Source organism: Lepidochelys kempii, chromosome 2 (assembly GCF_965140285.1).
Source record: "Lepidochelys kempii isolate rLepKem1 chromosome 2, rLepKem1.hap1, whole genome shotgun sequence".
NCBI lineage: Eukaryota > Metazoa > Chordata > Testudines > Cheloniidae > Lepidochelys > Lepidochelys kempii.
Window position 1 is genome coordinate 57519814 of NC_136381.1, and position 123253 is coordinate 57643066.

The 123253-nt window shown below is 43.8% G+C and overlaps 2 protein-coding genes across 5 annotated transcripts; one reads left to right on the forward strand and one right to left on the reverse strand.

Moving 5' to 3' along the window:
* Positions 1–53696: 53696 nt before the first annotated feature.
* Positions 53697–105194, forward strand: SBSPON (somatomedin B and thrombospondin type 1 domain containing). 2 transcript variants are annotated; one of them, XM_073330845.2, is made up of 5 exons: positions 53697–54533; positions 70536–70730; positions 79364–79454; positions 80314–80490; positions 105040–105194. In XM_073330845.2, exons 1-5 carry the CDS (start codon positions 54302–54304, stop codon positions 105116–105118), a joined length of 774 nt encoding a protein of 257 aa, XP_073186946.1. In that variant the 5' UTR covers positions 53697–54301; the 3' UTR covers positions 105119–105194. The 2 variants fall into 2 exon arrangements, with proteins under 2 accessions (XP_073186946.1, XP_073186945.1); XM_073330844.2 differs by lacking the exon at positions 105040–105194 and adding an exon at positions 81499–81870 and having other exon boundaries at positions 53702–54533.
* On the reverse strand, positions 80571–121312 carry TERF1 (telomeric repeat binding factor 1). 3 transcript variants are annotated; one of them, XM_073330842.2, is made up of 10 exons: positions 120948–121311; positions 119226–119321; positions 109147–109277; positions 107694–107780; positions 105229–105378; positions 101669–101778; positions 99805–99870; positions 97663–97766; positions 96658–96731; positions 80571–80642 (listed from the first exon to the last, which is right to left on the reverse strand). In XM_073330842.2, the coding sequence occupies exons 1-10, from the start codon at positions 121129–121131 to the stop codon at positions 80586–80588; spliced, it is 1059 nt and encodes a 352-aa protein (XP_073186943.1). In that variant the 5' UTR covers positions 121132–121311; the 3' UTR covers positions 80571–80585. The 3 variants fall into 3 exon arrangements, with proteins under 3 accessions (XP_073186943.1, XP_073186941.1, XP_073186944.1); XM_073330840.2 differs by lacking the exon at positions 80571–80642 and adding an exon at positions 88564–89255 and having other exon boundaries at positions 120948–121312; XM_073330843.2 differs by lacking the exons at positions 80571–80642; positions 120948–121311 and adding exons at positions 88566–89255; positions 119953–120318.
* Between the last annotated feature and the right edge of the window lie 1941 nt (positions 121313–123253).

Here is a 123253-nt window from a genome sequence, read left to right on the forward strand (position 1 = left end):
ATCAACTCTTCTAAACACTGAGGTCAGCTGTAAACAGCTGAAATGTAGCACAAGTTTGAGGAACCCAGGGAATATTAGTGTTGCATACTGCATGTACTGAAGTTAGCACAGAAGCAGTGCTGCACTGTGGAAAAAGCCTAATCACGCACTGAGAGGAATGCTCTGACTCAGCCTTTCAATTAGGGACCTTCCTAATTCTCTGAACCCTACTCCCTGGGTGACTCCAGATTTCTGGGGGGGCGGGAAGAGATACCATCATCTGATGCTTGATACAAAAACTCCAGCTGTCAAAACTATCACATTTTTTCTAAATACGATCAATCAGTGTGCTTGGAGGGAACACTCTGATAGACTCCTACTGGGCATTTTGAAAGAATATGAGGCTCATTTCATGAAGTGCTCAGTCCAGCCAAAGGATTAACCACTCTAAAATGCCAATGCCATTGGTTTTGTCCACCCTCAAAGTATAGATGCTCCCCCTGCAAAAGAAAGACTGTAGGAATTGCAATTATCATAAGATAATCATGCCCCTAGGGATTAGAGACCTTTGGCTGAAGTTCATGCCTCCCACTGCCCAGGGCTGTGACTATCTCATGCTATCCATACTTTCTGCTTAACGCTTCACCTACACTTGTCAATGAGCAACATGGACACATTCCAAATAGTTTCTTTCACATTCTATAGCCAGGCACATGAAAAGCACTTAAAAATTATGGGCCAGATCCTCAGCTGGTGTAAACGGGCATAATTCCACAGAGCCGTGTTGATGTATATCAGCTGAAGATCCTGCCCTTGGAATACAGATACTTGAGGGAAATATTTTCCCGAGTTTTTGACTAAAAACTAGGCAGCAGGAAGGATTCTTTGACTGTGCTCTGTAAACTTATAACATGGTTAGCCCTTCTAATGGATCCTTTGTAACTCCAACATAACTGAAGCAGTTGGGATGTATGTTTAGAGAACAGGGGCAGCAGCATACAATTAATGCTCATAAAAACTACTGCCGATGATGGAGCTAAAGGAAAATAACTATTCAGAACATACAAAGAATTTACTTCAAATCTCAGGGGCTCCTCCTGGCAGTAGCATTCACTGTGTGACCATGCAGCATAGGGAGGGAGGAAGCAGCAGGGCGGTTCCAGAGCCCCACCCCTGGCTACATGGGCTGCTTCTCATTTCCTGCTGCTGAAGTCCCAGCGCTTCCTGCTGCTTCTTCCCAGGGCAGAGGTCGCTCTCCCACTGCTATAGCAGGGGCTCTGCCCACAGGAAACTGCTCCCCTACCACTGCAGTGGGGCTTGTCCTGCCTTCCATTTAGCAACAGCTTCTAAGGCAGTGGTGGGCAACCTGCAGCCCATCAGGGTAATCCACTGGCGGGCCGCGAGACAGTTCGTTTGCATTGACCGTCCCCAGGCGCGGCCGCCCGCAGCTCCCAGTGGCCATGGTTCGCCGTTCCCAGCCAGTGGGAGCTGCAGGAAGTGGCAGCCAGCCCCGGGCCGCAGGTTGCCCACCACTGTTCTCAGGTGAGTCTGGAGGTGGGGGTGGTGCTCTCTCCCCAAGTGGGGCCAGCCCAAGCTGCCTAGCATTGCCGCTCACCCCCCTGAACATTCCTCCGTGCCCCCCTGAACAGGGGGCGCTCCCCACAGTTTCAAACCTCTGTTCTAGAGCCAGCGGCGATGCATGGGATGGTCACATGCCCCCCCAAACCTTTAAATTGTGCCCCCCTCACGACCAACAGTTATATGGAACCTCTGCCTCCAGCACTCCCAGAGGCATTGCCTACCTCTGGGACAATGCCCACAGAACCTTCCTCATCCCCTACCTCAGGTCTTGGCACAAATCCAGAGTTTAGAAACTCCACTTAATTTGCTGATAAAGTTGTCAGAGAGCTTAGCTGAACAAGACCATTGGAAGTGACAAGCTTTAGCTGATTAAGTATTTTGAGCCCTTTTCCTTCTATAAGCAGCTTCTAAGAAAATGAGAACACAGAGAAACACAGTGATAACACTCCTGATACAACTAAGGCTTTCATCCTTTGCACCACTGTCTTTCCCTGCTGACTTTCCATTTCCAGTGCCCTGCACAAGGATCTGTGCAGGGTTGTGCCAGCAAAGACCCACCAGCAAACCATGCTCAGTCTTGCTCTATTAAAAGGCAATCAGAATTTTGCCTTAGGCCTGATCTACACTACAGAATAAGGCTGATGTAAAGTAGCTTACATCGACCCAGCTCTGTAAGTGTCTACACTGAAATGTAGCTCCCACAAAGGTAACTTGCCCACTAAACTGACTTAATAACTACACCTCCACGAGAGCAAAGCGCTTAAGTTGATGTAGTTAGGTTGGCAGGGTCAGTGTAGACGCTGCGTTGCTTATATCGGCTGTTGTTGCCTTTCAGAAACCGTCCCAAAATGGCAGTTAAATTGGTGCAAGTGTAACCCACACACCTCCTGGGTGTGGTGTTCTTTCCCATCTAGTGACACCAAGACCACTTAAAGGGAGATCAATGAGTCTGCTCTACAGCCTTAACAGAAGCAGGTGGCTTTTAGCTCATGCAGTAGAGGCTCGTGCACTAAGCTCCAGAGGTCCCAGGTTCAATTCTGCCTGCCAACGACTGAGGTCTGTCAGTGTTACACAAGTGCTCCTGGTGCGGATACACCACCAACACAAGGAGCATAGTGTGGATGTGTAAAGTCAATTCAATTACTGTGGTGGCTGTATGTCAATGTAACATAGGTTGACTTAGTTGTGTAGTGAAGACTTACCCTTAGACTTTAATGGGAGCAATATTGGGCCCTATAATAATTCCATCTCACCCCTCATGGCCTTTCAGACTGTCTCCTGTGTGGGGGACCTGACCCTCCAGCCAGATTCCTCCTGGGTCCCTACTGTCCTTTGAATCCCAAAGAATGTCCATGACAACTGGCAAACCCACATATACTTAACACAGACATCTTCTGCCCCTCCTGCGATCTCTCTTCAGTCCTGGCTTCTCCACCAAGCAGTGACAAACAAAAAGAATACCACCAGACAACAGCGCAAGAACCTCAGTAAAAATGGGGGCCCCCATGAGCCCTGCTACTCATCTGTGCCCCCCGACTCATCTTCCCCCTGAGGCCCCACCCCTGGCCATGCTGGAAGCTGGAGCCGGGCCATGGTAAGAGCCACCCAGGAAGCCTGCCCTGCTGTGGGGAGCCCCAGACCCTCTGCCTGCCCTGGGCAGGGAGCCAGGGTGCCCGAAAGCAGCCCACAGGCTGTGTCTCTGCCTTCGCCCCCCCCCCCCCCCCCCGGGGGATGTCACCCTCTCTTCTTAATCCTCTCAATCCTCCATCCTGTTCTCAGAATACTGACTTGCAGGGCTGCTCCCCTCAAATCTTGCCCCTTTCTAGGGCCCACCATAGGAACTAATCCTCACTTGATATATTTCCTTTCCCCTGACTCTTGCCAGCCCTCTCTTCTCAGGAGATGATCCAAGATCTCTCCTCCCACTGCCTGTATTCCTGCTTTAACTTCCTCCCTCAGCCAACCACCCTCTCCAGGTGTACCAGGTTAGGTTTATAGAGCTCTCCGGCTCCAGTTAACCTCCCTCGTGGGCTGCCTGTGTGGAATTTACACATCCCCATCACAGGTCCTATATAGGTTTTGGGGAATCCTCGCTGTTTTCATTTAATCTACAGAACATAAAAACAATGTTCTACTTAATCACAAACATGTTTAAATGCATTTTGTCCAGACACTGTAGCTTAGGTTCCATTCTTCAGTTCCTTTTCCCTCTCAGCTCAAAATATCTTTCCAAAGCCCTCTTCTAGATAATTCTGGTTTTGGGCTATCAGGATGTTAAAATTTATTATCCTTTGACATTAAGTAAACTTTGTATTTCAGAAGAACCATTAAACAGCATTTCACTGGGTTGAGTAACGGCCAAAACTCTGTCTTTGCTGATCCACAGCCCACCTGAAAAACAACTGGGAGGTCTTGTCTTAAATAAATGCTTCGGCAGTTGGTGTTAGAGTGCATGGGATTTTTTTTTTTTTAAACAGGACTGAATAGGTCCCTTGAAACACTTTAATGAATAAATAAGATAAATAACACAATATCTGTGCAGCTAATCACCAGGCTAGATCAAGAGTAAAAACCACTAAGTTTCCATGAACAATAGCTCTCCTAAATCAATGATTTCTGAAACAGTCCCACCAAATTATAACTTCTTAAAGTGATCAGATCTGTTCTGCTCAGTTGTCCTATCTCTTTATGATGCGACTGAAATATACTGTAATGTTTGTGGAATAGCTGCAAGCACTGGAGACCTTCGTCTCAAATATTTGAGGGGCTTTGGCCATCCTTTATTTTCAAAACCAAAAATCTCTCCAGCATATAACTACAGTTTGGTGTAAAAAAGAAAGTGGTGTCTCCACATGAAGTGTAATGGTTTATGGCATCAGATTACCTGAGGTGGCATCTTTAGAATCACAGGAGGTCATCTAGTCCAACCCCTTGCTCAAAGCAGGACCCATCTGCAATTTTTGCCCCTGGTCCCCAAGTGACCCCCTCAAGGATTGAATTTACAACCCTGGGTTTAGCAGGCCAATGGTCAAACCACTGAGCTAGCCCTCTCCCCAATCACAGGATACATCAGACTAGGGCCCTGAGCTGGGATGAGCTGACCGGTTTTATTGCTGCAAAACCAAAGAGGACCTGTTCCTCCCACAGCATGCTGTTAGGGGCTGACTGCTGCCTCATCAGTCCTTAATAAAATCTTCAGGGAAGGTGGGGCAGGCAGGCTCTACGAAGCAAATATTCTGCTGAACTCCCCATGGGCTCAGACCAGTACTCTAGTTAGGCAGCCCTCAGAGATTTCTTGTCACTTGCAAGGCATTATGGGTCTTCTCCCAAGCATGCGCTTTCCAGGGAATCCTTGAGGTATCCTCCACTACCATGCTAAAAACACAGTGGATACTCTTTGCACATCTGGCAACTGCAGTGCAAGGGGAGAGTATTTCCCTCTTCCCCTGCCCTTTGAGGGGCAGGCACTTCCTGGTTCCCCCTGCAACAAGTCCCTGGCAAAGACTGGGGAGGAGAAGGGCCATGGCACAAACTGGAAAGCCCCCATAAGAGCATGTTGGGAACTGAGTGGGACTGGGACACTGCTGCAGATACTGAAGGCCAGAAGGAAAGCAGTTGACTTGTGGAAAAGGCCCATTTACTAGGATCGGATGTTTGCGCAAGGCCCAAAGCTGGCAGGGGGGAGGGTTACAGAATAACTCCCTGCATGAGTCTGACCACCACTTCCCAAATATTTTCCCATAGGTTTGCAAATGTATAAACTCTTGAGTCCAGTCTGAGTTTGATGTGCATGTTTGGCATATCTGTAATCCTGATAGGAGGCACTCTGTGTCCTATAACCCTCCCACTGCTGCTTGAAGTATTCGGGCCTGGGCTAAGAACATCCATGCAAATCATAGGGGCCTCAGAGGCTTCTGCAGGAGAAATTTGTCAGGTTACAGATAACACAACAAGGCTAAAGTGAAGGGGTTCACCAGGTATCCAGCTGACAGAAAGAAGTTCTTTGTATGTGAAACTGCATTTCAGCAGCTGAGCTAACATCAAATGTGCAACATCATTTGGCTTTGTATAGCTAGGGATCATAGTGAAATTTTGCTGCATGTAAGACGCACATGTTAAGGAAAGCATGAATTCTGAGTGCCAAATTCATGTTCTCATTTACACTGGTGGAAAGCCACAGTTAGTGCATTGTCTCCAGAATCTGGCACATAGGGCTTAATGAAAAGGAGCCACATAACTGTCCTTATAGATTTAAGAGGATTGTAATATAAATAAAGTGAAGGGAAAAAATGGGACACAATTTTGGCAACCCTCTCTCTCTATTTTTGGCCTCAGCTTTAAAGCTTTAAAGATTTCCTTTTAAGGACAAATAAAATAAATAAAATTAATAGAAAAAATAAAAGCGAGAGAGAAACAACAAACAAAAAATCCCACCTTACAGTTGAAGCAACCATGCAAATAGTACTACTTTACTTTACCAGTGAGTGAAATACATTAAAAGTGCTAATATGCTGTAAAAGCTCCTGCCACATATGGAGTGGACTGATAGAATTAGCTTAGATGATCTGCAGATAATGTCTGGGAAATGTTAACTGTAAAGCTTTATGTGCTGAAGGCCTTCAAGGTTTAAATAAATATTTCATGTAAATATTTTGAAAACCTCTACTCCTTACAGTGAGACTCTGTTCCATGAGGGTCTAATGAGATATAATTTGTTTGTATTAATCCCTCCATGAGCTTCAATAAAATTAAAGAAATGGATGCATTGCATAGGATAGTTTTGTATGCCAGAGAGACAGCTTAGTGGCTTAAGACTCAAGGGACAAATCCTGTTTTCTTTAACAACTTGAGCAGCCTGGGGTCTTGAGTGAAGATATGAAGAAGCCCGGCAAGGTTTTGTTCTAGGTTTGCAGGATTTGGCTCCAGGTTTCAGCTTCTCATTCACTGTAATCCCCAGGTCCTTTTCTGCAGAACTGCCGCTTAGCCAGTCGGTCCCCAGCCTATAGTAGTGCATGGGATTCTTCCTTCCGAAGTGCAGGACTCTGCATTTGTCCTTTTTGAACCTCATCAGATTTCTTTTGGCCCAGTCCTCCAATTTGTCTAGGTTACTCTGGACCCTATCCCTACCCTCTAATATCTACCTCTCCCCCCCAGCTTAGTGTCATCTTAGGGTATGTCTATACTACCCGCCAGATCGGTGGGCAGCGATCAATCCAGTGGGGATCGATCTATTGCATCTAGTCTAGATGCGATAAATTGACCCCCGAGTGCTCTCCCGTCGACTCCTGTACTCCACCACCGTGAGAGGCACAGGCAGAGTTGCTGGGGGAGCAGCAGCAGTCGACTCACCACGCTGAAGACACCATGGTAAGTTGATCTAAGTACGTTGACTTCAGCTATGTTATTCACATCGCTGAAGTTGCGTAACTTAGATCGATTTCCCCCCCGCCCCCCTCCCCCAGTGTAGACCAGGGCTTAGTTCCATGCAGTGCACTGAGTTTCAAATGAGACCTTAACAACCAAGGGAAGGAATCTCCTTCTGGTTATGCTGTGCCTTATAGCCAGCAGGATATTTCAGGCAGAGTGGGACAACTGTAAGCTGCCCTTTACAAGCCGCCTCACAACAAGCCATACAGGGCCAGGAGGATGTGCACCAGCAGTGGGAGGCAATTTCCCTAGCATACACAGCGATGGAGATTCTCACTGCTGAGGAGCTGCCCATAGGCAATGATGTGTGGGGATGTGTAATTTAAAGAAGTGCCAGCCCCCAGGGCAGCCCTGAATCAGATAGTTTAAAACCTAATTAGCTTGGGCTGCATCTTTCTGCACTGTACAGCACAGAATCTCAGCCCAAGGCTCCATTTGTGCAGGCATTAAAAATGCCATGGTATTTTTGACAAAATTAGAGATTTTCCCTGCTGTCCCTGACCAAAGTTTTCCCTACCTCACTGATATGCTTTGCCTTCAGCTACAGTTGTTCACCTACCTACCTGGCCTCACCCTGAGAGAGGTGGCTGCCTGAATCTTGTATTTATGAAGGGCCATAGAATGCTAGTGATACAGCAGAATTCCCCCTGAAATATATTTGATTCCAGTCCCAATTTCAACCTTCAATCCCAGTCAAGTCAGTTTTCCTTGATTAAGGAGGACAGTATTGGGCCCCAAAGGCAAATGCATTTAACCACAAAAGGACAGACTACTCAAGAAGTGGTGAGCAGAGCTGGGTGAAATTTTTCAGACAGTTTATTTTTTAATAAATAATAATGCAGTTTTGGGTCAACTGGACTGATTCCTGAGTTTGTGTTGAGTTCACCAAATAGTTTGGACCAAATTGAAAGAGTCAAAATGTTTCAGTAATGTTGAAATAAAATGTTTCATTTCAACTCATGTATTTTTGTTTAGACTTTCAAGGATTTTGACAAAAGCAAAGGATTCATAAAACAGCTGGAAAAGCAAGTGATTGTAACGTTACTACCTCCCTTACACGCTTTAGCCCAGTGTGAGGGCACTTACCTAGAAGGTAGAAAATCAGCATTCAATTCCCCACCCTCTCTACCTGATATTGAGAAAAGAACATAAGAATGGCCATACTGGGTCAGACCAAAGGTCCATCTAGTCCAGTATCCTGTCTTCCAACAGTGGCCAATGCCAGATGCCCCAGAGGAATGAACAGAACAGGTAATCATCAAGTGATCCATTCTCTGTCTCTCATTCCCAGCTTCTGGCAAACAGAAGCTAAGGACACCATCCTGACTAATGGCCATTGATGGACCTATCCTCCGTGAACTTATCTAGTTCTCTTTTGAACTCTGTTATAGTCCTGGCTTTCACATCATCCTCTAGCAAAGAGTTCCACAGGTTGACTATGCTTTGTGTGAAAAAATACTTCCTTTTGTTTGTTTTAAATCTGCTGCCTATTAATTTCATTTGGTGACCCATAGTTCTTGTGTTATGAGAAGGAGTAAATAATACTTCCTTATTTACTTTCTCCACACCAGTCATGATTTTATAGATCATCATATGCCCCCTTAGTCATCTCTTTTCCAAGCTGAAAGTCCCAGTCTTATTAATCTCTCCTCATACGGAAGCCATTCCATATCCCAAATAATTTTTGTTGCCCTTTTCTGAACCTTTTCCAATATATCTTTTTTGAGATGGGGCAACCACATCTGCACACAGTATTCAAGATGTGGGTGTACCATGGATTTATATAGAGGCAATATGATACGTTCTGTCTTATTATCTATCCCTTTCTTAATGATTCCCAACATGCTGTTCACTTTTTTGACTGCTGCTGCACATTGAGTGGATGTTTTCAGAGAACTATGCACAATGACTCCAAGATCTCTTTCTTGAGTGACAGCTAATTTCCATCATTTTCATTCATTCCATCATTTCCATCATTTAGATCCCATCATTTTATATGTATAGTTGGGATTATGTTTTCCAAGGTGCATTACTTTGCATTTAATCAACATTGAATTTCATCTGTCATTTTGTTGCCCAGTCACCTAGTTTTGAAAGATCCTTTTGTAGCTCTTTGCAGGCTGCCCGGGACTTAACTATCTTGAGTAGTTTTGTATCATCTGCAAATTTTGCCACCTCACTGTTTACCCCCTTTTTCATATCATTTATGAATATGTTGAATAGGACTTGTCCCAGTACAGACCCCTGTGGGACACCACTATTTACCTCTCTACATTCTGAAAACTGACCATTTATTCCTACCCTTTGTTTCCTATCTTTTAACCAGTTCCCAATCCATGAGAGGACCTTCCCTCTTATCCCATGAAAGCTTACTTTGCTTAAGAGCCTTTGGGGAGGGATCTTGTCAAAGGCTTTCTGAAAAAATCTAAGTACACTATAACCACTGGATCCCACATGCGTGTTGATCCCTCAAGGAATTATATAGATTAGTGAGGCATGATTTCCCTTTACAAAAACCATGTTGACTCTTCCCCAACAAATTATGTTTATCTATGTTTCTGACAATTTTGTTCTTTACTATACTTTCAACCAGTTTGCCTGGAACTGAAGTCAGGCTTACCGGTCTGTAATTGCTGGGATCACCTCTGGAGCCCTTTATAAAAATTGGTGTCACATTAGCTATCCTCCAGTCATCTGGTATAGAAGCTGATTTAAATGATAGGTTACAGATGACAGTTAGTAGTCCTGCAATTTCACATATGAGTTCCTTCAGAACTCTTGGGCGAATACCATCTGGTTCTGGTGACTTATTGCTATTTAATTTATCAATTTGTTCCAAAGCCTCCTTTAATGACACCTCAATCTGGAACAGTTCCTCAGATTTGTCATCTAAAAAGAATGGCTCAGGTTTGGGAAACTCCCTCACATCCTCAGCCATGAAGACGGATGCAAAGAATTTATTTAGTTTCTCCACAATGGCCTTATCCTTGAATGCTCCTTTAGCATCTCGATCGTCCAGTGGCCCCACTGGTTGTTTAGCTTCCTGCTTCTGATGTACTTACTTTTTAAGTCTTTGGCTAACTGTTCTTCAAATTCTTTTTTTGGGCTTCCTAATTATATTTTTACACTTCATTTGCCAGAGTTCATGCTCCTTTCTGTTTTCTTCACTGTTTCTTTTACTTTGTTGTTTAGCCACAGTGGCACTTTTTTGGTTCTCTTACTATGTTTTTTAATTTGGAGTATACATTTAAGTTGAGCCTCTATTATGGGGTCTTTAAAAAGTGTCTATGCAGCTTGCAGGGATTTCACTCTAGTCACTGTACCTTTTAATTTCTGTTTAACCTCCTCATTTTTGCATTAAATGCTACAGTGTTGGGCTGCTGTGGTATTTTCCTCACTACAGGGATGTTAAATTTGATTATATTATGGTCACTATTACCAAGCAGTCCAGCTATATTCACCTCTTGGACCAGATCCTGTGCTCCACTTAGGACTAAATCAAGAATTGCCTCTCCTCTTGAGGGTTCCAGGACTAGCTGATCTAAGAAGCAGTCATTTAAGGTGTCAAGAAACCTTAAAAGACTTTAATTGGATCTTCCCCATGGAAAGAAAATGCCCTAGCCACTGAGCTATGGGATAGTCTGATATGTGGCTTTCTCAATCTCTCCTCTTGAAGCTGTTCTATTTTTTTAATTAAAAAAAATTAGTCATTAGAATAGGGATTTGAACTTGGCTCTCCCACATACAAGGCAAGTGCCCCAACTATCAGACTCTAGAGTTAGTCTCTTGTGCCTTCCTTGGCCCAATCACTAGCCATTGTATCATTCAAAGTGGTGTTCCATAGTGTAATATACTATGCTTCTCATGTGGTAAAGTATTACACCCACTTTGTACAGGTAGGAATTATGGCACAAGATGCTAGGCAGTGCTGAATCAGGCCCTAGTTACCTGCATAATTTAATTTTTTTTAATAGAAAGGCTGTAAACTACTTTGATTTATGGAGGGTCTCGAGAATCCAGATTGCTAATGATGTTGACCAGGTTCAAACTCAAAACCGGGCTGATAGATTTTCTTCAGATTTTGTAAAATATTTTGCTCCTGGGCTAACAGTATGGATGCCAAGTTCTATACTCATGACTGAGTTATAGACCCCCCCCCCACTCCTAGAGTAAGTAATTCACATTGAACCATGAACATGTTTTTAATTATAGTGGCACTAACAAGCACTTCTGTAAAAACACATGCTTAACAAGTTCTATCACGGATGCATAATTACAGGTTTAACTTTTTATTGATGTTCATTCAGTATCACTAAATCTAATGGTTGAGAAAAATTACATCCCATGACAGCAATGTAAAAATGTCTCAGTAGTGTTGTTTCTCTCATTACTTGCAGAACAAATTGCTCTATGGTAATTGTATTTTGTGCTGTTATTGGGACTGTCTTTAGGCAGCAAAATAAATGTTTCCTGTCAGCAACAGTATGTGTCTACCTATAAAAAGACTGAATTGATGGGGAAAAAACAAACAAACAAACAAACAACGAGGAGTGTTCAAAATACAGGTTTTTCACTTGCAACCAGAGCCCTCCTGTTCTTTTTTGCACACGACTTAGTTTTTGTTAAATTTGGAGTACTGAAGAGAAAATGAGCAATGCACTGCTTCGATGGTACATTAAACATGCGATAAGCCCTTTCCTAGCTTTTGTGGGAGCGGAGGTGGAGAAAGCACTACATCTTTGCTGATGACTCCTGAAAAGTGGAAAAAGTGCCCTCGATATTAGCATATAACCTTAGTTTTTTGTTTTATTTTGTTGTTGTTTATTAAGCACTAGTGGACTGCGGTTTACTTTTGATTCTCTACACCTTTAGCTTTGAGAACAGTGTGCTATTACACCCACTCCAAAACGATTCCTTAAATATAGAAGTACTAGCAGAAGATGAAGTTCTGCTGACAGAACAAACAAAACATTTAACTTTCAGAATGCTGGCAGTTTCCAGTTAGCCAGTCGAATACTTTTCAACCCTTCATAGTACTAACAGGCCTCCAACTTCAGCAATTTACAGCCACCCCCCCACCAGGTTAATATTAAGCTTAGTTAAAAAAAAGAAAAAGATAATCCCCAACAATAGATTCTGTTACCTAAACTATCATCCAGACTTTAAAATCATTTCAAACACTAGTGGTGTCACTTATTGACACTCCTCCTAATTAGCTGTCCAAATTAGAGGCAGTTTTGTAAATCTGAGCCCTATTGTTTTCAGTTTGCTAGTGAAAAAGGAAATATTTGTTTTTCTTGTTAAATTTTCAGTATTGCCAACCCCAAACATTCAAAAAATCAGGATCCAACTCTCCCAAAATCATATTTTCTTTAAAAAAAAAAAAAGAAAATAAATGTTCGGTTATTTTTATTTCCTTCTGGTTTCTCAGCCTTTATGCACTTACCTCACATTTTCAAGATTTTTTTTCTGCAACCTGGTGTCTAGAAACTTCCTTTTATTTTTAAATGAAAATTGAGATGCTCATGCAATTTCTTCATTCCAACATTTGGGGCATTAAGAAAGACGGTAAAAATTGTGAAAATTGGAAAAGCTGCTTTCGAGCTGGCTCCTTGCTCTCATCAAAATTGTTGGGAAAAATGCCAAAATCAGGTTCTTTGTGTAATAAGTGATAAAATAGCAGGAAATACTCTTGTAGAGTCTGTTTAGTTTTGTTAAGAGCTGGAAGCTAAGCATCTTGGTATAGGGTCACTCCTAATTCCACTCATGTCAAACTAAAAAATTCCCACTGACTCCAATGGTACAATGTGTCCAGGAAAAGAATTGTTCAGAAAAAGAGGCAGGGTATGTTTCCTGTAAATTCCTGCTGCTATTTTAACTTTAAATCAAGATTTGAGGACTTCAGTAACTTAGAGGTCATGGGCCTTTAGGAGTGAGTGGGTTGTAAGGCCTGCAATGTTCAAGAGGTCAGACTAGATGATCATGAGAGACCCTTCTGGCCTTAAAGTCTGAGTCCAATTGATAATTGTTTATCTATAGAAGCTGATTAGCATGCTTAATATGGAAGCATTTTTTTCCTCTTGCCCTCCATGGATACTTAGGTAAACTTCTTTTGCAACTGGCTTTGTTGTGCAATACTGTAGGGTGTCACTGGATGATATTGGGGCTTTTTAGTTTTGTTTAGGAGAAGATTTCAGTGATTGTCTAAACTCAAGGAGCCAAATCCTTAAGCGAGGGGTATTAGAGAAAAAACATGAGATGGAGGGATAAGTTAAACCAGTGTAACAGAGAATGAACAGGACACAACTTATAATAAGCTACTCCTGATTTACACTGTTATAAGTGAGGCCCTGCCTGCACTGGGAAAATGCATCATGTCAGAAAATATATTCACTGACTTATTTTAGCTAACATATTAAATACAATTTTGCCTTTCATGTGAAAAGGACAGTCATGTTTATACACAAGTTGGCTGGTTGTGATAACCCCAGGTTAAACACAACCAGCTACCACATTTCAAACATGACGTATCCCTGTCTACACTAAGTGCTTCTCGTGTTTAACATTACAACATGCTTTCTAACATGATAGATTTGCTCCAGTGTAGACATGGCCGAGAGGACAATTAAGCCTTAAGGGCCTAATTTAGTACTGCCTTATATTTTAAGGAATTGTTTACATCTATACAAGATGGGTGTAAAATGCTACTACCAGTGCAAATGAATGGGGAATTCTCACTTGGCAGTGTTTTACAACCATTCTGCATGGGTGTAAATGACTCCTCAAGGTGCAAGGCATCTGAGAATTAGGGCTGAATTCTTGTCTGCCTCACTAAGCCCTGGTCTACACTAGGACTTTAGGTCGAATTTAGCAGCGTTAAATCGATGTAAACCTGCACCCGCCCACACAATGAAGCCCTTTATTTCGACTTAAAGGGCTCTTAAAATCGATTTCCTTACTCCACCCCTGACAAGTGGATTAGCGCTTAAATCGACGTTGCCGGCTCGAATTTGGGGTACTGTGGACACAATTCGATGGTATTGGCCTCCGGGAGCTATCCCAGAGTGCTCCAGTATGACCGCTCTGGACAGCACTCTCAACTCAGATGCACTGGCCAGGTAGACAGGAAAAGAACCGCGAACTTTTGAATCTCATTTCCTGTTTGGCCAGCGTGGCAAGCTGCAGGTGACCATGCAGAGCTCATCAGCACAGGTGACCATGATGGAGTCCCAGAATCGCAAAAGAGCTCCAGCATAGACCGAACGGGAGGTACGGGATCTGATCGCTGTTTGGGGAGAGGAATCTGTGCTATCAGAACTCCGTTCCAGTTTTCGAAATGCCAAAACCTTTGTGAAAATCTCCCAGGGCATGAAGGACAGAGGCCATAACAGGGACCCGAAGCAGTGCCGCGTGAAACTGAAGGAGCTGAGGCAAGCCTACCAGAAAACCAGAGAGGCGAACAGCAGCTCTGGGTCAGAGCCCCAAACATGCCGCTTCTATGATGAGCTGCATGCCATTTTAGGGGGTTCAGCCACCACTACCCCAGCCGTGTTGTTTGACTCCTTCAATGGAGATGGAGGCAATACGGAAGCAGGTTTTGGGGACGAAGAAGATGATGATGAGGAGGAGGTTGTAGATAGCTCACAGCAAGCAAGCTGAGAAACCGGTTTTCCCGACAGCCAGGAACTGTTTCTCACCCTAGACCTGGAGCCAGTACCCCCCGAACCCACCCAAGGCTGCCTCCTGGACCCAGCAGGCGGAGAAGGGACCTCTGGTGAGTGTACCTTTTAAAATACTATACATGGTTTAAAAGCAAGCATGTGAAAGGATTACTTTGCCCTGGCATTTGCGGTTCTCCTAGATGTAGTCCTAAAGCCTTTGCAAAAGGTTTCTGGGGAGGGCAGCCTTATTGCGTCCTTCATGGTAGGACACTTTACCACTCCAGGCCAGTAACACGTACTCGGGAAACATTGTAGAACACAGCATTGCAGTGTATGTTTGCTGGCATTCAAACAACATCCGTTCTTTATCTCTCTGTGTTATCCTCAGGAGAGTGAGATATAATTCATGGTCACCTGGTTGAAATAGAGTGCTTTTCTAGAGGGGACACTCAGAGGAGCCCATTCCTGCTGGGCTGTTTGCCTGTGGCTAAACAGAAATGTTCCCCGCTGTTAGCCACAGGGAGGGGGGAAGGTTGAGGGGGTAGTCACGTGGTGGGAGGAGGCAAAATGCGACCTTGTAATGAAAGCACATGTGCTATGTATATAATGTTAACAGCAAGGTTTACCCTGAAAGAGTGTAGCCACTGTTTTATAAAATGTGTCTTTTTAAATACTGCTGTCCCTTTTTTTTTCTCCACCAGCTGCATGTGTTTCAATGATCACAGGATCTTCTCCTTCCCAGAGGCTAGTGAAGCTTAGAAAGAAAAAAAAACGCACTCGCGATGAAATGTTCTCCGAGCTCATGCTGTCCTCCCACACTGACAGAGCACAGATGAATGCGTGGAGGCAAATAATGTCAGAGTGCAGGAAAGCACAAAATGACCGGGAGGAGAGGTGGCGGGCTGAAGAGAGTAAGTGGCGGGCTGAAGACAGGGCTGAAGCTCAAATGTGGCGGCAGCGTGATGAGAGGAGGCAGGATTCAATGCTGAGGCTGCTGCAGGACCAAACCAGTATGCTCCAGTGTATGGTTGAGCTGCAGCAAAGGCAGCTGGAGCACAGACTGCCACTGCTGCCCCTCTGTAACCAACCGCCCTCCTCCCCAAGTTCCATAGCCTCCACACCCAGATGCCCAAGAACGCGGTGGGGGGGCCTCCGGCCAACCAGCCACTCCACCACAGAGGATTGCCCCCAAAAAAGAAGGCTGTCATTCAATAAATTTTAAAGTTGTAAACTTTTAAAGTGCTGTGCTTAAAGTGCTGTGTGGCATTTTCCTTCCCTCCTCCACCACCCCTCCTGGGCTACCTTGGTAGTCATCCCCCTGTTTGTGCGATGAATGAATAAAGAATGCATGAATGTGAAGCAACAATGACTTTATTGCCTCTGCAAGCGGTGATTGAAGGGAGGAGGGGCGGGTAGTTAGCTTACAGGGAAGTAGAGTGAACCAAGGGGCGGGGGGTTTCATCAAGGAGAAACAAACAGAACTTTCACACCGTAGCCTGGCCAGTCATGAAACTGGTTTTCAAAGCTTCTCTGATGCGTACCGCGCCCTCCTGTGCTCTTCTAACCGCCCTGGTGTCTGGCTGCACGTAACCAGCAGCTAGGCGAATTGCCTTAACCTCCCACCCCGCCATAAACGTCTCCCCCTTACTCTAACAGATATTGTGGAGCACACAGCAAGCAGTAATAACAGTGGGAATATTGGTTTCGCTGAGGTCTAAGCGAGTCAGTAAACTGCGCCAGTGTGCCTTTAAACGTCCAAATGCACATTCTACCACCATTCTGCACTTGCTCAGCCTGTAGTTGAACAGCTCCTGAGTACTGTCCAGGCTGCCTGTGTATGGCTTCATGAGCCATGGCATTAAGGGGTAGGCTGGGTCCCCAAGGATACATATAGGCATTTCAACATCCCCAACAGTTATTTTCTGGTCTGGGAATAAAGTCCCTTCCTGCAGCTTTTGAAACAGACCAGAGTTCCTAAAGATGCAAGCATCATGCACCTTTCCCGGCCATCCCACGTTGATGTTGGTGAAACATCCCTTGTGATCCACCAGAGCTTGCAGCACTATCGAAAAGTACCCCTTGTGGTTTATGTACTTGCCGGCTTGGTGCTCCGGTGCCAAGATAGGGATATGGGTTCCGTCTATAGCCCCACCACAGTTAGGGAATCCCATTGCAGCAAAGCCATCCACTATGACCTGCACATTTCCCAGGGTCACTACCCTTGATATCAGCAGATCTTTGATTGCGTGGGCTACTTGCATCACAGCAGCCCCCACAGTAGATTTGCCCACTCCAAATTGATTCCCAACTGACCGGTAGCTGTCTGGCGTTGCAAGCTTCCACAGGGCTATCGCCACTCGCTTCTCAACTGTGAGGGCTGCTCTCATTTTGGTATTCATGCGCCTCAGGGCAGGGGAAAGCAAGTCACAAAGTTCCATGAAAGTGCCCTTACGCATGCGAAAGTTTCGCAGCCACTGGGAATCGTCCCAGACCTGCAACACTATGCGGTCCCACCAGTCTGTGCTTGTTTCCCGAGCCCAGAATCGGCGTTCCACAGCATGAACCTGCCCCATTAGCACCATGATGCATGCACTGGCAGGGCCCATGCTTTCAGAGAAATCTGTGTCCATGTCCTGATCACTCACGTGACTGCGCTGACGTCGCCTCCTCGCCCGGTATCGCTTTGCCAGGTTCTGGTGCTGCATATACTGCTGGATAATGCGTGTGGTGTTTAATGTGCTCCTAATTGCCAAAGTGAGCTGAGCGGCCTCCATGCTTGCCTTGGTATGGTGTCCGCACAGAAAAAAGGCGCGGAACGATTGTCTGCCGTTGCTCTGATGGAGGGAGGGGCGACTGACGACACGGCTTACAGGGTTGGCTTCAGGGAGCTAAAATCAACAAAGGGGGTGCCTGTACATCAAGGAGTATTTCAGGCAGGACTGCACGGAGGGTTCCAATAAGAAATGGTGCACCTAAGTTATCGTTCTTATTGGAACAAGGAGGTTAGCCTGGCCTCTGATTGATACATGGCTAGATTTACCTCGCTGCACCTTCTCTGTGAGTGACTGCAGTGTGATCTAGAGGAATGAGTCCCCTAGACAGGGGAGGAGGCAAATGAGTACAAAACAAATCTGGTCTATTTCTTGTTCTGAGCCACTCCATCTATCTTTTACATCTTTGGCTGGCAGCAGACGGTGCAGAAGGACTGCATGCCATCCACATCTCATGGCTGCTCGGCAGAAGATGGTACAGTACGACTGCTAGCCATCTTCATCTCTTGCCTGCCTGGCAGAAGATGGTACAATACGACTGCTAGCAATCCTCATCTCTTGCCTGCCTGGCAGAAGATGGTACAGTACGACTGCTAGCAGTCCGTATCGCCTGCCCACTCACCATAAGACGGTTCAATAGGACTGACTGCAGGACTAAAGAGAATGACCTGGTCAAGTCACTCCAAATTTAGTCCCTGCGCCCATGTCTGCCCAGGCGCTCCCAGCCGACGTGGCCAGGAGTACCTCGGACACGACGAGGACAGCTACCAGTCGTATTGCACCGTCTGCTGCCAGAAGGCAATGGGTTGCTGCTACTGTGCAGCAAAGCCGTACCGCGTCTGCCAGCACCCAGGAGACATAGGGTGACGGTTACCTGAGCAGGCTCCATGCTTGCCGTGGTATGGCGTCTGCACAGGTAACTCAGGAAAAAAGGCGCAAAATGATTGTCTGCCCTTGCTTTCACGGAGGGAGGGAGGGAACGGGGGCCTGACGATACGTACCCAGAACCACCCGCGACAATGTTTTAGCCCCATCAGAGTGCTCCATTGTGACTGCTCTGGACAGCACTCTCAGATGCCCGATTGTTTGCCGTTGCTCTGATGCCGGGAGGGGCGCTTACAGGGTTGGCTTCAGGGAGCTAAAATCAACAAAGGGGATGGCTTTACATCAAGGAGTATTTCAGGCAGGACTTCACGGAGGGTTCCAATAAGAAATGGTGCACCTAAGTTATCGTCCTTATTGGAACAAGGAGGTTAGCCTGGCCTCTGATTGATGCATGGCTAGATTTACCTCGCTGCACCTTCTCTGTGAGTGACTGCAGTGTGATCTAGAAGAATGAGTCCCCTAGACAGGGGAGGAGGCAAATGAGTACAAAACAAATCTGGTCTATTTCTTGTTTTGACCCACTCCATCTATCTTTTACATCTTTGGCTGGCAGCAGACGGTGCAGAAGGACTGCATGCCATCCACATCTCATGGCTGCTCGGCAGAAGATGGTACAGTACGACTGCTAGCAGTCCGTATCGCCTGCCCGCTCACCATAAGACGGTTCAATAGGACTGACTGCAGGACTAAAGAGAATGACCTGGTCAAGTCACTCCAAATTTAGTCCCTGCACCCATGTCTGCCCAGGCGCTCCCAGCCGACGTGGCCAGGAGCACCTCGGACATGACGATGACGGCTACCAGTCATACTGTACCGTCTGCTGCTACAAGACAAGGGGTTGCTGCTACTGTGTAGCAATGCCGTACCGCGTCTGCCAGCACCCAGGAGACATAGGGTGACAGTTACCTGAGCGGGCTCCATGCTTGCAGTGGTATGGCGTCTGCACAGGTAACTCAGGAAAAAAGGCGCGAAATGATTGTCTGCCCTTGCTTTCACGGAGGGAGGGAGGGAAGGGGGGCCTGACGATATGTACCCAGAACCACCCGCGACAATGTTTTAGCCCCATCAGGCATTGGGATCTCAACCCAGAATTCCAATGGGCAGCGGAGACTGCGGGAACTGTGGGATAGCTACCCACAGTGCAACGCTCCGGAAGTCGACTCTAGCCTCGGTACTGTGGAAGCGCTCCGCCGAGTTAATGCACTTAATGCACTTAGAGCATTTTCTGTGGGGACACACACACTCGAATATATAAAACCGATTTCTAAAAAACTGACTTCTATAAATTCAACCTTATTCCGTAGTGTAGACATACCCTAAGGCTGCTTTGTGCTGTTTTAGCACATGTGAACATGGGTCAAAACAAACATTTATTTGAAAGTCATGGAAATATTCATGACTATTTGTTCTCTTTTCCTTGTTCTACATTAGGCCCATAATGTTCTCATATTGCAGATCTTTGTACTTAAAATGCCCTATATATCAGCAGTAAGAGAAATTTTTAAAGGTATCAGTGTTGGTCTTTATTATTTTATTTTCATCTGCCTGAAATCAGATGAATTTTCACATGCAAAAATAGCATTCTAATTAAGAATTAAGTGAATTCAGCAGGTTAAATCTAGGCTACCTACCAGTGAAAGTTTACTAACTTTACTTATTGTAGTAAAAAGAGCTATATATGGCTCATTCAACCACATACGTGATTATTTTAAACAGATCGGTATGCCACAGAGCAAATTCTTCTTTGTTTCCTTTGACAATGAGTGCAGATTTCAGCTTGAAAGAGCAGGGAGGAAGAGAGTTAAGTGAACTCCACAATAAAACAAAAACTGTGTTGACTGGTAAATACAGACAAATATCTAATCAATATTAGTTGTGTCTTTGGCTCTTTACACAATATACATAATATGAAGGAACCACATGGACACAGTGGAGTCCAAATAAGGAGGGATAGCTCAGTGGTGTGAGCATTGGCCTGCTAAACCCAGGTTTGTGAGCTCAATCCTTGAAGGGGCCATTTAGGGATCTGGGGCAAAAATTGGGGATTGGTCCTGCTTTGAGCAGGGGGTTGGACTAGATGACCTCCTGAGGTCCCTTCCAACCCTGACATTCTATGATTCTATTCTATGAAATCCACTACCTGTGAGGCCTCCCTTCCTAAGTCTGATAGTTTAATAGGAGTTTGGTGAACTGCACAGCAGAGTATAAATTTTGGCCCCATTATGTTCATTAAAATGGGCACCTTTTCCTCTTCAGTCCAGTGCTGGAACTAGGGGTGCTGCCGCACCTCCTGGCTTGCAGTGGTTTCCATTATATACACCAGGTTTACAGTTTGGTTCAATGGCTCTCAGCTCCCCTACTATACAAATTGTTCCAGAGCCCCGATACACGGCTCCGGTCTCTTGCTCCAGGTAGGCCAGTCCTTTACTGAGCTACCATTGTCCCCAACCAGCCAGATATCTTTAACCCTTTATATTTCTCTAAATGGGCAGGTTAATGATGCAGTTAATTTTTCAGTTTTACAAAGCTCATGTCTACACTAGCACTTATGTCAGCAAAACTTTTGTCGCTTGGGGTGTGAAAAAAACTACATCCCTCAGCGACACAAATTTTGCTGGCATAAGTGCTGGTGTGCACTGCGCAATGTCAGTGAGAGATGCTTTCCCAGGACATAGCTACCACCACTCATTGAGCTGGTTTTATTGTGTCGATGGGAGAGCTCGCTCCCATCGGCATAACGCAGCTACACAACGCTCTTAGAGTGGCACAGCTGTTTCGATACAGTTGTGCTGCTGTAAGCTTGTAAGCATAGACACAGTCTACGTCTCTGCAATCATTCTCTATTTCTCAAAAAGAAAAGGAGGACTTGTGGCACCTTAGAGACTAACCAATTTATTTGAGCATGAGCTTTCGTGAGCTACAGCTCACTTCATTGGATGTATTCAGTGGAAAATACAGTGGGGAGATTTATATACATAGTGAACATGAAACAATGGGTGTTTATTGGTTAGTCTCTAAGGTGCCACAAGTACTCCTTTTCTTTTTGCGAATACAGACTAACACGGCTGTTACTCTGAAACCTCTCTATTTCTCTTTATTCCTGAATGTGATATTTACCTATCATGAACGCCTCCTGTCAGTCAGATGCAAACTTGCACACTGTCTCTCTGGTCCCAGCACCCCGTTGGATGTTTACCTCATCGGGAGTAGGGGGGAAGGGGGACTTCAGTGGCTCAGCCCTCTGGCCAAGTCAAACACAGTCAATATGTGAATGAACAAACCTCTTCTGGGGTAAGAGGTCCAACAGGGCCTGTCCCTGTGCCTTTGGTAACATCTTTAGCCCTGTCCCTGGGCTCAGTCCTCAGCCCCTTCTGGGCTAGCTTTAAGTCTGTGCCTTCCCTGGTATAAAGTAGTGTCCTGATATAAAGCAGACTTTCTCCCTGGAGACTCTTTAAGTCCTACCCTTCACTTGGGCCTCTAAACAAGCCTTAGCCTCTTCTCGGGGCTTTGGCCACACCCCCAGGTGTGGGCTCACCCACTACTCCAGGCCCCGACCCAAGGACCCTATAAATAGCAGCCAAGTGTTCCTTCCTGTAATAGTTGTTGCTGGTATTCCTTGGGACTCTTTCCACATAGCCCCTTCTGCTTCACTCTTACCTCAGGGCTGAAGTTCTCCTCTCCTTCCTCATGGAATGCAAATGTCACCAGAACCCATCTTCTGGGTCTCCTTTGAGCTCCTTTCTTACTCCTCTGGTCCCTGCCAGGAACTGATCTGCTCAGGCCCTGCAGCTCCTTTTAACTGAGCCCACTGGGCTGTGATTGGCTGCTTCCCTGCAGCCTTTCTAGGCAAGCCTGGAGGTCCCACCTTTACTGCTCCTTTTCTGGGGTGGGATATGGTAGGACCGTGAGACCTCCAGCAGGGGATCTCAAAGGCATAGGCATAGGTTGACTTCCATATCTGGGGGGGCAAAGGGGTGAGGCTCAGTGTGGGGTCCCAATGCAGGGGGATCTGAGTGTTTGTGGGCTCTGGATGCAGGGGGTGAGGCTCTGGTGGGGGCTCAGTGGTGGGGGTCTGGGTGTGTGGGGGGGTGAGGCTTGGTGGGGGGTCTGAGTGCTGGGATGTGAGGGTCAGCAGGGGGTCTGGGTGTGGGAGGTTCTGGATGCAGGGGGGTTGCATGGATGGGAGGCAGCTTTTCATACAGTGAGCCCTCCCCCTTAGCTGAGGAGTGATGGGGACAGGAGGTGTGTGTGGAGGGAGTGTAGTGCTTTCTGCAGCTGGGGGAGGTTCCTGGGAGTGGGTCTGACCCAGCCCTTGGTGCTCCATGCAGGGGAAGAGGACGTCCCGGCCTCCCCCCATATGCCCCCAGGCCCCACACCCCAGCTGGGACTAGCAGCTGAGCCAGGCCCAGAATTTCCCCAGGAGTAATTCAGTCACTCACCTGGGCTTGACACTGCTGCACAGAAGCTTGGGAAGCAGCTCAGCCGCCTGGCTCTCCTCATTGAAAACAGGCAGCCTCCAAAAAACTGTCGACTGCCACATGGATGTGTAGGCTGCTTGCGCTAACTACAGCACAACATAGGACGGCTGACCCACTGGCCTCCGTAGCTTAAAAATGAGTCACATTTTTGCCAGAATGTACTGGGTCAAGTTCATCGCTGCTATGGTACATTGCCTTCAGCAGAGCAGTACAAGAGATTAATCGCACCTTCCGTGTTTTGTAGTGACAGCCAGTGCTGGCCTATAGAGACCCTGGCCTAATATGCATTAGCACTGGTATTAGAAAAAATAAAATCTATTAAAAGGAGAATATTCACCAGCTTCTTTGGCCAAAGCACTTCAGAAAGATGCTGTGAACTGATCTGTCAAGAATACACAAGAAAAAGGAATACGACTTAGTGAGAATTTTTTCCTTTAAAATTGTGTAACAAATGGGCAAGGGGGCCCTGTAAGCATTTAGGGCCGCCTCCTTCTCTCCACTTTTAAACACGGAGGCTAGGAAAACAGTAGAAAAAATCTATTGAAAAGCCCCCATATTGCCAGATGAAGAGGAGTCTGCAGCATAATCATTCCTTCCCTCCAACTCTGCCCAAGTACATGGGTGTTCTACATGTACGTGGAGAAGCATGGCGGGGTGGGACAGGACTGGGATGAACTGCTCTCTGCAGCACCACACCGCTCCAAGCCTGGATTGATTTTCCCACATCAATAAAGTTGATGCTGTCTGCGTCATCTTCTTACATTATATTTAAGGGCACTTACACATACACACTCCAAAGGCAATTTGCCTCAGGTATAGATGGTGAAATGATGGAGCACAAGACTTGTGGGAGCTCTGCTGCCATGAAGGTTGAGGCCCAAAGAATAGCAGGGAGTGGGCCTCATCCCTCATGGCCTATGTGCAAATGTCCTGGCTTCCTGTGGAAGCATCAAGATCTAAGACATTGCCTTGGAGATCTTGAGACTTCTGTGGATTAGGAGAGCCATGCTCACTGCTCATGCTGCTTGAGGGGCAAACCTTTCATCCCCTCACCTTGGTATGATTTGTGTGAAACTGAAAATAGCAAGGTCCACTTGTTTCCTGCTGAGCACATAATTTGGCTTTTAGAGAGGACTGGATGACTACTTTGATCTCTTTAGTCACGCACTCGTCATGAGTCTTCACAAAAATAAGTAAGCTAGGTGCATAATTATGCTTGTAGACATCTCTAGTGGTTCTAGAGTTTAGAGTTAATCCTGACTTGTCAAAGCAGAAGGCTGGTTACTGTCTTTTCAAATAACATGTGCTCCAGAAGTGAAACATTGATTTGAGTTAAATAAGCCAGAGCCAAAATTAAATGGAGATAAAAAAAGAACATGGTCCTGTTACAGATTTTGTTTTTTACAGTGTGTGGGAGGGACGGGGAGATAGCAGTGAGAATGGGCAAGAGAGGTGTAAACACTGACTATAGCTGTAACCCATCATTGAATTTCAGATCAGGCAGGATATGGGAGTGAAGAAACAAGCAGGCTCATGGAAGCTATGATAGAATAACCATGGAACTATGCCAAGTTTTGAGAAAGTCTCTCTATATGAATCTGTATGTAAAACTGAGACACTATTTGCCTCACTCTGGGCTGTTTGGATGATTTTTCTTCACATATAAAATCTATGATCACACAGAAATCACTTGCCCTAGGAGAAGACATCAGCTGACATCTGCTGGATTTCTAGTGGACTTTAAACTATCCTACTTGGGTTCTATTTTAAAGAGAGACTGTGAGGTGCCATCTATTCTGTGCAATTCCCATTAATGTTAATAATTTATGCATGTGCTCTGAAAATAGACTAACCTCCTTACAGATTCAACACTTGGTACTGTCAAACCTTTTCCTAGTACAGCAAATCTGAAATCATTCTTTCAAGATGCACGTGGATTGTTTCACAGGACTGATCTGAGAAGATGCATATTCTTTCAAGATTCCCCCTTGGGAATGTTGCCGGCACCCAGTGCGAGAGGCTGAACAACAGCTTGAGTTGGTTCATTACCCTGTGTGCTACACCCAATAATTACAACGGGGTGGAGAAGCAGAAAAGTTTATTTGCAGCTGCAAAAAGGTAGAGAGAATAAAATCTCAAATCCTGCACCCAGAGCAGGAAGTTACACAGGCTTTTATATATATATTTAATAGCAAGCTGCCCCAAGTATTTATATAGCCAGCCAATTCAGTTTTTAGCTAGTTTCTTGATTTTTTGTATTATTTGTTAAACTATATATAAAGCTGCTTTATTTAGCATTGTTTTTTTATATTTGCCCTGTTTGGCCTTGCTTAGTTTCAGGCAGTTTGACTCCGCAGCATATTGTTGCAGATTCTTAGCATAACTGCTGTGTGTGCCTGCGGTGGGGGGGCCAACGACACTTGGGCCTAGTGCGAGGGGGCTTCATTGACACTCGTGGTCTTCCATCCCCTCGAGTTACCTAGTGGCCACGCCCCAGTGTCCCCAACAACTCCCCCCTTTGAGAACATTTAACAGCCTTGGCTTTGAGTTTTTTTACTTGGGCTATTTATTTTTTTACAATAGGACTTTGCATAAGCACTTTGTGATAGCCCTGAAGAGAATGACTCATTAACTTTTGCAAAAGGGCCCTAACACATGATACTACACAGCATAATACCAGTAATACAAGCAATACAGGAAAGAGAATTTTCAATAGCAGGCTAAATAAACCATAAGCCAAGACGACAAACCCCAGCCTGAAAACAAGGTTTGCAACCAATCGTTTTCTGGGGCAGTATAGGCAACCTGTGCTCCAGCTCGGGCATGGGCCTCAGCCTGTACCATTTTTTTATAGATTTTATAACTGTTATTATTTACATATATACAACATTGGGGCCCGATGAGGGCACAAACCCCTCCTTGGGATGCCAAGAGATAGTTCAAAGCCAGCCTGTTTTGGAGGGAAAACGTTCTGAACTGCTGTACCTTTTTATTTAATGTTTTTACTGCTGATTTTAAATTACTAACCGAGTCCTCTAACTCTAAGGCCACTTTCTCAAGTACCATCTGCAGCCTTATAGTATAGCGGCCTATGCATGCCATGGCTGGTCCGGAAATCAGTGGCGTTATTCCCAGTACAGAGCACCCTACAAGCTTTTTGGTTGTGAGGGAATTCTTTATATTTCCCTCCAATGCCTTAGTCAGTCGCCGCAGGGTCTTTTTTTGTAACTTAACAGAGGTGTCTTGGGCATTTTTAATTTTTTTTTGGGGGCAGTGTGGCAGTTATGGAAAGATAAGGAACTCCATGAGCTATATAACAGCTACCTGTCCAGTTGGCTGGCAGCACCTTGTAAGCCTTTCGGCCACATACAAAACAGTGACCCTGTATGGTCCAGTAAGACCTTAAGTTTCTTAAGGGGATTCCTGGGATATTTAAGGCTGCTTTTTTAAACAGTTCATATGCCCCTAGGGGGGCATCCCATCCTCCTGATTGGGTACAAGTGGGGGCATTTTTAATTGTGCCGTTTAAATTACACTTGCCATAGGGACCACTGCAAACCCACCATTGGCTTGCTACATTGGAGATATGAACTGGACGGCAAGTTATATTTTTAAACCTTTTTTTTGTGGTAAGATTATTTGTAAGAGTTTCCCTAAAAGGGGAGGAACCATTACATTTATACTGCTGGCTTTTTTTTTTTTTTTTTTTTTTATTTAATACCCATTAGCCCACTGTGTAATAACACAGGAGCTTTTTTTTACAGGACGCCCATAGTGATCAGATTGGTTTCGGGTAAAACCTAACACTCCCTCAGTGAGTACTGCAACTGAATACTCCTGGTCCTGATAGGTGGCCTGCTGTAAAGAGGTCTTGTTCCAGAACGGCGAGTCCGTTCTTTCCTGCTCTTTGGTGGTGGCTAATTCTGCTAGGGTCAAGGGCAGCATGTCAAGGGGCATTCCCGTTTTGGGGGATAGTGGAGTTGGAGCACATACCCAGCAATCAGACTGGTTTGTTAAATTAGCAACATGGTGCGCAAGCAAAACAAAGGAGTTATGCTCCCAATATGCACAGTTTGGAAATACCAATACAGAAAATAACAATGTTACCCAATTAATTATTACCAGGGTCTCCAGTACCTGGGTGGGCCCATTTTAGCATTAAAGTGCCCGCTATTTGTGTCTTTTAAACAGTAGCTTTAGCCCGAGATCATCACTAGATGAGGAGTCAGCAGGTTGGACAGTCCACTGTTCTGCTGACGAGGGGGCGGGTACTGCCTTCAGACAAGAGTGATGGATCCAGTTCTTGTGTCCCTCGATCTTTGCCGCTGTATGGGAGATCAGCAGGACGGTATAGGGTCCTTTCCACTTTTTTTGGAGAGGCTCGTCTTTCCAGGTGCGAACAAGCACAGAGTCACCGGGCTGTAAGGAGTGGACGAGAATGTCCAAGGGGAGAGGCTGGGAATCCTTGGTATACCTGTGAAGAGACAAGAGAACAGCAGACAGGGAACACATATACTGTGACAAAAAACCATTACCCAACTTCCATTCTCCTGCAGAACCGGGGTGCCATTCATAGGCCATGCCCTTCCAAACATAATTTTAAAGGGACTGAGCCCTAATTTACCCTTTGGGAGAACGCGGATACGGAGTAGGACGAGGGGCAAAGCATCAGGCCATCGCAGTGAGGCTTCTTGGCACACTTTTGAGAGATGCCATTTAAGGGTCTGATTGGTACGCTCCACTACCCCACTGGCTTGCGGTCTCCAGGGCGTATGGAGTTTCCAGGGGATCTGTAAGGCATGTGAGATGCTTTGAATGATTTTTGACGTGAAGTGTGTCCCGTTGTCAGATTCCATCCACAGGGGGAGTCCAAAGCGAGGAATGATCTCCTTAACAAACTTGAGGGCCACTGTCCTGGCAGTGCAGTTACGGCATGGGAAGGCTTCTGACCATCCGCTGAACCGATCCACTATAACAAGGAGATATTTGAACCCTTGGGTCCGGGGAAACTCAGTAAAGTCTATTTGCCACACTTGTCCGGGGCCCGGAGTGGGTTCTAGGGCAGCTGGTGGCACAGGATGTCCCGGTCGGGGGTTATTCTTTTGGCAGACTAAGCAGTCCGCTTGTACCTGGGCAGCTAGGGGTCAGAGTCCGGAAGTGATAAAGTATTTTTTTATTAGTTGGATAAGTGCTTCCCTGCCAGCATGAGTGGTTTGATGTAGTTTCTGCAGCACTGGCCGGATTAGGCCCTTTGGTAAGAGGACCTTCCCTTCGGGGGAATGGAGCCATCCTTCCTTTTCCCAGAGACAGAGTTTGTCAGTTAGCTGTCTTTTTTCCACAGAGTACTGAGGGATTGGAAGTTCCCCTACTGATGGGATAAGGGCATGCATATGGGCGTTCTCAGTCTGAGGGGATGGCAGGGTGGCAGCATGCTTAGCCTCTCTATCTGCCCGGGCGTTACCTCTGGCCACATCTTGATCCTTCCTTTGATGGGCTTTACAGTGTACCACCGCCACTTCCGAGGGGAGTTGTACGGCTTTTAGGAGCCGGAGGATTTGGGGCCCGTACTTGACTGGGAAGCCTTGGGCTGTCAGCATTCCCCTTTGCTTCCATAGGCCAGCATGAGCATGCAGCACACCAAAAGCATACTTTGAATTAGTAAAAATGTTGACCCGCTTTTTTTTTGACAGTTTAAGTGCACGGGTCAGGGCTATCAGTTCGGCAAGCTGGGCAGAGGTCCCAGCAGGCAAACCTTCAGCTTCCACGGTGTCATGGAGGGACACAACAGCATAACCCGCCCTCCTTTGCCCATTTATTACAGTACTGCTACCATTAGTGTACCACTCATAATCTGCATTTGGGAGGGGTACATCCTTTAAATCCAGACGGCTGGAGTACTGGACATCTATGATTTCTAAACAGTCATGTTTTTGTTCCTCTGTTTCTGGCAAGAGGGTGGCTGGGTTAAGGGAGGGGCAAGGCTGTAAGGTGACTTTAGAGTTCTTTAACAGCTTAGCCTGGTACCGAGCAATCTGAGCCTGGGTGAGCCAAAGCCCTCCCTTTGCATCCAATAAGGCTCGGACCATATGGGGAGTATAGATTTGCATAACCCCTCCCAATGTTAGCTTCTCGGCTTCCTCAAGCAATAGGGCAGTAGCTGCGACAGCCCGTAAACATGCCGGCCAACCCTTTGCAACCTGATCCAATTGCTTAGAAAAATAAGCCACGGGAGGTCTCCATGCTCCTAACAGCTGTGTAAGCACTTCTAGGGCCACCCCCCTTCGTTCATGTACATACAACTGAAATGGCTTAGAGAGATCTGGCAGGCCCAGAGCCGGGGCTTCCATTAATTTTCTTTTTAGGATTTTAAATGCCCTGTCAGCCTCTGGGGTCCAATAAAAGGGGTCATGATCTGCTCCTTTTACACAGTTGTACAGGGGTTTTGCCCACAGTCCAAACTCTGGGATTCATATCCTGCAAAAGCCTGCCATACCCAGAAATGCCCTGAGCTGCTTACGGTTACTTGGGGTAGGAACTTGACAGATAGCTTCCTTTCTTTTGCTTGAAAGCTGACGCTCCCCTTGCCGTATGTGAAACCTGAGGTACCGTACTTCTGGGAGGGCAATTTGAGCCTTACTCCGTGCTACCCGGTATCCCCGGAGTCCAATAAAATTCAGGAGGCTTACGGTGGCTTTAAAGCAGGGTGTTTGGCCCACAGTGGCAATTAACAAATCATCTACATACTGCAGAAGGAGGGCCTTCTCATTATTCCACTTTTGTAGGTCCCTGGCCAGAGCCTGGCCAAAGAGGTTGGGGGAGTTTTTAAATCCCTGGGCCAACACTGTCCAGCAAAGTTGCTTTTTAACCCTTTTTTGGTCCTCCCCCTCGAAGGAGAAGATCTCCTGTGACGGGGTGGCGACTGGGATGCTAAGAAAGCATCTTTCAGATCAAGGACTGAAAAATGGGTATACTGTCCCCCTATAGAAGCCAATAAGGTGTACGGGTTAGGGACAAGAGGGTGCAGAGTTTTAACCCGTTTATTGACTGCCCTTAGGTCCTGTACCAGCCGATACGTGCCATCAGGCTTCTGTACGGGTAGAATGGGAGTGTTCCAGGCTGACTGACATTCCCGGAGAATACCATACATTAGGAATCCATTCATAGTTTTCTGTAAACCTTCTCTGGCTTTCCTTTTGATTGGATACTGTTTTACTTGCACTGTGCCTTTCCCTGGTATGAGCTGAATAGTAATGGGGGTCTGGTGGGTGGCCTTTCTTGGAATCCCTGATGCCCACACGAGGGGGTACACCTGGTCTCCCACGGGCTCCATTCTGGGGCTTGCATGGCTGAGGGCTCAACTGCAAGGGTCATGATCCATGCATTCTCAGGGGGTAAGGTAAGGGTTATTTCGTCCTCAGTAAAATGCAGGGTGGCACCGAGGCGACAAAGTAGATCCCGTCCCAGCAGAGGTGTTGGACACTCAGGGAGGTATACCAGCTTGTGGGATATAGTCCTGTCTCCCAAAGCACATTCCGCTGGGGCATACACTGGGCACTTGGTGTCCCTGCCTGTGGCTCCCACCACAGTAAGGGAATCTGCTACTGGCAACTGAAGAGGCTGATTTACGGCAGTTCGGGCCGCTCCAGAGTCGACTAAAAAATCTATTTCTGAGCTTCCCACCCGCATCTTTACTCGGGGTTCCGGGGGTAGGGTGGTCCGTCTCCCCTGACACCCCTATTCCTGCTCCGCCATCGCCATCATAGGGGCACTCCCCTTTTCTTTCCTCTTTGGGCACTTATTTTTCCAGCGTCCCTCCTGTTGACACAGGGCACACTGGTTGCAACCCAGTCGTCTCTCCTGCGGGCCCGGACGGTCGCGTCCACGGCCCCTTCCTCCCCGGCCACTTCTCTTAGTGCCGGCCTGTACCGCTGTTACCATCAATCTCACTTGCTTTCTCTCCTTCTCTGTTTCTCTTAGACTATAAGCTCGGTTTGCAGTCTCTAAGATTTGTGCCATGGTTATACCCATTAAATCCTCCTTTTTTTGTAACTTTCTCTTAATATTAGGGGCTGCTCTGCTTATAAAAATTCCCTTAATAATTGACTCAGTTGCCTGATCATTGGGGTCTGCATTAGTGTTCTGTCGAATGGTGTCCCGAATATGCTGTAGAAAGGCCCCTGGGCTTTCTTTTAAATTCTGCATTACTTTATATCATAGAATCATAGAATATCAGGGTTGGAAGGGACCCCAGAAGGTCATCTAGTCCAACCCCCTGCTCAAAGCAGGACCAATTCCCAGTTAAATCATCCCAGCCAGGGCTTTGTCAAGCCTGACCTTAAAAACCTCTAAGGAAGGAGATTCTACCACCTCCCTAGGTAACGCATTCCAGTGTTTCACCACCCTCTTAGTGAAAAAGTTTTTCCTAATATCCAATCTAAACCTCCCCCACTGCAACTTGAGACCATTACTCCTCGTTCTGTCATCTGCTACCATTGAGAACAGTCTAGAGCCATCCTCTTTGGAACCCCCTTTCAGGTAGTTGAAAGCAGCTATCAAATCCCCCCTCATTCTTCTCTTCTGCAGGCTAAACAATCCCAGCTCCCTCAGCCTTTCCTCATAACTCATGTGTTCCAGTCCCCTAATCATTTTTGTTGCCCTTCGCTGGACTCTCTCCAATTTATCCACATCCTTCTTGAAGTGTGGGGCCCAAAACTGGACACAGTACTCCAGATGAGGCCTCACCAATGTCGAATAGAGGGGAACGATCACGTCCCTTGATCTGCTCGCTATGCCCCTACTTATACATCCCAAAATGCCATTGGCCTTCTTGGCAACAAGGGTACACTGCTGACTCATATCCAGCTTCTCGTCCACTGTCACCCCTAGGTCCTTTTCCGCAGAACTGCTGCCTAGCCATTCGGTCCCTAGTCTGTAGCTGTGCATTGGGTTCTTCCGTCCTAAGTGCAGGACCCTGCACTTATCCTTATTGAACCTCATCAGATTCCTTTTGGCCCAATCTTCCAATTGGTCTAGGTCCTTCTGTATCCTATCCCTCCCCTCCAGCGTATCTACCACTCCTCCCAGTTTAGTATCATCCGCAAATTTGCTGAGAGTGCAATCCACACCATCCTCCAGATCATTTATGAAGATATTGAACAAAACCGGCCCCAGGACCGACCCTTGGGGCACTCCACTTGATACCGGCTGCCAACTAGACATGGAGCCATTGATCACTACCCGTTGAGCCCGACAATTTAGCCAGCTTTCTACCCACCTTATAGTGCATTCATCCAGCCCATACTTCCTTAACTTGCTGACAAGAATACTATGGGAGACCGTGTCAAAAGCTTTGCTAAAGTCAAGAAACAATACATCCACTGCTTTCCCTTCATCCACAGAACCAGTAATCTCATCATAAAAGGCGATTAGATTAGTCAGGCATGACCTTCCCTTGGTGAATCCATGCTGGCTGTTCTTGATCACTTTCCTCTCATGCAAGTGCTTCAGGATTGATTCTTTGAGGACCTGCTCCATGATTTTTCCAGGGACTGAGGTGAGGCTGACTGGCCTGTAGTTCCCAGGATCTTCCTTCTTCCCTTTTTTAAAGATTGGCACTACATTAGCCTTTTTCCAGTCATCCGGGACTTCCCCGGTTCGCCACGAGTTTTCAAAGATAATGGCCAAGATAATATGGCTTTGCCCAATTATTATGTCGGACAGCCAAGTGACGGAGTCCATGTAAAAGCAACTCCTTATAGGAGGTAAGGCTGGTCATTTCCCCATGATCATTTGGATCCCACCTGCGGTCTGCTCGGGGGACTTGTGCATCCGGGTCAGGGACATTAATATGATCCTGGTCGTACCGTCTCTGTGCCTCCTCCCTTGTCTTGGACACAACCTGTTGTCTTTCAACCTCAGACAATAGGGTTCGCAGGAGGATGTTACAATCATCCCAGTCCGGCTTGTGACTATTGAGGCACCCCTCAAAGACTGATATAAACCTGCTTGGGTTGGTGGAAAACTCTCCTGCCTGTGCTTTGAAAGCATTCAAATCCACAGGATTAAAGAGCACATGAGTATAAACCTGCATAGTCGTGGCCAGACGCCTGTCCGATCCAAACCGGGCAACTTTAGTTTCGGCGATTAAGGGGTATAGGCCAACCATTGGGGACTTACAAGGTGTGGGTGTAGGGGCCGAAGGGGACACCGGCTCTGCCATTACAGTGGGGGTGGGGGTCTGGAGACTAACATTAGCTGCTACCAAACCAGTCGGAGTCAGATTACAGCGCTGTAAAATATCTGGTCGAGTACATAAAGTCAGAAACAAATGCGCATACATATGTTCATTCCATTTCCTTGTTCTCTGACAGAACAGGAGTAACTGAAGGATCTTGTTGTAATTAATTGACCCTCCTGGTCCTCTAGTTGTTATTGAGGCCAGTCAACTGTACAGAATCGTTTTAATTGGCTCTTAGTCATCGGATCCGCACCAAATACCTTCCAGTTTGCTAGAATGCACTCTAGGGGCGTACACCGTGCCCTAACCCCTGAGCTCTGTCCCATACCTACAGGGTAACTCTGGGTGTCCCCAGGTTCCAACAGAGCATATAATCCGGATTTTAAAAGGTTCCTACCTTATCCAAGGGACTGGTTCTTCACCGCCGTCCACAACTGTTTCTCCACTATATGAGTGCATTGCACCGTTGTGCCCTCTGGGGTCGATCAAATTGCGTCTCCTCTGAGGCCCCCGATGAACTCACCGGTGTGCCCTGGGTGTCGGTTCTCGCCGCAATCCTTGACCTCCAGGAAGGGTCCAGGCAAGGCTAAATTGCAGCCTCATCGCCCACACAGGGACGCCAAAAGCTGTTGCCGGCACCCAGTGCCGAGAGGCTGAACAATAGCTTGAGTTGGTTCGTTACCTGGTGTGCTACACCCAATAATCACAACGGGGTGGAGAAGCAGAAAAGTTTATTTGCAGCTGCAAAAAGGTACAGGGAGAATAAAATCTCAAATCCTGCACTCAGAGCAGGAATTTACACAGGCTTTTATACATCCTTTTTCCTAGCATACTTATCCAATAGCAAGCTGCCCCAAGTATCCATATAGCCAGCCAATCAAGTTCCCATCTAGTTCCCTGATTCTCTGTATCATTTGTTAAACTATACATAAAGCTGCTTTATTCAGCATTGTTTTTCCATATCTGCCCTTTTTGGCCTTGCTTAGTTTCAGGCAGTCTGACTCCGCAGCATATTGTTGCAGATCCTCAGCATAACTGCTGTGTGTGCCTCCAGGCGGGGGGGCCAGGACACTTGGGCCTAGTACGCAGAGCTGCTGCGAGTGCCTCCAGGCGGGAGAGGGGGCCAAGGACACCAGTGCCTAGTGTGAGGGGGCTTCATCGACACTCGTGGTCTTCCTTCCCCTCGATTTACCTAGTGGCCATGCCCCAGTGTCCCCAGCAGGAAGAATGGATGAACAAGTAGATCTTAGCTAAGGCTATCTATAAAAGTCTTGTTTGCAGAGTTGTTGCAGACACGTTGGTCCCATGATACTAGAGAGACAAAGTGGGTGAAGTAATATCTTCTATTGAACCAACTTCTGCTCGTGAGAGAGCCAAGCTTTCAAGGTACACACAGCTCTTCTTGAGATTTGGGAAACAAACTTAGGGTCTGTCTACACTGGCAAGTTTCTGTGCCACAAGTTATACCATTTTTATTAAAAAGCTGGAATTAACTGTCCACACTTTGCTCCTTGTGATGCTGGAGGGCATCCACATTAGCAGCTCTTGCAATGGCAAAGAGAGCAGTGCATCGTGGTAGCTATCCCACAGTGCAACTGGCTGCAGGGTGCTTTGGGAAGGGTTTCCAATGCCTCATGGGACAGGCACAGCATCACATAATGCAGGTTTCTCAATCCCATTGTTCCATGGGCATCCTACTACATTGCCAGCTGCTTTTCAACTGAAGTGGCGGAGTGTGTGTGTGTGTGACAGGGAGTGTGTGCATGCGTGTATGGAGGGGGGAGAGAGACAGTGTGTTTTGGGGGACAGAGAGTGCGTCAGCATGCTGTCTTGTAAGTTCAGACAGTGGCAGGAAGCAATCAGCCCCCTGCCTGTCTCCCTGGGCTCTCTGCACAGCAATCTCTCTCTCTCTCTCTCACACACACACACCCCTGCCTCTGTGTTCAACAGCCCGAACATACCACATTAATGGTTTGCTTTGTGTCCAGCAGCAGATCAGCACAGCACTCAATGGCTGTCAGAAACGGTGCTTTGAAAGGGGAGGGGCGCATGTCTCCAGGACAGCCGAGTTGAAAACAATGAGCAGAGTGGTCACTTGAGGCATTATGGGATGGCTCCGGAGGCCAATTACAGTGCAGAAAGCAATCAAGTGTCTACACTGGCAATCGAGCGCCGGAGCCTCTGTACAAATAGCCTTACGACTCTCGTCGAGGTGGTTTTTTTGCAGCGCTGCAACTGAGGAGTTTCTGCGCACGAAGTGGCTTGGCAGTGTGTACGCGTCTGCAGTTTGAGCGCAAAAAGCTGCTTTACTGGGCAGAAACTTGCCAGTGTAGACAAGCCATTAGAGCATCACAGCTAAATACAAGGTGGGTCAGATTATTTAGCATAAGGAGGTAACACATGTTGCAAGAGACCATTCAAGGTGAAGCGGTCAGTTAACACCTCTGCAGTCATAGGACAAAGGAGGGTTAGTGGGTTACCGATTTTTTAATGAGCCATAAATCCAGTGTCTTTATTGAGAGCATGATTTTTAGTGTCTAACAAAGTTATGAATTTAAGCTCCCAAACTCATCTTTGGAAGATGTTGTGCAGATTTCCTTTGAGGATGAGGACTGAGAGGTCAGATATAGAGTGATCAGTTTGTGAAAAATGTTGCCCACGGGTGATATGGTGTTTTTGTCTTTTATCATTTTGCTGGGGGGGTTCATTTGAGAGCGTACTAATTGTCTCTCTTCACCCACATAGTTATTGGGGCATTTAGTGCACTGGGTCAGGTACACCACATGTTGTGATAGGCATGTGCAGGACACCATGATTAAACAATGGAGCCCTACAGACAACTATGTACAAGAAACCCACAGATCACCACACCAACCTTCACAGATCCAGTAACCACACTTTTTGCCAGAATGTATTGCCAAACATATCTAGAAATCTGTTATCTACAGCCAAGTACTTAGATACCACAGAATATGCTCTGAAGAGAGAGTCCAGGATACACATCTTAATACACTTAAAACCACCTTCACCAAACACGGACACTCCACCAGAGAAGTAGATCACATCATAGAATGGGCTACCCAAATACCCTGAGAGAACCTGTTTCAGTACTGGAAAAACAACAACATTCGACTGCACACCCCTAGTTGTCACCCACCATGCTATGCTGGAGTCCATACTGAGTAACATCAAACAATTACAACCCATACTCAGTGGGGACCCAATCCTGAAATAATTCTTTCCCAAGCCCCCTCTTCTAGTCTTCAAACAACCCACCAAGCTTGCCAAGCTCATCATCAGAAGCAAGCTCCCCGCAGACCTGGACCCACTAATTCAAAGCAGCACTAGACCCTGCCATAACAAAATATGCAAAACTTGCAGACATATCTCCACTGCCACAAGGATCAATACTCCTCCCTGCCCCCACAACAGACTTTCCAAGGGTCCTACACATTCCAGTAACATGTGGTGTGCCTGATCCAGTACACTTAATGCCCCAATAGCAACTATGAGGGTGAAACCAGACAATCACTATGCTCTCAAATGAACTCACATAGAAAAATGACAAAAGACAAGAATACCTTATCACCTAACGGGCAAAGCAATCACTCCATATCTGACCTCTCAGTCCTCATCCTCAAAGGAAATCTGCACAACATCTGCAAAAGATGAACCTGGGAGCTCAAGTTCATAATTTTGGCCTTGTCTACACTACAGAGTTTTGTCGACAAAAGTTATGCCAACATATAGCAACTGCTGTAATTAAACTGCTGTTGCATGTCCACACTATGCTCCTTGTATTGGCAGAGCGCATCCACACTCACAGCTCTTGCAGTGACACAAAGAGCAATGCACTGTGGGTAGCTATCCCACTGGGCACCTGGCCGCAGGGTGCTTTGGAAAGGGTTTGCAATGCCTCATGGGATAGGTACAGTGTCACATGATTCAGGTTTCTTAATCACAAAGTTCCATGGGCATCCTATTAGATTGTAAGCCACTTTTCAACTGAAGTGGGGGGGAAGGGAGAGGAGGGAAGAGAAGGGGAGTGTGTGACAAGGAGTGTGTGTGTGTGTGTGCGCAGGGATGGGGGCGAGAGGCAGAGACAGAGTGTGTGCTGGGAGAGAGTTTTGGGCAGCGTGTATGCGAGAGCGACAGTGTGTGTTGGCAAAAAGAAAAGGAGTACTTGTGGCACCTTAGAGACTAACCAATTTATTTGAGCATGAGCTTTCGTGAGCTACAGCTCACTTCATCAGATGTTTACCGTGGAAACTGCAGCAGACTTTATATACACACAGAAATCATGAAACAATACCTCCTCCCACCCCACTGTCCTGTTGGAGGAGTGTGTGTGTTGGGGGAGAGTGAAAGTGTTAGCATGCTGTCTCTTTAAGTTCAGACAGCAGCTGGAACGAATCAATCCTGAGGGAGGGGGAGGGGACACCCTCTCACATCAGCCCCCACTTCCTTTCTGGCTCTGCACTGCACAGCAGTCTCTTCCTCTTCTCCTCTCATCGCCCCCCTTCCCCACCACAGCAGCCTGCTCTGCCTGCCTGCCACTGCGGTCCTAGTGCCTGGGAGAGCAGGATTCCGCATTAACGTTTTGATTCCGTGATTCCCTCCGAGTTCTCCCACAGCTTCCTCTCCCCACAGACCCAGGAGATGCAACCCCTCGCCTGTAGTCCAGGCAGGAGTGCGTTTACTGCCGGGAGCCAGCAGAGTTCAAAAGAGTGAGCACAGTGGTCACTGTGGGCACTGAGGGATGCCTCCTGGAGGCCAGTCACAGCGATATAACAAACGCAGCATCTACACTGACAGAAAAGGAGTACTTGTGGCACCTTAGAGACTAACCAATTTATTATAAGTACAAGTACTCCTTTTCTTTTTGTGAATACAGACTAATACGGCTGCTACTCTGAAACCTCTACACTGACACTTTATCAATCTAACTTTGCAGCAAAAAGCTGTACGCCGCTCACCGAGGTGGTTTTATTTTGTCAGCAGAGCAGGAGAGTTTCGTCAGTGGGAAGAGCATTGTAGTGTGTACTCCTCCACTGTTTTGTTGACAAAAGCTGCCTTTTGCCAATAAAATTGTGCAGTGTAGACAAGGCCTAAGACATATTGGACCAGTTCCTATGGTGAGCTGTAGGTTTTTACTTAGCTCACCCTTTCTGCATCGACGTATGTCTGGTGCCATCCCTGCAAAGTCAATGGAGATTCATCAGGTGGGAATTAGCTCACAATGTGACCCACTGTGTTACCAGGCATTCCTCTGCTTATTGAAATTTCAGTATGAATCTGTACTTCCCTGAGCACAATAGTTCTGGCTTAGCTGTAAATGGAATTCTTATGGTTGTAGCTGTTGACAAAGCTAGACTCAGTTACAATGGTGATGGGCACCGATACAAGAACCTAGATAGATATAAATACAATTAAATGACCTTAAAGTTCAATTTATTAAAAAAAAACAAAACCAATTATATTTAACAAAAATGTCAAAATAAATCAAGTTACAAAGAAAAAGGTCCTAAAATCAATAATATCCTTAATCATCTGTAAAGTTAATTGGACAAATTTATCAATTTTATACAAATTTGTATAAGTAGGGGCATAGCGAGCAGATCGAGGGACGTGATCGTTCCCCTCTATTCAACATTGGTGAGGCCTCATCTGGAGTACTGTGTCCAGTTTTGGGCCCCACACTTCAAGAAGGATGTGGATAAATTGGAGAGAGTCCAGCGAAGGGCAACAAAAATGATTAGGGGTCTGGAACACATGAGTTATGAGGAGAGGCTGAGGGAGCTGGGATTGTTTAGCCTGCAGAAGAGAAGAATGAGGGGGGATTTGATAGCTGCTTTCAACTACCTGAAAGGGGGTTCCAAAGAGGATGGCTCTAGACTGTTCTCAATGGTAGCAGATGACAGAACGAGGAGTAATGGTCTCAAGTTGCAGTGGGGGAGGTTTAGATTGGATATTCGGAAAAACTTTTTCACTAAGAGGGTGGTGAAACACTGGAATGCGTTAACTAGGGAGGTGGTAGAATCTCCTTCCTTAGAGGTTTTTAAGGTCAGGCTTGACAAAGCCCTGGCTGGGATGATTTAACTGGGAATTGGTCCTGCTTCGAGCAGGGGGTTGGACTAGATGACCCTCTGGGGTCCCTTCCAACCCTGATATTCTATGATTCTATGATTCTAGCCCCACAAACTTCAATAATGTGTTGGTTTCAGCCAAATTTGCTCCCATATGAAGAAACACAGGTGCACTTTCTATTTCTAACCATGAGGTGGCAGGAAATCCTAAATTCATTCTTAAAGGGAAGGTAAGAGAGTTGTTTTTTTAACATCTGGATATATTTCATCACACCGTTATCACTCTTTCAGAACTTGTTTTCACTTTTTTTATATTTAGAAAAATAGTACAGCTCTGAATGGGTTCTAATTAATTTAGTTCAAATTTGGGGTGAAGGGTCTGATTCTTAATTTGCCCAAATTCCAAAGTAAATGCAGGCGCTCAGCACTTCCAGGATGTCCTTAGCATCTTACAGTACCTTTAGTCAGTTAATCCAGTCAGTCAGCACTGCTCATATTCAAAAGTGGGCAGAACTGCACTTGGGCCTAAATTCACTGAAAGATTTAAGCACATGCTGAACTTTAAGTACATGGTTAGCTCCACTGAAGTCAATGAGACTTCTCATGCTTAAAGTTAAGTACATACTTAAGTACTTTGCCGAACCAGGTCCTTAGTACAGAAAGTAAGGGAATTGGCTATAGCCACACTTGGAGCCAAATTCTAAGTACCTCTGTGGCCTCCCTCATGGTAACAGCTGAGCGCCTCAAAGCATTGATGAATTTATCCTCCAGCACTCCCGTGGGGCACAGAAGAGTGATTAATCCTCTTTTTATAGATGAAAAATGGAGGCAGTGAGAGATAAAGTGACCTAACCAAAGTCACACTGGAAATCTGACACACAAGTCACTGGGATCCCAGTTCAGGGCCTAACCATCCTTACACAACCCAACTGAAGTCAAGAGATGAGATATAATCTACTCAGATAGAATCATAGAATCATAGAATATCAGGGTTGGAAGGGACCCCAGGAGGTAATCTAGTCCAACCCCCTGCTCAAAGCAGGACCAATCCCCAATTAAATCATCCCAGCCAGGGCTTTGTCAAGCCTGACCTTAAAAACTTCTAAGGAAGGAGATTCTACCACCTCCCTAGGTAACGCAGTCCAGTGTTTCACCACCCTCCTAGTGAAAAAGTTTTTCCTAATATCCAACCTAAACCTCCCCCACTGAAACTTGAGACCATTACTCCTCGTTCTGTCATCTGCTACCATTGAGAATAGTCTAGAACCATCCTCTCTGGAACCACCTCTCAGGTAGTTGAAAGCAGCTATCAAATCCCCCCTCATTCTTCTCTTCTGCAGACTAAACAATCCCAGTTCCCTCAGTCTCTCCTCATAAGTCATGTCTTCCAGACCCCTAATCATTTTTGTTGCCCTTCGCTGGACTCTCTCCAATTTATCCACATCCTTCTTGAAGTGTGGGGCCCAAAACTGGACACAGTACTCCAGATGAGGCCTCACCAATGTCGAATAGAGGGGGACTATCACGTCCCTCGATCTGCTCGCTATGCCCCTACTTATACATCCCAAAATGCCATTGGCCATCTTGGCAACAAGGGCACACTGCTGACTCATATCCAGCTTCTCGTCCACTGTCACCCCTAGGTCCTTTTCCGCAGAACTGCTGCCTAGCCATTCGGTCCCTAGTCTGTAGCTGTGCATTGGGTTCTTCCGTCCTAAGTGCAGGACCCTGCACTTATCCTTATTGAACCTCATCAGATTTCTTTTGGCCCAATCCTCCAATTTGTCTAGGTCCCTCTGTATCCTATCCCTGCCCTCCAGCGTATCTACCACTCCTCCCAGTTTAGTATCATCCGCAAATTTGCTGAGAGTGCAATCCACACCATCCTCCAGATCATTTATGAAGATATTGAACAAAACCAGCCCCAGGACCGACCCTTGGGGCACTCCACTTGACACCGGCTGCCAACTAGACATGGAGCCATTGATCACTACCTGTTGAGCCCAACAATCTAGCCAACTTTCTACCCACCTTATAGTGCATTCATCCAGCCCATACTTCTTTAACTTGCTGACAAGAATACTGTGGGAGACCGTGTCAAAAGCTTTGCTAAAGTCAAGAAACAATACATCCACTGCTTTCCCTTCATCCACAGAACCAGTAATCTCATCATAGAAGGCGATTAGATTAGTCAGGCATGACCTTCCCTTGGTGAATCCATGCTGACTGTTCCTGATCACTTTCCTCTCCTCTAAGTGCTTCAGAATTGATTCTTTGAGGACCTGCTCCATGATTTTTCCGGGGACTGAGGTGAGGCTGACTGGCCTGTAGTTCCCAGGATCCTCCTTCTTCCCTTTTTTAAAGATTGGCACTACATTAGCCTTTTTCCAGTCATCCGGGACTTCCCCCGTTCGCCATGAGTTTTCAAAGATAATGGCCAATGGCTCTGCAATCACAGCCGCCAATTCCTTTAGCACTCTCGGATGCAACTCGTCTGGCCCCATGGACTTGTGCACGTCCAGCTTTTCTAAATAGTCCTGTCATAAATATAAAGGGGAGGGTAAACCCCTTTGAAATCCCTCCTGGCCAGGGGAAAGCTCCTCTCACCTGTAAAGGGTTAAGAAGCTAAAGGTAACCTCGCTGGCACCTTACCAAAATGACCAATGAGGAGACAAGATACTTTCAAAAGCTGGGAGGAGGGAGAGAAACAAAGGGTCTGTGTGTCTGTCTATATGCTGGTTTCTGTCGGGGATAGACCAGGAATGGAGTCTTAGAACTTTTAGTAAGTAATCTAGCTAGGTATGTGTTAGATTATGATTTCTTTAAATGGCTGAGAAAAGAATTGTGCTGAATAGAATAACTATTTCTGTCTGTGTATCTTTTTTGTAACTTAAGGTTTTGCCTAGAGGGGTTCTCTATGTTTTTGAATCTAATTACCCTGTAAGATATCTACCATCCTGATTTTACAGGGGGGATTTCTTTATTTCTATTTACTTCTATTTCTTATTAAAAGTCTTCTTGTAAAACACTGAATGCTTTTTCATTGTTCTCAGATCCAAGGGTTTGGGTCTGTGGTCACCTATGCAAATTGGTGAGGCTTTTTATCCAACATTTCCCAGGAAAGGGGGGGTGCAAGTGTTGGGAGGATTGTTCATTGTTCTTAAGATCCAAGGGTCTGGGTCTGTAGTCACCTAGGCAAATTGGTGAGGCTTTTTACCAAACCTGGTCCAGGAAGTGGGGTGCAAGGTTTTGGGAAGTATTTTTGGGGGAAGGACGCGTCCAAACAGCTCTTCCCCAGTAACCAGTATTAGTTTGGTGGTGGTAGCGGCCAGTCCAAGGATAACGGGTGTAATATTTTGTACCTTGGGGAAGTTTTGACCTAAGCTGGTAAAGATAAGCTTAGGAGGTTTTTCATGCAGGTCCCCACATCTGTATCCTAGAGTTCAGAGTGGGGGAGGAACCTTGACAAGTCCCTAGCCACCTCTTTCTCCACAGAGGGCTGGCCATCTATTCCCCATATTGTGATGCCCAGCGCAGCAGTCTGGGAGCTGACCTTGTTAGTGAAGACAGAGGCAAAAAAAGCATTGAGTACATTAGCTTTTTCCACATCCTCTGTCACTAGGTTGCCTCCCTCATTCATTAAGGGGCCCACACTTTCCTTGGCTTTCTTCTTGTTGCCAACATACCTGAAGAAACTCTTCTTGTTACTCTTGACATCTCTCGCTAGCTGCAGCTCCAGGTGCGATTTGGCCCTCCTGATTTCATTCCTACATGCCCGAGCAATATTTTTATACTCTTCCCTGGTCATATGTCCAACCTTCCACTTCTTGTAAGCTTCTTTTTTATGTTTAAGATCCGCTAGGATTTCACCGTTAAGCCAAGCTGGTCGCCTGCCATATTTACTATTCTTTCGACACATCGGGATGGTTTGTCCCTGTAACCTCAACAGGGATTCCTTGAAATACAGCCAGCTCTCCTGGACTCCTTTCCCCTTCATGTTAGTCCCCCAGGGGATCCTACCCATCCGTTCCCTGAGGGAGTCGAAGTCTGCTTTCCTGAAGTCCAGGGTCCGTATCCTGCTGCTTACCTTCCTTCCCTGTGTCAGGATTCTGAACTCAACCAACTCATGGTCACTGCCTCCCAGATTCCCATCCACTTTTGCTTCCCCTACTAATTCTTCCCGGTTTGTGAGCAGCAGGTCAAGAAAAGCTCCCCCTCAGTTGGCTCCTCTAGCACTTGCACCAGGAAATTGTCCCCTACGCTTTCCAAAAACTTCCTGATAGAAGTTGTGCTCAATAGCTGTATCAGAACCAAAAATAATGTTGACTTAAAAGGGGTTGTATGAGGTTTGTGTGAGGTCTCATATTGTATTGACTGTTCTAGTTACACCATTCTTTTGGGAAGTTCCTTAACTTAAAGCAAATTTAAATGGCTTTGTTACACCCTGACTTTTCTAACAGCAATATGATGGTGTATAATTTGTTACTTATACAGTGCCATGGGAGTACAAGGTGCTTTACAAACAAATGAAAGACAGCATCCCTGCTCCAAGGAGCTTACAATCTAAGTAAGAGATGGGTGAGGAAAGATGACATCAAACATCAGTGGGTTGAGGGGAAGCTAAGATGGACACAGTTATGACCCTAATATAATCAATATGTGTAAGATTCCCATCCCGGGGATCCCATTACTTATTGTTCAATTTGTAAATGGTTACTGAGTTTTTAAATTTTAGTTATTTTTATAAATTAGTGCTGGATTTTCAGCATTGGAAAAGGAATCAGAAGAGGATTTTGAAGAACGATATGTAGGAGATAAAAGTTGCGTGGAGCATGAGATCAGAGTCGTCACTGCAGAGACAGGAGGCAGAATGGGAGAAAGCACAAAGGTATTTGCAGAAGGGGAACATAACAGTACATGAAGGGTAGTGGAGCCAACATAGAGCAGGGCATGAGCAAAAGAATGGCAGTTGAGACTATTAACTCTAATGGTGAAGACTGGTATATCTCATCTGAGGAGAACAGCCTCTCACTGTCTGTTGCAGCTGTCAGTCCTCATCTCTTCTTGTGATTCTCACACATCCAATGCTCCCAGCTCGCACCTGAGCAGATGTTCCTTCAAATACACTTCATTAATGTATGTAGACTCCTTTAGAAATGGGGAAGGAAATATAACTATTGCCACAAGGAGTTTAAACTGAGTGGAAAGTCATTTGGGCTCAGTGCCTCTTTAAAGTGCAGAAATTATAATAGAGCATAAAAAAGTCAAAACATTTTAAACCAGATCCTGAGCTGGTATCAGCTGGCATAGCTTCAATGAAGTCGGTGGAGCTATGTCAATTGACACAGGCTGAGGATCTGGCCCTCTTTTAAAGATCACATTATTTGTCTTTAAAACAATATCCAGATTGGCAAGTGAAACTGCAAAGCAGTCAGTAATATTTACATTGCCGTGACAGAGCCGTTGAGTCTGTGTCGTCCTGTGATCATGGTCTCTGCTTGTATTTTTGGTTAGTATTTCAAATAAGGAAGTATCTGTTACTGCTATTCCAAAAAAGGAAGCATAGGATAGTTCTGTAAGTGGAACAAGTACTAACAAAACATAAACTCTCTCCAAGGTCCTTCAGCTGTACCCTTCTGCCAGTCTTTAATAGACCATTTTGATTAACTCCATAAGCAACAGTGCTGAAGTTGAAGACCAGGGCTGGCCCTGCATGCAGTAAGATATGGAGAGTTTCATCCAAAACCTTCCCCACATTCAGCTGGCCTTCTCAACTCAGATGCCTCACACCCTTTATGCCCCACATACCACATGTGAGTTCAAAGGCTGCTGGGATGTATACAGCCATGCCAAGAGCACACAAAGCAAAGTGGAGATGGGGCCAGCAGGGAGGACCAAGCAATGATGGACTCAGGAGGCAATCTGGGAAAGGAGAGTCCTCAGAGGATAGTGCATTAAGCAACATGATTAACATCTGTCATGTGTAGTTTGTTCTCTCCTCCCTCCCCCACCCCTAGGATGAGAAACATGTGCTATGGAGTGTCTTGTTATGGTAGATTTTTTGTTTCAATGTACATATTGCTATGTTAAAGAAGGCAAGGTCAAATAAATGTCTGCACTAAATGCAAGGCAAGGTGATGAAGTTTGTGATAGTCCTTAGTTCCTGGTGGAGTTCATTCTACAATGTTGGACTAGCTCCTGAGAAAGCTGTCTCCCACACAAACGAGCTTTATCCTTATTGTAGAGTGTGTCATTGTGCCAGACAAGTGGAGTTGTTGACCTCAGTCTTTGGCCTGGTGCTTTAGTTGATCTTTTAGATACCCGGGGACTAAGCTACAGAATGCTTAGAAGATAACGATCGAGACCTTGAAATTGTTTTGAAATTCGATAGGAAGCCAATATAGAGAATGTCTGTTTACTCTCCCGTCGGTGGAGGCTGTATATGTATGGAAATGTATTTTGCCTTCCCTGCAAGCTGAATCATGGCTCACAATATCCTACTCTGCCTTCAAGAACACCTCTGCATGTTTAAATCAGGGCAGAATTTGGTTCTGTATAGCTTTTTAAAATTTAAATATAAGTTATAGACCTTAATAATTCTGGAGGGTTGAGCAGATGAGTCTTTTTTAAAAGTACCAGCCTCCAGTATTTAGGTGCCTAACTCCCATGTCCCAAGGTCCTCTTGATATTAACTGGCAGAGGGCACAGGATTTCATAAAGGTTACAGGGATCTCCTGGGTCTGATATTTACATATTAGTTCACTAAAGAGTGTGATGTAAGATCTCTACTGAAAGCCTGTGTCACTCTGGTCATCATCATCTTTACAAAATCTATGTGTGGATAATATGCAAGGAGATATGTGTATGTATATTTGAAATTATGTTCTTAAAGTTCTGAAGTTAAAGGCAGATCACCCAGAGATAATGTGCCTTATGATATGTTCCACCAGACATCAGCACTGGTTATTTCCTTCTTTTGATTTTTCACTAGTGTATTTTCTGAAGAACTGGTGCATTCACATAGACTTGCAGATATTTTATTAACAAGCTTGTGAGGGTTTTTTTTTTAGTATCTTCTCTGTTAAGACACTGTGATTGTTGTACGTTCTGCCTTTTAGTGCCACTCTCATACTTTCTAGATGCTCTGTCAGACATTTTTACCTGTTCTTCTACACTGTGTCACGTTCATGCCATGGCCCTGCCAGATAAAACTGGCATGTGACTTGATGGCATGTCAAGGGGGGTCATATGATCAGGCACTTGCTGCTCCAACTGAATATGGCTTGATAAAACAGCTGTGTTGTTCTGATCCATAGAGCAAATGATACATATTTGCTCAAAATCCAAAGCCCTCGGCTGCAACCCCTAAAGCCTTTATGTTGATCCAGCACTGCATGGGTGTAACTAATTGGGTTAAGCATGCAAAACTCTTATATCCAAAAACAGATTCTGGACCTGAATATTTGTCCCTGAATAACATTTCATGCTACCTAGCCACATTTTAGTTTGCACAATGCATTTTTGTCCCTGGACACTAAACACAGTCTATATACTAATTAAAAGAAAACAGGCTATGACAGAAAACAAGAAAAAGCAAGGAAATGCAAAAGCATTTTTTTACTTAGCCAGCAGCTTCACTGGCATCATTTCTAGCTACAAAGAGCTTGTGATTAGCAAACCCAGAATTATATAAACAGTTTCCTCTGCCAGCCAGTGTACACCACAATAATCTTTTACTTTCAAAATAATTCAAGTCAGCAAAATCCCCCTTTTCAACAGAGCAGTAGAAAGACTGGCAGAGGTTTTTTAAAAGTAGGATTATGCTCAGAAAAGTGACTCTCTTTCTTAACAGATCAGCTCCCAAATTAAATAAAATCATGGCCGTTTCTGCTTATGTTATTGAAAAAAAGAAGTGTTTATTCCTGTTAGTACTACACAGCCAACAGCTATGCGAGAGTGAGCAGGAGTCTACTCTGGCTAATTAATCCACAGTCATCAGAACAGTTAATTAAGTTCAGGTTGCAGAATCTTTATTACCAGGGATGATGCATGAGAAGGAAAGAACCAAGCTTGTATTTCTAGTTGAGCCTATAGTGCTGGAAGTATACACACGCATACATACATACACACACACACACACAATTTGATATGGAGTTAATGAGAGACAAACATTCAATCCCACAAACCAATTTCACAGTCACTTTTCTGAGTACAACTGAACTTTAAATAATAATAATAAAGTTGATAATAGGTTGCTCTTATCTTCAGTTCATCTAATTACCTAGACTGACAAAATGAGAGATTGAATGCGCCACACCTGGACTAATATTTGCTCTAGAGTCTACAGAACAACGTGTGCACTACAGATCTGTGGGAGAAAGGATGATAGTGTGACTAAGGCAGACAACGGAGACGAGGAGAAGCTGGATTCTATTCCCACTCCTCTCACAGGCTTCCAGTGGGATCTTGGACAAGACATGAAGACCCTAGGTTAGCAAATCACTTAAGCACTGCATAACTTTAAACAAATGAGAAGTTCCAGTTTAGTCAATGGGACTATTCATGTGCTTTAAGCTCTGCACAAGCTTAAGTGTTTTGCTGGTCAGGAGTTTACTGTCTCTCTGCCTTTCCCCCCCTACCATAAAATGCTGGTTCATCTGCAGGAGTGGAAAGGAGAAAATGCAGAGCAAGGAGAAGCCTCTCTAAACACAATCAAAACCATTTTGTGGTTTCTTGGCTTCTGGCATACTCTGTTCACTGAAGGCATAATGTTTGCTCAGATTTCTCTGCACAGGTGGCAACAGCTAATGCTAATGTCTTGGTTCTTCACATTTCTGTAGCAGCCAGAGGCTTGAGCCTTTTATAAGCCAAAATAAAAATGTGCTAGTTGGTAACAATGCAAGCTCATCCTGAGATCTAAAAATCAAGTGGAGTTTTGTCCATTTCATGAATCATTGCCTGCCATGACCAACACCAGTGACTGGAATTATGATGTAGCTGGCAACTTTTGCTTCCATGGTGAAATTCAATCTGGCTAGAACTTATCGGCTAAAATAGATGCAAGCTAAAGGCTATTTTGCAGCAGTAGCCCTTGTAAAACATGACAAGCTATTTATAATGTTTTCTTAAGAACAATCCAAGGTTGGCCTTCATTTTACCTACATAGTCTAAGCTATTGATCAGAGCAGCACAGTACTCTCCTCTTAACCACAAGGCCCAGGAAACCATTGAAAGGCTTCTTATATGTAGTTATTGTTATAGGGTGATTATTAGTAAAGACAAATGACCTCTTTATGGTATTCTTTTAGAACTAGAAAATGCTGTTATTTCTTTAGGTTGCCTATTATACTAGCAAACACTGTGCTTTGAGTATTCAGTTTAGCAGGAAATTAACTCTTGTCAGGTAGAGAATTGCTTTTTCAGAACAACAGGAGCAAGATCCCCCACCACCTCCAAGACAAACTAGTGCATTGATGACAGGTTTCAGAGTAACAGCCGTGTTAGTCTGTATTCGCAAAAAGAAAAGGAGTACTTGTGGCACCTTAGAGACTAACCAATTTATTTGAGCATGAGCTTTCGTGAGCTACAGCTCACTTCATCGGATGCATACCGTGGAAACTGCAGCAGACTTTATATATACACAGAGAATATGAAACAATACCTCCTCCCACCCCACTCTCCTGCTGGTAATAGCTTATCTAAAGTGATCATCAGGTGGGCCATTTCCAGCACAAATCCAGGTTTTCTCACCCTCCACCCCCCCCCACAAATTCACTCTCCTGCTGGTGATAGCCCATCCAAAGTGACAACTCTTTACACAATGTGCATGATAATCAAGTTGGGCTATTTCCTGCACAAATCCAGGTTTTCTCACATCCCCCCCACCCCCATACACACACAAACTCACTCTCCTGCTGGTAATAGCTCATCCAAACTGACCACCCCGCCCCCAGATGTTCTGGTTTAACTTAGATTTAAACTTGGAGAGTGGTCAGTTTGGATGAGCTATTACCAGCAGGAGAGTGAGTTTGTGTGTGTATGGGGGTGGGGGGGATGTGAGAAAACCTGGATTTGTGCAGGAAATAGCCCAACTTGATTATCATGCACATTGTGTAAAGAGTTGTCACTTTGGATGGGCTATCACCAGCAGGAGAGTGAATTTGTGGGGGGGGGTGGAGGGTGAGAAAACCTGGATTTGTGCTGGAAATGGCCCACCTGATGATCACTTTAGATAAGCTATTACCAGCAGGAGAGTGGGGTGGGAGGAGGTATTGTTTCATATTCTCTGTGTATATATAAAGTCTGCTGCAGTTTCCACGGTATGCATCCGATGAAGTGAGCTGTAGCTCACGAAAGCTCATGCTCAAATAAATTGGTTAGTCTCTAAGGTGCCACAAGTACTCCTTTTCTTTTAGTGCATTGATGGTGATGGTGTTTAAGGGAAGCACACCCTTGCATATGGAAGTTGGGATATTCTGTAGACTTTGTATCAACATAAATTTTTCCACTGAATGCATCCGATGAAGTGAGCTGTAGCTCACAAAAGCTTATGCTCAAATAAATTTGTTAGTCTCTAAGGTGCCACAAATACTCCTTTTCTTTTTGTGAATACAGACTAACATGGCTGCTAGTCTGAAACCCATAAATTACTGTGTTGTTTTATTTAAAAAATTAAGAACGTGTCATGACCTATGGCTTTTGAGCCCAGACCCTTGGGACCATCCACTCTCCAACCCTCCACCTGGCAGCCTGCTGACTACTGCTTACCTGGGGCCCTGAAGCCCAGCCCTAATGTGAGGCTCTTCCCCTGAAGTCTGATTGGCAGAATCCCAGAGCAGCTGGTTGGCCTGCTGATCCTACTTAAGCCAGCGGCAGGAACAGGAAGCTGTCTGAACAACTGGGCTGTAGTGCTTTTACTTGTCTCCTGGCATCTGACTTGTGGTTCCTGACCTCCAGTTAGGGTCCAACCTCTGACTTTATGGTATCATGATCTGACCTGATTCTGGTTCCCAGCTCATGGTTCGGATCTCCAATTTGTCTCCTGCTTCTGATCTCCCAGTATCCTGACTGCAGACTCTGGCTCTGACTCTTAGATCTGTCCGACAATGACCGGGCCATAACAGAATGTCCCTTCTTGTGGAATGCGATCTCTGAAAATTAAATAGATAAGACTTGGACAAACACAAGTCTTAATAATAATAACAAAACAAACTATTTGAAGTCTTCTCTTCTTGATCAGTTAAGCCCCTTTAACAGGAAACAAAAATGAGCTCCCTCTATTTGTGTAAGTTAGGGTGTTCCAGGGAGTTCACTTGTGTGTGTGTGTGTGTGTGTGTGTGTGGAATGCTCCACACTGACAGACAATATATCTAAAATAAAATTTTAAGTTGAATTGAATTATCATTAGGTTGAGCCTCAATATTGCTGTGGCTATAATTTAAATTTGAAAAATAAGAGCAAGGTATTTTACAATGAATCATATAAGTTATTGACTTAACATTAAGAACTTCTCCCAGATGCAAATGGCCCTCTGAGTTTTCTTGACATTTCCTTTTTCCAAGTGTTATGAGACAGAGGTGCATAGTAGTGCTAGATAGTTACTGAGTTTGGGAAATATATGGCTTACAGTGAATTTTGAAGAAGACACAGTAAATTATTGCCCAGAGAGGGGTTAGGTTAGTTTTTTTTTAAAATATCCAATATTGAAACACAAGTTGGATCTATTCTGCTTTCATAGCAGTAAGAATAAAAAAACCCGCAATTTAAGACAATAGAATTATATTGGTGTGAAACTGGCAAAAGATTAGAATGATACTCACATGCACTATTCACATTTTATAGGAACTGATTGAAAAACATACTTTGGTTTATTTTATTTCTTACTGCAACATAGTAATTAAAACATGTTCTAGGTTAAAAGTAAGCTTGGCAGAATTCAATTTTTTTAATATAATTCTGATGGATAATATTGATGTTTATCTTTAATATTTTTTTTATCAATTTAAATGTTCACAGTTGCAGGGAATTATGGGGGGGGTCAGACAATAATTATTTTATGATAGTAGATGTTGAGATTCAAAAAGTTAAAGCTTTATACAATTAGAACACAAATTGTCAACATCATATGTCAAAATATACAGAGTAAAGAGCCTTACATTAAATTCTAATAAGTTCTGAAGCAGCATTTTTCTTACTTTGCCAATCTGTACATTTCTACTATTATCAATGGAAATATTTTTTCATTGGTTTGTGTCTGCATGATGACATTAATGTTTACTGCCATTTCTCAATAAAAGTCTAAGCCTAGTTAACACACATGTAAGTTATCAGGAAACTGATTTTTGATTAGCAAAGGCTAAACCACTGTAAAAGAAATGAAAAAAATGTATCAATGTAAAAATAACTTAACTCAGGGATAGATTGTGGCTTTGCCAAAAATCCTGAATGAGGGGCAGTGCCTATTTGTGAGTGTCACAATACGATCTTTGGTTCCGCCCTTACTCCTGGGGTTGGAAAGAAACTTACTGGAATCCAGCCCTTACCCTGGTGGAATTTGGACTGAATTTGGCTCATAATATTCACTTATTTATGTAATGACAATAATTAATACTTTGGTATTTAAAAAATGAAGCACTCAAAGTTAACTACAGTACTTCCTATTTCCAGTGACCAGATGGATGCATTATCCACTAAGATACCACTGCTGTTTGGAATGAGTCTTCTCATTCCTTTAATCATCACTTTCTTTTCTGGTTGCTTAGAAGAATGATGTACCTTAATTCTCCCAATAGAAGATTTAAAATAAAACTATATGCTTTTCAGGCTTCTCTTGTTTTTCCCCAGACTGGTATAGATCTAATTCTGTATTTAGCCTTAAAAATTTCCATTGAGATTAATCTGTCTTTTAATCATACCTTTTTAATTTTATTTCAACCCTACATCAGGCACAGAAATCTGTAACTAATGCAGATAACTTTTAAAGTTCCATTTATACAGGTTATTCCACCTTGGAATAAAAAGCTTTGCTGATGCTCTTCCTTTCAAGTGAAATCATAGGAATAATATTAAACTAAAGGAAAAACCCAAGGAAGGGGGCAATCCTGACCTCACCCTGATATTTTGGAAATGCAGCCCCTGGTTGGGCATCATTCTCCTCTTGCCTACCCAATCTCCATTGGAAGTAAACTATTAACTCACACCACTCTATTGACTTGCACCACTTTTACACTGGTCAAGCTTTTTTGACTTTATAGGAGTTACTTCTCATTTTGACTGGTTTAACTGAGCAGAATCAGGCCTCCTGAATTTAAGTAACATTTTAACTATAAAAGTGGTGATGAAAATCAACTGGGAGAAATTTAAAGTTCAGACTAACATTCAGTTGGTACAAGTCGCTTAAGTGTTGGAGCATATATGGTAGATAATAGGGCTCTGAAGTGATTAAAAAAATTAATCACGATTAATCACGCAATAAAAAAAATTAATCGTGATTAATCGTGTGATTAATTGCACTGTTAAACAATAATAGAATACATTTTATTTAAATGTTTTTGGATGTTTTCTACATTGCCAAATATATTGATTTCAATTACAACACAGAATACAAAGTGTACAGTGCTCACTTTATATTTATTTTTGATTACAAGTATTTGCACTGTAAAAAACCAAAATAAATAGTATTTTTTAATTCACCTAATACACGTACTGTAGTGCAATCTCTTTATCATCCAAGTTGAACTTACAAATGTAGAATTTTGTACCCAAAAAAACTGCATTCAAAAATAAAACAATGTAAAACTTTAGAGCCTGCAAGTCCACTCAGTCCTACTTCTTGTTCAGCCAATCGCTCAGACAAAGAAGTTTGGTTACATTTTCAGGAGATAATGCTGCCCGCTTCTTGTTTAGAATGTCAACAATTACAATTTCTTTTGTTTTTCCCCCAGTAACCTCCTTTTATTTTATTTATTTATTTATTTATTTATAAATAAATACTCCTTAGCCTGTTAATTGTGCCCTGTCCTCAGAAATTTTCTTAAGACAACAAACCATTGACTCCTCCACAGGCAATTTCCATTTGCCAGATCTACAAAAACAAACAAATAACTACATGGAGACAATGTTTTAGACAAGAGCAACTTTTCACAGCGGAGTTACACCTCCTGGAAAGTATGGCATTTATGAACAGAAAGCCTCACAAGCTCACGGTGGTACAAAGGGCTCCAACTAACACTTTACTGGGCTGCCATGCCAGTGCAGGAAGAGTTTGCCAGTGGTGGCTATGGGAGCAGTGTGAGGCCCTCTGTCCGTTTGGGTCCAAATCCTGAGGGCGTTTCTCATTCTCCACTCAGTCAGGCTTCTAATGAATCGGAGAGCTCTGCCTGTAAGGACTTCAGGAGCTGTCCTCCAATGTAACTCACTCTCTAGCTTGCAATCTTGAACCAGGTTGGGGCCCAGCGCTTACTTTGTGTGTTGGGCCTCAAGCAATTGTTTTATTTTCCTAACTGTCTGGCAAACCCCGCGGTGCTGGGATTATGAACTGCCAGGTCTAGGGACTCAGCCCTGGCAAGAATTCATCACTGCCAGGGCCACTTCAGGAGCATTTGGGGCGGTCCCTGAGGAAAGCTGGTCAGCCAGACCTGGGGGGCTGCAATGGCTCCTGCCTGGTTGACAGAAGGAACAGGGAAGCGGCGCCAGCAGCCTTGCCTCTCTGGCCGGCAGCCAGTCACATTCCTTGCTGTGCCCTAGGAGCATGGAGCCAGCCCGGGATGACAGCGCGAGCCCCCACCCGCCCCGCATTCCTCAGGGCAGGCCAGGGGGTGCTGCCCGCGCGGGCTGCAGGGAGACGCAGCGCGAGCCCCAGAGGTCCCGCCGGGGCGGTGGTGGGGAAGCTGCGGGTCACTGACGAGCTCCCGGGCATGTCCCCAGCGCCCCGGGCCCTGCCCTGCTCCCGCGCGCGCTCCCTGCCCGCCGTCTGACCCTCCCGCGCTGGGCTTGGCGGATCCCGTCCCCGAGGCGCGTCTCGGCGGAGCCTTTAGGGCCACCCGGCGACCTGGCGATGACTCAGTGCGGCCCGCCGGGCTGGGGGAGCCGCGCCGGGATGCTGCAGCCGGCGGCCTAGTGCGGGAGGCGGTCGCTAGGGCCCGCCGCTCAGCCGGGCGAAGCAGCTGGAGCGTCTGAATCTGCTGAGGGCGAAGCAATGAGCGCGAGGGCCCTGGCGAGTGTCCTTTGGATGGTGCTGCTGGCGCCGTGGAGACTCTGGCACCGGGCTGATGCGGGCTGCTCCGAAGAGAGAAGATGCTGCCCTGGCCGGGACCCAAGCTGCGCCAGCACCGGCTGGAGGATGGACAGAGTCTATGGGACCTGTTTCTGTGATGAAGCCTGCAGGCTCACTGGGGACTGCTGCTATGATTACTCGCAGGCATGCCCAGGTAGGTCAGTCAGCACCCAACCCCGGCATAGGGCAGGCAAGTGCAGGCAGCTGGGGTTTGATAGCTATCAGCTATTCATGCTCCCAATGCTGCTCAGTACAATAACTGTACCCCTTCTACCTGCATTTCCTTCCAAGTGAGTAGCAGTAGAGTAAGCCCGTTTTCTTCCCATTCTTACAGGGTGCGAGTCACAATAGAATAAAGAATGCAAAGAAGTGACTCAAAGTGACCAGTTATTTCTTACGGTGCAGGGGTGCAGCTCAGAGAAACAAACTTCCATTCCTTTGCAAAGTTTAGTCCAGGAGAGGTACTGCATTGGCGTTATTGTTTATGATGATGTAAAGATAGTATAAAAATGATGGAAGGATAATAAGAACATTTTTTGTTGCATCTTGGTGGCTTATGCACTTGAAGTTCCACCTGATTTTTTGTTTGTTTGTTGCTTGTTTGTATTAGGGAATGGGCATAAGATGATGTGAACGAGGCTCTGACTTTTCCTTAGAATGCAAAACACGGTGGGGCAAATTCAGCATTGGTGTCACTCACCCTCAATCTGTGAAGTGACAGGGATGGATTTGGCCCAGTGTGAACATAGCAGCTAGGAGTTGCATTAAGCAGAAAAGTGAGACTGAAGAATCTTTTCACCTATCCCTCCACACAGCATTGGATGTGTATTCCGATTCTGGTTCAACAGTAGTTGCTGTGCCTGGAATTTGCCTGCCCACTTTTATGTACCCCATAAAATGCTATGGATCTTATTTTTAAGCCATAGTCTAAATTCTCTCCTGCTGTAAAGGAGTTACAATGAGGATGTAGGACCACAAAGCTAATGGAGTCACCCCAGAGATAAATTTGCTCCAATATGTTTTGTTGGGCTGACTGGTGATGCTGTCTAGCTTAGTTACTTATAGAGCTCACATCACCTAGTATCTGAGTGCCTTACAATAATGTTTAATGTATTTATCCTCCCAACACCATTGTGAGGAAGGGCAGTGTTATTATCTCCATTTTATGGCTGGGAAACTGAGGCACAGAGAGTAAGTGATTTGCCTAAGGCCTCACAGGAAGTCTGTGGTAGAGCAGGAACTTGAACCCAGGTCACCTAAGTCCTAGGCTTGTGCCCTAATCACCAAACCAGCCTTTCTTTACTCCGAAACCTACCAGAGAAGAAACAGTCGCAAGAAGGTATAACACAGAATGCATCAACTGCAGTTTTAAAAGATGGTATAATTACATGTAATGTCAGGCTGGAAAAACAGTGGGTGGAACATCAACAAATCGACGTCTGTGGTCATTGCACTTGCTCAAGAAAACAAATTGAGCTGTTTATGCACAACTTCGACAGGAGCAATCATGTAAAGACACTGAATCAACATTAAAAGAGTTAAAATCCGGTTAAAAACTTCCATGAGGCCCAAAAAGAGAAATGAGCTGATTCTAGCTATGTGATTTCTCCATGTATGTATGACCTCTTGGGCAATATATGTTTAAAATTCAGGTATACTTTGAAAAGGGACTCAGTAAAAATAGCGTTGTGGGGTTCCATGTTTAAGGTGCTCATTAAGATTTAGTCTTGGATTAAGCCGGTATTTTTAACTCACATATCACCAGTTACATACAAAGTGTCTGCATTTGGAACTTAAGTTTATAGTTCTGTTGATGATGCACGAACCAGAATGGAATCCAGCTCACTGTACCATAGCTGTACAGGCTCTGCAGAGCTAGCAAAAACAGAAAATAGTAAACTTCTACTTTTGTCCCTCAAACTGCTGGGACTCAAGGAAGAGATCTGTTGGATAACAATGTGCCATTTTTCTAAAGTCACTTTTCATACTATGATTGCACTGCAGTGATGCATTATTTGAAGCTCATGGAGAGAACATGGGTGGAGAGCAGTAACAGACCATATACAGAGAGGAAAGAAGCAACTAGCACATGAAAAAAAGGAACTGGAAATTTGGTTGCAAATTCTGTTGCTCTTGTAGGTGGCTGTTACTCAAGAGGATCTAGTAACTGCTACTTTCTATCTATAGGCCAATTACATAAATTACAGAATTTATAAAGCCTTAGCTTTATATGAGGAAGGGAACCCTTTTGTGTCCATAGATGTGAAGTTGGAGGTTCTGCCACATCCATGTCCTCCCCTTCCATAAACCCCACAGGGCAGCATGATGGGAGAGGAAGCATTGGGGAAATACACATTGTCCATCTCCTCCTGCCTCTCCCCCATCACAAGGAAACTCACCAAAAAGCATGCATTCACTTTTTGTGGTGTCCCTCTGTGCAACGGCACCCTCTCTTTTAATGAAACAGTAGAGTCCATACTAGCAGAAAACTGGGACAAAGGGAGGCCAGGCAGGGATCTTGGGGGATTCAGCAGTTATGGGGTGAAGCCCCTGTTCATTTTAAGAAGAGGAACAGGGGCCAGACCCCACCTCCTTGATGGAATGAGTTGGAGGAATCCCCTCCTCTAGAATGCCTAACATGAGGGATTTCCCACAGGTAGGCGCAGTCTGGCCATAAGCTAAAAGACCTGGAACTGAAGAGACCAAAATGGGAGAATGTAGCTTAATCTTCACAAAGTTAAAGAGAACCTCTGAAAAGCTTCCATGGAAATAGTTTGAAGACATTATGAGCTACTGTTTGAGGGCTTCAGAGGGAGAGACTTGCTAGGAACGTAATATAGGATGACCCTGCTTACTGAAAGCATCCCTGGAAACTAGTAGAGGAACACAATATACTTGGAGTACAAGTATCTGTAAAGTCCTGGAGAGAGAAGAAAGATGAAGATGGCTAACAAAAATTGGCTGTGAGCTAACAAAAGGCCCTGATCTTGAGAGATGCTGTTTGCCTGCAACTCCCAATTAACTCAGGAGCCAGGCATGCAGAAGCATCGACAAGTCTCATTTGAAGAGGGCAGATAACTACAAACTCAGGCCAGAAAGTGCAACTATAAAACAAATTTAATTGAGCTCATCTTTTCAATAAAAAGAAAAGGAGGACTTGTGGCACCTTAGAGACTAACCAATTTATTTGAACATAAGCTTTCGTGAGCTACAGCTCACTTCATCGGTGCCACAAGTACTCCTTTTCTTTTTGCGAATACAGACTAACAGGGCTGCTACTCTGAAACCCATCTTTTCAATGTGAATGCTCAGAAATACTCTACAACTCCAACAAACACTGTACTGTGTTTTACTTTTCAAAAATCCAAATATTATTTCAGTGGAAGTTTGTATCATCCTCAACAGTCTAGGGCTAGGAAGACATTACATTTTGCAAATCAATAAACTTATCTGTACTTGATTAGTTACGCATGCATGTGTGCACACACACATTTAGAAACACTGAGATATATGCACAAGAAACAGCGTCAGCAAGATGGTTCTGAGTAGTTCAGAAGTTTTGAAACCACCCAAAATGGCATTAAAATCAAGAAAATAGATTGAAATATCGCGAGCATCCCTTTGTATGGATGCGCAAAGGTTGAAAGCAAAGAACCTGAAGTTAGAATGCTTTCAGGAGAGGAATGGGGTAGAGGTAATTTGGGGGAATTCCTATCATGTATAGCACTTTTGTCATCCCACCCAACATCTATGTTTTAAGCTATAGCATTTTTGTCATTCCATCCCTGTCAGCACTGCAAATTTCTGATTCTACTGGACAAAGTACTTTGGGAATTACAGAAATAGTTAAAATGCCCACCATCTTCGAATCTGCGTAATTAACAATATATTAAGACGTACAAAAGCACTGCCCTGAAATAACAGTAAAGGTGAGTGAGAAACCAGAGAAAGAAAGGCCATTCTAAAGCTGCCAAGTCAAGTGTTAAGGTCTGTTGTACCTAGACATTGTATCACGCCTGGTACTCTATAAAGAGCTGCTCTGGTATGGTGTGGGCTGCAAAACCTATGTACAGGGATTTTTAAATTAATTTCCAGATGTAAGCAGTGTCAGGATGAGCTCCACCCTGACATCTGGTGGTGAGGTGTGGCAAGTTGTGGAAAAGAACTTCAGGGGCCGATCTCATTTGCATAGGCACACCCACCACGCCTAGAATGAGACCATAGCTGCCCAAATGGTCACTTTGGCTGCTGTGGGATCCCCAGTGTCTCTGTTATTGGGGCAGGAAGAATAAATTGTTATTACCCTGATTATGGGAACTGTGCTTGGAACTGTACGTGGCCTTTTGTTATGATGGAGGGATTCACCATCAACTAAGTAGCACTCGCTAGGCAAGGGTCATGGGTTCCAAAACTGTGTGAATGGAGAGAGGTTGGGGACAAGTAGTAATACTTGGTGGCATGGGCCCCTTGGTGAGGGCCTTACGTGCTAATTGCACTTCCTCCTCTCTCCACTGTGGAATATCAGAGCTAATTTTGATTTCATTAGAAGTCTAGTTATAGGCTGCTGAGCTCACTTTGGGCTGACAGTGCACCAGCACTGGGGCTCCCCTACTACAAGCTGAATTCACCTAAGAGCTGAAATCACTGAGTGTTGTGTTAAGTAGTGGGGGAGCCTGAAGATATATTGTGGAGCAGTTTGCAGGACGGCTGGTGAAGCAGTTCGACGCAGAGCAGTGTGTGGATGGCAGGAGCTGCTTGTGGGCCGTGGAGCTGAGCGAAGGAGTTCGTGGGGCGGCTGGTGGAGCGGAGTGCAGCTGAGCGAAGGATGTTTGTGGGGTGGCTGGCGGAGCGGAGTGCAGCTGAGCGAAGGAGTTTGTGGGGCGGCTGGCGGAGCGGAGCGCCGCTATGGAGCTATGGGGCGGTCAGCTTCAGATTATGTAAGGTGCCTCTTACCCCCGTCCCATTTCCACGCAGGTTGGGAGGTAAAGCTCTGCAGATAAACTTTCGAACTCTGGGGCTGCCCTGACCAGGGACAGAGACTTTTGGGGCATTGGACTTTTGGGACTTTGGGTGATTTGGGGTTGCTGGACTCAAGAACCAAAGGGAAAGGGGCATGCCCCAATTTGCCTGGGGTGGGTTTTTTTTTGCTCATGGGTTGTGTTAGGAATCCTGTTGGTGGTGTTTCCCCAACATAATGCCACATTGTTTCTCTCTGTTATTAAAAGGCTTTTGCTACACTCAGACTATGTGCTTGCGAGAGGGGAAGTATTGCCTCTTGGAGGCGCCCAGCGGGAGTGGTATATATTTGTCCCAGGTCACTGGGTGGGGGCTCGAGCCGGTTTGCATTGTGTTATTGGAATGGAACCCCTAGATATTGAACCCGGCCCTTGTTGCTGCCAACTCTGATGGGCAGAAGGGTTACACATACAGTGTTAACAATGCTGAAAGGATGTTTGGTTGAGAAGCAGCACTTTACACAGAGCTGTGCACTGGGGCAGCAGAGTGTTCACCAGGATTTGGGCACAGTGTCAACCAGACCCCTGTCAGGGACACACAAAAGTAGTTAAGGCTGGTTGAGGGAGGGGTGGGGCCAGGGCACCCTCATAAAGCACATCTCCTGGGTAGCCTCCTCCACTAGCAAGTTAAAATTACCCTAGTCTGGTGGATGGCAGCCCATGGAACCCCAGGAGAATCAGGTGGTTACTGGAGAGCACAAAAGGCAACATCTGGGCCTTGTGGAAGACAGATAGACAGACGGACACAATGAAGAGACTAATACATTTCACTCTCCACCTCCCCCAGTTCTCCCCATTTTCTGTTACTTAAAGAATCGTTGAGACCCTGAAATACTTCTGTGAATGAACATCTTGATTCTCTGTCTGCATTAGCAATGATAACTAATAGATTTAGGTCAGAGCTCATGCGTTGCAAGATGTTTTCTAAATAAGCTTTATAACTTTCTTCAGCAAAGGAGCACAGAAGGGAGTAAATACTGTCTGGGATTTTGATAGCCATTAATGACCTCATAAATGTTATTAATGAGCTTTTTACGATGACAACATAGAACAGCAATGGAGACTAAAGTGGGAGTAAGGTCTGCACTTGTGACTATATAGTGCTATATGAAAAGAGGTGCTGGACAAGATTAATATAAATTAAGCTGTAAATCTTCCCCGTGTCTCAACATGATCCAGAACATGTGGTGTACACTGTGTACATGTGGTGTACACTGAAGGGAAAATGTAGATGGATGGGGAAAAATTAATTTAACCACTATTGGAATAAGGGCTACATTTCAAAATAATTCAAAGTGAATCTGAGGCACAGTGCCCAATAACTGTAACATGATTTATATTTTGTTCCTTAAACACCATATTGAAAAGCTATCTGTAAAGGATTAGAAAAAGAAAAGCAAAATATGATTAATATCTGAAAATGACATGCAGACAAAATTAAAACTTTACACAAACTTAAGAGATTTCCAAATCAGTAATAAACTATAATGATAATATGCTCACCATTATGTTTTATAATAGTTACTGAGCTGGAATTCCAGTTACACAACACTGAATACTATTTTATTGAGAAAATAACAGCACCAGAAAACTTGACATTGATATTTGATGATGTTTTGGGAGGAAACATGATCTAGTGGATAGGTTGCAAGACCCCAGTGGAGTTAAAAGACCTGGGTTCTAATTCCAGTTGCACCAATGGCCCAAGGTGACCTTGGGCAAGGCACTTCACTTCTCTGTGCCTCTGTTTCCCTGCCTACCTTTTGTCCACCTTTTTATTTGGACTGTAAGATCACTGGGGCAGAGACTGTTTCTCGCTATGTGTTTGTACTTAGCACAACAGGGCCCTGATCTCAGATGGGACCAGAAGATGCTATCATAATACCAACATATACATGTAAAAGAACATTTTAAAAAATTGGCTGTGAGTGAAGTCTAGATGTAGGTTGTAAGGAAACTGAGACGTTAATGGCTCTGGAACTGTCACTACAGAATGATTAGAAAAAAGGAAAAATAGCTCCTATGTGGTACCATAGTATAAGTTTTGCAATTTTTAATGAAAGGGCTAAATTCTAACCTTGGATGTATGTATGCAGTTCCCATAGGACTTGGTGCTTTGATGTGAAATGAATACTAATTGCATTAAAAAAAATCCCAGAGAAAGAAAATTAATACTGAAGATGGGTCTGATCCTAAGCCCAGGGAAGTCAACGGGAATCTTTCCATTGACTTCCATGGGCTTTGGATCAGGTTGTGTGAGGAAAAAATTACAGTATCCTGTATCCTAAATACAGAAAATATTGTAAGGGCAATAACGATTCTAACAGACAGATATTCTTTTGTACTTAGTACATTCCATTCCCTTTTCATATACAGGTGTAGAGAGTCTTACCCCGTGGCCTGTGCATGACCCCATGGACAAACTCTCTGCTTGTCACGTATGCCTTATAGGCTTTTTGTACTGCATTCATTTGCCTAGGAAAAAAAAAGATTGATGCCTAACGTTAAAGCAATTAAGATTCTGTTAAACACCTACTACACAGGACATGACATTTTGAGCTATGTTTCAGAGTAGCAGCCGTGTTAGTCTGTATCTGCAAAAAGAACTGGAGTACTTGTGGCACCTTAGAGACTAACAAATTTATTAGAGCATAAGCTTTCGTGGGCTACAGCCCACTTCATCGGATGCATAGAATGGAACATATAGTAAGAAGATATATACATACATACAGAGAAGGTGGAAGTTGCCATACAAACTGTAAGAGGCTAATTAATTAAGGTGAGCTATTATCAGCAGGAGAAAAAAACTTTTGTAGTGATAATCAAGGTGGCCCATTTAGACAGTTGACAAGAAGGTGTGAGGATACTTAACATAGGGAAATAGATTCAATATATGTAATGACCCAGCCACTCCCAGTCTCTATTCAAACCCAAGTTAATGGTATCTAGTTTGCATATTAATTCAAGCTCAGCAGTTTCTCATTGGAGTCTGTTTTTGAAGCTTTTCTATTGCAAAATTGTCACCCTTAAATCTTTTACTGAGTGGCCAGAGAGGTTGAAGTGTTCTCCTACTGGTTTTTGAATGTTATGATTCCTGATGTCAGATTTGTGTCCATTTATTCTTTTGAGTAGAGACTGTTTGGTTTGGCCAAAGTACATGGCAGAGGGGCATTGCTGGCACATGACGGCATATATCCAGTGGTGAGCTGCCAAAATCTTAACAACCGGTTCCCTATAAAAAGTTCTGATTTAAGGGATGTGCCTCTGTCCTGCCCCCTCCCACCGCCCCCCAGGCTCCATCGTGCCCCCCCAGGCTCTGTCCTCCCCCCCTGCCCCCCCAGGCTCCCTCCTGCCCCCCCATCTCTCCAGGCTCTGTCCTGCCCCCTCCCGCCCCCTCAGGCTTTGTCGTGCCCCCCGGCCCTCCCCAGGCCCATTCTCCATCCCAGGTGCTTGCTGGTGGTGCAGGCGTCCTGCAGCCCTTGCATCAGTGGGGTCGCTCCTGGCATGTGGGGTGGCAGCTCCCTGCAGGGAAAGGCTGCCGTCTGCCCGACTCCCCACCGCGGGATGTGAGCGTCCCCGAGTGATGGAGGTCTGACAGCCCCACAGTGCAGGAGCGGGAGAGAGTTGGGGGGGAGCCTCACCCCAGCACGCCCAAGGCAGCCCCCAGCCATGGCACCAGCCGGCGCCCCCCGACTCCTGGGGCAGAGGAGGCTGCTGCTGCCAGGGGCCTGGCTCCCTGGCCCTACGCAGCGCCCAGTCACATGGTGCCTGATCTCCCTGCCCAGCGGGGCCAGTCACGCTTCCTGGGCCAGGCAGGAAGCAGCATGGAGCTCGGCCGCGGCTGCTGAGCGAGGCGGCATCGGATTGGCCTCTGTGCGCAGGGCCCCAAAGCGGCTGCCCGGATGGCTGCGCAGCGCAGGTACCAGCCACAGCACGGCGCCTGCCCCGAGACAGGATGTGGGGCCCTGCAGCCCTTCCATAGCCCCACGCCCCGCAAACGGCACTGCTCCATGCACCCCCCTCTAGCACTGAGCCCCTTCTCCAACAGCCCCCTTCTATAACACTGAGCCCTACACCATGCACCCTCCCTAGCGCCGTGAGTTGGGGCCCCTTTGGCCTGGGGGGCTGCACCAGCCGAGCCCCAGCGTGGCTGGGACTTTCTGGGGTGGCGACTGCCTACCCAACCCCCCCATTCCCGTCTCTTGACCGCCCCCTCAGAACCTCCGCCCACTCCAGCTGCTCCCTGCCCCTTATCCAACCCCTCCTCCCAGCCCTGGCCTGGCCCCCTTACAATGCTGCTCAAAGCGGCAGGAGCTGCAGAGCTGCCCAGGAGCGGTCCAGAGCGCTGGCGTCCACGGCGCGGCATGCTGAGGCTCTGCGAGAGGAGGGAAGGTGGGGGAGGGGATGGGGGAGCCTCCCCGGCCGGGAGCTCAGGGAGCCTTAACAACCGGTTCTAAAACTGCTTCTAAATTTAACAAGCGGTTCTCGGAAACCGGTGCGAATTGTCTCCTGCTCACCACTGCATATGATCACATTGGTAGATGTGCAGGTGAACAAGCCCCTGATGGCGTGGCTAATGTGATTAGGTCCTATAATGGTGTCACTTGAATAAATATGTGGACAGAGTTGGCATTGGGCTTTGTTGCAAGGATAGGTTCCTGGGTTAGTGTTTTTGTTGTGTGGTGTGTGGTTGCTGGAGAGTATTTGCTTCAGGTTGGGGGACTGTCTGTAAGCGAGGACTGGTCTGTCTCCCACGATCTGTGAGAGTGAGGGATCATTTTTCAGAAGAGGCTCTAAATCTTTGATGATGCGCTGGAGAGGTTTTAGTTAGGGACTGAAGGTGATGGCTAATGGCATTCTGTTATTTTCTTTCTTGGGCCTGTCCTACAGTAGGTGACTTCTGAGTACTCTTCTGGCTCTGCCAATATGTTTTTTCACTTCAGCAGGTGGGTATTGTAGTTTTAAGAATGCTTGATAGAGATCTTGTAGGTGTTTGTCTCTGTCTGAGGGATTGGAGCAAATGTGGTTGTATCTTAGAGGTTGGCTGTAGACAATGGATCGTGTGGTGTGTCCTGGATGGAAGCTGGAGGCATGTAGGTAAGTATAGGTCAGTAGGTTTCCAGTATAGGATGGTGTTTATGTGACCATCGCTTATTAGCACAGTAGTGTCCAGGAAATGGACCGCTTGTATGGATTGGTCTAGGCTGAGGTTGATGGTGGGACACAAGCGGTCCATTTCCTGGACACTATCTATCTTGAAAAATAATCCCTCACTCTCACAGATCTTGGGAGACAGACCAGTCCTCGCTTACAGACAGCCCCCCAACCTGAAGCAAATACTCTCCAGCAATCACACACCACACAACAAAAACACTAACCAAGGAACCTATCCTTGCAACAAAGCCCAATGCCAACTCTGTCCACATATTTATTCAAGTGACACCATTGTAGGACCTTCTGATAATAGCTCATCTTAATTAATTAGCCTCTTACAGTTTGTATGGCAACTTCCACCTTCTCTGTATGTGTGTATATATCTTCTTACTATATGTTCCATTCTATGCATCCAATGAAGTGGGCTGTAGCCCACAAAAGCTTATGCTCTAATAAATTTGTTAGTCTCTAAGGTGCCACAAGTACTCCTGTTCTTTTTGAGCTATGTGTTATTATTTCTGGAGTAACATCAGTGTGCAAACTGCACTACATAAGCATTCAGCAATAATAACATTATTATATTTGTATTGCAGTAGTGCCTAGCAGCCCCAGTCATGGATCAGGACTCCATTGTGCTAGGTGCTGTACAAACACAGATCTGTATCAACAGAACAAAAAGACAGACCCCGGCCACAAAGAGCTTACAAGATGATGATGTGGTTCCTGTCCCAAGGAGTTGACAATATGGTCCAGAAAGATAGGCCAGATAGTATATCAGGCATAGATGACTTGTGCCTCCCGATCTAAAGGGGAGGACAAGTGACCACCCCACGTGTCTCCTCTGCCCAGCAACCTCCCCACCCTGCACCCAGCCTATGTTGGCCATGCTCATCCCGCCCCACGTTACCTGGGGTGAGGGAAGGACTCTGTTCTTCTCCCACTGTGGAACCCTCCCCACTTTTCCCTGGCAGGCAGGCCCAGGCAGGGAGCAAGATGGAACCATTTCTCACATGGCTGAAGCTGGCTGCTCTGGGTTGCTGCTCCGTGCAGTGCAGCAGCTGCCTGAGGGTACGTCTTCACTACCCACCGGCTCGGCGGGTAGTGGTCGATCTATCGGGGATTGATTTATCGCGTCTCGTCTAGACGCGATAAATCAGTCCCTGAATCGATGCCTGTACTCCACCTCGGCAGGAGGAGTAAGCGGAGTCGACGGGGGAGCCGCCGTGGTCAACTCGCCACTGTGAGGACAGCCAGGTAACTCGAACTAAGATACTTCGACTTCAGCTCCGTGAATAGCGTAGCGGAAGTTATGTATCTTAGTTCGAACCGTCCCCCTAGTGTAGCTTATGAGAGCCTGGTGGTGGCTGCCTGCTCCTCACCTGGGCCTGGCTGCTGGAGACGGGATGGAGTGAGCCAGAAACATGCCTGGGGGGAGAGGGGACTCCAGCTATGGCTTGCTGGGCCCCTGTCCCCAGCAGCTGGGCCTGGTGCGTGGAGCAGTGACCCAGAGTAGCAGGCATGAGAAGCAAATGGCCCTGCTCCCTCCCCCCGTCAGACCAATCTGGCAGGGCACTTGGCCCCGCATATCCCCCCCTATGAGTTGCCTCTGACAGGGGATGGCAAGAACTTGGAAGCGTGATGTTATGTGGAGATAGCTGTGTATTTGAAGGAGGGATTTAAAGAAGCCCTGAACGTCACTTGGCTCACAAACAGAAGGGATCATTCCAAGTGCTAAGGTGCAGCATGGAAGGAGGCACTAGATTAGATGTGTAAAGAAAACCCCAGTGAATGGGGAAATTATCATCATCCTCATTTTTACAGCTGAGGAACATTAGGTGACTTGCCCAGGGTCACACAAGACATCTATACATGAGGCAGGAATTGAACCATTTTCTTGAGTCCTAATTCAATGCTTTAACCACAAGACTATCTTTCTTCTCAAGAGGAGAGAAGGAAGAAATAAAAGCAGGGGAAACATTGAATTGCACCTCTAGTGAGAACAAGAAACTTGAATTTGAGATGGAAGAAGAGAGGAGACCAGTGAAGACATCTGAAGAGGGAATGACATGGGCAAAATGGCAGGAGAGGAAAATAATTTTGCCACACCACTTTGGACAAAATGGATGGAGATGAGCTGAAATAGGGTGCTGGACTAAACTCATCAGGGATGCAAGTTCACTGACGTCAATGGACTTGCATCAGGGGCAAATTTGGCCCTAAGGGACAACTCCTGTGAGTAAGAGGAGCAAGATTTGTCCTGATCATATAAACAAGTGGCACTGTGTAAGTTATTAGAGAGCAAAGAGTTGAGGCCCGCATTACTCCACTCAGTCACAGAAGATATTTGCATCAGTTAAAAGCCCATTATCCGCGGGACATTTCTGGTAATGTACATAATCATCTCATGAACAGAATTTAAAGACCTATACAATCCATTATGACAATTTAACAAATAAATATGCAGCAGGCCATACAGGCACAGTTTTCGAAATCTGTAACTCTCAGTGTCTCGGTGAGATGAGGCCATGGAAAGCTGAACTCATGCCAGTGTGTCACGCTGGTGTGGGTTTGTCTAATGTAAGATGGCTGTTAAAGGGCAAACAAAGCAAAGATCTCTTCATTAGGCAGTTTCTTACCCTGGGATAATGTATCCATGACCTGCTTCTGGAATCTGGGAAACAAGCTGCTAAAACTTTTCTTTCAGGCAGCTTGCAGAGTATCTGTATCCACCAGGGACATCTTTTCTGATCTGTTGTCCATGCTTTTACAGGTAAAACAAGACAGAGCTACTGTTTTGTCAAAATTTGAATGAGAAATCCAAGGGAAAGGGAAAATATAGAGCAGAAAGAAGCTTATCATGTTAATATAGAGGAGAGATGCAAGGAAGATGTAATCCTTAGTGGATGCATCCAGAGAAGGAAGCATTGCAGATAAAGAAAGAGATAGTTTGGAAGAATCAGATATAACAGATCCATTACTGAGAATTTCTGCAGGCACTATCATTGAGTGACCTTTGAAAATTTAAAAGCTGGTTAGTGTATCACCTAAATTCCATCTTCTACATATCACAAGCACTTTCACCCTGAAAGGCTTTTTCTCAAGTGATCAACATGAGGTCTTATGGTCCAGCCTTTACAGCCTGCACTGATTCAGAGGGCTGCCTGATCCATCCAATATATCTATACGGAGGCATAAAAAGTATGAAAGGCCATACTTGGGCTAAACATTCCAGCAGGTGTCAGAAGAATTCTGTATAATACAAAACAAAAGTCTTATTTAATTGAACAGTGTTTTCCTTTTTTCTTTGATTGAAATCGCCACTGAGTTGAGCATGTTCTGGTATTTCTCCTCAGACAATATTTCTATGCCATAAACTCATTTTACCTGGTGAAAAATGAACTCCACTAGAACCTTGGAAAAGTAAAGACTGTATTAGTCTGGTTTGAGGTAGGACATACAAACACAAAAGGATTTATAAGCGTTCTGTGAAAACGTGGCGTATGTGCTATTTATTGAATGGTATTCCTACAATTCTGAGGGAATTGCTTTGAAAAATAATTTTTCTTCTGAATCAAAATCTGCTTTCAAAACAATGGCTCTTTTCCCCCCAGAAGATGCTTTTGGAAAGGTTTGAAGTGGATCTGTGTGAACACTTCCACGTATGATTCACAAGGCATTCGTGAATTTGTGCATGAGAACTGGCCATTAACTATATGACCTATGTGTGACTTTAATTCTCTGTGCCTCCATTTTCCCATCTGTAAAATGGAATGACAAAGGACTTTGGAATCTAAGATGACAGGCATTATATAAGTGATAAGTATTTTGTGTCCACTAAATTTAGTGATATCAAGTCTTCATATTTATATTAACAGAACTAGATCAAAATCAGAACTTCTTCAGACAACCCTTAGTGCACCTTTATCTAAGTCAAATAAAATGGCCTAACAAACAAAACAAACTATCAAAACAAAGCTCTTGTAGAATATCTGTATTGTAGGAGCCTTTCAGTAAGAACAAAATTTCCATGCAAAGAAGCATGCATAAGAGGTATTATGTGAAAGTGATAAAGAAATTAAGGAATATGTTTATACAATTTTATTTAAAAAATGGAATCAGGTATTGCAATCATACCCTAGCTTGTGTCACTTAACAGGTACTTGGGGAGGCATTTACACATTCACTGCCTTGTTCAGTAATAAAGTTTGTGGAGCTTTGAGCTTCGTGGATGGAAGATACTATGGAAGTACAGTGTCCTAACGATTATTATTGGTCAAGTCTGATGTTTAACGGTCTTAGATGGCACCAAAGCTTGTAAAATTGAGATTTGCAATATGATGTCAAAATACAATAGCCTGTTTACAGTCTGGAGGGACCCAGAGGCATTTTGGATTAAACAGAAATTCTTAACATTGGAATTCATAGAACTTTGGTTTACCTGTGTTGCTATTTTCAAACCTCTTGCCTTAAGCTGCTTCACTTTGTTGCTTTTGCCATTCAGTGTCTGTTCAAAAGTGATGATTCTTGGAAGTAACAGACTAGGAATACAGTAGTCTGTGGCCACGTCTACTCTATGGGGACTATAGCGGCATGGCTAGGGTGCCATATCTATGCTGGCATAACCCTGTATTGTAGGCACAGCTTACACTGACAGAAGGTTTTTTCCCATCAGTGTCAAAACACCATCTCCCTGGGTGATGGCAGCTAGGGCAACAGAAGCATTCGTCCATTGACCTAGCTGTGTCTACACCAGGGCTTAGGTCACTATAGCTATAGCATTGAGGGGTGTGAATTTTTCACACTACCGAGCACCATAGCTATGTCAAGCTAAATTTTAAGTGTAGGCCAGGCCTGTGTCTGCCTCCATGCATCTTTTCCCCAACTAAAGAATAGTGCCTGCTTGGAGTTCCTCCTCCCTCCATCACTCAAACTGTCACTGACACTTTCCCCCTCAAAACCCAAAGAAAGAACAAGTGGCAGCATGTCAAAGAGTGTTTATTGTTAGGGGTATGTGGCCTTTGAAATACAGAGGCGCAATTTCTAGGGACAGTATTGGCTCCAGCGTGGTGCTTAATAATAATGGGAAACGTTGACAAATTTAAGGTAGTGTAAAATATTCTATTGTTATCTAAGGGAACTTGTGGGGCCAAATTTGTAATTTTGTGCATCACCTTGTGAATTGCCACTAAATTGTGAAAAGGAAAAGGACATGAAGGCAGAGAAGGGGTAACCAAAGTGTACAGAAATTAAAATAAATTCCACTCACACCCTGCTCTCAGTTATATTAGAGTAATGCCATTGGAATTACACTAATCTAAATCTACAGTAACAGTAGAATCTAGGCACATCAGTCAAAAAGGGTTAGAGAAATTTGAACTGTGTTCTTTGGGAAATGATTAAAAGGGGATCTCAATAATATATATTCTTATACAATAGTCTGAGGTGAATCAAGAGGAAAAGTGTTATTACAAGGCAATTTGACCTAGTGTCATGCACAGCAAACAGGGACCACCCAACATAAACAAAAGGAAAACAAAGTGGAGGCAGAATTTCTACCAACTTTGGGAATAAGTTACCAGCAGCAAGGTCATCTTGAAAAAAAAGATTATAAAAATGGGAAACCAGTAACTCCAAGGAGGGAGGGGGTGAAGAGCATATGCCCCCTAACTCCGCTGTTTTACGTTTTATTTCTCTCCTCCTTTAAACCAAATTTAGCAATACAGGAATCGCCATACTAAATCAGACCACAGGTCCTTCTAGTCTAGTATCCTGTCTCCAGCATGGCTAGCACCAGATGATTTAGAGAAACGTGAAAGAAACCCTGAAGCGGGCAACTATGGAATAATCTTTCCAAAGAGAAAGTTTAATCTTAAACCCCTCAGTAAAGGAGCATTCCCAGAGGGCCTTAATATTAGAGTTGTTAGAGGGTGCTACTGTAATATGATAGTGGTATTGACTGCTAGTAATATTCAAATATTGCTTTGTAGCTCTTCCGTGCATCGTTGGGGAGTGGAGTCACTGGAGTGGCTGTGCAGAGCAGTGTAAGCCTAATTTGCGAATGCGTAGGCGCTATGTGAAGCAGGAACCTAAAAATGGTGGGGAACCTTGCCCCCTACTTGAAGAGAAGTCTGGCTGCCTGGAATACTTGACTTACCAGGGGCAGGACTGCGGACATGAATACGGTACTGTCACTCTGATTTATTTGAATTGCCCTGATGTCTTTTGTCACCAGTTAATAGTCGTCCCCCACACCCTCCAGGCATTGATGACAATAAGTTGCAGTTACAGTCTACATAGTACAAATGCATTTTAAAACTTTGAGAGAGACAAGGTGGGTGAGGTAATATCTTTTATTGGACCAACTTCTGTTGGTGGATGGGGACAAGCTTTGAGCTTCACAGAGCTCTTCTTCTGGCCCTCAGACCTCCCTTTTAAAACTTTATCTTTTACTTTCATATAATTTCATAGCTGCTTATTCTTTCTGACTTAAATATTTACTTGGACATTTTGGGCCAGGTTTGGATTTCGGTGACAGTTAGGAATGCTCCACATCTCATAGGAGGCTCCTAACATCTTGCAGCATCAGCCCCAATAAAAAGGAAACAATGTGTATAAGGTGAATGCACCTCACCTAAATGACAGAAGATATATTATTATTGGAAGTGTTTACAAGGAGTTTATTGTACAAAGAACTACAACTACACGTTCCCCTTCACTTTCCTGACTTAGGCCACTCAATAGTTTTTAAACCCATCTTACAATGTACTCCTTTAAGCACTTGCACTAATGTGTCAGACATACAAAACTGGCACTCCTAACTGGATGCTCCAAGACCGTATCCAACATATCTCCAAACAGCTGGGATCCTGAAAGGGAAGAGTGAGGAAACAAAGCTTGGAGGAAATATCCCCATCCCAGAGACAGATCCAGAGAGCTCTCTGAGCCAGTGCAGAAGCACCTAAGTTGGCTCCAAAGGAAAATGGAAGCTTGATACGGGTTGTTGAGGGGATTCAACTGAGATGAGGTACTTCAAGAGGTTCCTACACACCATAAAGGGCAGCTTGAAGCAAATGGCTTTTCCCCCTCAGATCTTCATGAGCCATTGGGATGGCCACTCTAGAGGCATATGAGGCATAGATTATAGTAGCTGTCTGAGTGCCACTTCCATGTACATTGTTAAATAACTGCCCCTTCTACTTACCTGTACATGGAATCACAAAAGGAGGTTAGCCTCCAGAAGTAGGTGCATGGGCTTAAAATGGAAAGCCACCAATAAATCCACCTTCTGGTGGGACAACCACAGTTTATGGAAGTCAGTGTTCAACCTGCAGTGCCTGAGTAAGTTATTGTTGAATCAAGAGTGCTAACTTTATTTCCACCATCTTCCCAACAGAGAGGGAGGTAAGCAGAATCACCCCAGAGAAGCTGCCTTGGGAAGAAAATAGGGAGTCTCGCTGCTCCATTGGAGACCATGACATTTTTGTTGTGTGCGTGACCACGGAACCCTATTCCTCTCAAGTGACCTTCTGAGGGTATTTTTACAATGAGAGGGAGAGTTCGGTGATCCAGATCCAAATCTAGCTCACTGCCTTTGGGAGGTTCTTCAAGAAGGGAAAAGAAGGACAAGGCTTTTCTTACCTCTAGGATCAATAGGTCATGGTAGAGCCAGGAGCTCCCTTACTAAAGAAGGAAAATTGTCTTAGCTGTGAGGTAAAAGGATCCTTTGCAAGGGAGGCAGCAGAAGCCCAGTTTATCTTTGCTATGGTTCCAAGATGAAAGAACTCTCATGAAAATAGAGGGGTTAGGGTAGTTCTAGAGACAGCATCCCCCTACCTCCCAGAAGTCCTTTTGAGCCCCAGTCCTCCTAAAAATCCCTTGGGACCTGTCCTGCTGGTGTCTATAATCCATAGGGAGCTGCTGGAATGTGGGTCTTCTTCAGAATCATGCACCCTGTGGCTCAGGCCTGGCTGTTGCACTTACATGAAAGGTAGAGAGTGTGTGTGTGTGAGAGAGAGAGAGAGAGAGAGAAGGGGGTGCAGAAAAAGCCTGCTGCCAAAAGGTTGCAGTGGGAGGGACACAAGAATGACATTTTAAGCCCTTCTCGCCTGGCTCTTTCCTTTGTACTCCTGTTCTGTGACAGTCTGGAGCCTCTTTTAGGCATGGAAGAAGGTGGCATCTTAGACACAAGCAAACTTCAGCTGCTTGCAGTAAAGCAGGAAAATAACTGACCTGCATGCAGGGCTGGGGAGGCATAGGATACAGAAGTCCTGCATCTGGATTGACTACCCCTGCCTTGTGAAGAGATGAAAACAATTATTTACCCATTCAGCCATACTAGTGGAAATGGGAACAGAGTAGAGGCAGAAGCAAATGAAGGCCTTTGTAGCTGAACTGGAGATACAAAGGAAGTTAAGCTGCTATGTTTCCTTGTCTTTGTAGAAGGTTAGAAGCAATTTTTCAAAGGTTTTTTCCAATCTATGCACCAACAAAATGAATGTGCATGTGTTCTTGCAACAAATTGGGTACTCAGGCATGCGATTCATTGACTTGCACATGTGGCTGTCCAAACAAAATGAGGATGTGTGGTTTGCATGGTATCAGATGCCAGGTTCGTGGCTTATATGAAATGAATTTGTGTCAGTCCAGTTCCTACTTAATAGGTGCCCATAGCAGCACCAAAAAAGAAAAAAAATCCAGTTCCAGTTGGCACAATTGGCAGTTTATTTGCTAGGACTGAATGGGCATGGAAACCGGTACATCTTGGCCCAGTGCCCCTTCTGGATGATCATCAGTCTGTTGTAAGTGGACCCTGCTGCTGGATCACACATGCTCAGGCCCCCTGGGTCTGGGTAGTCTAGTCACTGTTCTGCATCTCTAGGGTGCACTTGTAGGCTGACCTCTTGTTTGAGCCCTTCCTTGGAACGTGGGACTTCACAATCCAGTCACCCTAGTCCAGCAGTGCCACTCACTAAAATTTGGCCTAGCTGCCCCCTCATCCAGGGGACAGGCCAAATGTGAACAGCACTGAAACTCCCTGTGCCAGGGACCAGGTTGCAATGACTGGAGTGGGAGTCAACCCAGTTGGACCCACACGACAGAAGCTGCTGCTGTGGGGTGAGTGCAGGATGGGCTTGCTCTGCAACTCCCCACTAGGGCTTCCCATTCCTCAGGGGCAGCACCCATCCCCCCAAAACCCAGGCTTTCCACTCCCCAGGGGCAGGACTTGTCCCCTTTAGCCACTGGGAATGTTGGAAAGTATGATAGTCTCTGAAGCTCCCAAGCCCTCAGTTGCTCACATACACTCCCCCAGAGTTCTACCTAGCTGGGGGCATTTTGACTTCTAGTTTAACCCCTTTGGGGACAGTGTGAAAGCAAGGAACACAGGCTTAGCCACAGAATTTCTTAGCCACAGTCACTGTACTATTAAAAGGCACTAGCAAGTACAGAACTGTCCAAAATAAAAGTCCTGAGATCTCACCCCTTCTGAGTCAAAAGTCATCAGGAGAACCCTACCCATTGCCGTAGTGAGTGTCCACACTGAAGTGCTGCAGCAGTGTTTCAAATGTAGACAAACCCTGACTCTCATCTTTTGGCCATATGGCCATTGGCAGCCTTGTCTCTTTCCCTCTCCAAGTTCCTGTGTTGAAAATTTGTTGTTCCATACCAGGGGTCGCCAACCTTTGGTACCCGGCCCATCAGGGTAAAGCCGCTGGCGGGCCAGTTTGTTTATGTGGAGTGTCCGCAGGCACGGAGCCCCTCAGCTCCCATGGGCCGCGGTTCGCCGTTCCTGGCCAATGGGAGTTGCGGGAAGCGGCACAGGCCAAGGAATGTGCTAGCCACTGCTTTCTGCAGCTCCCATTGGCCGGGAACGGCGAATTGCGGCCAGTGGAAGCTGCGGTGCTCAGTGCCTGGGGACGCTCCACATAAACAAACCAGCCTGGCCCACCAGCGGCTTCATGCTGACAGGCTGGGTGCCAAACGTTACCGACCCTTGTTCCATACCAGGTGCATGGGCCAGAAGTTGAGAGACAGTCAATGGCCCTAGATTGTTGTCTTGATGGCTTCTTAGAGACTGTCTTTCAATGATGTGTCAAGCATTTTTCCGGGCAAGTAGCTGACTGGAATACTTCATAACTTTTATAAGTCTACACTTAAAACACTGCATTGGGGCAGCTGCGCTACTGTAGTACTTTAATGAAGATGCTATATGCTGACAGGAGAGAGCTCTCCCGTAGGTGGTAGCTATGTCAGTGGGAAAAGCTCTCCTTCTGGCATAGTGCTGTCTACACCTGTGCTTCGGTTAGTATAACTGTGTCGCTCAGGGATGTGGATTATTCACATCCCTCAGGGACGTAGTTATACCAAAGTAATTCTGTAGCGTAGATCTGCCTCCCCTTTTTTTAGGCAGTTAGCACATAACACAAAATGGAGGTCTAATTGAAAATGAAGGTTACAAAATGGAGATCACAATCTAAGGATATGTCTGTACTACGAAATTAGGTCGATTTTATAGAAGTCGATTTTTAAAAATCAATTTTATACAGTTGATTGTGTATGTCCCCACTAAGTGCATTAAGTCGGCGGAGTGTGTCCTCAATACCGTGGCTAGCATCGACTTACAGAGTGGTGTTCTGTGGGTAGCTATCCCACAGTTCCCGCAGTCTCTGCTGCCCATTAGAATTCTGGGTTAAGCTCCCAATGCCTGTTGGGGCAAAAACATTGTCGAGGATGGTTTTGGGTACGTTGTCAGTCGCCCCTCCCTCCCTCCCTCTGTGAAAGCAACGGCACACAATAGTTTTGCGCCTTTTTTCCTGGGTTACCCATGCAGATGCCATACCACGGCAATCATGGTGCCCACTCAGCTCACCGCTGCTGTTGTGAGCATTGTAAACACCTTGCGCATTATCCTGGAGTATGTGCAGAACCGGGCTAAGAGACGCTAGCACGAGGATGATTGTGATGAGGACATGGACACAAACGTTTGTGAAAGCACGGGCTGTGGCAATTGGGACATCATGGCAGCAGTGGGGCTGGTTGATACAGTGGAACGCCGATTCTGGGCCCGGCTAACAAGCACAGACTGGTGGGACCACATAGTGTTGCAGGTATGGGATGATTCGCAGTGGCTGCGAAACTTTCGCATGCATAAGGCCACTTTCCTTGAACTTTGTGAGTTGCTTTCCCCCTGCCCTGAAGTGCAGGAATACCAAGATGAGAGCTGCCCTGACAGTTGAGAAGCAAATGGCGATAGCCCTGTGGAAGCTTGCAACACCTTACTGCTACCGGTCAGTCGGGAATCAATTTGGAGTGGGCAAGTCTACTGTGGGGACTGCTGTGATCCAAGTAGCCAATGCAATCACTGACGTTCTGCTAACAAGGGTAGTGATTCTGGGAAATGTGCAGGTCATACTGGTTGGCTTTGCTGCAATGGGGTTCTCTAACTGTGATGGGGCAATATCCCTATCTTGGCACCGGACCACCTTGCCAACCAGTACATAAACTGAAAGGGGTACTTCTCAATGGTGCTGCAAGCACTGGCGGATCACAAGGGATGTTTCACATGGAATGGCTGGGAAAGGTGCATGAAGCTCGCATATTTAGGAACTCAGGGCTGTTAGAGCAGTTTCAAGAAGGGACTTCCTTCCCAGACCAGAAAATTACCCCTGGGGATGTTGAAATGCCAATAGTTATCCTTGGGGACCCAGCCTAGCCCTTGTTCCCATCAGCCTGGACAGTAGTAAGGAGCAGTTCAACTATAGGCTGAGCAAGTGTAGAATGTGCCTTTGGACATTTAAAAGCTTGCTGGTGCTGTTTGCTGACTAAGTTAGACCTCAACGCAACCAATATTCCCACTGTTATTGCTGCTTGCTCTGTGCTCCATAATATCTGTGAGAGCAAAGGGGAGATGTTTATGGCGGGGTGGGAAGTTGAGGCAAATCGCCTGGCAGTTGATTTTGAGTAGCTAGACACCAGGGCGATTAGAAGAGCACAGCTAGGCGCACTGCGCATCAGAGAGGCTTTGAAAACCAGTTTCATGACTGGCCAGGCTACGGTGTGACAGCTGTGTGTATTTCTCCTTGCTGCAAACCTGCCTCCTTTGTTGATTTTAATTCCCTGTAAGCCAACCACCCTTCCCCCTTCGATCACAGCTGGCAAAGGAAATAAAGTAACTATTGTTTTGAAACCATGCATTCTTTCTTTATTAATTTTTTTAAAAAAGGGAGATAACTGACAAGGTAGCCCGGGTGGGGTACGGTGCGGGAGGAGGGAAGGACAAGTCCACATTGCTTATTGTAGCTACACTACAAATCAAAACTGTTTGAATGACAGCCTTCTGTTGCTTGGGCCATCCTCTGAATGGAGTGGCTGGGTGCTCAGAGCCTCTCCCCCTCTGCGTTCTTGGGCATCTGAGAGAGGAGGATATGGAACTTGGGGAGGAGGGCAAGTGGTTATACAATGGATGCAGCGGGGGTCTGTGCTCTTGTTGGCTTTCCTGCAGCTCCAACAGATGCTTCATCATGTCCGTTTGCTCCCCCATTAGCCTCAGCATTGCCTCCTGCCTCTGCTGTTTGCGCTCACTTAATGCTTTCCTGGCCTCTGCCACTGAATGCGCCCATGCATTAAGCTGTGCCCTATCAGTGCAGGAGGACTGCATGAACTCGGAAAACATGTCATCGCGAGTGCGTTTTTTTTTTTTCACCTTCCAATCTGCAATAACCTCAGGGATAGAGATGATAGGGGGAGCATAGACACATTTGCACCTGCGGGGAGATAAAAAGGGAGATTAAGATTTAAGACGATACATTTTTGAGAACAAAAGGGAGACTCTTTCACAGAGAATCAAGCAATTCACAGCAGACAGCACATGTGCTTTCAGTACAAGGTTGCATTTTGCCTTTTATATTGAGCACCTGCCGGTATGGTGACACATCACACATGGCTGGGCAACAGAATTCGGTTTCCAGGCAGCCATGGTAAGCCTTTTGGTACGCGGGGTTGGCTTCTTCCGCCTTTATAACATGTGGGAATAGTTTCAAACTGCAGTGCCATCCTTTCCCATAGCAAGCAATGCCAGCTGGGTTTCACATTTAAAAGGAGGGGCTGTGGTTTTCGGGTGGATGTGCAGCACACACCTCCTCCCATCCCACCGCATGGCTATTCTCTGGGATGATCCCTTCACCCCTCCCCCCGCCGCGTGGCTCTTCTCCGAGATGATCCCTTTTAGCCAAGCACAAACAACCCAACATGAACGGGGTCCTTTTACTGTTGCCTTACAAAAATTCCCCTATTTCAACCAGGTGACCATGAATGATCTCACTCTCCTGAGGTTAACACAGAAAGATAAAGACCGAATGTTGCTTGAATGCGACCAAAACCCAGGACCATTCGCTGCCATGCTTTGTGCTTGACGTGGTAAAGTGTCCTACCGTGGAGGACGAAATAAGGCAGCTCTCCCCAGAAGCCTTCTGCAAAGGCTTTCAGAGTACCTTCTGAAGAGCTTCACGGAGATGTCCCTGGAGGATTCCCACTCCATCCCCAGATACGTTATCAGACTTTTCCAGTAGCTGTATTGGCTGTGAATGCATCCCAATTCTTCATGGAAAATCAAACATTAAACACTATTGCTTTTAACCTGGTACTGTAGTTACAAATGTGCACTCACCAGAGCTGCCTTCTCTAGCTTCAGGGTCATGGATCCCGCCTTGGGAGGGTATTGGCTCCAGGGAGATGAAAAGGTCCTGGCTGCCAGGGAGAATGGATTCACTGCTTGCCTGCTGTGCATTCTCCTCCTCCTCCTCCTCCCCCCCAAAATCCTCCTCCATGTTGTGTGAGAATCCCCCCTTGCAGGTGTCCACGGACAGTGGTGGGGTAGTGATAGGGTCTCCCCCTAGAAAACCATGCAACTGACCATAGAAGCAGCATGTATGGGACTCTGACCCGGAGCGACCATTTGCCTCCTTTGTCTTTTACCTGAGCTCCTTAACTTTCACGTGGCATTGCTGTGTGTCCCTGTTGTAGCCTCTCTCCACCATGCCCTGTGCGATTTTGGCATATATATTAGCATTTCTTCTTTTTGATCAGAGTTCGACCTGCACAGATTTTTCTCCCCATACAGCAATTAGATCCAGTGTCTCCCTTTCGCTTCATGCTGGAGCTCATTTGCAATTCTGGGGGGACTGCATGGTCACCTGTGCTGCTGAGCTCGCCACGCTGACCAAACAGGAAATAAAATTCAAAATTTCCTGGGGCTTTTACTGTGTACCTGGCTAGTGCATCGGAGTTGAAAGTACTGTCCAGAGCGGTCACATTGGAGTACTCTGGGATAGCTCCCGGAGACCAATACCCTCGAATTGCACCTGCACTACCCTAAATTTGACCCAGCAAGGTCGACTTTAGCGCAACTTCCCTCGCCAGGGAGGAGTACAGAAGTCAATTTTAAGAGCCCTTTAGGTTGACTGAACAGGGGTGGTTGTGTAGACATATTCATTTTAAAATTGACCTAACGCAGCTAAATTTGACCTAATCCCGTAGTGTAGACTGGGGCTAACTCAGACATTTCCCATTCTATCTCAGAGATTAGACTGCACTCATTCCTCATTCTGGAATAGAGGGACACTGGTAGGGTTGAGTAGAAAAGTTTGCTCAGGCTGTAAGTGTTTTCAATGAATCACTGACTTCCATCTCGGACATCTTTAATAAGCCATCATTTCTCTAATAAAGACAACATAATTGATGCTATAAATAAAATATAGATTAGATATCTGCCTTATTTCACAAAGGTTGTGTTCTCATTCTAACTATTATTCCCCCTCAGTTCCTGCTTTCATAACTACCTCTGAATACAGTAAGGAAAGAAAAAGGCAAGCTGTCTCTCCACTGTGGTCTTCAGATACAGAGGAAGCTGGGTAATCTCTCACATGTACATTTTGGTCCTCTTGTTAAGTAGAAAGTATCTACACAGAACCATTTAATTTGATATGGAATAATTTAAGGGCAGCAGACAGCCCTAAATAACCACATACCTAATTTTTCTCCTGTACAGCATTTTATTTTCTGTGTCAGTCCAGGTCATTATTTTATTTGCTAACTATCCTGAACTAGACATTTATTGAGGTCATGGAAAATTTTGTAGAGTGACAGCTTTATTTATTTATTTTTTTAAAAAAGCAAACACAAAGTCAAGTAAATCTGTAACTATGAGTAGCCTGAGAAATTATACATAGATTGCTGCATAAACAAAATTGGCGGAAAGTTCTAGTCCCAAGGGCTGCTCTATTAGGGCTGCGTGCCAGAAGCTGTACAAATATGTAGCTCACAGATCTGATCTACTCAGCTCTGTCACTGTATCGAATGCTCTATCCTACTCGGTTTACCCTGGGCCAATGAAACCAGTAGGCATTCTGAAAACAATTAGTCATACATTGAGTTTTATCTTTTACCGTTAGATTAAAAATAGGAGTGATTGGGAGACTGTATCCTACTAAAGTGTTTCATCCTAATATAAAGAAACTTTGTACATTATGTGGTGTTTGGGCTGTGCATCAAATGTCAGAACCAAGGTCCATCATTTGGTCGTGGCTGAAAGGGTGTGCAACTTAGCCACTGTTCAGCAATCTCTTTCCTAAGCTCTGTATCACTAATACTTTTTGTATGATGCACGGATATGGCATAAAAGCGATTCACATCCTAATGTCTGACAAAGTTATGCTCATCAATACTAAAGCCAGTTAAAGTGGTACTATTTTTTCCCCCACCCCCATGCAGATATTGTGTGGAATTTAAAACTGAATCACTCTCTCACCATTGCACTGTGGAGAATCGGCCATATGCCCGCTGGATGCAGTATCTACGAGAGGGGTATACTGTGTGTGTAGCTTGCCAGCCTCCAGCTATGAATACTGGCAACCATCGTTGTTCTGGAGATGGCCTGGGTGCTGATGGGTAAGGATGGAAGATATATTTCAATTTTAGGAGTCTGAATGCTTTTTGTTAAGTAGTTTTAATATAAAACACCAAGCTCTGATTTCACTTACCTTCTATTCCGCTGGATCACACGAGAGAATGTAAGAATGCTCAGGATGTTTAGGCCGTGGCTAAAGAGAAGTGAAATTGTGAAAAAGCAATGTAAAAGCTGAACTGAAATAGCTCACACTGACCAGCTGCAGTAGCTGAGATGATTTCTCCATTCTGCCCTGGCCTAGAAGGAACCCTTCTTCCAGGCCTAAATTCATTACATTAGGCTTTCTGATAGAACTTTATGCTTTATTTACAGTAGCTGCTGAGACCAGGGCCAAACTATTTAGTGATTTAGCAAGTACATATTAGAACTTTAAACATCTCCTTTTATTTTTAGATGAATGTCTCCAATGTCATGCAGCCAAGTGTAGTGGTTTTAAAGCTTTCGGTTGAACTATGAAAAAGGAGGAATGGTGTAGTTTCTGTACTGAACAGAACTTGATGATACTGTAGGCCTACCACACTTTTTAAAGGGCCCGTGCTGTAATCTGAATTTGATCCCAAGCTCTAGCAGTTAGAGGCTAGCACATTACCCCATCAAACGCCATACAGCCAACGTGGTTAACCAAATGGATTCAAAATCATCTATTTGGAACAGATTTTAATCTAATTTTGTATTCTAATCATTCAAACTAAAATACTTAGTATATACTAACATGTATATTATGGTAGTGTTCAGTCACCGTAATGAGAATGGGCACTGTACAGAGAAAGGCCCTGCTCCAGAGAGTTTATAATATAAGGAATAAGATTAATTTATCTAGCCTTCGAAACAAAACATTCCTAATCAAGTCTGAGCTGTCAGTGTTATTTACTAAAAACATTGAATCTAGCACTGTAGTAAAAGTAAAGTTTATAGTTCAAAGAAAGTATTTGAAAACCTACATTCAATTATTTTTAAAAAAAGAAAAACAATTTACTGTCACATTTCAGAAATAAAGTTCTCCATTGGCAAGCTGTTGGTAATCTTCGGTGCCAAGGAACATGGAAGAAAGTTCGGCAAGTGGAACAATGTTCATGTCCTGTTGTGCATAGTTTTATTTTTACATAAAAGTTGGAAAGAGAACTTTGAAGAACAACATCCATGAACATCTTTAAATCAGTTTAAGACTTTGTGAAGCCACAAGAACTCTACTTTTCTGCTGTACTTGCTTGCTGAACCTTAATCGAATTTTTAAGACTTTAGGAGCCATTCTGGTTGAGTATATTTGCCCTGTACCCAGATATTAAGATAGATCTTCTTGCTGCTGACTACACTCCAAGCTACCTTTTTTCTCTTTTTTGTAATTAAAAAGATTGAATGTCTCCAACGTGAGTAGTTTCAGTTCTTACCTCTTCATCTCTTACAAGGCACCCTTCACTATCAGAGGTATGGACCCTGCTCCACAGTAGGCAGGCTACTGTGCTCTGTTTACATGTGAGAAAAGTTACCCTCACCATTAATCCACTAGAAGTGCTTAAAGTGGACAATTGAGGAACTAGTACGGCATCTCAGTTCAAATCCTGTGCCCCATCTCAGACAAGTCTAGGCAGCTATAGATATTATTGAACATTAGCCTTTTTGGCCACAGGATCACTGAGAGCTCATGCTTAGCTATTTGTCCACTACAACCCCTAAATCTTTTTCAGAGTCACTGCTTCCCAAGATAGAGTTCACCCCTATTGAGTAAGTATAGCCTATATTCTTTGTTCCTAGATCTATATTTACATTTAGCCTATTAAAAATGCACATTTCTTAGTATCTTAGAGGTCTGTATACTAATGTGAGAAGTATGGGGAATAAGCAGGAAGAACTCAAAATGCTAGTAAACACACACAACTATGACAGTTAGCAACACAGAAACGAGGTGGGAAATATGCATGACTGAAATATTGGTATAGAAGGGTACAACTTGCTCAGGAAGGACAAGCAGGGAAAAAAAGGGAGGAGGTGTTGCCTTATATATTAAAATGTATACACTTGGACTGAGGTTGAGATGGAAATAGAAGACAGACTTGTTGAAAGTCTCTGGGTAAGGATAAAGGGTAAAAAACAAGGGTGATGTCATGGTAGGGGTTTGCTACAGACCACCTAACTACAAAGAAGAGCTAGATAATGCTTTTTTTTTTTTTTTTTTTAAAAACAACTAACAAAATCACCCAAACCATAGGACTTGGTGATGGGGGATTTCAACTACTCAGACTGCTGTTGGGAAAATAACACAGCAGGGCACAGATTATCCAACAAGTTCTTGGAATGTATTGGAGACAGTTTTTTATTTCAGAAGGTAGAGAAAGCTGCTAGGGGAGACACTGTTCTAGATTTGATTTTGACAAACAGGGAGGAACTGGTTGAGAATTTGAAAGTGGAAGGCAGCTTGCGTGAAAGTGATCATGATATGATAAAGTTCATGATTCTAAGGAATGGTAGGAGAATGAACAGCAAAATAAAGACAGTGGATTTCAAGAAGGCAGACTTTAGCAAACCCAGGGAGTTGGTAGGTAAGATCCCATGGGAAGCAAGTCTAAGGGGAAAACCAACTGAAGACAATTGGCAGTTTTTCAAAGAGACATTAAGGGCACAAGAGCAAACTACCCCACTGTGTAGGAAAGATAGGAAGTATGGCAAGAGACCACCCTGATTTAACCAGGAGATCTTCAAGGATCTAAAAATTAAAAAAAAAAGTCCTACAAAAAGTGGAAACTAGGTCAAATTACAAAGAATGAATATAAACAAATAACACAAGTATATAGGGACAAAATTAGAAAGGATAAGGCACAAAATGAGATCAAACTAACTAGAGACATAAAGGGTAACAAGAAAACATTCTACAAATACATTAAAAGCAAGAGGAAGACCAAGGACAGAGTAGGACCATTACTCAATGAGGGGAGGAAAAAAAAAAAAACACCACAAAATGTGTAAATGGCAGAGATGCTTAATGACTTCTTTGATTCAGTTTTCATCAAGAAGATTGGTGGTGATTGGACATCTAACATAGTGAATGCCAGTGAAAATGAGGTAGGATCAGAGGCTAAAATAGGAAAAGAACAAGTTAAAAATTACTTAGACAAATTAGTTCTTCAAGTCACCAGGGCCTGATGAAATGCATCCTAGAATACTCGAGGAGCTGAAAAGTCATGGAAGACTGGAGAGATTCCAGAAGACTGGAAAAGGGTAAATACAGTGCCAATCTATAAAAAGGGAAATAAGGACAACCCAGGGAATTACAGACCAGTCAGCTTAACTTCTGTACCTGGAAAGATAATGGAGCAAATAATTAATCAATGAATTTGCAAACATCTAGAAGAAAATAAGGTGATAAGTAACAGCATGGATTTGTCGACAACAAATCATGTCAAACCAACTTGATATCTTTCTTTGACAGGATAAGCAGCCTTGTGGATGAGGGGGAAAAACAGTTGACGTGGTATAGCTTCACTTTAGTAAAGCTTTTGAAACTGTCTTGCATGGTCTTCTCAAACTAGGGAATGCAACCTAGATGGAACTACTAAGGTGGGTGCAAAACTGGCTGGAAAGTAGTAGAGAGTAATTACCGGTTGTTCACAGTCATGCTGGAAGGGCATAACAAGTGGGGTCCCACAGGGATCAGTTCTGGGTCCGGTTCTGTTCAATATCTTCAGTGATTTAGATAATGGCAAAGAGAGTACACTTATAAAGTTTGCGGATGATACCAAGCTGGGAGGGGTTGCAAGTGCTTTGGAGGATAGGATTAAAATTCAAAATGTTCTGGACAAACTGGAGAAATGGTCTGAAGTAAATAGGATGAAATTCATGGACAAATGAAGGACAAAGGCAAAGTACTCCATTTAGGAAGGAACAAATCAGTTGCACACATACAAACTCAGAAATAACTGCCTAGGAAGCAGTACTGCAGAAAGGCATCTGGGGGTCATAGTGGACCACAAGCTAAATATGAGTAAACAATGTAACATTATTGAAAAAAGAGCGATCATCATTCTGGGATGTATTAACAGGAGTGTTGTAAGCAAGACACGAGAAATAATTCTTCCGCTCTACTCTGCGCTGATTAGGCCTCAACTGGAGTATTGTGTCCAGGTCTGGGCACCACATTTCAGGAAAGAAGTGGACAAATTGGAGAAAGTCCAGAGAAGAGCAACAAAAATGATTAAAGGCCTAGAAAAAATGACCTATGAGGGAAGACTGAAAAAGTTGGGTTTTTTAAGTCGGAAAAAAAGAAGACTGAGATTGGACACGATAATCAATTTTCAAGTATATAAAAGGTTATTACAAGGAGGAGGAAGAAGAATTGTTCTTCTTAACCTCTGAGGATAGGACAAGAAGCAATGGGCTTAAATTGCAGCAAGGGAGGTTTAGGTTGGACGTTAGGAAAAAACTTCCTGTCAGGATGTTAAGCACGAGAATAAATTGCCTAGGGAGGCTGTGAAATCTCTGTCATTGGAGATTTTTAAGAGCAGGTTAGACAAACGCCAGTCACGAATGTTCTAGGTAATACTTAGTTCTGCCGTAAGTGCAGGGGACTGTACTAGATGATCTCAAGGTCCCTTCTAGTCCTATGATTCTCTTCGCTTGGGTCTACCTTACCAAGTGATTAATACCACCATGAATCAGTGACTTATCCTCTTCATTATCTAGCACTCCCCCCAATTTGTGTCATCTAAACTTTTCAGTGATGAACTTATATTTTCTTCCAGGTCATTAATAAAAAAAAATTAATGAGTGTGAAGCTAAGAACTGATCCCTGCAGGATCCCACTAGAAACACTCATTTAACGATGATTTTCTATTTAAAATTACATGTTGAGACCCATCAGTTAGCCAGCTTCTAATCCATTTAATGTGCACAAGGTTAATTTTATATCCTTCTAATTCTATAATCAGAGTATCATGCAGTTCCAAGTCAAAGTCTATGTATATTACATAAATGCTATCATCTCTATCAACCAAATCTGTAATTGTATCAAAGAAAAAAAGGATATCAAATTAGTTTGACAGGATCTATTTTCCATAAACCCATGTAATATTATCCTCATTTAATTCTTGATTGAGTCCCATAGCAGCCTCTCTTATCTTACCCAGGATTGTCATCAGACTGGCAGGCCTATAATTACCCAGGTTATCCCATTCATCCTTTTTAAATACTGGCACAACAACATTAGCTTTCTTCCAATCTTTTGGAACTTCCCCAGTGTTCCAAGACTTGTTGAGAACTCAACATTACTGGTCCTGTGAACTCCTCAGCCAGCTCTTTTAAAACTGCTGGATGCAAGTTAAGTAGACCTGCTGATTCAAAAATGTCTAAACTTTAGTAGCTGCTGTTTTAACACCATCCTGAGATACTAGTAGAATTGAGTGTTATGACTACATCAGTTCTTTCCCCCAAATACTTATTGAACATTTCTTCCTTATCTGCATTATTATTGATAATTCTATTTCAATCTAGTAATGGACGAATGCCATTGTTAGGATTCTCTTTGTTCCTAACAGACACTTAAAAAATCATCCTTATTTTCCTTAACTCTGCTAGCCATAGATTTCTTCTTGTATCCCTTTACTCAGAATTGAGAAAACTGATAAGGGAAGCAATTAATATAAATCAGAAGCTATCAACATTCCTTTTTAAAAAAAATAACAAACAGCTGCCTTCACTTCCTCTCTGAACCAGGTTGGTTTAACCTGAATGGCCTTCTTCCTTGATTGTAGCGTTCTGGGCATCTCGTAAAGTGGTCTTAAATAATTCCCAATTATCATTTAAATTTTTACTAATTAAGTTCTTCCTCTAAGATGATTTGGCTCAATCATTTTCAGCTTTATGAATTTGGCCCTTTTAAAGCTCCATGTATATGTCACTGGTGTGGACTTTATTCTGTTTGCACTTGATAAATGTGATCAAGTCACAATCACTTGTACTTAAGTTACTATTAATTTTTAGTTCTCTCGTGAATTCCTCTTTACTTGTCAAGACAAAGTTAGAATTCCCCCATGTTGGATGCAACACTTATTGAGTTAGAAATTGTCATCTATAATATTTAGAAATTCCAAGGATGTTTTAGTACTGGCAACATAAGAGTACCAGCATGTGTCACTGCAGTCCAAGTCCCCCACAATCATTCAGCTTTTTTCCCTACGTGTTGTTGATAATACGCAAGAAGCCAGTCAGCCTGCTGCATAGTACAATCTGGTAGGCTGCAGCAGACACAAACTAATACCCCATATTGCGCTTTATCTGTTAGGACACTGATGCATAAGCTTTCAAGATCATTTTCTTCTGAGTTATAAGTTACTTGGAAACAGGTAAAGCCATTTTTGACAGAGTGCTACTCCCACACCCCTGTTGCCAACTTGATCCTTCAAATTGGCTTTAACCATTAATTTTAACATTCCAGTAATGGGAATCATTCCACCAAGTTCCGTAATGCCAGCTAGATCAAAATTTATGCTCATAAATGAGCAATTCCCATTCCTCATTTGTTACCCAGGCTCTAGCATTGGTGTATAGGCAATTAATTTTTTTTTTTTTTTAAAGACTTGATTCCTTGATTTTGTTCTCTACATCTTGATTTTGTACTGAATGCTCATTCATACTCTTCTTTTTAGGCTCCCCCTTTATTATTAAACACCTTCTTGACTACTCTGACTAGTCTGTCCCTGAGAAGATTAGTCCCCCTTCTATTGAGGTGGAGGCCATCCAAAGTATAAAGGTCCTCCCATCTCTGTAGAGGGCGGACCAATGTTCAACCCTACACCACCACTTACCTAGCCAGCAGCTCACTTCCGGAATCTTTTGACTTCTGTTTTCCTTTGCTCATGGGACAGAGAGGATCTCAGAAAACTGGTTTACACCTGAACTCAGGAGCTCTGATGGAATGCTGATGTATGAACTAGATACAGCAGGAAATCTTATTTAGAAGTCTCAAACTTCTTACATTCAGTATGGTGGCAGGAGGAAGGTGTTCAGGAGAGAGAATTATTGTGAAGAGCCTAATGCAACTTGTTAAAAGAGCCTCAGAATAGGCAGCTCACCATTGAAGTAGCTGTTTGTCATCGTGAACCATGGCTATCTGCCAGACCCATCATGGTGGTACTTGTCTAACCCACAGAACTTAATGATTCCACAATAATTTCTAAGATGACCTGGTGGACAGGGAAGTATCTACAAAGCCTTTTCCTTGAGATTTTGGCATTCTGTACCACAGGTTTAAGACTGGAAGAGACAGCCAGATGCTCCCTAAAAGGCAATAGGTGGCACACTGTCCTGCTTAGGGAGCACTCACTCTTTTCATATGAGCTAATAGCATCCTGATGCACTTACATGAGCTGCCCTTCCCAGAGTTTATCTTCACTAGTTGATGGTGAGAAAATACAGAAGCAGGCCTCTGAGCCAGCTATATCATTCCCTATGCACAATGGCCTGCCATGTGTCGACTAAACAGGCTACCGAACCATATGTCTCAAGCCTTCCAGATCCTGACTGGTAGAGTCAAGGTTGCAACTGGGAGATGGGAGAACAGAGACCCACAAGAGGATTACGTGACCTACAAGTGATAGGTACTATCACAATACTACTCCCCACTCCCGTTCCACCTCATCCCAATTTCCTCTTCTGTGAAAGAAGAGCTAAGATTAATTTTCAGTTGTGCCAGCAGTGTAGGTAACTTCAAAATGGCATCTTTACAAATGGAGCAATGCCGTGAGTATTTCTAGAAAAAAAACCAAACACTTGCAGACCATTTGGAAAGTATCTTAAATTAGCAATGCAAGATTTTTGTGCAGTCATGCCTGCAGATAAATAAGTGTACAAGCCACTTTGACCAAGATATCTCAAGAATTAAATGCTGGACAGAGATCAAAAACATCACATTGATGCTGCATGACCTACCTTAATCTGATTCTCTTTGAGGATTAAACAAACTGTAATTGCCGATGCAAGCCTTTATGATGTGACTATCTCTAAATGCTTTGGAAATGATGCATATCTTTATAAGAGTACAAATACAGCATACTGTTTTACATTCTATTTACAGCTTTAATATTACATAATTAGTATTTTACAAATTAAGTAAAACATTTACATTTCATGAGTGATAACATCCACTTTATACAGATAAATGCCATCTTTTATGTTAAGTTACATATCTATACTCAAACAAGAGAGGACATACAAATGATGTATACCTTTTATTATTCTGGTTCCACTTTCAGGATGCTAGTTTTGAGACTTTCCCTTGCCCAACCAGAATTAACAAACTACAGTACCTTTGCTTTGCAGAATTAAAAATTCAAAATATTAAAACATTCTAAAGGAAAAAAAAAGATGAAGACCGTACATTATCACTTATTGCTTTTCCTAGTATATACATTCATAGAGAGAAACATTAGTCTTACATTACTGTATTAATGAATTCACACCCAGGAAGTTCTTTTATATCAATTTAAACTGCCCACAACACTTTATAACCAAAATTATTGGGAAAAACTAGATAGGTGTCCAAACATTAATCTTCATGGGAAAAGTGGGGTAAGAGTTGAAGTTAGTTCTCACTGTCCAACTAAGCAATGTTTTGCTTGATCATAGTTCTCCATCTGTCTTTTAACATGACACTGGTTCGGTTGTTGAAGTCATAGTGAATCAGAATTTTATTCCAATTTCCCACTCCAAACTTCTTTACCCCATTCTTCAGTCTATTGTCTTCTTCCCAAGTCCATCGCTTTAGAAAGATAACAATTGTACACACTAAATTTTCCTCCGCAGAAAGTTCTAATTTGACACATTTAGTATAAATACCAGAAATGTATGAAAATATTGTTTATATTTCACTTATTAGGTTACATATATTCATATAATGCTACATTAAAGGTAGGTCAATTCTACATTTTCAGGTTACATCTGATACTTTGGGAGATATTTTCCTGTTTGGGTTTGGTGGATTTAAGTAGATAGCCCTTTAAAATAAATCAATTTGGGCTGCTGAAGTTTCACATAGAATGTCACATAATAAAGACATAGGTGCATTTTGAAAATTCTACCCAATGTCCGACTGGCTTTCAAAATTTACTAAGGAGCCTAAGCTAGACAGGCTCTTGAAAATTTTATCTGTGATGACCAAAGACTAACATTAACTGACATGCAGAATGACCATTCAGACAACAGACAGTACTTAGTCAATATGATATATAGGTAGCTATTTCTGTGACAGTTTCACTTGAGAAATAAGTATCAAAAGGAGATGCTGTGTACCAACAGCAATGGCATTTCAAATGTTAGTTCTTTTTATATGTTTAGTACTTTTTATCCAGGATTTTAAATACAAGCACGTGTGTATTATTTCCATTTAAGACAGAGGTAAGCAACTTGCTCAAGGTCATAAAGCAACTACCCATCTGACATCTAGTCATGTGCACTAACCAGAAGACCATACTACATCTAAACTAATCTAAGACTACAGCAGTATATTTAGTATGTTTTGCTATTAATGCAACTATAATGATAGGCCCACAAGTACAAAATTAAACATACAAAATGCATCATAGAATATCAGGGTTGGAAGGGACCTCAGGAGGTCATCTAGTCCAACCCCCTGCTCAAAGCAGGACCAATCCCCACTTAAATCATCCCAGCCGGGGTTTTGTCAAGCCTGACCTTAAAAACTTCTAAGGAAGGAGATTCTACCACCTCCCTAGGTAACGCATTCCAGTGTTTCACCACCCTCCTAGTGAAAAAGTTTTTCCTAATATCCAACCTAAACCTCCCCCACTGCAACTTGAGACCATTACTCCTTGTCCTGTCCTCTTCTACCACTGAGAATAGTCTAGAACCATCCTCTCTGGAACCACCTCTCAGGTAGTTGAAAGCAGCTATCAAATCCCCCCTCATTCTTCTCTTCTGCAGACTAAACAATCCCAGTTCCCTCAGCCTCTCCTCATAAGTCATGTGTTCCAGACCCCTAATCATTTTTGTTGCCCTTCGCTGGACTCTCTCCAATTTATCTACATCCTTCTTGTAGTGTGGGGCCCAAAACTGGACACAGTACTCCAGATGAGGCCTCACCAATGTCGAATAGAGGGGGACGATCACGTCCCTCGATCTGCTCGCTATGCCCCTACTTACACATCCCAAAATGCCATTGGCCTTCTTGGCAACAAGGGCACACAGATGACTCATATCCAGCTTCTCGTCCACTGTCACCCCTAGGTCCTTTTCTGCAGAACTGCTGCCTAGCCATTCAGTCCCGAGTCTGTAGCTGTGTATTGGGTTCTTCCGTCCTAAGTGCAGGACCCTGCACTTATCCTTATTGAACCTCATCAGATTTCTTTTGGCCCAATCCTCCAATTTGTCTAGGTCCCTCTGTATCCTATCCCTGCCCTCCAGCATATCTACCACTCCTCCCAGTTTAGTATTATCCGCAAATTTGCTGAGTGCGCAATCCACACCATCCTCCAGATCATTTATGAAGATATTGAACAAAACCGGCCCCAGGACCAACCCCTGGGGTACTCCACCAAGTACTGCACCGATAACTCCATCGAGTTATCAAATATGACAAAAGAATTTCCAAACCCAACAAAGCTAGAAACCCTCCCAACTCAACCCTCAAAAAAGTCTTTAGTCATAGAGTTAAAGACCAGAAAGGACAACTAGGTCATCTACTCTGACCTCCTGCATATCACAAGACACCAACACCACCTAGCACCTGCACAGTAAAAAAACAGAAATTAGACCAAAGTATTAACTGTATCAGGCTGGATAAAAATCTATGATTAATTTAAATTAAAAAATCAATTTAAAAATTATTTTTTTAAATTGATTTTTTAATTTAAATTAAACACAGGTATACTTTTAAAATAAACCTATTTAAAATTTAATTTGAAACTTACTATAATTAAAATTTAAATAAAAAATATTAAGCAGCACAAATTTTCTGTTGAAGATCAAAGTAAAGAATTGGTGGAAGTCACAGGCTAAGCACGTGGAATCAGACTTTGTTGAAGTGCTAAACTAATTTCTGACAGCAGTAGCCTCTTCTGTCAGAGAATATTTTCTTCATTTCAGTTTATTCAACTACTTCAGTTCAATTATTAGTTCAGGGTGGCCCAACTGGTGGCCAATGGGCCACTTCTGGTGCTCATGTTGTCCACTCCCCCAGCAGTAGCTGCCTGGAATGTAGAGAGCATTGCAGTGAAATGCTGCACATGCCAGAAACCTGCTCTACAAAATGGCGTCCTTCGCATGGCATGACTTCTCACGTACCATGAGTGCGAGGTCTCGCGGCACGGAGGATGTCATTTTGTGCTACAAAATGGTGTACTCTGTACAGTAGTACTTGTACATATGGTTCATGTGAGGTCACACTGCCTGGAGGACACCATTTCATTTCTGTATTTGGCATGCGGAGGTGCTGCACAACTGCTCATGCACCCCATGTGACTTAAAAGTTGATTGAGTCAAGAAACCAACTGGGAGTTGCAAACCAGGAAAGCTCTTTTTCTTCTTCTGATCTATGATTAGTGTGAGAGGATGAGCTCTATTAGTTCTAAAATCTTGAAGGAAAATCAGTTCAATTTACTAACTGCAGATAATACTTTGTTTTATTCAACAGTTTGCTTTGAATGAAAAACAGGTTTTGATAAACCCTTTTCTCATGTATCAGCATATTTCAGATTTTTTGTATTAAATAAAACTATTTAAAATGCTATTTGTGTGCAATTTTAATCAAATTAGAATTTCCATCCAACTAGAGCTTGACTCAAATCACAAGTAAAAATCTAGTAAATCCACCTTTTTAAACAATTAAAAATATAAAAATGATTAATCTGAATAAATGAAAGAGGAACTATATAATTTCTTAAATAAGTGTATATAGATATGGTGCATCCTCCTGATTAGTAAAAAGTAATACCAAGCTCAGTGTAAAGGCTATGTTTAGATGAAAAAAACCCCAACATACTGGAATGGTTACCAAGCAATGAGAGTCAACCTTTCTTTAGGAAATAACTAAAAAGTAAAAACGCAAAAGATACAAAATGTATTTAAATCAAAGTTTCCAGTTTACTTATTTAAATCATAATTAAAATTGACGATTTAAAATCAATCCACAATGTTCTCGTAATATACTATAGCAACTTAACTCTTTTGGACATATGTAAAGATGAATAGGAAAAGAAAAATCCAAAACATAGCCCTTCCTCTGGGAATTCCCTGCTCTCAGAGCATACAAATCTAGGGGAACTGTCAGCTCAAGTGTCCCAGCTGATCTCAACTTTCAGGGTAAAGCATGGAGAGGGCCAACTTTTAATATACTCTAACTATAACTATAAAGCCTGTCACGTTTCAGGTTCAGACATCTCAAATTCCATAAAGAAACAAATGGGAAGTAAATGGAATCTAGTTTTATAGCTCTAACAGGTACCATTTCATTCATAAAAAAAATGAAGCAAACCATTTGGGAGTTCATAGCCCTACTAAAGGCTCACTTTTAACTAGCCTTCCAATGCTGATGTCCACTCCTAAACCTTACCAGTCTCTCAAACAGCATATTGTATACAGAATTAAGCAGATTTTCAAATCACGCAGAAAAAAAAAAAAGAGTAAGAGGGAACTAAAATATTCTCTCATAATTTTACTGTTTGCATCATCCCTTGCTGTAATATATCTTAAGTAATATTGTAAGCTGCTTAGAGGAGGAATAGCAGTATGCCTTCTCCGTTTGCTAGAGAACTAGGCAGCAGCAGTAACAGTAACTGGCAGATTTCAGAATTGGACCCTACCTCCCTCTGCTTTTGCCCTGTTCTTTCATAAGGTGAACACATTTTTCATGTAAATCTAAATGTACTCATCAGTTGTCATTTTTCACCCCAGGATCATAAAGAGTTTTAATGATAAAGGAATAACTCTGTAAGGGTGAGTTATTCTGGAAATGCTACCAGAAGGGTAACCATGGCAGTGCTAGCACACTACATGATTTATGCCGCCAGACCCTTTCTTACTCCTATGTATTATTTAAGAATCGCATTGTGATAGCAACCAGAAAGTACCACTAGGATAGGAGCCTGAGCCTCATTCTGTTAAGTGCTGTAAAAAACACAGACACCATCCCCACCCTGAGTTTACATCCTAAAAATATTTCCATTTCATATAAACTGAATTTTAGTTTAAAATGTCAAGCTTCCTCAGTCCCGAGTGTCCCCTTCCAAGCCCATTCCTAAAATGTAGGATGAAGGACTCTACAAACATTGGGACTCAATAGCTTAGATTTATTCAGGGCTAGATTTGTTCCAGGTTAATGCTGCTAGTTACCACCCGTTAAGCCAAATGGCGAATCTGGCCACAAAAAGAGCAAGCCAGTACTGACCCAAATTGAAAAGTTGGTGACAAATAATTACAAAAAGCAAAACTAACAGTTTAAATCCTCTGTGATAAGCTACTACAAACTCCTCTTAAATCCTTTACATATAATTGCTCTTTGGAAACCAGTATTACACATCCTTGGAAGTTAAATTGAATCCTCCCCACCAACCTGTCCAAAAAAAAAAAAAAAAAATCAAATCTAAATTTTCTTTTTTGACACAAATAAAGGTCCAATTCTGGATCCCTTGCTTCAGCAGCAAGCCCCACTGATTGCAGTTGGGCTACTCATGGCACTAAAGAACTTCTCACACAAAGAAGGGGTATAAAAGGGAGCTCTCTAGCACCGTAAAATAAGTAAGTGGCACTTGCATCTGTAGAGTTCAATTTACTACTGAAAGGCATTAGAAATTACAGAGGATTTTCCTTTCAATAGTGTTGCATCAGACTAAAATGTAGCTTAACTGAAAAATGTTGCTATGAAAAGCTGAAAATAGGCACTGAACCATTGCAATGAAATGCCATTACAAAACAAGAACAAACAAAGCCAACATTGAAAGAGGGACTGCATGGAAAAGGGAGTTCTAAAAGTCAACAACCCTTTGTGACATTCACAGCATTCTTTAATGCATGCAAACAGTCTTATATAACCCACATAATTATGTGGGTGAGCAGACTCAACTTTTTGGAATACCAAAAACATTGCTCTGTGTAATATGGATACTAGAGATCCCACTGACAAGGACTACTGCACAGAAATAGCAAGGAGATAAAGTATGCATTCTATAGGTTCATGAGAGCAATTGTGTAGAATTTGAATTTTTTTCTTTCCATTTTTTATAAGAATTTAGGAATTTTTCCCATCCCCTACCAACTTTTATCCATTTCCGTCTGTTGTTGGGTTTCTGCATTTTTATAGGGTTGACTTTACCATATAGTTAGGAACTGTAACCATCATAGCTTCTAGTCTTTGTAAGGTATCTGTTCACAACGATCATTAAAGTCAGCACAAGTCTGGGAAAGGTGTTTGTAATTAACTACTGATGCAGAACTACCATAGCAAAGAACAAAATATTGATAATATATACAGTTTTTCTGTATTAGTGAGGAGTGAAAACTTAGCACCAGGTGCAGTATAAGTGTTTTTTTTTTTTTTTTTTTAAATCATGTGGCAATGTGCCAATATTCTTCATGTCATTAAGTGGCAGTTTTTGCTACCTTCATCAATAATGAAACAAGAGGAAAGGGGGCGCTGCTTTGAGCAATTTGGCTATGTTTCTGTAAGAAGGGAATAAATATTTTAAGGCAAACAGATGCATTGTTAATGTGCCCCTCTAAAATTTTGTTTTGATAAAACATCTGTAGCTTCTAAGGAGATTGTAAAGTTTCTGCCATGGTTAAGCTTTGCTTTGAAATTTGTTTTTCAAATCAGTGTTTTAATGTGGTGCCTGTTCCCATATCTAGTCTCTGGGGGGTATGGATTTTGGTGGCTTAATAATGGATCTCTCATTAGTAGATGGTCTAGTTTGAGGATTGGATGTACCTGTAAATTTAACCAGTACTTTGACTTCAATATAGGCTATTAAGGAAGGGAAGAATAAAGGAGCTAGAAGGACATTTATCTACAGCAGTGGTTCCCAAACTTGTTCCGCCGCTTGTGCGGGGAAAGCCCGTGGCGGGCCAGGCCGGTTTGTTTACCTACTGCGTCCGCAGGTTCGGCCGATCGCAGCTCCCAGCGGCCGTGGTTCGCAGCTCCAGGCCAATGGGAGCTGCTGAAAGTGGCGCGGGCTGAGGGACGTATTGGCCGCTGCTTCCAGCGGCTCCTGTTGGCCTGGAGCCGCGATCGGCCAAACCTGCGGACATGGCAGGTAAACAAACTGGCCCAGCCCACCAGGGGCTTTCCTTGCACAAGCGGCAGAACAAGTTTGGGAACCACTGATCTACAGTAAACTGATAGGAAAGTTGTTTTCTCTAGTTATTCTTAAAAATTTGAATTACAAAAATAAGTTCGTCTTTTCCTGATGAACTCAAGGTAAAAGGATGAAACAGCTTGTGTCAGGCTGTTGTAAATGACAGTTTGGAGACTCCAGATTTACAACAATCTTGTGCTGTCTATCTCTTCAGAGTGCCCCTCTACGTTGAAAACTGAAGCCTATATTTTAGCTTTAAGAGTTAGAAGATTTTATCATTATTTTGAACGTCGTGACAGTCATTTCAAAAAGTTTACTGTATACCAGATGTATTATTTCAAAACAGTAGTAGTCTTGTTCCCAAGCAAAGTCAAGTGCACTTTAAATACCCTTTTCATAACATCCCTATATTAAGGTCATATTTCTAGGTTTCCCAAAGTTAGGTGGTACTTTAGTTTGTGTCTGTGATGTAACTAGCGTTTAAAATAGTGACTACAAACAGATTTCTACATTTTCTTCATGGATAAGGCCTTTATGAAATGCAGCATTATGGGAAGTTGCCTGTTATCAGACTACTGTAATAGGTTTACTTTGAAAACTCCATCCCAATTATGTATTTTCACCCTTACAATGGAGCACTTTGTTCACTAAGGTGACAGTCCAACATTAAGCCACTGCATGACAAAATCATTGGTGCTGGCTTGTCCAAAGCTCCTGCCAGGAACTGCTGTCTTATAGCAACATACTGCACAGTAACTAAAGTTGGAAAGAATGCTATGTTACATTTCCTCTGATGGAATACCCATACATTTTGTAGATTAATTTTAGGTCCATTTATAGCATAAAACCAATACACACCTGCTTCTTTCGGCGAGTTGGCCTGTGAGACAGAGATTTTCCATCATTTTCAATGTTCTGCAAATCACTGAGACCTAAATTAATAAGGTAAACACTCAAAGATCAATAAAGGTCAACGTTCTGAACCCAATTCTCCACAGTAACATTCACACCCGTGAGAAGCAAGAACAAAGTGAGTGTAGAATATTACTATCTACTTTGGACTATTGTAAGTGTCTATGTGGGATAAGCACAGTAGAGAATCTGACCGTCTGTTGGGGTACTCAAAAAAGAAGGATACTTACAAACGGCCACTAAATTCCTGCAAGAGATTGTACCAGTAAAAGAATTTTACTTGTACTTTAAATATTTAATGAACAAGAATTCTGAACAGCATTAAACATTTCTCCATTACTACAAATAAAACAGTACAAAATCTACCTTGTAACTATTTACATGCACCTTTGACCACCTACCCATCTCCCCTGCGGCTTATTTTAACAGCCTAAATCTGTGCAGCTTTGCCACAGCTGTCTTTTTTAAAAAGCTAGTCACTGCCTTCCTGTTTCTTCTTCCTCCCCTACAAAATGAGGAATTTCTCCCCAGAATTACCCTAGCCAGAGATCCAGGACAGACACTACTAACTGATTTCCTATAAATAAAATATACTCTAAAGTGCAATAAATCATGAAGTGGAAAGCATAAATCAACTGTTTCCTAGATCTTTTGGTTTGTTGGTGACTTCAAATCTTTTTACAAATTTTAGCTCTTGAAGCTTTAGAATTTGGCCCTCAAATCTGAAACCAGGCAGAATCTTGAGGCACCGTGATTGCGGCTTTCCTGTTCCAAATGCAGACAAAAAATGGTAGAGTACTTGAAGAACAAGCTAATAGCAAATTTCAAGGGAGGAAAACAGTCATGTAGAGGTAATATTTTGAAAGCCCACGAGTGTCAAGAATTTATCTGTGAATTGTTATATTGCATTCGGTGTACCACAAGTCTTAATGAAAGCCACAGCATACTCACTTTGAAGACAACTGGTATTTCTGTGTTTTGTTATCCCATTAGAAGACACATTTTCTAGCTTCCAGAGGGTGTGGCGTGCTAAGGAATAAAGGTGTTTGCGTGACCTGCAAGATACATAAAGATATAACGACTAGACCTGCTGAAACATTCAGGAATACATGTGACAGCTATGCAAGCTGACTTTTCGGTTTGGTTGCTGAACAAACATTTTTTCCAACTGAAACCAAAATTTTCATTTTTTCTTGGCAAAACAAATCATCAATCTGAAGTGACATTTCAAAACTGTTAGTTTCGAAAGTTTCAAAAGAAATAGTTGCCTACATTTCCGTAACTGCTGTTCTTTGAGGTGTGTTGCATATGTACATTCCACTAGAGAGGTGTTTGCACCCTCTTGCAAAGATGTCAGATTTTTTCCCCCCCTCAGAGGTACCCATTGGGGCAGCTTGAGCGGCCACGTGGCACTGTGTGCTGGTATAAGAAGGCAGAGCCACCCCAACCTGTCTCTTCCTTCATACCTATCTGACTCCAATAGAGAGGGGAAGGCAGGCAGATTGTGGAATACACCTCAAAAGAACAACTGTTGCTGAAAGGTAAAAAACTGTTTCTTCGAGTGATTGCACATGTCAATTCCACGTAGGTGACTCTCACGGAAACAGCTATGGAAGTGGGTTCAGAGTCCATCTAAACAGTGATCACAGGATCACCTGTCTGAAACTGGCATTGTCTCTGCACTGACAGTTGATGGTGTAATGAGAAGTGAAAGCGTGGACTGATGATCAACTTGCTGCATTACAAATATCAACAATTGGTACTCAAGCCAGGAAATCTGCAGAAGCTGCTTGTGCTCTAGTAGAATGTGTCAGTTCTGGAGATGGTAGGGTTGTGTTACACAGTTGGTAGCACAAATAGATGCAGGGAGAGATCCAGAAGGAGATTCTCTGGGAGGAAACTGGATTGCCCTTAACTCTATCAGCAACTGTGACAAAGAGCTGTAAAGAAGTTTGGAAAGATTTAGTGAGCACTCGGTAGAAAGCTAATGCTCTTCTCGCATCCAGTGAGTAAAGTCTTTCTTCATGCTTATGGTGATGGGGTTTGGAAAAAATGTTGGCAGATATCTCGGTTAACATGAAAACTAGAGAGACTACTTTTGTAAGGACATAAGGGTGTGGACAGGGATAAATCTTATCCCTTTAAAAACGGTATAAGGTGGTTCTGATACTAGAGCTCTCAGATCACCAACTCTTTTGGCTGAGGTAATCACTACTAGGAATACTACCTTCATGGAAAGGTGAAGGAAGGAACAAGTCACAAAAGTTTCAAAGTGGAGTCCCATTAGACTAGTCAGGGCTAAATTAAGGTCCCCAAGAGAGATGGGGTCCCGCACTTGAGGGTACAGTCTGGCCATGCCCTTCAGAAATTGATTAACAATGGGGTAGGAGAAAAGGGGCCTATTATCCTCCCGTATACGGAAAGCGGAGATAGCAGCCAAATGTACCCTTAGGGAACTAATGGTCACATTCTGTTTTAGATCTAGAAGGTAGTCCAGCGCAGCTTTCGGGGTGCTTTGTGAGGAGACAAGGGGCAAAAATTGTGGATTGGTCCTGCTTGAAGCAGGGGGTTGGACTAGATGACCTCCTGAGGTCCCTTCCCACCCTGATAATCTAGGATTCTATGATGAGCCCAAATGGAGAAGCACTTCCACTTGGGCAGGTAAGTGATTCTAGTCGAGGGTTTTCTACTATTTAGAAGTACATTCTGGACAACTATCACTGGCGGTATGAAGGAACTGGAGGGGGATCGGGGATAGCTCTGCCCTCTTATACCAGCACGCAGTGGCGTGTGGCTATAAAGAGCCCTCAAGCTGCCCGATGGGTACTGCCGAGGGAAAGAAAAAAAAAAAAATCTCCAACATCTGTGCATGAGGTGCACACAAATCTACAGTGGAATTGACACATGCCATTGCTTGCAGAAGAACAAGCTGTTCTAAATTAGTTTCCTCTTTTTTTAGTCAGCCAAGACTATTCAAGAATTTGGGATGAATTCTCAAAGTTTTGGTTGCCTCAAAATTGCATTTTTTGGCAAATTTTCCATCAAAATTTCACCCAGCTCTAGTAACACACAGCAACAAAAAAAATTCTCTACCTTTTTAGAGGTTCTCTTGCATTCTCTGATGATTCATTTGCAATACTTCTTTGATCTTCTAGATTACTGAAGGAAAAAAAAAAAAAAAAGATAGAAATGTTTAAAAGCCAAAAGTCATCCCCTAGACTTCAGCCCTTCTGTCTAGACAGGTTTCAGAGGAACAGCCGTGTTAGTCTGTATTCGCAAAAAGAAAAGGAGTACTTGTGGCACCTTAGAGACTAACCAATTTATTTGAGCATGAGCTTTCGTGAGCTACAGCTCACTTCCTCTCTAATAAAACTTCTAACAAAGCATACAAAGGTTAGCTATGTAGAACCATTAACCTCCTTAGAGACCCATTAGCAGCCTATCCTTAAATCTACCCAAAGCATAAAAAAAAAAAAAAAAAAAAAAAAGACAGACCAGTGGCAATCCCCAGGCCTGCCAAAAAACAAGAATGTGACTAAATACAATACATGTTAAAATTGAAATATTAATTATAAAGAAGTCCTTCAAAGAGTAGTATGCCCATATTTTCAAACTTTAATTCTAAACACTTCTTATAGACAAACTATGGAAACCATTTGTATTCTTCAACTAAATCTTCCCTATCCTGTATTCTATCACTCTCTCTCAAGAGATGTAATCAGCGTAAGGCACCATCCTTACAACATTTTGCAATTACTCTTCACGAATAGTCTAATCTGCATCCAAGTTACCTTCCTTAGTGAAATGTTCAGATCAAGCATAAAACAGTAGCAGTGAGGACTACATCCACAATGAAGATCTAGCCCACCATCTTTCTCAGTAAGAAACAACTTGTAGCAGATCTAGGATTTCAATAATCACCTCAGCACATTCAGTCAGAATGAAAAGTGAATGGTCTTCAAGTTTAATCAGTCAAACCTCCACAACATTCCTCATTATTAAAAAGCACATCAGCGCTTTCAAACAGAAGCGTTAAGAAGTTCAACTGATTTGGAGTAGAGCAAACAGTTTTTTCGGTTACTGGTTTGGAGAGACCCAACTACTTTCTACACTATGACTACAACTAGTAAACAGATGACCTAATTTACTAGAGTCATCAGTGAACTAGGGATGGGTTCCTCCCCTCCACTTTGGCAGAAGCATACCAGGGCATGAAACCCTCGTCTCCCTGCTCTTTCCTCTTCATATACCAGTATGTCCTGAATTTGAAGGGCAGGACTAAAAAAGCTTGAGCATAAAGAAAAGTTAAAATAGATTTCAATGTTTTTAACTGTCACAAGGTTTTGTTCTCTAACATTTGTTCAAGTTAAAAATGCATCTTCAACAAATAGTTACCAAGTCCGTGCCAAGCCCTACCAACTTGTTTTCTGTTGGACATTATCTTTTGGAAGAATTCTTTTACCTCCTTATAGTAGAGCCCTGCGCGGGACTATATTTTTTAATCCTGCTCCCGTCCTGCCCCTTACCTGGTCCCACATTGTTTCTTGCATTTGTATCCTGCTCCCACCCACAAAAAGTTAGATCCTGCAAGAGAGATTAGCCCATGCTACTAAAAAAAAACAAAACAAACAAACAAAAAAACCTACAGTTGGTTAATATATTGTAAAAAAAATGGAATTCACACAATTTTTATATTAAAAGAATAAACAAATCTTGCTTAAATCATGTAAAAAACCACTAAATCAGACAAGTCTTTCTAGCTCTCACTTAGTCTGAGTATTAAAAGTCTGAGTATTAAAACCTTTTTTTTTTTTAAAATAAAGTTTCCCCACAAATTGCTGCAGTCTGTTTTTTTTTTTTTGCAACCCAAAACAAAGTAAATTTTACTCACTAAGCTAATTTCAAGTACCACTGATAAATTCTTATGTGGTTACTGGTATGATGCTCAGTTACAAACCTTTGTTCTGTTTCCAAATTACTTTCATTATTTGTTTCAATACTATTTCCAGGTTTATTGTGAGACATTGTTGCTTCCAGTCTTTTAGTCTCCACCTCTTCTGTGGCTGCCTATGAGGGTTGTAAGAGCAAGTGATGCATTTATTTGAACATAAACTGCAGCTAAGTAACAACATATATTACTGTTATAACACATGAAGTAGTTACTTTCAAGACATTTCTAATAGTAACATTTTGCCATTATGATAATGCTACTTTGAATATATTTCATTAGGTTACGCATAGAACTAAAGTTCCATCAGAACACTTACCAAAGTTCAATAACCAAAGACATTTTAAGAGAGGAACACATTTGATGCTATGTACATTAATAGTTATACATGTTCAAACAAACAAGGGTATGCGGGAGATGAACGTTGTATGTTTTAGAGCAATTCTAAGGGAGCAAATGTTATTATAAAGGCAGATTCAATGGTACTGCTTGTATGAATAGATCATACCGGCTTTCTTGCAATTTTAAATTTAAAACTAAATATCTGATCGCTCAGAATTTAAGAATATTGGTACGACATGTACAGCAGACACTTTTGGTGTGGCTGTAACAGTAACAAATATTATCAAGATATATTTTATACACAAGTGGAGAGAGAAGCAGAAAAAGTGTAATATTCATAGTCAGCTATTTAAAACCATCAATGTGTCAGATAATGCTTGAAAATTTAAAGTTAAAGGGACACATTTGAAAATCATGTTTGTGCCTGAAAATGTTGTACCTATTATTTTTAAAGTTAAAACCCGAGATTGTAACTGACAAATTGAAAAAAAAATTATCATTCCCAATTTACTGTGTATGAATTCAGATGGATTTTGTTGATGGCACTTCCTGTCTCAGTACTAGCCTGATGACACTGTCTCCACATTGCTCTGGCACAGCTTACCTACTCGCTCTTTTCAAGGCCCGGCAAGGAGCTCACCAATAGCAGTAGCAGCTGCACTTCTGAAGATTGAGTTTGGTGGTAGTCAAGAAAGTCAATCCTTCACTCTGACCCACATATGGGCCCCCTTTACCCTACCCACCTCCCTGCATGGTACCAGGGGACAATGCAGCCAAGTGAGGTGGAGTTGTGGGACTTCTCTATGCCAGGGAAGTACAGGCATCTCTGTGGGCATTTGCAGGAGGGGAAGGCAGCTGACTGTGCAATGGAAGGAGGGAGCTGTTGGCTCCCCAGGATTCCTCTGCATGTACCAGAAAGTACTTCGGACATTGAAAGGACTAACCTCAGTGATGCTCCTGAAGAGGTTAACAGGGATGGGTAGGAAAGCAGGTGTGGTATACTGTGGGCCTCAGAACACTTGGTGTGGAGCTCCTGGGCCTTCCTGTCTCACCTCTACTGAAGAGAGGCATAGCAACAGTAGGGAACCGTCTAAAGCAGAGGTGGGCAAACTATGGCCCGGCAGGCCACATCTGGCCCAAGGGACCATCCTGCCTGGCCCTTGATCTCCTGGCCGGGGAGGCTAACCCCTGGCCCCCCCAGTACTGTTCCCCCTCCCCCGCAGCCTCAGCTTGCTGCACCACCAGCGCTCTGGGCAGTGTAATTGGCTCTGGCCAGGAGGCTGCGAACTTCTGCTGCTCTGAGCAGCATGGTAAGGGGGTGAGGAGCAGGGGGGTTGGATAAGAGGCAGGGGGTCCTGGAGGGCAGTCTGGGGACAGGGAGTGGTTGGATGGGGCAGAGGTCAGGGGACAGGGGTCCCAGGGGCGGTTGGATAGGCGTGGGGTCCCGGAGGGCCTGTCAGAGGGTGGTCAAGGGACAAGGAGTGGGGGGGGGCAGGCGGGGGGGAGGTGGTGGTTGGATGGGTCAGGAGGTTCTGAGGGGGGCAGTCAGGGGTCAGGAAGTGGGAGGGGACAGAGGCCAGCCTGTTCGGAGAGGCACATCCTTCCCTACCCGGCCCTCCATACAGTTTCATAACTCCAATGTTGCCCTTGGGCCAAAAAGTTTGCCCACCACTGGTCTAAAGGGATTTTCTTTGGTGCCCTAACAGGAATCTGAATTTTTTTTAACCAATTGAAAAAGAAAAAAAAAAGTTAGAGCCTGTCATGGATTAACAAAGCAACTGACTGCTCAGCCAGAGCTGACTGGCAGCCCCACAGCTGCTGTGAGGATAAAAGGGCTACAAGGCAGGAGGGTGGGCAACTGCCAGAGACAGAGGGATAGCAGAGAAAGGATCTCTCCAGTAGACTGGTGAGAAGCTGCCAGACAAACCAACCCACCAAAGGGGGAGAAACAGGGCAAGAAGCTGGGGAAGATTACAAAGGTAGGAAGTCACTCAGAGAACAGTAAGGGTCTGTGAAGGGCTAGTGCTGGCTGTTACTAACAAAGGCCTTGGGCTGGAACCCAGTGGAGCGGATGCACCTACCTACCTTAGCCAGGGTCTTTTACAGAAGAAGCTCCTATCTCCAGGAGAATTAGGACTGATTAGCTCCTACTGGAGTGTCACAACTTCTGTTCCTGTATTATCCTAACGGGGACAGAGACTATTGAAGACCTGTCCAGGAGGGGTCAGTTCCTGACAGTGACTTGACAAATGCAGAGTTGGGGTGTGACAGCATAATGAGCAACAGAGACAGGTTGGTGTAGTTCCCCTTTCTGCTATAAGGGGACACTAACAGATAAAGACCCCCATATTACAGTGCTACTTTGAATGCTTTAAGTGTACTTAATACTTTGAATGCTCTCCGCTTCTAAAAAAGTTACAGCAGCTCAGATTTGAGTTAAAAGACTTGTTTCTCTCTCTTCTTTAGTTTTGTAAAATCCCACACAAAGTTTTAGAAGCAATCCCCTGAATTACTCAATTTAAAAAAAGCACACATTAAAGAATTTCCCCTCACTGTTGACTATGTATAGTTTTCATGAATATATCTTTTCAGTATCTGCGTAAAAGAAGATGGAATTTAATAAAGTGTCATCCTGAAAATGAACTGCGGTAGAAGTGTTATTCCTTCCTATTTGAAATCATTGTTGAGATAGATGGTGCATAAGGAACATTTTTATTAGAGAGAGAAGTGAAAATAATTTGATTCGTTAATCGGATATTAACCTACAATAAATGTCTAAGCGGTATAATACTAAAAGTTTTATAGGCTTAAAGAAAAAATAAAGCATGAAATAGCTAGGTACAGTATTTTTAAACAATCTGTTCTAGATGACAAAAAGTGGTCCTCTTACCCATACGCAACTTTAAAAGGATCCAGTTTTAATCAGACAATTCTTATTTTCTCATATTTCTTTTCTAAATAAAGCTCGTTGTGCAATACTTTCATTTCCCACATTAAGAAAATATTTTCTGTAGTAACTTTTGTGAAATTTATTCTAGTATTCGTCTCTCAAGCACAAGCTTTTCGTTGTTTATTAACGGAACCATATGTGGAAAGGTAAGGCTCTTTTATCTCTAAAAGTGCTCAAGGTACTGTTCTAGTTCAGGAGTTGAGTTGAACATTTTCCATCCCCTTTATTTTGCCTCATCGTACACCATTTTTATCAGTTTTGTGTTTACTCAACATACCTTGATTAGAAAGTTTGTTGAGTTTTCTTTCAAGAAAACATCAATGTAAGACTTGATTTTATTGATCAAGAGATTATAACTGAAGCTCTGGAGGAAAGGCAGATCTGGATCATTCCCATTAATTATTAAGGCCAGCTTCATTCTTAAAGCCTATAACAGAAAGAAAATTCAGAATATACCAAAAATTCATGTTTTTTATGTAATTATATAAGTAACACCTGCAAATATATTTTATAATCTGCTTAATATCACTTCTCAAATTTCTATTCTACACTGGCTGGAAATGGCAGTTATCAAAAACTTAGAAGAAAGGAAGGCTATTTACTAGTAACTGAGTCTTCTGAAGGTATTGCCTACATAGATCCTTATTTTGGGTTCTGTACCGTGCCTTATGAGTACCAGAACCATTTCAAGGAGTTTACAGTTTGGGCTGCATGAACATTAAACCTATGGATTCCAAAACTTTCCAGAAGACCCTTATTTCCTCTTCACCTTCTTTAAGCCAATCCTACGACTCCAAGGAAATGGGGAAAAGGAGAGTGGAGCAGAAAATTCAAACAACTCCAGTTGTTAGTAAATAAAACTTTTTCTCTTTTATTGCCTCTGCAAATTACCACTCGAAGAGGTTAGCAATTGTTAGTAATATTCCAAAAAAAGAAGAGCCAACTAGTACTAAAGCAATGAGAAAAAGTTGGGTCAAGATGTGACCTGAACTCCAGACATCAGCCTTCCAAATCCTGCAGACAGTACTACAAATTCATGTTATGGAAGCGGACATAGCTTTAAATTCCAACTCCTCCTTGTGCTGCAATTTGTGGTAACTGACACCCCCATAAGGGTGAAAATATCACTTATAAGAGAGGAAGTGAATAGAGCACTCTGCAATGGTTCAGGTGGAAAACTCATGAGTATGACCAGAATAAAATTCAGGTGCCAGGCTTCTAGAAAACTTTCAAGTTTCTTGGAAATGCCAAGTTGCTATGGAACCCAACACAATCCATGCAGAGGAATGTATGGCTTTACCTTGTTTCTCAGCACAATCACCACATGCCTGCTTGTGATTGGTACTAAAGTTTTTTTCCTTTTTAGAGAGTGGTTCTGCTCATAAGAAACTTCATAAAAATGAAAAGTCTTTATTGATCAAATCTGTTCCCTATTGTTGGATCATAGTAAAGAAGTTATGTATTAAAATCACCAATGAGTTTGATTCCCCATAATTAGTAATACACTGGAATTTAAACTAAGAGGTCTCTTGGTTTTTGGTACTGTTTTTCTCCCTCTCTGCGTGAAACTTGCAAGCTGCTAATTGTGTTAGTACATTTAAGACAGAGTCTGTTCTCAAAGCAATTCTTTGTAACAACTACTCACAGAGACTCAAAGCAATACTCTGTAACAACAGAAACAGCACCCAAAGACTCCCCGCCCTTTTGTTGTATTCATCTCGCTTTGTTAACAATTGTGATTAAAATAGAGATAGAGGATGTATGTGGATGGATGCTTGGTGTGGATAATAACTGAATGATCAGAGAGGTGCCAGCCTAAGAATCCAGTGTCCATCGGCTGAAGAAAGCGTCAAGTGGAAATAACCAGTGGACCCCCGGAGGGCAGACTGGAATCCACCCAACAGCCTCAAGGATGGGAGAATCAAAGAACAAGAGAACATCTAGCAGCACAGAGCCGTCAGGAATGTGCCATCTGCTGATTGATTCAGCAACAGCATGATGAAGCAATTCCCACAGACTGGCATAGGAAGAAATTCCTATAAAAATGGACTCTAGAAAGTGAGAACTTTGGGGTCTGATTCTGCAAACCAACTTCCAGGAGCATCAGACAAGGCCCTGCTCCCTCCTCATGTTCAGGCCACCTGGCCAGTGGCTTGGCATAAGGAACTCTAAGGCTGGTAACTATGATAACAACCTTGCAGAACGTGTGTGTGTGAATATGAAATTGAATGGAATGTTATAGCTATAACTAACTGCTTACTAGGATTCTCTCTGTATTCACAATGAATGTGGCATTTTGCCTTTTCCCCTTTAATAAGATCCTGCTAGTTTTTATTTTATTGGTATAACGCTATGAGTATGACGAGTATCATCTGCTTTAGATACTAATCAGTTTTTATTGCTCTTTACTCCTGTTTGAAAAGTACTGACAACTACTATGAAGAATAAGGTGGATTCTATTTCTGCTTGTGAATCATTAAAATTGTTCACTGAATTCCAGTTATGCTAGTGAAATCCTAATCTAGTCAAAGTTGTATGGTCTAATTCCTGGAAGATCACTCTGACAGCTGGCTCAGTGAGAGAGGCAGCTGAAAGTATATATGGCAAACAACAAACCCCAAAGCCTGATTTTATTTCCCCCGTCCCTTAAATTCTATACAAAAATGAAAATATATTAAAAAAAAAAAACCCACACACTTTAAAAACCCACAAACCAAGACACCCAGAAGTTATCATTATTACCTTATTTGATTCAGATTCTGAAAATAGTCTTTTAAGGACTTCGGTAGCTTCCTTAAAGTATCCTTTCTCTAGGTGGACGGCTACAGCCTATAATGAGGGTAAATACATTGTATCTATAGGATATACTAAAATGCAATACCATTTAGAAAATCTGAAAGTATAAAACTTGTAGAGCTGCAGCTCTACAATGCACCAAATCTAGAGTAAGATCTCCTGCTTAAAATCTGAACTTGAGTTTTAACTGATTCCCCATGATAAGGTATTATAGTGGGAGAAATTTTTTACTATTAATTTTAGAGCCAGGAAGTTCATTAAAAAGGGGTGTATATTTTGTTATTTTTCTGCATCTAGCTATGGTACAGTGTGGGTAAGTACTTCGCTGTAAGAAACAGAAACAAGAAGTACAAGATTCAAAGAATGATTGCACATTTATATGGATGGCAAGAACTATCCAGAAATAGTGAATATTAAAAAAAGAAAGGGTTTTGAAATGACCCCATGCCCAAGGACTTAAGTCAACCTCAGCTGGGGGTTAATATAAATTTTTGCAGGTGCAGATTATCCCACAACTGTCTATTGTGGTGTATCCTCGCACCTTCCCCTGAAATTCTCATTTATGGTTTCAACAGCAATTACACCTCATCCCACTTGCATATATTTTCCTGTTTTTGAACTAATGTCATCATTTTATTTTTTAAAATCACATTCAGATGATCACATTACAGCTCTTTATTTTGATGGGTAATGTCAATTTCAGAGAGAGAAACCCTGAACATGTTGCAATGTATAGAATGTTCCAGATCATTACAATTAGCAGATAATCATATTGCATAAACAATTTAGTAATTTATTACCAAAATAAGTTTCTTCGAGTGTGTAAATGACACTAGTTCAAAAATCCAAACGTAAAGATTGGTATCTTATAAATAATCACTTCAGCACAATAAAAGTTTTTTCACATCAACATTGACTGTATGTTTGAGAAATAGAATAGCAAAATGGAGCTTCATCAAGAACTTCAAGAAAGGGCTTTAGCTTAAGTCAAGCATAAAAAATTTCAACCCCAAAACAGTAATTTAGTCAGACACCACAGGGGTCTGAAAATAGGAACCTGGAACGCAAACTCAATTCCATGCAGCTACTGTTTCACTAAACAGATCAGATACTAAATTACTCCTACTGAAATTCTTCTCCACTACCCAATGCACAGAATTAATGTTCCCTGCAGAATTACACTTTTTCACGCAGAATTTGTGATTTTCCTTCAGACAACGTTGTCCCTGGGGGCAGACAACGGGAATGTGACTACATTGGGTTATTTTGATATATAAAATATGCAGAATTCCTCCAGGAGTATAACGTATAAGTTGAACTAGAACTCAGGAAGTTTTCTTTTGAGTATGTGAATTGCTAGATTGTTTAAAAAAATATTTATGCAGATGAACACATATACCTGAATCAAAATTAAGCGATGAATATCTTCATGCAGGTTATCTGGTTTGCTTTGCTCTTCTTCAAGCAATTTCCAAATTGACAGAGCAGATTCCAAAGGTGAAATTCTCCGATCACTTTCAAAGCGATGACCTTAAGGAGAAAATGAAATAAAGTTCAGAGGTAGCTCTTTCTTTTAAAGTGGCAAATAGTAATAGCATGACACCATTTTCCTATCAGCTGAAATTATCACATTAAATATATTTAATTATATGGGTTTTTTTGTTTGTTTGTTTATATTGTGCATAATGAGTATTGGTGTTTTAAAAAGTTCACGTCTCTTCAAAATATTTTCAGTGTGAGGATTTGCTGTCTTACATTTTCTTCAGATGTGTTCTGCAGAACTGAATGAGAGTCTTTTCAACATCAGCAAAACACGACAGGAACTGAACTCCTTCCACATACTGGTGGCTGCACTACTGTGCCTTTGTTTTTAAAGCAAGTTATACTTCCAGTGTTGTGATTAGCTCAGTATTCTTGCTCAGAGGTATTAAGTTTAAATATGGTTGTTTGTATGAACAGTCTTTATTTTGGCTATATTGGTCTACATATACCTGGAATCTGGCTCAGTTTTTCCTCTTAATTTCAACTGATTAAAATTCTGACTCTCCCTCTTCTCCGTACACACCATACAGAGTAGTTTTGGAAGTTTTTTCTTTCATTTTTTAGTATCTATCTTAGCAATAGACAGAGTATCATTCCTCCTGAAACTACTGAAATAGATGTTTTAAAGTCAGCCACACTTGATATCACTTACAGTATAGCTGGAGACTCAAAGAAAACTGAAGTGCCCTCAATTTCAGAAAGCAGAAAAATATTTATATAAAAAACACATTTCTCTCTCTCTCTTCATATTGTTGCTTCAGTTACTACTAAACTGACAACTCAGTTGCAACTAGTGGCCTTTCAAAAGCTCCTGTCTTGACATTTATAAAAGAGTCTAAAGAAATCTATTTCTTGGCCACTGCCTGCAGCACCTTCCTGCCAAAGGAGGCATTTTGCCGTGCTTAATGAAGGTGTCAGCTGTAGGCTAAGTGGCTGTTCTACAAATTTCAGAAGTGGATCCACTAGTTCGTCCCACACGTGAGATTGCTAAAGATCTCATGGAGTGTGCCTTAATCCTTTCCGGGAGCACACCTTGATCCCCTCTGATGATTTGCAAGCTTCCACAATACAGTCTAATTTAGTGGTTCTCAACTGGGGTACGTCTACGGCTGGGGGTACACAGAGGTCTTCTGGGGGTACATCAACTCATCTAGATATTTGCCTAGTTTTACAACAGGCTACATAAAAAGCACTAGTGAAGTCAGTAAAAACTAAAATTTCATACAGACAATGACTTGTTTATACTGCTCTATATACTATACACTGAAAAGTACGTACAATATTTATATTCCAATTGATTTTATAGTTATACAGTAAAAATTAGAAAGTACACAATTTTTCAGTAATAGCATGCAGTGACATTTTTGAATTATATCTGATTTTGTAAGCAAGTAGTTTTTAAGTGAGGTGAAACTTGGGGGTACGCAAAACAAGTCAGACTTCTGAAAGAGGTACAGTAGTCTGGAAAGGTTGAGAGACTCTGGTCTAATCCACCCAGCGATTGAGGACTTGGAAGCTCTGTGCCCCTGGTATCTTGAGTGGAAGAACACAAACAAGGAGCACGAGCCTCTTGTGGATTCTTTATGCTTGAGATAGATGTCAGAAGAACTCTGAAAATCTAAGTGTGCCATCCCTTTTCAGTTGGATAGTGTAGTTTTGGACAGAATGAAGAAAGGTTTCTGGTGTCCTGACCACCAATTTGTCCTTTTGGAACATGTAGTAAGGCTCTTGTATAGACAAGGCTGCCAGCTCTGGTACTCATCTGATGGATGGGACAGCTACCGAGAAACAAGTCTTAATGGGTAAATAAAAGGTTGCCAGTAAAGTCAGAGGCTTGAAGGGATGGCTTGCCAGGATCCCCAAAACTACCAGAAGTCCCATTTTGGAAAAAGTAGCCTGCCCACTGGTCTGGCTAGTCTGACTGCTTGAAAGAATCTAGCTCCCTGTGGATCATCTAGATTTAGGTTGGATATTAGGAAAAACTTTTACTAGGAGGGTGGTGAAACACTGGAATGAGTTACCTAGGGAGGTGGTGGAATCCCCTTCCTTTGGGGTTTTTAAGGTCAGGCTTGACAAAGCCCTGGCTGGGATGATTTAGTTGGGATTGGTCCTGCTCTGGGCAGGGGGTTGGACTAGATGGCCTCCAGAGGTCCCTTCCAACTCTATGATTCTATGATCTGCCAGGAAGCCTGAGGATACTGCAAATAGCACACTTCTAAGAGCACATACCTGATGTGTAATGGTACTGGGCTGAAGGCCTCTGTCTATGCCTTCTTGTAGAAAGTCAAGAATAGTTAGAACTCCTGGATTTCTGGGATATGAACTGTGCTCGACACAGTTGTTGAATCTGCATTGCTTGTGGGGACTAAAGGATCTGGAAGGCAAACGGGCATGCCTCTGCACACATGGTGGTGGGCTGACCACCACTGTAAGGAACCCATATCTGATCAAGGAAGTGGTCCCACACCTTTGAAGTGGTGGTCCCACAGCTTGAAGACTTCTGATGAGTGATTGTGCCCATGGAGTGATCCCTGTGCATGACACCAGGAGTCCTAGCATTTGGAAGTGTAGTCAGATGGTAGGTATTGTGTGGCTCTGCAACAAGAAAATATAATACTGGATGGCACTAGAGAACTTTTCCTGGCACAGATGATTAAGCTGTATGCCTGGAAGAGATTCAGCATCCAAGATGTGGCCGTTTGTGCTGTTCGCTGTGATGGAGCTCTGATTAAGATGTCATCCATGAGGGTATACAGGTGAATCCCCGGCAACCCAAGTCTACTATCACTACCAAAATTTCTGTAAAAACCCCGGGGGCTGAGGACAGGCCGAATGGGAGTGTTCAGTACTGATAACATTTCCTGCTGTAGGTGAACCTCAGAAGCCTGTGGTGTCTAGACTAATGGGGATATGGAGATGTGTCTGCTAGATCTACTGAAGTCAGAGTCCCTCCCTCCCCCAGGACTGGGATGACATCACAGTCTCCACCCAAAACTCCTTCATCCACTTGTTGAGCTTTCCGAGGTTGAGGATGGCTCTCATACCTGCCCCTGCTGTGTTTCTGTACAAGGAAGAAGTTGCAGCAGAAACAAAAGAACTTTGCTTTTAAGGGAAACACTAAATACTCTCATAAGCAGAAAAGATATTTTGTTCTGGATCAGATTGTGTTTTATTGTCCAGCTGGGTGACTGGATGAAGAACAGATGGGGTGGAACTCTCAGCTCAAGGGAGTATCCTTGGTTTACTGTTTCCCTGAATCACTTGTTTGTGGTCAATAAAAGCCATTCTTCTAGGAAATGGAAATCCTGCCCCCTAGCTGCAGCTCTGGGTGGAGACCTACATTATCTCTGTCAAAGTAGACTGAGGTCCCTCCAGATTATTCCCCCCTCCCTCCCGATTCCACCACTTTTCCTTGGGGAATCGGTTGTCCCTTCATGAGGCCAAGGAGCGCCTCTCTATGAAGGCTGGTTTATATTCTCTGAGGGCCCTTAGTGGGGAAGGAAGAAACTGTTTGGGTTTTGCCACATTGTCAGCCAACACTTTATCCAGCTTTTCTCCAAAGAAGGAGCCTGTAAACTTTGCCAAACATAGGAGCAGCTTAGAGAGTTTCAACCTTCCATGGTCAAAGCTACTGGTGGCTCCTGGTTACTCCACTGGAAGCCAGGGCTTGGACTGAGAACCTCATTGCACCCATTGAGGCATCAGCTACAAATACTGTTGCTAGGGAGACTCTAATGTGGAACCAAAGTCTGGGTGGTCTCTGTTCTTAAGATCTTTGAGCAATTCTAGCCAGGAAAGAGATGCTCCTGCAAAGCAAGTAGCTACCAGGGACACTCAGAGGACGACAGCCCAGGCTTCAAAGCCCTCTTTACGAGTGGCTTCCATCTTTCTATATATGGGTTCCTTAGGGTGGAACTCCCCCACTGACAGAATAACCATATTCCTGGCGAGAGACAGTGCAATGGCATCAATCTTCAGTGTCACAGTAATAGAGCCCCTTGGTTCTTGAATGTTATAGAGCCTGAGGTTGCTGGTTAACATGAATGCCCTTGTCAGGCTTGTTCCATTCATCCCTAATAAAGTCCTCGGAGGAGTGAAGGGTTATTGCAGCCTTGGGAGGATTTCGTGGGGAGAAATTTAACTTGAGGCTTATTCTCAGTAGCCTGCTCAGGTTTCACAGCTCACCTTCTTCAGTGGACAATCAGCAGGAGGAACAAGAGCCAGAGGACTCATGTCCTGGACTTTTTATGCTTTTACTCCATTCCCGAATTTTCCAAACTTTTTAACGCACTCCCCCAAACCCCCACCCTTAACCCCTCTTCTTCCCCCCCTCCCCCTTTACTCCACACCACCACGTCTTTGCTCCTCCCTCCTGAACGTGCAAGCCAGCTGATTGCCCCAGGCAGGAGGGAGGGGGGGAGGAGTGAGGACACAGTGCACAGGCTCCCCCTCCCTCCTCAACACCACAAGCCAGCCGATTGCCAAGGGCAGGAGGCAGGAAGGTGCGCCACATCCTCGCTCCTCCCCATGGCTATCAGCTGGCTTGCGACATTCGGGGGCAGGGGGAGGAGTGAGGACTCTGGCAAGGGCAGGGGAGGGAGGACGGAGGCTGCGAGCAATCAGCTGGTTTGCGGTATTCAGGAGGCAGGGGAAGCTTGCACACCAAGTCCTTGCTCCTCCCCCCCCCTCCAGAACTCCACAAGCGAGCTGATTGCCGCAGGCAGAAGGCGCTGATCCCCAGGGTCTGCTGCTGGGCAGGAGGCTGCCAGCTGTGGACAAAGCAGGCAGCCAAATGACGTTATAGCGAAGCATTGCACAACTTTAAATGGAGCATGTTCTGTAATTGAGCAGGGATGTAAGATCGAAACAATGTTAAGTGGGGAGTTACTGTACACTATATCAACTGGTTCTCTCTTTTCCACATGCTTGTTGCCCCCCTCAAAGAATTCTAGTAGATTGGTGAGGCATGATTTCCCTTTACAAAAGCCATGTTGACTCTTCCCCAACAAGTTGTGTTCACATAGGTGTGGGACAATTTTGTTCTTTACTATGGTTTCAGCCACTTTGCCCGCTACCGAAGTCAAGCTTACTGGCCTGTAATTGCCGCGATCAACTCTGGAGCCCTTTTTAAAAACCATTTTAAAAAATTTTTAAAAATAGGTGTCACATTAGCTATCCTCCAGTCATTTAGTACAAAAGTGGATTTAAATGATGGTTACAGACTACAGTTAGTAGTCCTGCAATTTCACATAAGAGTTCCTTTAGAACTCTTGGTTGATTACCACCTGGTCCTGGTGACTTATTACCGTTTAATTTATCAATTTGTTCCAAATCCTCCTCTGACACCTCATTCTGGGACATTTCTTCAGACTTGTCACCTAAAAAGAATGACTCAGGTTTGGGAATTTTCCTCACATCCTCAACCGTGAAGACTGATGCAAAGAATTAATTTAGTTTCTCCGCAATGGCCTTATTGTCCTTCCATGCTCCTTCAGTATCTCGATTGTCCAGTGGCCCAACCGGTTGTTTAGCAAGCTCCCTACTTCTGATGCATTGAAAAATGTTTTTGCTATTACTTTGAGTCTTTGGCTAACTGTTCTTCAAAATTCTTTTTTGGCCTTCCTAATTATATTTTTACACTTCATTTGCCAGAGTTTATGCTCCTTCCTATTTTCCTCATTAGGATTTAACTTCCACTTTTTAAAAGGATGCCTTTTTGCCTCTCACTGCTTTTTACTTTGTTGTTTAGCTACGGTGGCTCTTTTCTGGTTCTCTTACTATGTTTAATTTGGGGAATACATTTAAGTTGAGCCTCTACTATGGTGTCTTTAAAAAGTTTCTATGCAGCTTGCAGAGATTTTACTTTTGATGCTGAACCTTTTAATTTCTGTTTAACTAATCTCATTTTTGTGAAGCTCTACATCTTCCTCCACAGTGCTCTGGACCTTTTAAGACTTGTGGCCCCATAGACCTCCCCTTTTTGTAGGCATCTCCTGGGACTTATCCTGAGTCGAATGGTCAGCATCCTCCTTGATTTTGGAGCCTCTTGCTACTCATGGGGATTCCCAATTCGTTGCAGCTGCTTGGGAACTTGGTAGGGAACTCCATCCGCCTGTGCAACTTATAGCCCCAGGACCGTATAGAGTTAGGGATGGAAAGCTGGGTGCACACACCTCGCCATCTGCCAAGCCTGAGAAGGCTGCCTCACATATAGGGCACATCATGGATTTGATCCATGCTTTCTTGGCTATTCTGCAAAGCCTGTAAGGGATAGAGGAGTCGGCAGGGAGATGCTGCAGCAGAGGCTCAGGAAGGGTTAAACACCCAAGGGGTTAACTGACCCAGGAAGGAGGAGGAATGCTGAGGAGGGATAACACGGCTCCCCCAACACCCAAAAAACTGTGCAGAAGAGTTAAATGCAAAGGAGCAAGGGTCAGAGCAAAAGCAGCCAATGGTAGTTTCTGCTGAACAGGCAAAAAAATCTGGTAGCAAGCAGGAGCAGAGGAGACAGTGGCAAAACACTGATCCGCCTTCATGAGCTGCAGAGAGAGGGGAGCAGCTCAGACATCCAGAATTGTGGGAGACGCTGTACTGCAGAAATATGAAATTCGATATTGTAAACAAATGTCACTCTGGCTTTGCTTGGTTGGACAGGGTCTCTGGAGATTTTTCTGCATCTCTAACTCACTCAGGCAAAACTCCCTTTGAAGTCAGAGGTCCACTGAGGTTTACTAGGGTCTAAGGAAGAAACACTATCCGAAAACAATAGCTTACGCATTTTAAAATTAAGCGATGTAGTTCAGCTTCCTTATCCTCAGATTTACATATAAACACCTTGTTTAAGTGACTGGATATACACTCACACTAAGTTATAAGGTCCTCCACAGAATCCAAATATTTATTGGATAGTTAAAAGATAAAGTGTGGAAAGAAAACCTGTAGCAGGTAAACTTAAAATATTCAAGGTAAAAACCATCATTAACATTGCAAATTGCTTTCATTCTGAACCATCACATATTTACACCAGCATTTGTGGAAGCCAAGATTTGAAGTTCTCAAACTGCTAAATGTATAAAAGGGAAAATTCCTCTCTGGTAGTTCAATTTGTCAACATCTCACCCATACTCCAATGTTACAGAAGATTCCAGATAGCCAGTATTATCTAGTGCTATATCCAGTGCTGCAGAGCATTCAACATTCATGTTTGAGTCAGTTGAGACACAATAGAAGGTAGTGCTGTGCTACACATTAGCAGCAACTGCACCTCCACCTCCTACTAAGGAGAGCCACTTTCCATAGAGACCGGCTAGAGCAGCGGTGGGCAAACTACAGCCCGCAGGCCAGATCCGGCGCATCAGGGCTTTGGATCCAGCCCGCGGAATTGCCACCCCCGTGGCGCTGCAGGCCCCGCACTGCTCCTGGAAGTGGCTGGCACCATGTCCCTGCGGCCCCTGGGGCGGGGACAGAGGGCTCCGCATGTTGCCCTTGTCTGCAGGCACCGCTCCCCACAGCTCCCAATAGCCAGGAATGGGGAACCACAGCCAATGGGAGCTTTGGGGGAGGTACTCACAGGCGAGGGCAGCACACGGAGCCCTCTGTCCCCCCTCCCCCAGAGGCCACAGGAACATGGTGCCAGCTGCTTTTGGGAGCAGCGTGGGGCCCAGGCAGGCCATGTGTTTTGGAAGCAAGAGTTAAAGTAAAAAGTAATCAGAACACTGGTGGAAATTGATTATGTCCCTTTTAAGACTGTCTCTGAGCTGCTCTGGATCCAAAAGAAGCCAAAAAAAAAGCATCTGTGTTGATGCAAATTACCTAGCTGATAGAGGAAGGAGAGAACTGCCCATAAGGACTCAAATTTAATTATAAAAACTGGGGTGTGAAAGGAAGTTCTTTGGGAACCAACTTCAGGACACAGCCGCAAAGATCAGAGCTGCCAGACCTCACTCTGCCAATGACACCGTGCAGAAACTGGAATCCCCCAGGTGGACCTGATCCTGACTGGCCATCAATAAAAGTTCATCTGTCTTATTGGGAGTGGTGAGCATTGTATGTGTAGCGTGTGCATTTTGTTCTGGTGTTGTTAATAGAGGTTAAGATAGATATTACTGTGTAAGGCTCCTTCACTGGAAAAAGACCCTGCAAACCTGCAAAGGAGTATGCCTTGAGCCCTAGGAATTGGGTAAGGGTAGGTGCATTTCACCCGGAACCCTAGGAACTTGGAAAGGGTGTGTGTTATGCCTTGATCCCTAGGAACTGGGTAAAGGTGGGTGCCCCTAGAATGTGAGAGTAACAGAGATTTTGTATGGGGAACAGCAGCAGTGGGAACATAGGAATTGCCATTCTGAATCAGTCCTGCGATTCATCTAATCCAGTATTTTGGATAAGACAGTCGCTGCACCGGATGCCTCCGAGGAAGGTGCAAGAACCCGCACAGTTAGCGATTTTAAGATACTGGATCTGAGAAGCAGGAATACATACTCCCTACCACTGTGTTGCTTGAAAATCTTCTGTGGTTCACATGACTGGGCATACAATTCTGAAATGTAGATCTGTGGAAGCTATCAATTCTGAGAATACTGGTATGTAACCTCTCTGGAGAGCACGTGATCAATACACACACTACATTAGTACTTACAAAGTCCTTGGATTAGCCTCTGTGTACTCCTGGTGAAAAATGGGCTGAAAGGCTCTGACAATAGTAAGTCTGCCAGAAGCTTGAGTACAGTGTCACAATCAACAAAATGGGCGTGGTCAAACTGGGAGACAATGGGCACGGCCAACCAACGCGGAAATTACTACAATTCCTGGGGAGCTGCTGATTATGAAGCTCCTAAGAAGTCCCAGACATAAACTAAAGCCACCTCTCTTCCCTTCCGATACAAATAACCTGGCACTGCTGTCTGCCCTATCCTGGAATGAATGTCTCCATCAAAGCAAATACCCTGCAGGTAAAGAGGGAGAGCACAGTTTACACCCTGTGCAGGTGTGAATCTGGCTGTAAATACTTTAATCCTTTCTGTTCAAGTGTGTTTTACTCTTTCAGATTTAGCAGCTAAAGCTTTACATCTAGCAACACTAAATCTTTTAGATGGAAATGTTTCAGAGTAGCAGTCGTATTACTCTGTATCCGCAAAAAGAAAAAGGAGTACTTGTGGCACCCTAGGAACTAACAAATTTGAGCATAAGCTTTCATGAGCTACAGCTCACTTCATCGGATGGAAATGTAATTTCAGTTGCCCACAACAAATTCTGACTCAATTACTTCTACTGCTTTGAAGATGTATGCTGCCAAAGAAAGTAGGATGGACTCCGCTTACTGTAAACCTGTAGCAATGTAATTGGCCTAGTGGAATAAATTTCATACTTACTAAGAAATGTGAAGAATTCACAAGAGGTTTACAAGATGATGCTTAATCTGGACATTAGTAATGCTCACTTTGAGCTAATTATGTTCTCTACTTTTCTTTATAAAATGTTTTAGTCAGATTACATTTGAAAAGTGCCCACGATACCTTCTCTCTAGTATCTAAGAAAAATCGCCATTATTTTAAATGACAAAAAATGGTAAATTGAGAGAACCATCCCTTTCCATTTTAAAGGATACTGTTGTGTAAAATAGACAAAAATACATAAAAATGATAAAGATAAGGATACCCTATAATGAAGTATAAAAATACTGTATAATCAAATCAATTTCCATACAGAAAAAACTGATAACAGTTTAAAACAAGAAAAAGTTGAACACTGTCTGAATAATCAGGTGAAAAATATATACCAAAGAAAAGCTATTTAATTATTCAGTTACTAAGAAAAGGGGGAGGAGGAAGGAAAGGAAGACCTCATTTGGTGCACCATGCCAAGTTAGTGGAGAAAAGCATATCAGCTTCATCCAAATAACTGTTTAAAATCAGAATTATATTAAAAAGAAATATTTACCAAGTGTTTTTCCTTCTGAAATTCGTGTCAAAAACTGACACAGGTACACTGTTTTCATCTGATGAGTAGCTATTTTGGACAGGCCATTAATAATAGCTGAAAAAGGAAAGGGTAAACGTTAATCAGTTTTGTTCCAGCAGTGCCACACTGTGGCTAGATGTAAAAGAGGCACAGAACTTACCATACCTATCTGATTTAAAATACTTTACTAGTTTTCTAACCAAAGTAAATGCTTTTTAAAAGTATTAGCGGTCATTTTCAAAAATGCACTAGTAAATAACTTCCGTCTCCATTACAAAAGGACATAATCAAGCTCACATTTAAAACAGATTACTTGAGATTTACAGCAGCAAACTAGAAGTGACGGAGCACACCAGAGGTTCATATTCTGTAAAATATTTAGCTAAGTTCAGAATCGCACAATACCACATGTAAATGAAAGCTTTTGTTTTGCTCAGAATCTGAAGTGAGATGAATAAAATACAACTGGAGACTTCAAAGACATTTCTAGGGAATATCCCAAAACCATGTGCTACCTCAGAGACAAGGAACAAAGGATATAGGATTACCTAGACAAAAAATTCATTTGTAGCAGTTACTCTTGCTTTGTCAGTCAGTTACCATAGCAACTTTTTGAAAGACAGAAATTTTTCAGTAAAAAATCAGTTTAACGGAAAATGAAGGGGATTACAAATATATAAAATTAATCCAAAAAGATTTCACTGACCCGGTTTCATTTCCAGTGTGGAGGGAAATTGCTGGTGTAATAGCACAAAGAGTCCCTTCCTATTACTGTACATATAAAACTCCCCCACAAAAAATATTGAGAAAGATGTATCATGGGAGCAGACGACAACTGAACAAGACGCATGGCAGTAGACAGATGGAAATAGATACAGTGGTTTGCCTCTTGTTCACAAGGCACAAGAACATCTCATTTCCCATAACTGTCCCATAGGTCACTAGTGGCCTTTTGCAATCTCCAAGAACCCAGTCCTTCTGTCAGATATTTGGAAAAACTGTAGGATCCATATCCAGAGGACACTGCAGCTGCAGAGCAGCGCTGACAGACAATGGTTCAGAATTCAAATCAGCATGATTAATGTAGACAAAGGACAAAAGATGTGTTTCTATACTTAACATGTCGGTTCAGGTTAACTTGATTTTTTTCCTCAGGATACACTGTCCTGCCTCCCCACCCTAGCATTTTTTGTTTTGCATCATCATCCGGCATCTCAACACACATTAATTAACCCACTTTCAAAATGAGTTAATTCACATGCAGAATTATTTCATATCCACTGTTCTGCCCCAGGCAATCTTTCCTCTGCTATCCCACACTGCCTTGCTGGCCACATGTATGCCTCCTACTGCTCTGGGGTCATCTTGACCAGATGTCGCAGTCAAATGCTGGTGCCAGCCGGGCCTCGGCCCCTGAGACTGGGGATTCCTCGGCGTGGGGCGGGGAGCGGCGAGCTGCGCTGGGGCCAGGATCGGAGCAGGGAGGGGCGACAGCTCCGCCGGCGACAAGAGCCACCGCGGGGCGGCCACGCTCGTGTGGGCGCCCAGCCCGGGACCATCACCCGCGGGAAGCCTCCCCACTGCAGGACAAGTGGCGGCCCGGCCTAGCGCGCTGCCCGCGACGCCCCCGTGGCCTCGGCCGAGCCAGACAGCAGGACACGGGCACTCCCGGAGCTGCCGCGACCCGCCGTCCGCCCTCACCCTGCGCCGTGTCCCGGCTCCGCTCGAAGTCCCGCGTGCGCCCCTCCCGGAAGTGCCGGCACAGCGCGTAGCAGGTGAAATCCAGCATCCAGCCCGCGGCTACGGCCTCTGTCTCCGCGAACAGCTCGAGGGACACCGGGGCGCCGGAGGAGCCCTCGCCCTCGCCCTGCACGGCCCCGTCCATCTCCCCGCGGGGCCGCGCTCCCGGCCGCTCCGCCTCGGCCCCGCGTCGTATTTTCAAACCCGCGCGCCAACAACGTCTGGCCTCGCGCCGCCAGTAAGCGCAGTGCAGGCGGGACGACGTCACCCCTACGCGCGTGCTCCTCACTCAGGCGCCGCCTCTTCTGCCTTGCAAACGCCGGCTTCTGCTTGCTTCAATTTAATGCCCCCAAACACGCCCCGTTGCAGAGCCTTTGCCGCCCCCCCCGCTAACGTCACTTCCTGTGGCGCGGGGGAGGGACGGACACGGCCAAGTTCACGGCCGCGCTCAGTCAATAAAACTCTCCCGCGAGTGGGGCTTTGATTGGCTGGGAGATGCCCGGGGGGCGGGACGAATCTGGGGGGAAGGAGGAGGAGGACGTCACACACCACACAAGCCCAAGGCAGTGACGGGGTGTTGTGTGTGTCCTGGGGTTGGAGGAACTCTCCTTCCGTTTATGGCCCCTGCCGCCGTAGGAAAGCCGCTGCTGGCCCCCTTGTACCCGTCTACTTCTCATGTTTGCGTCTTCTTCCGTGCTGCCCTTCACCCCCGCAGCTACAGCTCAGCTCACCTCACCTCCTCCCTCTGGCGCCTCCTCAGCTTCCTGCACACCCACACTTCTTGCATGAAGCCCTTGCTGGACACCAACCCGGGGGCTACGGAGCTGCCGGAGGGACAGTCTGTCAGGAGCAGCAGTTAGGCCAGGTCTATGCTACAAACTTACACCAGTGTGCGAAATTTTTTTTTAAAAAGGAAAATATATTAAAAATATGTTAAAATAATGTTATTTAGATTGCAAAATCAAGCAGCAAAAGCTAGGAAATGCCAAGTTTACACTTGCCTGGGCAACATTTTAATTCTGCTCCTTCTGTGAATGCATTATGATACAGTCTTTAATTATATGATCACATAGTGTTTTTTCACAGGATCCTTGCCTTATTCAGTGCACAGGATTAACCAATTGCTAGATGTTAAGGCCAGAAGGAACCATTAGGATCATCTTGTCTGACTTCCTGTATAATGGCTGGCCATAGAACCGTACGAAATAATTTCTCATAACTTTTGCTTTAGCTATAGCATATCGTTTAGGATATTCAGTCTTGATTTAAAGACTCTTGAGTGATGGAGAATTACCTATGCCTAGGTAATTTTTTCCAATGTTTAATTACCCTCCCTATTAAATATTTGCTCCTTACTTCTGGTCTGAATTTACATGGTTTCCGTTTCCAGCTATTGAAACTTGTTATGTTTATGCTTTCTTCTGGTAGATTAAAGAGCTCTCTACTTTCAGAAATCTCTTCCCTATGTAGGTACTTGTAGGTTGTGATCAAGTCATCTCTTAATCTTCTATTGAATAAACTAAATATACTGAGTTTCTTAAGTCTCTGAGTAAAAGGCAGGCTTTCCAGACTTCAAATCATTCTTGTAGCTCCTTTTTTAAAACCTTTTTCCAGTTGGGTGCATGGACGCACAACTGGGCAAAATTAAGGTTGAATAGGCAACCATATATCGAGCATTTTAACTTCTGAGTGCTTGACTCTGCAACCTAAATAAGAATCTTGTAACATACATTTATTTTGTTTTGTTTGTAATTGTTTATAACTTGTGGACATGCAATAAAAAAGGAGTTTAAAATAAATGAAATATATATTTATATTTATGAAATATAGATATTTCACTCTGTGTTGTCTACCTACAGAGTCTTCATTGGCATAGCTATGCCAGCAGAGCCCCCTATTGGAGACATCATGTAAACCAGCAGGAATTCAGCTGGCATAGCTACACTATATTACAGCATTAGCTAAGATGACAGAAGCACTCTTCTGTTATCATAGTTCTGTCTACACTGGGGGTTTTGCCAACAAAGCTATGTCAGCTACAGGTGTGATTTTTTTCACACTCTTAGCCAACTTAGCTCCACTGGCAAACTTTGTAGTGTAGATGCCGTAGTGAATATTGTTAGCACTTGTTTGATTTGGTTTGTTTATATTTTTGTGGGATTTCTGAAGTTCATATATAGATTCACTCCTCTTTATGCATTATTAAATATTAAACAACTTTTAAATGTAACATTAAACTGATATTTATTACAAAAAGAATATCAGTA

What these genes read in the sequence shown, in the direction of transcription:
- TERF1 (XM_073330840.2), bottom strand. Translation starts at nt 121,131, where the DNA reads ATGGACGGGGCCGTGCAGGGCGAGGGCGAGGGCTCCTCCGGCGCCCCG. An exon ending in TTCAGAAGGAAAAACACTTG is followed by an intron (nt 109,278 to 119,225) that starts GTAAATATTTCT and finishes TTTCTCCTTAAG; the next exon opens with GTCATCGCTTTGAAAGTGAT. An exon ending in GCAAGAGAACCTCTAAAAAG is followed by an intron (nt 97,767 to 99,804) that starts GTAGAGAATTTT and finishes TGTATCTTGCAG; the next exon opens with GTCACGCAAACACCTTTATT.
- SBSPON (XM_073330844.2), top strand. Translation starts at nt 54,302, where the DNA reads ATGAGCGCGAGGGCCCTGGCGAGTGTCCTTTGGATGGTGCTGCTGGCG. An exon ending in TTACTCGCAGGCATGCCCAG is followed by an intron (nt 54,534 to 70,535) that starts GTAGGTCAGTCA and finishes ATTGCTTTGTAG; the next exon opens with CTCTTCCGTGCATCGTTGGG. An exon ending in GATGGCCTGGGTGCTGATGG is followed by an intron (nt 80,491 to 81,498) that starts GTAAGGATGGAA and finishes GTCACATTTCAG; the next exon opens with AAATAAAGTTCTCCATTGGC.